The 144,179-nt window shown below is 39.9% G+C and overlaps 4 protein-coding genes and 1 long non-coding RNA gene across 6 annotated transcripts in view; 3 read left to right on the top strand and 2 right to left on the bottom strand.

Annotated features, from left to right (window-relative positions):
• LOC308398014 (CUB and sushi domain-containing protein 1-like) overlaps nucleotides 1-9,436 on the top strand; it is a gene marked incomplete at its 5' end in the record, with an annotated part of 495,403 nt that extends 485,967 nt beyond the window's left edge. Inside the window, one exon of the mRNA XM_080884378.1 lies at nucleotides 2,073-9,436. Coding sequence (XP_080740504.1) covers nucleotides 2,073-2,232 — 160 coding nt within the window. The 3' untranslated portion in view covers nucleotides 2,233-9,436. The remainder of the gene's footprint in view (nucleotides 1-2,072) is intronic.
• A 30,354-nt stretch (nucleotides 9,437-39,790) lies between these two features.
• Nucleotides 39,791-74,293, bottom strand: myom2b (myomesin 2b). Of its 2 annotated transcripts, XM_080884617.1 has the most exons (39): nucleotides 74,167-74,293; nucleotides 72,284-72,387; nucleotides 70,569-70,626; nucleotides 70,271-70,425; nucleotides 68,664-68,750; nucleotides 66,691-66,779; nucleotides 65,450-65,500; nucleotides 65,085-65,249; nucleotides 64,520-64,681; nucleotides 64,170-64,311; nucleotides 63,377-63,576; nucleotides 62,906-62,959; nucleotides 62,540-62,667; nucleotides 62,119-62,302; nucleotides 61,595-61,769; nucleotides 61,367-61,488; nucleotides 61,076-61,263; nucleotides 60,699-60,825; nucleotides 60,397-60,575; nucleotides 59,487-59,601; nucleotides 59,025-59,187; nucleotides 58,796-58,902; nucleotides 57,742-57,786; nucleotides 57,222-57,358; nucleotides 56,680-56,824; nucleotides 56,095-56,157; nucleotides 55,761-55,828; nucleotides 54,657-54,770; nucleotides 54,453-54,540; nucleotides 48,124-48,162; nucleotides 47,140-47,245; nucleotides 46,417-46,483; nucleotides 45,905-46,001; nucleotides 45,051-45,087; nucleotides 43,427-43,449; nucleotides 43,281-43,336; nucleotides 43,116-43,205; nucleotides 40,770-40,895; nucleotides 39,791-40,412 (listed from the first exon to the last, which is right to left on the bottom strand). In XM_080884617.1, exons 2-39 carry the CDS (start codon nucleotides 72,364-72,366, stop codon nucleotides 40,203-40,205), a joined length of 4,245 nt encoding a protein of 1,414 aa, XP_080740743.1. In that variant the 5' UTR covers nucleotides 72,367-72,387; nucleotides 74,167-74,293; the 3' UTR covers nucleotides 39,791-40,202. The 2 variants fall into 2 exon arrangements, with proteins under 2 accessions (XP_080740743.1, XP_080740744.1); XM_080884618.1 differs by lacking the exons at nucleotides 70,271-70,425; nucleotides 70,569-70,626; nucleotides 72,284-72,387; nucleotides 74,167-74,293 and having other exon boundaries at nucleotides 68,644-68,726.
• A 2,382-nt stretch (nucleotides 74,294-76,675) lies between these two features.
• rnaset2 (ribonuclease T2) lies at nucleotides 76,676-85,273 on the top strand. Its single transcript, XM_080885511.1, has 10 exons — nucleotides 76,676-76,814; nucleotides 77,575-77,652; nucleotides 77,768-77,822; nucleotides 81,769-81,818; nucleotides 82,134-82,191; nucleotides 82,808-82,872; nucleotides 83,366-83,479; nucleotides 83,599-83,644; nucleotides 83,758-83,832; nucleotides 83,930-85,273. The coding sequence occupies exons 2-10, from the start codon at nucleotides 77,582-77,584 to the stop codon at nucleotides 84,122-84,124; spliced, it is 729 nt and encodes a 242-aa protein (XP_080741637.1). The 5' UTR covers nucleotides 76,676-76,814; nucleotides 77,575-77,581; the 3' UTR covers nucleotides 84,125-85,273.
• Nucleotides 85,274-86,872: 1,599 nt separating this feature from the next.
• Nucleotides 86,873-103,582, top strand: rps6ka2 (ribosomal protein S6 kinase, polypeptide 2; the record flags this gene model as incomplete). The annotated part of the gene is made up of 22 exons (XM_080884079.1): nucleotides 86,873-86,982; nucleotides 89,190-89,306; nucleotides 90,581-90,662; nucleotides 91,326-91,406; nucleotides 92,238-92,317; nucleotides 92,607-92,713; nucleotides 92,797-92,834; nucleotides 92,930-93,072; nucleotides 93,881-93,951; nucleotides 94,223-94,311; nucleotides 95,941-96,005; nucleotides 99,411-99,513; nucleotides 99,706-99,848; nucleotides 100,004-100,126; nucleotides 100,405-100,494; nucleotides 100,623-100,781; nucleotides 101,008-101,169; nucleotides 101,272-101,348; nucleotides 101,619-101,736; nucleotides 101,852-101,908; nucleotides 102,286-102,366; nucleotides 103,433-103,582. The coding sequence occupies exons 1-22, from the start codon at nucleotides 86,878-86,880 to the stop codon at nucleotides 103,580-103,582; spliced, it is 2,241 nt and encodes a 746-aa protein (XP_080740205.1). The 5' UTR covers nucleotides 86,873-86,877.
• On the bottom strand, nucleotides 103,579-122,296 carry LOC308397861. The gene is made up of 4 exons (XR_013971855.1): nucleotides 121,838-122,296; nucleotides 111,051-111,155; nucleotides 108,946-109,255; nucleotides 103,579-106,070 (listed from the first exon to the last, which is right to left on the bottom strand). It is a non-coding gene; the product is annotated as an uncharacterized lncRNA (long non-coding RNA).
• Nucleotides 122,297-144,179: the final 21,883 nt, after the last annotated feature.

Raw genomic sequence — 144,179 nt, 5'->3', positions numbered from 1 at the left:
GTTTTCTTGCTCTGGCCCATATGTCTGCACAGTATCTATAATACTGTCAAAGCAATTATGGTTGCCATTTTTCATTCTACCAATAAAATTAAACTATTGCACCTACAGCCATGACCAGTGCAGCGATTTAAGCTACTGCCACGCAGGGAGGTCTGCAGTGTGTGTTACTGTGTGCAGTTTTGTAAAGTAATGGGTTGAGCATGTAGGGTAGGCTTAGTGGTTCCCCAGGGTTGGATTTCTACCCGTGCGCACACACACGTACATACACTCTTAATGAGGTCAGAGTCAAACAGCGTTTTTGCTGCAGTGCTCCTCCCTGCTAATAGTTCCACAGGGTCTGGGAGTAAGTGATTACATCTAACTGGATTATAGGACCTGATTATCCAAAAATTTAATCGGCGACAAACAGTCAAATTAGAGGGAGGTTGTCATATAGTATATCCGTTTGAACCCCTGCAGTAACTTTCTTTAAAAAAAAAAAAATCAAGCAGGCTGAGTAATAATAAATTTGCATATTTTTGAACCGGTGCTATTGGATGATGGCAGTTTGCATGCTGATATGCTCATAAAAGAGCAGTGGATGGGCACTGGGCGGCCAAACTACTCAAACCAGAGTGTTATGGTACATGCTCTCATTCCTGCTGTAAATTTTCACTGCAATTTGTAGATTTTTACTAGAAAATTCCTATTACAAAGTTTGCTCCTTTAACCTTAAGGGTAAAGTTTCAGACCAACATGCATAACAAGCCAGCTGACATGACAGAGAGAAGTCATTTCTTTTTTCTTTTAAATTTCATTTTACAGCTATATTTGGCAAAAATAAATATGGTAAATAAAAAGTTAATTCTTAACCATTACACTTAGATGACTTTCTCTTAAGTAGTGAAACTCGGCCATTCTGCTGTCCATTAATTGTTTTCTTTTTGGGGTTTTTTGAAGTTAAAATCCTCAATAGGGCATAAAACTGAATTAATACAGCAATAGTCTTTTTTTTTAACAGCTAACTTTTCGCTCCCAAGAAAAGCTAAGCGTTCTCACCTTGACTTCAGAGAAGAGCTGCTACTTTGCACAAAGTGTTTCTTTCAAAATTCAAATATAAAATGCATTCAGAAACATACCACAGACACTTAAATAGCGCGCAAGTCCGTGAAAGGAGCATGGTGGATCTTTGTCCGATCCTTGGCTGGTCCCCTGCTGGTATGTGGCCATAATGAGATCCCCTGCGAGCAATGTAGTCAGTGCAGCCACAAGTGGTAACGCCCTTAAGTAGTATGTAGGGAAAAAAAATTATATCTCATGTTTCCACCAGGGGGAGCAGCCATAATGGAACATAATTTATTTACTTCCTGCTATATTCATGCATTTTAAATTCGCTCAGGGCTTCTATGTACCTTTCTGTAAAACATCAATGTATATATTTGTTTTCAACAAATATAAGAGTTTGTTCAGGTTGAGCCAGAAGACAAACAGTGACAGAGTTGTTGCTGATGAATGTTTCTGAACATAAATGCTAAAAATGTGTTTTTTTAATAGAATTGCAAATATTTGTATATAAAAACTAAAATCTAAGCTTAAATGTGAGATAAATATTAACGAGTGCTTTCAGAGAATATTTTAAATGTGTGTTCAAAAGGGCAAGTGACAGAGAGCACTCCCATTGTGTACCAGTTTGTGTACAGTATGAAATCCAGCACAAGCAGAGCCACCTGATTCTCTAGCATTTTTGGCTCTGGTTCAATTCAGTACTACTACTACTGAGTGTAGTGTATCAGTCACTAAACCTTGAGGCTCAATAACTGATGGCTGGTTTGATTGTTTTTTGTTCTAAATGTTGGACAGTCTGTGTGCAAAAACGTTTTCTTAGGTAAACAGTTTCACAGGCCTGTGTAAATTCTTCCTGGATTGAAAATATGACTGTTGTGCTGTTTTACTGCATAGTTTACTTTCCCATTTGTGTTTCAGTTCCCGTCCACTTTCGGTTGTAGTGTATTTTTTGTTCCTGACCATTTAATAAAGTTTAAAAAAGTAGCTCTGTGTAACTCATGCAATGGCATTTTTCTTTTCTCTTTTAGGACACGTCCAAAGGTCCAGTTCAATGGCTATGTTGGCCACGAGAGCTCCAATGGTCAGGCATCATTTGAAAATCCAATGTATGACACCAACATGAAACCCACTGAGGCTAAGGCAGTTCGATTTGATACCACACTCAATACCGTCTGCACTGTGGTATAGTCCAGCTATCATGCCACTGCCCATACAGTGGTTCAGTCCAGCATCCATTGCTGTAGTCTGCAGTGTGGTTTAACCAAACAAAAACAAAAGGACTAACTTAGGATTTGGACTCGTCACCATGAGCAGTCGCTGTGTAGCACGCTGGTCCTCGTACAGCATCATCTGCACAGTGATGCAGCTCTACTCCACTTCCTACCTGAACAAGGATAATACCCCCCTGTAGTCTGAAAGAGGAAAAAGGGAGAAATCAGTTGGAACCTATAAGCATGGGAGGAGACAATGACGTCATCAAGTAACACAATGTCTGTCGTTCAGGAGATCCAATGCTATAATTCAGACATTAGGGAAAAACACAGATTTAGGATACAATTAATTAAATTCCCTGAAAGAACATGTTTGTCCAGTTTTGGCTGACGTGCTTTTTCGCAACCTTCTTATAGAAAGAGTTTTATATGGCCAGTGTCATATGGGCCTCTGAAATCCCCTCTACAATTAAACTTGTTCATGCTGATCTAGCCCGGTGCCCCTTACGAACTCCCCTGCTGCAGGCCAGGAATGGGTTTGACTCATTTGAGGTTCAGACCTCAGGGGAAACTCATCCACCCTCCAGACATTAGATGGTTCATATATGTAGATATACCTCTTTCTGGATTTCCTTTATATGGGACTTGACAGGACTATACCCTGAGATGTAATGACACTTTAACAGAGTCTATTCAAAAAATAACAGTGATTGCACAGACTGCTGTAAGACCGACAAAACATACTGACATAATAACACTCTCATTCAGTCCTGGACACTGGAATGAAATTAGTGTTAATTGTGATGGACGAGTGCTAATCAAGCCAGGGTCAAATAGAAGCTGCAGTGAAGTTTTGACGATGTTTTAGCCTATTTGGAGATCTGAACGAGTTGGGTTCAATATAGCAGGACAATCACAGAGTTAGTAAAGTTTAGTTGTCAGTTAATTATGGGTTTCTGTAATTGTCTTTACCTTATTTCGCCTTTTCTAATAATGTCTACAAACAGTAGATAGCAACTTATTAGGCTAAAACATACCAAATCAGGCTTGTTCAAACAAAGTTCAGTATCAGAACCTGTGGACTTATTTTAGATGTCAATTGAACATTTTCAAATATGATTATATAAAGGTACAAAATACATGCAGTCAACTTAATACAATATTCCACAGTAGCATTAGGCAAGCTGAGATAAACCAGAAAACCAGACATTTGAGTTGCCCGGTTGGTGTACGCAGTGGACTGGTTTCCAGAGGCCTGTCTAATACAATCAAGGAGTCAGACAACTGATTCTCGTTCTTAAACTAGCCAGGATTCTGTGCTTGGTGGCTGAACAAGTGGAAGCCTGGAGGCAATAAGCTGTCAGGATCGTCGACTGCTGCAATCAGCTGTAGCCAAATCCAGGAAATGAATTGTCTTCTCATAGCTCTGATTGGGACTATCAGTCAGGAAATGACTGATTTTATATACTCTCCAGCCACAAAATCAGAAATAGATGAACTGATTGACAGATTCTTTGACTGACAGACGCAAACAAAAGGACAGATAGACACCTCTGTCAGTCGTGCTGGAAGGAGGACATGTTGCTGTGGAAGCAGAGGCAAATAGCCTCTTATTGTCTCTTCTGGCATTTTTCTTCAGTGAAGATATTGATGAACAGACTCGTATGTTCAAAACCCCAGTGGCCCCATGGGACTTCCCAAACCACTGCTGCCGGGGACCCCAAAATATAAACTTTATATAAACCGCACAAATTTTGCACTAGTGTGTTTTTCTGACTGGGTTATGAAAAAAAATGAATAATTTTTGGGTCTGAAATGGGTTTGGAAAATGAGTAATTAAAAAATAGCATTTTATTCAAAAACTTCTATCTTTAAAAAGATGACAAAAATGATTAAATACAGGGTTACAGAGTGTTTGTATATACACATTTATATTTCACACTCCCTGTAAGCAGAAGGTGTGACCACATGCTATACTGTTGTTTATTTTGTTGCCATGACAACACGCTAGCCAACCAGAAAGTTGAGAATAGTTTACCTGTAGACCTCCAAGCAGGAAAGGAAATGTTGTCCTGCCATTTAGAAACGTTGCTGTTTCTGAAAGCTCATACTGAAAATTGTTAGTAATATCTAACACTTTAAATACAATCTTTCAAAACGATTTTATAATGTGCAGTTTGGTCCCAGTGAAACATTGGTGCCACGTTACTGATATGGAATGCACATGGCCCAAGACCAGAAGGCTCTGTAGCAGGAGAGCATCACCGGTAGTCATTTTACCAATAATCAGTGATATTGGGGAGGCGTTTGTGCAGAACTCAAAGGAGACCAGAAGGCAATACCCACCCCAGTCACTGCCTCTTTATCCTGCTGCCATCTGGCCAGTGATACAGAAGTATTCAGTGCTACATCACCAGACTTTGAAGCAGTTTCTATCTTCAGACTCCCCATTCAGTGAGAAAAACTACTTATTTAAACTATCAAATCTGTCAGCTTTTTATAACGTGAGAATGTGAGGACTACATGTACAATTTTGTACGTGAACTTTGTGTTGCTCGAATATTTACAGTGTTAGATATATAGTATATCGAATTCAGAGGATTCTACTGCTACAGTTGTAGCCGTTGATTGTGTGAGCTTTCAGGAATAACAAGTGACTGTTTCTGTAACGCTCTTTAAAAACGCTCTTTCGACACACATTGTCATGCATTGTTTCGACACATCAAATATCTGATGCACATTATCTTGTTTGAACACACCTTTTTAAAGAGCGCACAACCTATTTGCGTTGAGAATTGGTAATTTACCACAGAGGACAAAAAGATACAGCATGAAGACAACATGCACAATTATTGTTGTCGATAGTTATCGTCCCCTGAGCCCCTCCATTGTTTGAGAAATACCTCGTGTGCAGAGAGTTAGTTACGTCCTGCTTATCAATGCTGGAACCTCACTGCAACAAATATACAAGCTTAGTGAGTGCGACCCCAGTCGGCTTAATTTCCTGCTATTTTAAATCAAAACGCTGTTCTAGCATCAATCGGTTTTCAGGATTCAAAAAAGGTCCGGTAGTTTCAAGTCGCTTACCAAGCTTGTTATTTCTCGCAGTGTCCTCTCAAAATATTTTTATTTTTCGAAAGATGCTGCACTTGGTTTAAATCACAGATGTTAACTGCTTTTATCGTCTGTCGTTGTCTTTAGGTCTGTTTCCTGTTCCACACTCCATGCACAACATTGAGTCATTGTTTTTATACGTCAAGAATTTGCTTTAACCTTACGCAATTTTTTTTTTAATTGTCCAAAATTTCATTTTATTTATGTTTCCCATGTCCATGGTATGTATGTGTTCATCTACACCTATTCATTCATTCACACAGTATGAAATGGTGAGTAGATAATGATAATAATACCCTAAAAACCATGTTATAGTGAGTCTGGCAAAGGTTAATTTAACTCAAATGTGTAGATTTTCACTATAACCTAAATACAGGGATTTAAAAAAGCATTCAGCATGAGGAGGTTGTCACAGCCACCTGTTATGAGATAAGGAAGAATAAATTAACAGCAAATGGGGAGGAAGGGGGGGTGTTTAGATTTTCAGCTCCGGTAATTGAATGTGTCTGTACACACAACCCTAAATGCTGGAAAAGTGAGCTGGAACAATAATCATTATGTATGGAGGAATTATACCTCATTGTCAGCCTGTCATTTATAGCTTCGGTATCAGGGTCATGGTCAGACAGCCAAAAATAGCACCAATGCGATGCAGACAAAATACACAGACGAGTGTAGTGGCTAAAGTAATAGCAATAACCACAAGTCAGAAGATGCATATCTAAAGTCTCTTCACAGGAATAAACAAGACTTCTGTAAACAAAAATAGAGCATCTGTTCACACCTCGTGAGCCTCCACTCTCTTTTTTTACTGTTAGAGTGCACCCCGTGACTCTGTTTTAATTGATTTAATTAATTCAGTTGAGAGTTCCTATGGAGTCAAGAGTGCATAATAGAGCCTGAGAATTAGCAGCTCCAAGGTTTCCACCGGCATAATAAAAGGTCTCGTTTTTAACAATTAATGGCAGAGATTTGATCTCCTTGTGTGCCCGAAAGAGAAAATTCAGACTCTGCGTTGTCTCTATTCTGGTGTTTTGGTCACAGCGGAACCTTACTGTCCCCACAGAAGTTCAGCCAAACGCAAACTGCACATATCAAAACTGCAGCAGGATTCTCAAGTTATAATGTTTCTGGGGCCTCACATGCGTGTCTGACCTCTGCTGACCCTTCAAGGTTTCTCCAACAGTCAGCTTCATAGTTACATATGCCATCATCAGCTGTTTCTTTCAGTAAGTGTTTTCACTCCTTGCATTCATACACTGAGAGTAAGCGTATATTCACACAAAGATAAATTTACATTAACAATGTCACAGTAGTGGTGCAGACAGTGTTGAAGTACTATTTTACAGCCAAGCACAATAAATATTTTATAAATAGCCTGTATTTGTATAGCGCTTTTCTAGTCCCTAAGGACCCCAAAGCGCTTTACACAACCTGTCATCCACCCATTCATTCACACACTGGTGATGGCAAGCTACATTGTAGCCACAGCCACCCTGGGGTGCACTGACAGAGGCGAGGCTGCCGGCACTGGCGCCACCGGGCCCTCTGACCACCACCAGTAGGCAACGGGTGAAGTGTCTTGCCCAAGGACACAATGACCGAGACTGTCCAAGCCGGGGCTCGAACCGGCAACCTTCCAATTACAAGGCGAACTCCCAACTCTTGAGCCACGATCGCCCCTTATAAAAGCATCTATTTCAATAAAAAGTCCTCAACATTGTGGTAAAAATAGGTTCTGTAGAAAGTGAAGAAGAGAGATCTGGAGATAAAAAGACACCTCCCATGATTCTCTTTAAAAAAAATAACTCATAATCTTAACCACATTATTGGTTAAGAGCATACATGACAACAATGCTTATCTACATGGTAATATTTATAAGCCATGTGCAGTGATTTACTGTATCAGAAACTGATAGAGCCAAACCTTACAACAATCCTTGTCTGGTATAGCTAAGACTAATTTTCTCCCCAGTGCCCTGCCAAAGGAAGGCACTGGGGAGAAAAGCAGCCTTAGCTGTGCACATGGCAGCTTACAGTGACTTTAAAAACAGATTAACAGCAGTGCTACTATTCTCTATCACTCAACCTTTTTAAAATGAGCAAAACGAAATTCAGCTGAACATGACAGAGAAGTGCCACAAGATGCCTTGAAAATCTGGACGATGTCCTCTTCACTTGAGGCCTTTTTTTTTTCTTTTTTTTAGCAGAATTAGTCAGGACGTTTTAAAGTTTGTCCTTAATTTGGCAGCAGTCTTCGCTGTTTAAAGCAGCGACAGCTGGCCGCAAGATTTAAGAAAGGAACTACAGACTACATTTTAAAATGCCAAGGTTATTTTTACTTCTTCAGTTAGGACTTGGGGAGAGGTTTGATTTGTCCGTCACTTTTTCTAGAGCGGTATTGTCGGCAGTCCTTGATGAAACAAGGGACTCAAAGCCACAATGAGCTTTGGGAGGAGGGAAAAAAATCACTGCTGGAAATTCATTGCCAGATGGAAATCTGACCTTGTTGTGTATCTCTTTTCTCAAACAATATTAGTCTTACTTACACACATATAGTCTAAATATCTGGCTTGTTTTTGTTTCACTTTTTATGCTAATCAAACTAAATATTAAGTATAGTTTATATTTGTTTTGCATCTTTTTCTCAACAGTTTGGTGAGGACAAACTTCTCATGCTGTGTGCTGATGTTAGAGCTAAAATCTACTACCTGCTCTGGATTGAATATTACATTATTTCCACTATTTAACCAAAAGGATAATTATGGCATTGCCAGCTCATGGCTGTGTGAGCCTCACATATGCTATCTTTACACGTTACACAAAAAAGATGCATTCTCAGCAACACATATTAACATAAAGCATTGCTGTTGCTCATAAATACTGAAATAAAGAGTTTATTTTTTCTTCTCCCGAAAGGCAGGAATAAGCCGGGAATCGGCAGGTCCTTAACAGGAAGTTGCATTCATTGTAAATGTTTTTATTTTATGCCTCATAATATCTACATTTTCATCTCTGTCGTCTCACCATCATCATGTGCTGCTGAACTTGAAGTAGGTGCAAAAGAAAAAAAAACATTTTTGTACAGAAATCTATTTTTTATGAAGAATTTGTAAAAAAAAGAAAAGAAGAAACAAATTATTAAACATGCTGTACTTTTTATGATTAATGAAGTAGGTACAAAAAAATCTTGTTCATTACAGTCAATGTTTTTACTGTTACACACCATGTAAAAAAAATCTATGGTTCAAACTGACTTTAAAAGATGAAAAATATAAAAATGTCAGATCTCGTTTGTCCATCATGGCTGCTTTTACACAGGAACAGAAACCCGGTGTTGATTGTACTTGTGCTGAAGGGACACGTATGATGAGAGTCACACCTTCAGACAATGTTACTGACTGTGTAAAACACTTTTGCAGCTTATGTCGTTCTTCTGAACATTAAAGCTTTGAAAGCATTCACAGAGATATGGTACACGATGCAGTGACACATTCAATAGTTTTGTATGGCTTCTTATGTGGCAGCTGTCCTAAAAATTGGTGACTCTTCTCATTAAAATATTGTTTACACTTTTAAAAAAATGGATCTCAGACACATGAACACACTAAACAAACACCAGATGTTACGTGTCATAATATTATTAAGGGTAGGTACCGGTGGTTTGAAATGAAGCTTCGTAAAAGACAGTGTTCTTGTGTAACAGCAGCCCTGTGCGACTGTGTGGGATGACATTCACAGGCACAAAAAGATTCTGGATTTTGGACTTGACCCCTTTACAGACTAAAATCTGACCTCATTTCTGTCTAAATGAGAAGAGATTTGGTACTGCTTGGTTAAACACTGGTTTTAGAGTGGAACGTGAACATGTTGCAAATTTAGGCGCTAGCTTCATTATCAAATTGACAACAGTTTTTGGAGGTTCCTGGAATATACATGTACCTTAAAAATGGAATTTTCTATCCTCCTTGGAGATCATGAAGGAGAAACACAATGGGATGTTATGAAGGTTTAAATAACAGTAAGTGAATGCAGCCTCACAACCTGCTAAAGAGACATACAGTTTATCTATCAGCTATTTTGATGACATTATTTGAGAATAAAGTTTTGATACAATAACTCACGTTGTGCTTCAGTGTTTTCTTGAACCTCTGCATGAAGTCTGGATGCAGTTTCCTGCTGCTGCGCCAGCTTTCCAGCACAGTACATGTTAAGGTGTGTTTTCTTGATGGATACGTAGACAAATGCACGGAGACGTTAGCTCGTCGCACTGGACTAATTGCTTCTTGAAAAATTTGAAAGCATTCAGCAAATTTTGTACACGTTATTTGAGCGGGACTCAACAGATTGTTGCCAGGTGCATCATGTCTGCTTTAACTATAGCAAAAAAAATATGTGCCTAGAATTTGATTAGACTGCTCTTATGGCAAATTGCTCTGATTGGACATAGTTTTAAAAAGGCACATTCCTGTGTATTGTTTCATGTCAAGACTAAAACCAAGCTACCAAGTCCAAGTAACTCTCTGTAGACCTGTGAAATAAAATTGCAGTGAGACACAGACCCAGGCTGGGGTATAAAACAATTTCTCAAGCTTGGAGTGTTCCCAGGAGTACAGTGGCCTCAATAATGGTCTAATGGAAGGAGTTTGAAATCTGAGCAAAAAAGGCTTCAACTGGGGACATGACCAAGAACCCTTTGGTCAGTCTGAACCCCCTGCAGTGACAGGGTTGATGACTATCTTGGTAGTACCACATCTAATGCAGATTTCCTCTAATAATAATCATATTGCTATAGCAAATTTTAAACCATACAGACGAGAGTGTTTTACGGTTGTGTGAAAAAAACATTAGAGAAGTGTACATATAAAAATATGAAGCACTACAGTCAAAAATAAAGGGTGAAAGTTTATAGCTAATCTTAAAAAATGATTTTTCAGCAGTAATTAAAAGAAAAAAAAAACACTGATTGGCTGAGGAAGGCTGTTCTAATGGTCAGGTGCTACAACCACAAAGGACCGGTTGCCTTTGGTTTTAAAATAAGATTGTGGAGCGGTTGAAAGATTCCGATCAGATGATTGAAGAGGCCGACTGCTTAAAAAAAGTCTCAACAAGAGCCTTTTTTTAGTGAAATTTGAATTCACTGGAAGCCAGTGAAGTATAGCAAAAAATCTGATGTTTAAGTGCTGAGTAGTTTGTTCTTTTTTGTTTCGTTTTGGGAGTGGGGGACCTGTCCTGTCGTGCAGTGTAGCAATTTTAACAAATGGAGCATTATGGCATTTGCTGTAATTGTCTACTTGAGTCACCTAGTCATATTTTATTAGAGCCTTAATATTTTTTATTTTGGATTATTACAACCATAGCAGATAAGACTGAGGGATGGAAAGGGGGGAAAAGTCTGTGCTAGTGATCGCTTGCGACACAGAAATGTCAGCATAACACAGTGGGCCCAAAACTCCGTCCGCTTCAGGTCCCAAAGTCAAACGAACACTGCAGCATCACTGAGAGTTAAAAACTTTCTAAATTATTTCATCTTTAATAAAATGATCTGCGTTGCTGCTTTACCATGTGTAACAATTAAGTTTAACATCCAGGCATACATGAAAACAGAATTTATTAAATTAAACGGAGTTAGAAGTTAGCAGAAAGTTAGCAGATATTTAGCTCGCTGTTTTCGCTAGTTACCTAAACATGCTATGTCATGTTCTGACTGAGAGATTTCTGGAAAAAAAAATAAAATGTACAGCTCTGCTATGACTTCCAACATGAATGTAGAGAGAAAACTACACAGTGACGTTTGTAGGATTACTGAAGTTGGGCTAGATGGTATATAATGCTGTGCTAGTGATCGCTAGCGACACCGCTATGTTAGCATACCAAAGCATAACACAGTAAACCTGGAGAATGAACACTAATCTTTTTCCACTTGATAAAAGTTCCCAATGGTTTGTTTTTTTTGGTTTTTTTTGGACGGATGGATGGATCGGAATCGGATCAATCGGATGGAAAATTGCTGTAAACGGACCAAACTTCAGTAGGGGAGAACAACTGAGATAATCCAGCCACAATATGAGGTTAATCATTAATGTAAGATAAGATAACCTTTATTACTCTCACACGTGGGAAATTTGTTACAGCAGAAAGTTGGACAGTGCAAAGTTACATAGCAAAAATTAGAAAAACACTGGAATAACATATACTGTTGTTCCAGTGTTAGAGCACCTACCAGATAATTCAACAGTATGTTTAATTGTACGGAAGTGGAGGAAGCAAGAGGAATGAGTTGAGTAAAGTTTGACTTATCTGACTGTTTTGTTTTGTTTAATGCACTTTATAATGCAGTGCGCCTTATGTATGAACACAGACCCGTTTGTCGACAGTGCGCGTTAAGGCCCACAGTTATAATACTGTGGGCCTTATGGTCCCATAAATACGGTAGTAAAAGTTTCAAATTACTGGGTGATAGTAAATGTTTGATTTTCGCATCCTTTCTTAGATGAAAAACAGTGAGATTGTTGAAATGTGAGATTGAAGTTCAAATACTGATCAGATACTTGGCAAATGATTTGATATTGCTAGAGAAGGTATCAGGGCTGATCACAAGAACTTCAGTAGAGTAAAGCTGGTGTAAAGCCACAATATAACAGCAGACAAAAGCCTGCCTGGAGTTTGACAATTTAATGAATTTAATGGACTCTTCAAGGACAAAAGAAAAGGAAAGAATATCAGTCCCGAAGAGGCACCATAAAACCAAAACAATACCAGAGTGGCTTTGGAACAAGTCTCCGACTGTCTTTCAGTGCCGCAGGCAAAACCCAAACTTAAAATCCACAGAAAGTCTATGCAAAGACCTGGAATTTGGAGTTGCTTCTTGATCGCCCGTAAGTGTGCAGATCCCATTGAGGCTGAAAACTGTAAATGCAAAAGGGGCCTCTGCGATAATAAATTATTGTCTCAATGATTATATATTGTATAAGATTTCCTTTCCTTCCATCTTTCCTTGTTTTCAAATATATTTGTGAAAATATATTATTATCACTATTACTTTTTTTTTGGGGGGGGGGGGGGGGGGGGGGGGGGGTGTTCCTTAACCTAAAGTCAGAAGGTAATGTTTTATTTTGTGCAAACAAGTCAATATTTTGTTTTTTATTATTATTTATTTTATTATTATTATTGGTATCTATCAGTTAGTTATTATTATAGTCAGAATCCTGTGCAAATATGTCATTTTATTAAAGGTAATCTGAGTACGGATTTATAGTCAATGATAATCCATTAATAATAATAATAATGGATACTTTATTGATCCCCATGGGGAAATTACTTGTTTTTCTCTGCATTTGACCCATTCACTCAGTGAAGCAGTGGGCAGCCCACTAAGCAGGCGCCCGGGGAGCAGTGTGTAAAGTGTGCAAATGTCAGTAACAGGTTATTAACTCCAGGGGCTGGAGTGGATTATCTTACTTATCTTGAGTGTTAGTTACTGATAAAGTTTGTTTCTGTCCCAGACTGTTTCTATGGCTACAGGTAGGTTAGAAACCTCTATGAAAGTGAATACATAATATACAAGTAATGAGGTTAATTCACTGACGGATGTGAAACTTGAGAAGAGAGCACAAGCACTCAGAAGCAACACGTGGATGGTTGAAACCACAGGGCGGGGCCATCAGTTGAAACAGCGAAAACTTTATTTAGAAAGCACATTGCAAAATGAAGCACCAAGCTGGTTTATTCAGGACTGATTAAAGAGTAGAATAAGAATAGAAATGAAAAAATAAAAACAAATAAGATACAATAAACAAAACAATCAAAAATAGCATATAATTAAGTGCATTTAAAAATATTACAAAGAAGACCAGATGGAGTAGGTAAATTCAAACTGTTGCTAATAAAATAATTCAAATAATGAATTCTTGCTTATTTACATGTTCATCCTCATTAAATAGTCAGAGTGTATCACACTTTTGTTGTGTGGGCAAGTACTGTTAAAAACCATAGAAAGGTGCTTTACATCCAATTGGTGATTAGACATTTTCCAGAGATGCTATAAATACCTTATATTAATTTGTATTTAGTGCAAGAAATGCATAAAATGCCACCCATTGCAGGAGGACTGGAGCCTATCTCGGGTGTTATTAAGCTAATGGTGGGGTGCAACCATAGAAAACAACCAGTCAATCTAACTGCCAAAGCAGAATAATCGATTAACCTAGCATGCCAGGCACAAGGAGAACATGCAAACTCTGCACAGACTCAGCACACTCCTTGCTGCGAGTTGACAGTGCACCACTGTGCTGGCCATGCAAAATATGTCATGAACAACATTACTATCACTGCAGTATTTGGCATCCACTGATGCCTATTTCAATCAGTTGCCCAGTAGCACAAATAAAGCATTTGAATAAAATTTACCATGTTTTTTTTTTCTCACTTCTCAAGATCCCAGATGCAGAAACCTTCAAGCAATAATTAAGTAAATAAGTGTGTTTTAAAAAACCACCTTAACATGTTTACCTTGTCTTGACATTGAAAGAGTTTTGGGATGACCAAAACCTTATTTCAAGTCTCTGATGGTCTCTCAGTGCCCCAGGCAAAGCCTGGACTTAAACTCCACAGAAAATCTCTGCAAAGACCTGGAGTTTGCAGTTCACAGACACTTCTGTTCCAATCTGATTGTCCGGGTGAGCAGATCTTATTTAAGCTTCCTGAGAAGTCTGAAAACTATAACTTCAAACTGTAAACTTACAACTTACATCCATTTCAGTTCAGCCTCAGATACATTATAGATTTTGAAGACATTTCAAAGGTTAGTATCAACATTTCTGAATCCAAACAATTCTATTTTAAATAGACAAGGATTTTTTTCAACTTTTGGGCAGAAACATGTTTTGTGAGATTCTCCTCAGATATTCATCTTGCACATGAACATGTGTGAGATGGCCATTTCAGGTCGCTGTGAGCCCCACTTGTAACAGTCAAAATCGAATTAATTTTTCAGTGAAAGAATGCTGAGAATAATGTCTAGAAAAGAGATAACTGAGGAGGAAAAACCACCAGTATTCAGTATTCAGGTCACAATAACAGTGACCAAGTCTTCCAATGCCATCAACATAGATTGGGGGAGAATTAAGATGAGAATTAATGGGATGGAACTTGTGTAAATCAAACACAAATGTGATGAGAGCGTCCTATTCGCAAATGGTACTGTGCGGTTTCTGGACAAACTGTTGATGCAGTGTTGATTCCTGCCTTTTTTATATTGCAGATGTCTGGCACAGCAAGTTTATGTTTGGTCAAAACAGCAGACAGGTTGTCGAGAATCTTGTTGACATTTGTTTTATCGAAGGTTGTAGCCCGTGAGAGGCTGATAGCTTGAGGGCTTCATGAGGAAAGGGTAGGCTGCTAAAAAAAGCTGTAAACCTGTCAGCTTTAGCCATCCTATTCTCTGTCCAGGTTTCAGTTGTAGGCATTTTCTAAATCATAGGCAACGTTCTGTATCTAAAATGAACGGCATATCTTGAATTAGCTGACTACAAAATAAAGCTATGTTTAAAACTACTCTCCTTAAGCCTCAACTAGTGTGTGAATGGGTGGATGACTGGATGTGTAAAGTGCTTTGGGGTCCTTAGGGACTAGTAAAGTGCTATACAAATACAGGCCATTTACCATTTACAGGCCATTTATACAAATCACCTGTTCTATCAGGTAGTTCCTCTGTTCTGTGGAGAGAAAGACATGATTGTGGGTCCAATATTGTACTCTGGGAAGTGATTTGGATCCCTGTCATGTCAGCCTCTGTCGAAGACTGTAGTAGGGAGGGGTGTGAGGAACTGTCAAGCTTCCCAGACTTCTAAAACTGGCAAAAATTCAAATTCCATATTTATTTTGAGTCATTTCTGGATGATCTATTTACCTGTGAACAGTCACAAATCTGAACTTCTACTTTGAATTACAGATCTACTCACTTTACTGAAGAAACTCCCACTTTTCAAGCAGCGACTGTTTGTAACTGTTTTATTTCAGTAACTGAATCTCAGAGACTCAGCTCTCTTGCCCAGCGACTAATAGCATGTAACTGAATATTAATCAATAAAACAGCATGTAGTATGTAGAACTTTAGATATTTTAGGGGTTAACATTTGATGAATGAAAGATGAAAGAGCTTGGTTCACCAGCGATGTTGTCATACATGTGAACTTGTATGATTGCCAGGTTGATGTATAGGTTATTTTGATTTTCAGCTTACAAAGCTGTGATTCGAATAACTGCTCTTTGGATTTATTGACAGTTGATCTTAGGATAAAAAGTACAAATTTTACTTTGGTTTGACTCGACAGAATTAGTTATTATTATTATGATTATTATACTTGTTATTTAAAACGTTGTTACTCATTTAAGCAAGAAACAAAGATATAATCTGACTGAGCATGTACAAGGTGAGTGTAATCACTCTACCTAGTAACTGGAGAAATCTAAAGCTACCAGCTCCTCTAGTCAAGAACAGTGGTGTGTAATATCGCAGATTTTACAGGTAAAGTAAATGCAAGACTGTTATTGCTACTATCAAGAATTTTAATCTATAAAGGTAATTTATATTGGGGAGAGTAACACATTTTAATGACCATCAAATCACTGTGATTTTTGTTTTCCACAATAATTAGTTCACACAACAAAATTCAGCCTTTTATGTAAACCAGGTTTTTGGAAGGGTTGGAGTGTAAATGCACCTATCTCTACAGCAAAATGGACCAACTTCTGTTGTTTAAATGTGCTATAAGCTATAAATAAAATAGATCTGACAGTCAACACAGGAAGATTCAGACATTTTTCATGTCTAAACAAACTATTGATGCTGTCGGGCTGGTATCAATCTGATACCAATACCAGCATTGGTATTGATACTATGATATCCCCACACTTCCTGTCAAACGTCTCGGCCCTGAAGTTAAACCTCCCAGGAAAGCTAACGTATTGGCTAACGTTAGCCAGGTGTGCAACTCCAGTCACACTCCTAAGTCATTTGGCCTATTTCACCTGAGGTAAGTGGTACCATTGTCAAAAATCAATCTAGGACAATCCGGGGAGTTCAAATGACGTTCATGGCCTTCAAGTTGGAATTAATTTCCCATCTGTGAACTATTGTAACTCTGAACACTAGCGCCTGATAGCAACAAGGCATGCTTCAGAAATGAGTGAAAGGACTGAGAAGGGTCAGAGGTGACTGCCCACTTTGTTTTTCTCCACTTACACTCATGTTGAGTTTGCGGATGACATCAGTCTCCACGTATCTGCTTTCATCTGCGCTTTTAACTTTCTGTTGCTAACCTTCATGATGTGTTATATGTTGAGTTATTTCCAGTGTTTGTCATTTTCACTCTGTGTTCCAGTGGTGCTTGGCGCTGCTGTATAGGTAATATACAGATTTTAGGCTGAGTCGAGTTAATTGTATTGCCATCACAATGGGCCGCTAATGTGCCTGAGCTTCATCATTATGGGTGATCCTTGTTCATGCTTGAATGCAACTGGCTTATGGACACATTAAGTTAAGGAGCATGCAATTATGATATCATCTGTCTAGATTATCATTTGTAGAACAAAAATGCATATTACTCTTAAGTCTGGGCTTCACACTTAACAGTCTTGAGCTATCATTAGTGTTTCTTTCCATGGTCTATCTAGCATATGTGGATGATCAGTATGTTTAATTTTGCCCTCAGTTGCTTAGCTCAGTAGTATGCATAGGATTGTTGTATACAGCAAGCAACATAATCCTTTCATCCTTTCATTGTCTTAACTGTAAATGATATAAATGAATATTTTTTTTTATAATCCACTAACCTGTGCAAGAAACCTCAGAAACCCCATCAGTTTTGCAAATTTATGCTAGTCAGTTGTTTTCAGAAAGATACCTGCAAGGAGGTCACACTCAATCAACTGAACACAAGGGAGCTAATTATTACCAAGGAGTCTGGCTTTTATCCACCGGCTAAAACACAAATCAGTGACATGAAGACAATTACTTTGTGATAGGACCACCTCAAGCTACTAAATACTGTGGGAATTCAAAATCCTGATATTCTATAATAAAGCCTGCTATTGGCTTAAAAGCAATGTTGAGATATGAGATTAAAAATATGAAATGTACCATCCGACTGTTTTGATTAATTAATAAGAAGCTGTTATCAGTATAATTTTAAACATGACACCTTTGTTGGCACCCTTGGTATATTTATGGCATATTTTCCTTCCCCAATGCCATAAATACAGCTTGACAGTTTTTCCTACACCGTTGGAGAGGGAGAGAAAAAACCATTTAGACATATAAACTACATATTGTTTTCCTTTATGAAAACAATGGTGACATTTCAACAGAAACTGCAGATCATTTACCCTCAGGAATCATGGGATTGAATATTTTCTGTGCTTCGCTCTATCCTAATGGAAATTTAAGGTGTCTTTAGTACTATTTTATGTTAATTTAACATTCCAACAGTTATTTTCCATTACTATTTTAGACCCTACTGAACATGTGTGGACTTTGGGAGACAGGTGGTTGTTATGGTTGCTTTATTAAACTGATCTGATAACTTTAAATTAGTTTCCGTCTGTTGGAAGAGAGTGGAAGAGAGTGTCTGTAACACAGCTCACATTTCCACTCATTTCCCACATGCATGAGTTATGCACTCCGTCTCTAATGCACAAATGGCTCCACACACCCATGTGCTGTATGATTTTATTGCATTTCACCAGATCTGCATTACTTCTGGATTTTACCGTAGATAAACTGCCTCACGTTTCAGATGATGGTAATTTATCGTGATCTCTTTTGCTTAGAAAATGTGTTGCTTGACCTAATTTTTATGAAATCGTTATTATTAATATGCAAGCCATCAACAATCGCATTGCAAAACAAAGATGTGAAATTTAAAAGGAGAATGGAGAGACTCACACAAACTTTATTAAAGTAACTCGGCTGATGTAGGTGGCACAGAAGCTACTTTTAAAAAAAAAAAACTTTTTTATCTCTTGAAACCATCACTCATTTCCCTTTCACAATCTTCTAATCAACTCTTTCTTCTTCATATCTTAAGTATACACTATTCTTTACTGTCAACAACAGGCTTCAAATTCCATATTTTTCTTTATACTTAACTTACTCAGTATTTAGTTAAAAGATGCACTGATTGGTTTCTGGCATATATTTTTGCAGTGTTCAAAACAACAGTTCCACTGTCAGTAGTTTCCACAGTAGTTAGGGTTTTTTTTTTGTTGCCATCTCTACAAGGAAAATCTTCATTATAAAAATAAAATCTTTCAGTGCAAAATTAATGTGACACAAAAGAAAAACATCAGGGTAACCAGCAAACATCTTATTTTCTGATAGGCCCATAGAATAGCCTGATATTGTTCAGTATTGATACTCGTATTTTCCCAATATATCAGTGCAAGAGGACAATTACAAAGAGAACATAGATGCTACCTATCAAGTATATTCTCAATTTTGTATTAGTAAATTCAGAAACTGATGGCTTATTAGTCCCTTATATACCTGATATCCAGTACCAGAGTAGTGTGCAGTTGTGTTCAGTTTGCCCCACTTTTGAAAAGGACCAATACTGTTAACAGTGATGACAAGTAAGAGAGGTCGTGCGTGTCAGTACGTAAACCTGTTTTCTCCATAGTAGCCAGCCTGCAAAGGTCATACTGTAAATACTTCCAGCCCAACCATGTCATGGGGGTGTGTAGTCTCTGATAAAGCTGCATACTATTTCATAGTTTTATTGTTGTGTCTCTTAAAACTGTCATAATTAACGGTTACAAGTTTATAGTAATAATCAAAAAGCTGCTGCCTGCTGTAATGCTTGTATTTCTCTTGCTGTTAGTCACGATGTGCTTTTACAATGTAAATCTCTTTTATTTTAATTGGACTTGATTCTGCTCAGTTATCATCATAATGCAGAAATATACAATCTCAGTGACTAGATACCACAAATTGGGTTTGATTGTATATGGATAGGAAGGAATATAATGAATAAGATGAGGGGCTAATGTGTGTCAGGAATTATCATACTGTCTATCATCACTTCTTCCACACAGTAGAGAAATTGGACAGCAATTTAAAAAACTGAAAAACGCATTCCTTTTAAATCTATAATTTACACTTCACTATAGTGCATGATGTGACTCACACATGTTGCAGTTGCTAAATGCAACAAAAAGTCTAAAATACAGCAAAGCAATTAAAATGAATATGAAAAAGGAGAATAATGTAACAGTCATTTAATTTAAAATACTGCCCAAATCGAGCAGTGCTACCAATTTCTGGAGCCTCCATTATTATGATCAGTGTCACTCTGGCATGATCATGATCCATGAAGCTTTTATTTCCTCAGGTATATCTGTAATGTCATATAGTCTTGGGAGGCTTTAAGTGACTGTGAAAAACCGTAAACAAGAGTGAGAGAGTCTGTAACTCATTATCAGGAAGGGAGCTCCAGCATCTGTCCCTCGATAACATCACAGATTAGAGCCCTCGCTGCTCTGGGTTTAATCCTTGGCAGAGAGTTGTTGATTTAACAGGAGAACTTTATCACCACGTGGTTTGCTGTCACAGAATTTCATTATTATTGGTTTCAATGGAGAGTTTTAGTATCACATCTAAATGCTGTTTCAGGGGGCTTATCACACTGCCAAAAAATATATCTTGGGGAAACACTGAAATGCTATTATGTACTTATTGTATTGGCCAATCGCCTAAAATGGGAAATGGCAATGGATTTTGGCATCATTGCAGGGATTCAGGCATGATTATCATTTTGGCATCATTCACAGTTGGCAGTGCGAGTAAATCATTTTCCCTGTTTTGCTCTTCCTGTTTCTGTGTTTGTGTGTCTGAAAGACGGGGACTGGAAGAGTCAGGATTCCTGTCGGGCAAATGCCTCCTGAGTCTCCTCTCATCTTGTACTCTCCTGGTCTCTTCTGTCTTGCTCCTCTGTCTTTTCCTGCTTGTGTGCCTGCTCCTTTCTAGTCTGGTTTCTCTGTCAGATGGTCTGAACGAGGGTAGTGGATATTCAGCATGGCAGCAAATTAGGGGGACAGGCAGTCACTCCCAGCCTTGACTTAAGAATAAATGACCTAAACAGCTGTGAACATGTGTATAGTGTGTGTGCATTTCCACTGGTGGAAAAATAATGGAAGGATATAGTAAAACACAAAAAGACTAGGTAGCATTGCTCTTATGCTTAATTAGCGCAGTGCCTGAGTGCTAACATGCTAATAATGATGCTCGCACAGGACAGCTGAGGTCAGTAGAAATGTAATTAGTTTGACTGTATTTTGGTTTGGGTCATAAACCAATATTGACTGTGCCAAGTCAGCAGGCTCACCAAATGTATTGAAATGTATCCTGAATGGGGCTCTTTGGGTAGTTCTGCTGATAAAATATTCCACATGGTGACAATAAAACAATCGTGAGGCGATTAGAAAAGTAATTAGGATTCATCCTGTGGGAACCATGCATTTCTGCATGGTTTAATCTGGCCATTTAAAATTGAAGTTATTACAGGGGGTCGCTGATTCAACATTGATGGTGCTCTGCATAAAAGCTAAAAGTAAGATTAGATAGTAGACGTAGTTAAAGTATGCATGTTAAAAGGTTAGTAGGGAAAAAAGGAAAGTGTGCAAATGCGTACACAAGCGTCTCAGCTAGCTGATCAGGGCATTTAAAGTTGGCAGCTCTAATAAGTAACTTTGGATTAGAGCTTTCTGTGTAAAATCAATTCCACCACCTTCAAGGTGTGTGTGTGTGTGTGTGTGTGTGTGTGTGTGTGTGTGTGTGTGTGTGTGTGTGTGTGTGTGTGTGTGTGTGTGTGCACCAGGTGTTGTACCTATCTGTAGAGGTTATAATGACCTACGCGTGCACACACAGGTGTCACATTGTTAGTTTTGTGATAGTGTGGAAGTCCATCATAATAGAATCTGAGGAGATGGAGACAGAGTTTCATGAGTGTGTGTCCTGTTCTCTTGCTGACTCATTTCTGGTGCATTATTGTATCAAACACTGCAATCACTATCAAAATAAATGATCCGTCAACTGATAGATGATGCTGTCAGCACTCACAGTACTGTGCAAAAGTCTCAAGCCACCCCTGATTTCTTTATATTTTTAGACAGACTTTCTTTAGTTTTTTTTAAAATGGTCTCAGCAATAGTTCTTAATATTTTCTGAAGGTCTTTGGAGAATGGCTGCTTTTCACCCATTTTCATTCCAGTCCTTGTAACTTTGTAACCCATTTGTTTGTTAAGCCACTTAACACTGACCTAAGAATCAGTCAAGAACAAAAAGACGCCTCAAGGGATAAACCAGTGTTGTGTCAACACCTAACAGACAACTGAGCAAAGAATCAATTTGAAATTGGATCTCTGGCCACTTTGTTACCAGCAGTCTGTCACAAAAAACACAAAATTTGTTCCCATTTCTTAAGTTTAATCTACAACTGCAGTTCCAGAAAAGCTGGGATACTGCAAAAAATGTAAATAAAACCAGACAAACCTACATTTTATTCACAGTAGAAGATGCAAAACATATCAAATATTTAAATTGAGACATTTTACCATTTCATTACAAATATTAGCTAAGCATTTGATGGCAGCAACACATTTCAAAACAGGAGTGCTGGGGTAATGGCTAATATGACCAAATGAAATCCATCATGCTCCAGTCTGCTGATTCCCGCTGGTAGTCACATAACTACATCATATATTTAGATAAAGTTGAAAGATTTCCTTCATCCTTTGCCCTCTGATTATGATAATGTGGGATTTTGAGTTGTGGACATTTTGTTTGCATTGGAAATTAATAATGTGAAAGTAAAGCTGACATGACATAAAAAGGCCAGGAAATTAATGGTTTATTTCAAAGAAATGGCAGACTAATTCAGTGTGCTGCACAATAAATTGTGGTTGTGAGAAAAATTTATAGCTCCGAGCAGCCTGGTGTGGTTGGGTTTTTGTGACGTTTGCATTTAAATGCTACACAGGCTTGATGTATGAATTAAACCGATTCACGATATGACACTGGTCATCTGGGTGAAAAGCGCTGAATGCTTTGCTAGACAAAGGCTGCACAGTTCCTTCCCACAATTGCATTGAGCTTGCTGCTCTGTTACTCGCTAGCAAGTGTTGTGCAGCAGAAAAGCCGTGGCACATATTTGATTCAGCCACGCTATGAAATCATATATGAGCATTTTTCCCTTTTATATGTTCTCCTCCACATTCTCTGAATCCTCCAGACACAACATAATCAGATGGACGTGCAAAGGAGCTTTTGGGTTTCCATTCATTTCTGTGTTCATTGTGTCATGGGCGAGCAGCGTTTCATGATGATTGCATGCATTTTGTCAACTGTACACTGGGATAGAGTTCTGACCCCAATGATATGCAGCTGGCTGTGGAAAGTGAATAAATGGATTTACTGCAGCCATAGCTACTTTAATCTCTCTTGTGTCTGCCATAACGTGATGAGATATGAGGGCATATAGTCAAGTGATTCAAATTTTATTCCTGTCTGCGCCGTTTGACAGCAGTCAATACATTTTTGCAGCTTATGGTTTGGACCCTTGAGCCTGACAGCAGCAGGTAACTAACAAGGGAGGGATTGTCATCTGATATAGCTCGGTGAGTTGAATTCAGTTTTGCAAGAGGCATCCTGGGCTCAGGGTGAAAATAGTGGACAGTAAAAATGAGTTTTCTGAGATGGAGGTATTCGTTCCAGTTTTAGGTGGAGGAATTCAAATGTCTAGTTCTTTTCTTTAAAAAAACAGAACTATACTTTTTTTTCAACATTAGAAAAGAACATTCATAAAATGATAGCTCTCTCTACAATGATAATGGATTGCATTTATATAGCGCTTTACAATTCCACTATTCATTCACTCTCACATTCACACACTGGTGGAGGCAAGCTACAGTTGTAGGCACAGCTGCCCTGCAGCAGACTGACAGAGGCGAGGCTGCCATATCGTGCCATCGGCCCCTCTGGCCAGCACCAGTAGGCGGTAGAGTAAAGTGTCTTGCCCAAGGACACAACGACCAGGACAGAGAGAGCAGGGGAATCGAACCCCCCTGCTCTCTCTCATGAGCTTCCCAATCCCCTGAGCCACGTTCGCCCCCAACTGCTGAAAATCACTGGTAGCGAAAAGAACACTGGGGAAGTTCGAACAATCTTCATTAGTTTTATTCTTGTCAGTGAGACACATTCAACAGAGACGCGACTCTGAAAGCTCTGCGCATTCCAATTGGAAAGAAAAAAACATGCAAATATGCACAACACAAGAAAAGTGAGACAAAAATAATCACTAGTACGATAACAAAGAAACACATTCAAACAAAATACATGAAACACAACTATACAACAGGGACAATGACAAAAATGAACACCTAATATTGCAAACTACAAAGGAATGCTTTTCACATCTTAGACCATCATTTACAGTAAAACAATCCATCAGCGGTGTTGAAACAGATGCTGATATGATGTGCATTAGCCTTTTGTTTATTAGCCCTCCAGTAAATATAATCAGTGGAAATGCACAAAGCTAACTGTGGAAAATGGTTGGTTGGCTTTAACCTTGTTAGTGTTTTGAAGTACCCACTCAGTTACAGTAAATCAGCTGAAAGCACATTTATGGACTACTGTGCTTATTGCCAATTGAAGTCCTTCAGTATCTATGTGAGGGGATTACAATAATGTATCATTTTTAATTGTTTAGCTATAAATAATTTGTGAAATTTGGGATTGATACAAATATAAAACATGAACTCTCTATACCACTGCAGATAATCAGCTTTTGTAACTTGGAGGCGCTCATGTCCATCAGATTTTAACCTTCTGCCCATTGTTATGAATATAATCTTGGAAACTGGCAGCAGAGCATAACTTTAAAAGATTAATTTAAAGAGATTAAGTCTGGATCTTTTTTTTTGTTCTAAAAACTGCACTGATTTATTTATTCTTTCTTCAAAAAATGTAACAAAATGTGTGCGATAGTTATTTTGGCTACAGCAGTCTGTAGCAACCACATCCATTTACTTACTCCATCAGAGTATGGAGCAGTTGCACGGCTGCTTGAGCAGCTACAAAATCCCTCTTTAAGCTCAACAAATATTATCAATTCAGTATGCCTATACAGCGAGGGAAATATGCTGACAGTGAGGAGGAGGAAGAGAAAGAGGCAGAGGGAGGAAGAGATTAAAAAGGTAGAAGAATAGAGAGGGAGTGCATGAAAAGAGCAGGAAGTGGATGAAGCCTGTTTAGCTCTCGGTAACTAAAGCAGTTGTCATAATCACCTGGCGTGTACACACACACACACACACACACTCCACACATCGCACACATTTGAAACTTACTGTAGCTACCTCCACGATGTTATATAAGTGCTCCACCAGATGCCTTTGATTAAAAACTAGGATATAAGAAAACAAGATGTAAACACAAACTCGCACAGCAACACTAAGAGCTCCTATACGTCATTTTTCTATTGCTTTTCTGCTGTATAGGAGGTGGGATGTGTGTAAAGTCGATCATTTTACAACCTTCTTCCTGAGGAATATAGGAGAACATCAGTTACTCTTTTTCTGTCACCGCTTTTTTCCCCTCCCCACTTAGTCAAAATTTAAAGTTAGAGAGTTAAAAACAGTTTTGTAACAAATCAGAAAGCTCTGATCCTGTTGAACTTACTGTAACAATTATGAATTAAAACTTTACTAAATCTTATGTAAATGGTAATGATTCTTATATAGCGCTTTTCTACTCTCTCGGATAGGGCTGGGCTATATCATACCGTTCACGGTAATACCGGTGTAATGTTGGGCAACGATAGGAAAATGACACATCGCGATAGAATATGGGTAAAACGCGCATGTGCAGTGCCTTTGTTTACATAAGCACATGGCGTCGACGCAGTATAAGAAGAGCGAAAGTGGATCGTTGAATGAAACGGATGAACCAGAATTGGTTTGTAAAAATGCTGCAACTTCAGTGGTGTGGAACTGGTTTAGCTTTCATTCGTCAGATACACAACAAAGCACTATTTTTGGTAGAGCATGCTAGCGGGCTGTCGTTATTACCGTGTTTGTCGGAAAATACGGCACACTTTAAATTAATCCTTTGCTTTTTCTGAAAATCGACAGTGCCCCTTATAATCCCGTGTGCCTTATGTATGAATTCTGGTTGTGTTTACTCACCTCGAAATGATTTTATGTGGTACACGGCGCTCGAAAATCTGTCAAATGTTTTAGTACGACTTTGCTACGAACCCGCACCGCTTGATGGATTGTCTTTTTAAGTTTTGTGGATATTATACATGGTTATGCTGAGGATATGTCAGCCAATTTCCACTGGAAATGCCTTTTGGTTAAAATGTCAGCAAGGAATTTGCATTTGCACTGTTAAATTTTTATATAACTTTAATACACATAAAAGCTGCTTGTTTAAGTGACAATACATTGATGTTTTTTGGGTTTTTTTGCACTAATAAAGTTCAGGAGTTGTAAAGTGTTTTGTCTAGTGTCAATTATATCGTTATCACAAATTTTCAAATGTATATCGTGATAAATATTTTTGGTCATATCGCCCTGCTCTACTCTCGAAGTACTCAAAGCGCTCTAGTGTTCCATATAGGCTAGCTTTTACGCCTCCTGACAAGCAATCTGAAACTTAAATTTGCATGATGCTAATTGATCACTAAATTAATAAGAAATAAATCCTAGAGGCAAAAGTGACATGCTGTTTTATCAGTGTACAAAGCCAAGGCATGCCCACCCCGCCACCCTTACGCCTTAAACTTCACACTTCACTTTAAACTGTTTACTCTGAATAGCTGCCAACATACAATTAAACATTTTCTAAACTGCACAGCACTTGTTGCACGAATGGATAACTTGGGCAGAAACTTGTAGAATGATTTTATCATCAGTCTAAGTCACTGTCTGTGGTTGTGCTGACAAAAGATAATGAATTATTGCCGAGACCTTCATTTTGCTCTAATTTGCAGCTTTCAAAATGCTGCGACTGCAAAGTTCTTTTAAAGATATGGATTTTGTCTTTAAATTTCTGTACTCTTCCCTGCTCCAGTGTGTGTGTGTGTGTGTGTGTGTGTGTGTGTGTGTCATGATATTACATTTGTGACTACTTTCTAATTTCTGAGTGCACCATACAATATTTTGAATGTCTAGCTTGAAACGATCAGTGTGGCTCTGTTTTACATGGCGTGCACATTTGAAGCACTAACTTGATACATAGTCACAAATATGTTCGAAATATGTTCAGGATCACTGAGTATTGACCGTTTCCTGAGGTTGAAATGTCCGAACATAGTGAAGGACATGCTATATACAATTTTACTGCAGCTTGTTGATGTCTTCTGCTCTTTGTATTTGAAAGCAAACGGAATAACAGGTATGGGTGACTGCATAGCTGACCCTGATCTTACTAGAGAGAGCAAAGAAATGACGTGTGTGTGTGTGTGTGTGTGTGTGTGTGTGTGTGTGTGTGTGTGTGTGTGTGTGTGTGTGGAGCTGTGGTCTTTTTGACACAGATTGGTCATGACAGGCAAGTGTACGGACCTGCTGCCAGGAGCAATAGCATGCTGCTACCACACACAAACACACACATATAAACGCACATTTCCGTGGCATCTTCACTGAACAACAGATTTAAAATGTTTCTTGGCCTTTCATGCTTTAATTTACCTCTTCATGATGTTCTTGCTTTAATCTTTCTCTCATTTCTCCTTTGTAATTTGCCTGCGTGTCTATTTAAATGACATTTTCAGTTTATTTTCAGAATCCAGAAGATTACAAGGTGTGTTTTTGGTAAAATAATAACATTTCATTGTTAGTTTGACTTAAAAAAAAAAAAAACAAGCTGATGGATGACAAGACAGTGACTGGAAAAACAAAATTAGCTGATGATGTAAAATATGAAAATAATTGTTTTTAAAGGGCATAGTGAGCCATTGATTTGTCTTCTTTTTGTTTTTGTTATTATTATCATTAAGTATGCCTATGCCAAGAGGCACACTTATTACTATTCCTCAGATTTATTATTATTATTATTATTATTATTCTCCTGTGTCTTTAACTCCATTTATTTTTCCATGACATGATAAATGTGAATAAAACCTACTCGACAGCTGCGAGATCCTTCTCTTTTTTCCCCTCTGGAACATTTTCCATACAGTGTAGGCATTGCCACATTAGAAAAATTGTTGCGCGAGGGGATAACAACTCTCTTGTCCAGTATGTTTACTATTTTCCTGAAACCTTCATTACTCACCAACTCTTTGGCCAAATGGAGTTTGGTTGCATTGGTGATTTCAGTGTTTCTTTGTGAGCTGGATGGGTACACAGACGTGCTGTCCAGGCTCGCTTTTATGGACGTCTGAGTACATGTTGGACTCGTGTTGGCAGCCATTGCATTGTTTTTCTTGGCCTTCATGCATTAATTATACTGCAGTTTGGTGTATTTTCAAGTGATTGAATGCTTTGATTCAGCAGAAGGTATAATGGATGTTTTAAGTAGACAGCCTGTGCAAAGAAAGTGTTCAGATAGCTGCTTGTATTGGTGTACACTGCTCTGTAGTGCCTACCAGAGGGGAGGAATTGGAACAGGTTGTCACCAGGGGTCTGCAGTAATGTTCCTGGTGCAGGAAGTAAATCCTCTGCTGGGCCTTTTTGATGATTGTATCTGTACTGGATGACCACTTCAGATCGTGGGAGATCGTGAATCCCCGAAACCTGAAGGTTTCCACAGCAGCCACAATGGTGTTGAATAAACTGAGGGGAGATAATGGAGAGGGGTTTTTCCTGAAGTCCACTGTCATCTCCACATCTTATATATTATATTGAGGTCTAGGTTGTTCTGACTGGACCACAGGTCCAGCTGGTTAACCCCACATCTGTATGCAGCCTCATAACCGTCCTTGAGTCTGATGATCTTCGTGTCATCTGCAAATTTTACTATTTTGACATGCTCCCTAAATCAGATCCTGACATGCCTGCGTGTTCACATTGAACTAGAAGTTTCTAGTCTGGATGAGTAACACTACATTTTACCACCAAATTACAGCTAATATACAAAATAAATAAATAAAAATCAAATGTCTGGCACAGCAGAAGGTCAAGAGCTTGTCCCTTGAAGCAGACCATCCTCACTGGAAATAGTTAAGATTTGGTTCAAGTCATGTTAACTGGGAACAGATCACAATCAAAGAGTGTATGTCTGCACCACAAACCAACACAACTAACTTACTCTTTAAATAATGTTTTGTTCTGTTCTATATCTCAGTATACCATATGCATCTATTTATAGTTAATCATTGTGTAAACACTGTGTGTGTGTGTGTGTGTGTGTGTGTGTGTGTGTGTGTGTGTGTGTGTGTGTGTAGTAACTTGTTATCCATCCCTTATTTATTCCATAATTTATTCCAACACTCTGCATCATTGCACCGTAAATATGCTATACATGTTGTTATTGTCTGTGTCTTGTTGATACTATGTTGTCAGAATTGTCTACTCTGCTCTGTACACTAAGTGGCAAGGAAATGTCCATAGCCCATTTCCTTGCATGCACAAATACTCAGTCGATAAAGCTGATTCTGGTTCCTTTGCTTTGTGTTTAAATGGTGGAAGACACATTTGGAATATCCCTTGATCATGCTGATTTAATTGTGTGATGCCAGTCATGATCAAGATTAACATTTGCGTAATTGTACAGCCCCATTTTGAATAATGCAAAGTTGGTATACTTCAGTTTGTTTTACATGATGTTTGAACTTCAGCAACAACACATGTTGTATAGATAATATGACAGTCCAAAAAACTTCAAAAATGAATTGGCACATTACATGTAAGCTTTACATTTCCAGTCTATCAAACGTCAAGTGAGCAGTTGTCTCCTTTTAAAAATAATCTCTCGTCTTCCTCTCCTGTCCTGTCTGTATTACATCTTTTTCCATCTTTGAGTGAAGTTATCTCACATTCTTTTCTACCCCTGCAAAAAAAAAAAAAAAAGCAGCAGACACACAGTGTGATAAACTGCGCAGAAACGGTGTGTTTGCTTATATTTGTTGAGGTGTTTGAAAGTTGCATTGAAAATTGTCTGCTACTTTGAAAAAATTATGCCTTTTGCGCTAATTCCTCTTCCTCTAACTTATGGACATTGCACCAAGAAACACTGTTGTGACTTCTTTAAGCACACTTTAAGTACTTGTTATAGAGCTATGAATTATGCATGTAAATTATATGGTTTTGCATCATCATCATCATCATCATCATTTATTTATTTATATAGCACTTTAAAAACACACCTGGTAGACTAAAGTGCTGTACAATACTAATATGCACATAGCATCTCGTAGTGTGCGATAAACACCACTGATGGATACACCAATAGGATTGTTTTTATGTGTTCTTATTCTCTCCATTTAGTTTCAAATTAGTTTGATGTCCAGAAGGCAAGTTGTGATGTGAAACAAAAACTCCCCATGGACCATGGAGACCAGAGGGGTGTAATTGGGTGCCAATCTGTAACAAAGTGGTGTTTTATGTTTGTTTGTTTTCTTTTTGTTGGACTATTATGTTAATCTCACATAGTAACAACCACCATATGTGACAATAAGGGTGTCCATAAGCGCACATGGGATCAGGACAACCAAGGTCAGTAATTTATAATCATACCATCCGATCTGAAGAGAAGGAACTGAGCTTTTAACTGATCACCACATGGTGGGGAGTCGGATCATGTGGAGAGGTAATGGATAGGGCTGGGATTCCCAAACATGTAGCGAGTGTAGAGGACCACTTTGTAGCAGCTCTTATCTGGGAGATCTTCAACTCCCACCTGTGGCAGACCTTGGACAGCATTTGACCACAACCTCTGGTAGACTTATGAAGTGCACGGCTCAGTCAAGTTGAAGGAGTCCTATTGACTGGTTTGCTTGGTTGGCTTGTGGGTCTCTGGAGGCAGGTGCCAGAAGGCCAAGCAGAGCATTCGCTAAAGCAAAAACCTTCGTGTGGGAGAAGTTTGATGAAACCATGAAACAAGTTGGAATTCAGTTTTGATCATCTCACATTCCATTATTAGGGATGTATTTAAAACAATTTAACAAAAGTCTTATTGGTGTATAGGAATCATATTGAAACAAAGAGTTGTCTACAGCTTGTCTCACAGCAAATTCAAAAGTGTTAAATTTTTTGGTGTTAATAGTCTCCTTGCAAAAGTAGAGTTAATTTTACTCTAAGCAGAGTCACATTTTTTTAATGTAACTCTGAGGTGTAAAATGATAGTAGTTAAAATCGAGTGTTAAAAATGAGTGTTTCTCTGTCAAATCTGGAGGTGTTACAATGGAAACATTAACTCTTGACCTCTTAACTCTGAACTCCTACAGGGGCTATGACACCAACAGAGTAAATTCACAGACTCCGCCCCCAGCACGGCTCCAATCGAAGCTGAAGTGAAGCCGTTTCAGAACATTTTGCTCTACATATTTAAGTTGTTTGCCATGCTTGGTAAGTCATTTTTTCAAAGATTGTTTCAATTATTATTATGAGCTTTTACTTCTGTGGCTCTTTGGAGTTGAGACGAAGCTGTGTGAAAGGCATTAGCCATGTTGCTCGGTGATAGCATAATATTCTGTTTTAGCTAGCTGAAAGGTATTGTTTGCCGGCAAATACCACAGCCTTGAAAAACAGCTTGCATGTGAATTTTCAGTCAAACTTTTGGTCAAATACACCTAAAACAATGTCTAGAATGTGAAATGTTGGTATAATGGTGCTACTTGAAGCCTGAAAACGATCGCCCATAAAAAAAAAACAAAAAAAACGAGCAAACAGCAGTAGCAGACGTCCTGACTGGTTTCTACGTTAGCATAGATCCCTCCAGAGTTTTGTGCACACGGTTTAGGTAAAAATTAAAAAGGTTGAGGTTTTACATTTAGTTCAGTATACCTGGTGCCTGTGTCTTTGTCTTTTGGGAAAATACTTTACACAAGTAATGGCTCAAAGAGGATTCCTTTTTTTTTTTACTGTGCTGCAATTGTTTACTGGATTATTTGTGCCATTAATTAGTGTCAACTAATTTTTATTCAATCTCCGCACAGGATATGCTTGTGAAGATGGAATATGGGGGAGAGCAGAAGTGCGTTGAAGTTCCACAAAGGGATGAATGAAGGACATGCATATTGTATTGAAGAAATAAGTGATGAGAATGCTGTTATTTGCATTTACCATGTCAGACCTTTTGATAAACAAAATTCTAATGAAAGTGAGAACATGTATACTGTTACATCTTTCAGAAAATGTTTTGAAATTGTGGTGCACAGTTCAGAATAAATGTTTTTCAAAAACCATTGCATCTTTTTAGCAAATGTTTATTTCCAAAAGAAATTTCTAGAAGTTCAGAACAGTAAAATTCCCGCTTTTTAGAATGAATTAGAAGATAACTCTTACGTAGTTAAACTAAAATACTCTTTGAGAGTTAATATATAAACTCTTAACACCAAGTGTTAAATTATCAACTCCAGACAGATTTGGTGTTTAACACTAAATCAGAGTTAACGTACCAACTCTCCAAAAAGAGTTAAATTAACACTCTCTGGTGTGGACCCATATAGACACTTTAATAGTGTTGAAATCAAATCTGACAGTGTTAATTTGGACATGCTGGATTTGCTGTGTACATTTTAATTTATATAAATTATTTTTACGCAGAAGCGAATTTCACAGTAAAGGAACTGTATATTGGGAGAGTGGGAGAAGACGCTGCTGCCAGATACCTAACATTTAGGTATGTTATGTATAAAATCATCATTGATTTATCAGATAGCAGCTACACCTACATTCAACCCTGTCAATTTAAAAGGGTGTAGGATATCAGGATAAAAACCCCAAAACACTGATTGTGATGGAAATATAAGGTTATGATCAAATCTGAAATGGGTATGTTTCCTACTGAGCAATAGTCCAGAGGTTTAAAGGATTTTAGATGTTAAAGTCTGTGTGATTTCTAAGTTTCGGTTAATTATTAATGAAAACCAGCTAACCAGAACAAAGGTTAAATTAACTGCCACCGTCTGACCTGATTGTACACAGATGAGCTTGAGGGGGAGGAAGCAAGAAAGAGAAAGAGAGGGAGAGAAATACTTGCAAGGTCTAGAAACTGAAACTATAAAGAGGATTGCAACAGGTGAAAACGTTCAAAGTAAATAATTGTATTTAATATTGTAAGGGGAGAAACATAGATCACAGAGAGTGGAGACAACCTGAAGGCTTTTATCTCAAATGTTGTAACTTTTAAGTCAGTTCTTTCTTTTGTATGGATGATTCAGAGCAGTGCAAGATTAAAGAGAGGAAATAAGGAGGAAAAAAACAAAAACAGAATGACATTGACCCTAAGGCAGCTTGAAAACAGTGGCTTTACTACATAAAATGTACTCTGACTCGCAGCTTTTGGAATGTGACCATTTTCCATAAAGAATAATGCATGGCAGTAACCAGTATGTAATAGATTTGAGCTTCTCATTAGACTGCCACTGGTGATTTTGATCCTCACGACCTTGCGGGTGGAAGTCCTCTTTTCTGATTGTAAGGTCACAACCACTGCCCTCTCATGCCCATGAATGCATATTAAAAGACTCTTTAAAACAGCGGCAATAGCTCTTTGTTGAACTCAAGAAGCTCACTTTACATTACTGAAGACTAGGGCTGTTCGATATAACGATATATATCGGATGACGATATAAAAACGTTTATCGTTTCATTTTACGCTATCGTTTGTTTCGTGGTGTCGCAAAATAAACTGTTTACGGCAATATTTTTTTTCATCGTTTTGATGGTCACTGTAGTGGCTATATTAATTTCTTAAAGTTCTCTCTTTCTCTTATATTTTATATAACCACACTACCGAAGGACAAGCGCCTGTTTTTATGCATTGTGGTTAGCAACAAGGACGGTAACAGCATCGCGTGTCCGCTTGTTTATGTACCACATAAACCTTTCACAATAAAGCTCAAGATCCTGTTGAGACTTTTCAAAATAAACTGAATCACGTGAAAGAGCAGATTATTTACGGGTGAGAAGTAAAAAAGAGCCGCCAGGTGCTAAAAAATAAACCTTAGACTCAAACGTTAGAACAGACTTTTCCCCGCAGCACGCCGTGTAATAAATACTCACAAAGAAAACGTAGGCCTTTACAACTTGTCTAAAAATGTATAGTTTCATGCAGAAACGGCCCTAACCAATCTGGCGCCCTAGGCAAGATTTTAGGTGGCGCCCCCCTACATCAGCAGTGTAGTGTAATGTTGTAACAAATAATATTTCTATTAAATAAGCTTTACTTTACATTTTAATTAACGTGGGATTATTTTTTGTATTTAGAAATAATAGTACCAACTTTTTTTTTTTTCAACATTTGTGGCACTGGCATGGCGCCCCCTGATGGACGGCGCCCTTAGCATTTGCCTATACGGCCTATGCCACAGGCCGGCCCTGGTTTCATGCATCTGTTAAAACACTCGACTCCAGCTACATGAAGCGCAGCTGGAAACACTTCCCGCATGACGAACTGCCCGAGATTCACAGAATTTACAGATAAGTTTACATTTTTGTGATTTATATCGTTATCGGAACGATAGAATTCTTATATTGGGATATGATATTTTGGTCATATCGCACAGCCCTACTGAAGACTAGATTTGAGATATTTGATTTTTTTTTTTTAAAGTAGGACAATGTGCTTTTCTAGTTCTGAGAACTCAAGGCCTTTATACAACATGCTTAAGTGCTTTCTGTCTAACAGTTAGGCACATTCAGACTCCAGTGGATACATTAGAGAGGAACTTAAGGTTAGTATCTTGTCCAGGGATATTTGGCATGCAGCGGGTGGACTTGGCGGTTTCTGAGGCAGTGTGAAAAGTTATATTTGAAGCAGCTGATTATGACGGTACCTTCTTCTTCTGAATCAGCCGATCAGGCTGAGGAGATGCAGACACTTGTTCAGTGTAATAGGTAGTTCCATATCAAAAGTCATGAAGAGCACCTGATATATGGAAAGAGGTGAGTCAAACCTATTGTTCTGCCTTCATATAATAATCTCAGTGAGACAGCTGGCCCCCACAGACAGCCAAAAAAAAAAAACCTACCAGCAGACTCGAGTCGACATCGTCCTTTGTCTCTATGACTTTGACATCTTGACATGCATTAGTGCCTGCTGAAGCTCAAAATTCATCTGCGTTTGATTTATAAAGAAATAAGGTACATAATGGTACGATTCCCAGAACTGTGCATTATGCAACACGCATAATATATGTTTATTTTTAATGATCGACTTTGCTAAAATGCCATTCCATCTGTCTAACTTCCTGTCTCTCTCAGTACCAAATGTTACCTGTGGTATAGTAACTGAGACGTGAATGAAAGAGAGTGTGCATGCAAAAGAGAAAGTGAGGGTAGGAGACTTGTAGTAAGGTTAGAGTGAGTCTGCCTGGCTTTCTGAGTGGGTGCGCCTGTTAAGCTGCAAAATCATTTAGATTGAGAAAGGAATGCAGGAATGCTCGCTAGTGATTCTGATCTGAGCCAAATTTCTCTGTCAGAGAAGTCTCCAACCAGCCGCCTTGCAATTTCACAGTAATTGGAGAAGGAGTGAAAAGAGTGAAGGAGGAGAAGCTAAAAAAGAAAGACATAGAAGAAATGAGAGTTGAAATGAATGGATTAGAACGATAGGAGTCAAAGGAAGATAGAAGCAGAGAGACAGGCAGGCTGAGGAGAGTATGATAATATTGAGTGTGGAGTGGGAGAAGACGCTGCTGCCAGATGAGAGTCTTGCATTTTTAAAAATGTAAGCTTTTCAGGAATAAGAAACTGAAGTTAAAAATCACACGTCATGCTCATTGTCTCCCATTCTCAGAGACGTGCACTGAAACTGATTTCCCTGGCCACTCTTTCCCATTTCCATTGATGGTAAGGTCACATAGTCGCAGATAGATCAGGAATCCCATTCATAAATGTGAGTAATTTAGAGACTTGACTCAAACTACTTTGAACACGGAACAGTGGAGATCAAATCGTGCTCAGACGTGGTACAGGTACTGCTCGGATGAGCTGTAAAAGCTGAACCTTTCTTTCCTCTTTTGTTTTAGCAATGTTGTGTTTAACTTGCATGTGTGAGCACATAGATGTGTATTTCAGCATAAATAGCTTTGTTAGTTACCCAAAAAAAATTGCATTTATACTGAAAACTGAAACCTGAACATGGATACAAGAGCCTGCATGTTGTTTTGGATTTCTGTAAAACAATGAGCCACTTACACCGTGCCTCTTCCCAGAGCAAAGCACATCCTTGTGGTTCTTTCACTCTACAAGATGATTTATAGCAGTGTTGACACAAACAATGCCTTTGGATTTAATGTGTTAGGACCCACAGTAGCAACCGAGTGGCATTATGGCTACAGTGCAGAATGGCAAATAGGCATGTTGTCCTTGGACCAGATATTCAGGGTGTAAGTCCCCATGTTGTCAGCCATCCACCATGCTGAAGCCTCCAACAGCCAGACAATGAGTCACTCCAAGCTCCAGGGGGGCTGCTGTATAGCTGAGCTGCCTGATTTCCCAGCAGAGACAGAAGTTTACCTTCCAAAGCATCGCTTAGTTTCACTGGAAATATACCAGATGTGAATCTTAAATTTGCTTCCTTGTTAAGATGAGTCATAACACATGCTGATTGCAAATCCAGCCTTCAAGTTCACGGATGGTTTTAAGTGACAGAAATAGAACACAGGTGTCTGGAGGAAAAAGAAACACCTGAGGAAAAGACCATTAATTGGTCAAATATGCATAATATAATCGAACACAACTTCAACTCAAACTATTTCGATAGCCAAGTATAGCTGTGGTGCGGAAATTTCACTAGCTGTGTATCTTCCTCCCGCTGCATTCACAGTGTCATGCCTTAAGTCTTCCTTTCTGTGTCATTATCCTAACCCGTGTTGAAAATCCTTTGCTGGTTTTCTTATCAAAGTATGGTTATTCTTCTAGTTGATACTTGATTTGTATTGCACAGGACAAACGTTGCAGTAGCAAGGATGAAGGCGCATTGAAGGATTACTGGGTTGATTTACTTTGAATCTGTCACCAATCTGAAGGGATATCCCAGCCAGAGGTAAGACACAACTGATGGTCATCTAAGATTATCTCCTAGTGTGAGAGGTTTACAAATTAACTCTTCACCTCTCTGATCAGACATGGCTGTCTTGATAATGTCAAATTTGATATATTGCTACTCGCCATTACACACTGCATATACTTAGTTGGCATGGGTTGTGAAAGGGCAACTTTATTTTACATCCTCGGGTTTAATCAGCCCATCTTATTAAGTTTTTTCATTCCCTCTCATTCTCTGCTTGTTTCCTGCTTTTCTCCCTCCCTCTTCTCTATTTGTTCTTTTGTCTCCCACACCTTTTCCCCTTCTGCTGCTGCTCAGTCTCAGCTCTTTCTTAACTTTCCTTCACTCCCTCTCCACATTACTCTTGCTTTTCTTCCCTTTTTACCAATAGCTGCCCTTACCACTCAGTGAACTAAAGAAATGATCATTTGTGCTGAAAAGGCTAGACAACTTTGCAGTATAGCACGGATCTGCTCTTACTGCTGTCCTGTGTTAGGTCCTCTTTCCTCTTTTTCCTCCTTCTCATGTTCCTCTTATTCCTCTTTCTTTCACATCCTTGTGTGCACCTCTTTCCTCCCCTCTCAGCCAAAATCAGCAGTTATCATCACAGTGTCAATAAATGAAGTATGCCTCCCCCAATAATTGTGATTGCAAATTAAAACCAAAAAGTGTGTGTGCGCATTTATAGCCACATATATGTGTGGATAATAGTGGTACTTTAAAATGTGGCTTTGTGTCAGTGCACACCCACAAAATGTCTCTGCTCCTAGTTTATCTCATTGTTTGAACAGCGCTGCTTTAATTAGGACAGGCCTGTCTATCTGTGTGTGTGTTTGTGTGCGTTTGAGAGAGAGAGCGAGCGAGAGAGCAAGACCGAGGCTGTGCATGTGCCTAAAAGTGAGCCACAGAGTCTTTATGTGTGTGTGCATGTTCCCATAGTGCCCCCATGTGGAGGATTGCAAAGAAATATATATTCTATAGTCTGGTTTCTTAGCACACATACACAGACACACACACTCGTACACTCCAATGACACGGTGTTATATTTGGAAACACAATTTCATGCTATCAGTACTGGCTAGCTATTCCATTTAGATAGCAGCCATCTATATATAAATTTGTGTGTGTGTGTGTGTGTGTGTGTGTGTGTGTGTGTGTGTTATATATTTGTGTGTTTGTGATCAGGTTGTGTGTCTATGCATATTGCATTTCTGTGAGTGCACAGCTCACCCGTGTGTCTTGCAGAGACGAGTCATTTTCCAAGTTTATTGAAATTAAAAAGTGGTTGCCATGGCAACATTTGGATTCTCTGTAATTATGTTGATTAAAAATGTGAAAATTAATTAAAAAGTCAGGAAAATGATCTCACAGCAGATGATCAGCAAAACATCAAAATGATTCAGATCTGTCTCTCTTTCCCTTCCTCCTGCTCTCTCTGATACACTCAAGCCTTCCCTTCCTGTCTCCCTCTGTCACACTTCAGAAGTCCTTTATTGCCACACAACACTGAATTATCTGCATTCATCGCTCACACAAGCTTGTCTCCTTTCCTTTCACACTTACTGTATATAAACACTTTATGGCATGATGAAGTTTGTCTTCATGTCCAAAGGGATAAAAAAAACAAGGCAAAACACAACAGCACGGAAAATAAGACAAACTCCCCCCCACCCCCCTTCATCCAATCACTCAGCTCATTCACAAGTTTTTAACAAGCATGACAAGACTCGTCTCATGCTGCCAAAGCAGACGCATCAGCAACAAAAGTAACACTCAAAATGAGGAACCTAACAGTCTCAGTTTCTCTCTTCCAGCCTTCTCCATTACTCAGTTCTCTCACAACCCGTCTCTTGTTCTCCTCTGACAGAATGAATAAACAGGCTAGCAAAGTGTAATCGCTTTCTTTTATTAGCAACAGCACACACAGAAACAATGACTTTACCCTGCGCCCCTCCCTCCCTCTTCTCCGTCTGCTCCTCTCATCAGCTTTAATGAACCACAAATCTCATCAGCCATCCTTTCATCAGCTCTGCCATCACAACTTCCTTGGGCTCAAGTCTTTAAACCTGACTACTTATAGCATGTCTGTTTCTGCTTCTGGCTGATGACCAGGAGGACTGAACATATTTGGCTGCAAGGCAGAATGCATATCTTCTGCTAACAGTTGGAGTTAATATTAGGTAAAATTTGGTAATGACGGTTTGAGAGGCAGCAGCGTTAGTATGACAGCTTCACTTCACAGTTCTGGTTTACTTAATGGTGATTCACTGCCAGTTAATCTTCAGCGTGTTCACCATGGTGATCTTAAGGAGGATGGTGTTATACATTTGCAGTCATCAGTTGACTGTGTTGTTGAGGTGGCAGTATAATGACTACTTTGTACAGCCTGACCTATTTCTCTCTGTCCCTTTTTTCTTCATGAAAGGTGCGTGTCTGTGTGTGTGTGTGTGTGTGGTTTTTTTTCTCCCTTTAAACAACATAAAATGAACACTGATCTTGTGAGCTGTGATACTAAGCCTGTGTTGTTTTTGTGCATTTAAATATGTAAATGACTGTGAGACTGAGCCAAACCACTGATCATATTCAGAAAAATATAGACAAGAAGGGCGCACCTCTCTCCACTGGCTCATAATGAAACTTGCCTCAGCCCCATAATCAAAGGCAAATGGGAGTGGTGTGTATGTGATTATACCAAGAACATCTGGTGCTAGACACCATCAAAAATGCAGGTAATAGTCAGCAGGTTAGTGATGTGAGGGCATGTCAAAGCTAGTGGCCCTAGCAACTTTGTAACATAACACAGCATTTTTTTTAAACTATGTTGAGAGTAATCCTTGATGGAGCAGACCATCTCTCTGGTTTACTTGAAATATTCTGTGACACAGATAAGAATTTAAAGAGAAAGCTCTTAAACTCTACAGTGAGGGGATCCCATGGTTTTGGTATGCTGTGGGGGTATTTTGGTGGCATGACAACAAAGATGGATGGGTCACATGGTTACAGGGGACAATACCCACATCCATAGGGCATGAAATTAATGTTTACTGGTCTCCTTTGGGATTTGTACTTACTAGACTTTAACCCAATTTAATACCTATGGAAAAGTTTTGACTAACATGTTAAACTCCCCCTAACTATGATAAATATGAAATAGTGTGCCAAGGTGCATCGAGGCTTCAAGTCAGTTAACTTTGGGCAATGTTCCTGTAATTTGCAAGCCATTTAATATTTAATTATACTGCATGCGGTGTCATTTGTACACTTCAAGAATGAATTTAAAACACATTTCACTCTTTCTTCAGAAAGTTTTATTCAATTTGTAGCTTTATTCGAGTTCATTTCAATTAATTTCTAATTTCCTCATGTTTAGATAGTGCCTAGCTTTTTATTATTCTAGTATAATTTTGCTGATTTTATACAATGATTTCACATTGAAACAATTTTTTTCTTTCCATCACAATTGCAAGATTTATTTCATGTGTCAGGGTTTTCTTGATGCTCTAATTTAATGCAAAGAGTATTAGCTCCATTTCAGTCCAGATAGAGAACACCAATAAAGGCTTCTCAGCTATGTGTGTTCTAATTGTGCACCAGTGATTGCGTTTCTTCTGCCTTGCTTTTCACTTCCTCCGACTTGGAGTAGGACTCTTCACCCCTCTTCCCAGTGCTGCCTTAGGAGCGGCAGGGCTAGGAGTTGAAGGGGCAGCGCTCGGAGCAGGCTGAGTCTTAGGCTGAGGGATCTCGATTGGTAATTTAGGTGGGATGATTGTTTTAGGGGTCAGAGTTGGTTTTGCCTCAGGGATTTTCTCCCCATGGCGATACACACTGACCTGGAGATAAAAATAGCGAGACAAGGACATAATGTTAATACCCATACGTGCATTTACTACAGCGGTGAACACAAAAGGATTGTTTAAAGGGCTGCAGCACATTGCATCATCAATAGAAATTATTTAGGTATTTTTAATTTTAGAGAAATTTGGATTTTGTATTATTTTATATTAATTCTGTCAAAATCAGGGTGAGCAAAAGTAACAAGGTCAAATATCAGGCCCGTGTAAGGTTTTTGTGCTGCTGCGATCAAAATATATCCCCATGTTGGGCACCAATGGAAAGAAAATATTTCTGCTGCAGATGACGGCTCAGAGTAAATTCAGTCATTTGTGTTACACAGCGGCAACACTCACCACTATATCCACAGACTCTCCTCCATATTTATTCTGGACAATCATGGTATATCTGCCAGAATCCTCCATGGAAACGCCTTTGATCGTCAGACTGGCAAACTTGCCCTGGTCCAGGGAGACCACATACTGGGAAATGAATTCAGAGGTTAAAAAAAGTGAGAAAGCCAGTGGAGGGAGTTTAGCATGATTTATTCTTTAAAATGCCTTACTCAAAGTGGCAGCATGAGCAAAAGCTGAGCACTGGTGCATGGGCTGAATGGACAAAGGGACTAATGATGTATTCCTGTCTTATCTGTTCTGCTGCACTCAACCACGCTCAACCAAAGTATGGTGAAATTGAATTGAAAAGCAATACAGATGTGCCCCATCCATATTTTTTTAGACCACCCAAAAAAACCCTACTGTATATTGTCTCTGATACTCTAGTCTACACAGAGTACTTTATTCTGAATTGTACCATGTACTACGAGTGGTGCAGACAAGAGCCCAACATTTTAAATTGCCTCTTGTACCTGCCCACTCACTTGTAAGGTCTGGACATTTATACATTTTATGGAGTGGTACTTTCAGCAGGTTAATTACATTATTAAGAGAAACACTTGCCTTTTAATTACAAGAAATAAAACGGTCTAGTAGATTAAAATCCTAAAAATGGTAGCCATTAGCATGCTATGTGTTCTTGGTTAAATGCATTAATTTACTAGACCAATGTAGGTTAAGCTGTGTATTATTCAGGGAAAAAATATTCTAATTACAGTCATTTCTGTGATACAGATATTATAAAATCTGACAAAATGTCTAAAAAATAGTAACTTCTGCTTATTACACTACTCGAATTGACATGCTGTGTACTTCCAGAGTCAAACATGAGGATTAGATATAAAATTCTCTGGATCTTCTTATGTTCATGTTTGTTTTTCATTTATCTTCATGCATCCTGAGAAGCCTCTGTTGTAACTAAGTGCATGAGAGACACTCTAGAGGTTTGGAAAACTCATCAACAAGGGCCTCGCTTCTTGTTTTAGACAGATTATTAGCAGGTGAGGGAATGAATAAAGGAGAAAACTTGAACACAAATTCCTCCTGGACCGGGGTTTCTCAAACTTAAATCTTCAAAGCTGGTAGAAGCTGCAGGATTCTGATGCTATTGAAAGAGCTTTCGTTGACTAACGACAGACTGTAGACTTACTGTACTCTGGTTGGCAAGTAGGTTAATGAGTTATGAGGGGTAGAGTTGTTCCGTTACTGATCTAGGATTGTGCTGATAATACTGACTTTGGGGTCAGTATAGAAGCGTAGTGTAGTTTCCTGAATCTTGGTGCTCTCAGTGGTAAATACACTCACCTGCCACTTGATTAGGTATACGTTGCTAGTTTTGGATTGGATCCTGTTGTCTTCAGCCATAACATCTTTAGCAAGATGCTTAAAACATTCATCAGGGATTTTGTTTCATATCGACATGATGGCATCATGCTGCTAATCTCATGCTCCACCACATCCCAAACGTACTCCATTGTTGATCTTCTATTTTTGATCAGAATACTTAGACTAGCTCGTCTGTCACAAATAACCCTGCTCATGTACATTCAAAGTCTCACCTTTCTTCCCCCTTTTGATCCCCCTACATGCCTAAATGTACGGCGTTGCTGCCATTGGCTGATTAAATATTTACTTTAATAATTTCTTGAATCGGTGTACCTACTAAAGTGGCTGATGAATGTATAAAAAGGGCTTTGACACAATAGGGACAACATCACATTCATGAAGGTCCTAACAAGGAACTAAAGCATATCAATGGTTTTGGGGTATTGTGCATTTTATTACTACTAATCATTTGTACTAATTTAAATATACATGAAGCATGCTTTTTAGAAAGTACTTCATTACCACTTTCAGTATTACCAGAAATAGTTTTTTAATTACTGCTATTATTTTATATGAATACTGGTTTTAATATCATGGTAAGTATTATAGACATTGACTTTTGAACAGACATTATCTGATCAAATGAATCTGGAGTCATGATATCATGAAGCATATTTTAGTAGACACATACTGAGTGTGAAATTTCCACAAGACAAGTTAATAGAAACATTATGTTGTAATTGTGTATGGTTAATGAGACAATTAATCATGAGACAGGAGGGGAGGAGTTGAGTTTCTGAAGAGGTTAAACAGAGTCAGAGAATAAGGCAGTATTTATCGGGAAGGAATCAAATAAAAGTACAAAGCCCCATCTGAATATGAACTGGTTGTATATGTGACTTGCAAACACAATTTAATTAGCTGAAAACAAGTTGTGAAATTTATTTTGACATAACTCCAATAACACATTTACACATTTACCTGATCATCAGGCTCGACTTCCGATCCGTTCTTCAGCCATGACACCTGAGGTTTGGGGTCTCCACACACTGTACATGTTAAACTCAAAGTCTACAGAAAGCATAAAAAATACCTATTAGCAAAATGAGACCAAAAGCATGCAGTTTCACACACTTGCACGCCTACCTTCTTTTCCATAATGGTGACCACATCAGGCAGTCCTCCCACCACCTTACCACGGTCTAAAACAAACAGTTGTTAACATTCTAGGTTATTCCTATTGTTTATTATATTAAGCTATTATATAAAGGAGAACAGGAGGATAAACTTACTCTTCTCAGCGTATGCCTCGGCCCTGAAAAATCAAAGCAGTTTTGTATTATTATTGTCACTAGCAAATCTTTATTTAGTTCAAGTTTTACTTTAGCAAAGTCGTTTCTGGTTAGCTTTCATTACCTGGCTCTGACCACACATCATTTTTTCTTTGTTTTTTTTCTTTTTCCTTTCGGTTAACTAACAGTGGTCAGATGGTGTGCTACAAGGTGCTTTAGATTTACAGCCAAACCTCCTTTTAATATTGTTTACTTCAGGAGTTTCATGTATATTTCCTGGGGAAAAATGATATTGTTATGTGAGGGCTGTTGGAGCAGCATGGCAGGACCAGAGGTCAGCCACAGGACCAGATGGTTGGGGAAACTCTGCTCTCCTCTTGGCAAGTTGATGCTCAATCAAAAGGGTAACAGCGTGTCACTTGTTTCAATGTGTTTGTAAAGTCTTGTGCTTAAATGTCTCTCTTTGAATGTTAATTGGAAAAGGGATTTGGATGGTTTCCACACTGCATGCAGTGTTTAGTGTTTGCAGTCTCAATCCCTTTCCTAAAAGGATTTGCAAAATGTGTGTGTGTGGGTGTGGGGTTTGCTTTGGCCCAATTAGCCGACAGACCCCAAAGGATCTCTGCTACCTGACTGCTTCTATTTTTAACCAAGATTTTTATCTCAAATTATAATGCGCTGGACTCTTTCCAGACAGCCAGCCTTGGAGTTTTTGAATTTGCTCAACTTAAAGATGCAGGGTAATTTTTCCTAATGCTGTATTGATCATTTATGCAACTCGAGTTGCAGTGATTTAACAAGACTTTTCAAAACTGTAGCTGTAGGTGAAAAAAAAACCATACTTGCATGCAGAAGTTTTACACCTCTTGGAGCTCTTTAGATTCTGCTCATGCAATAGTGCCAGGGAAGCGTCTGATTCGATTTGCAGCATGCTACATTCATGCAGCAGTGATTTAAAGCATACACACAGTTTCTTCAGTCACAGAAAAAGGAGAATAAGTCATCAAATAATATAGTGACCTAATCTGAAAATCATAACTTTATTCTGGGATTAAATCCTGAGTCAGACTTGCACAGGTCCTTACAGGGCAAAGCACAGACTAATTAAACAACTAAAATATTCAAAACAAGCAGTTAGTTTTAGTGTAGCAGTTTGGAGTTAGGAGTGCACTGATATTTTAAAGTGACAAGTCTAATCAATGCATGGATCTACACTGATTAACACTGAGCATATAGTGGTTACAAAGGCTCATACAATCCTTCTGCAGTGTCTCAAATGATCTGAAGGCTTTGCACTGTTTGAAATGTGGAGAAACAAATGTTAATGAAATTTCCAATAGATGTTTTACTATTCAAATACAATCAGAACGAGAGAGTCGAATATACGTGTATTTATAGAAAACCTCATTCTTTACATTATTTGAAGCAGGAAAACAAGACTATTGTTTTCTGTATGTGAACACAGTGTAGCCTGGGAAATCATTACTTTGAACTATTAGATGTCAAACTCACAGTTATGAAGCAAATGTGAAGGAAGCAGTGATTCATCATTAGGCGAGCCAGTCTGACACATAAAGGCACAAGATTAAAAAAAAAGAAAACAGCTTTGAGAATATAGTCTTACTTTAGTTTCTGGAACTCTGCAAAGGCTTTCTCATATACTGTTAAACACAAAAACAGAAAACAGTCACTGTCACAGCACATGCCAGTTTACTTTCCTTTAAATTTAGACACACCTAGAACCAAAATAGTCTTTATAATATCAAAACAGAATCTTTCCCTTTTCCTGCTAATGAACATGGTAACATTTTTTTAAAGAAATTAATAGTTTTAAAATGGTGGTAATACAGGAATGCACCTTTCAGTTATAACACTCATGAATGTGTCATAAATCAAAAAAGTTAATTTGAGAAGTTTTAATGGAGATTTTTTCCATACAGTGCTGTGCAAAAGTTTTGAGCCGCAGTAATTATTAAAGGTACAATTTAAAAATGGTTCTTTGCTAATTTTTCTGTTATGTGTAGACACAAAACTGCTTCAACCGTTGAGTTGGTGGCCATTTTTATGCTTGAATGATACATAGGTCAGTGTTGGGTGGTTTAAACCAAAAAAACCATTCCTCTATAATTAGCCAGAAAATGAGTGAAAAGCAGCTAATGTCCAAAGAAAAACTTTTCAAAGCTTTCTGTCTTTCAAACGATTAGGAAAATAAAGAGTAGCTCAAGACTTTTGCATTGTTGTGTATGTAATCCGATCCACACTCAAATGTATGTAACTCACAAGCAGCAGTATGAAACTGGAGACTTTCATACTCAAAGACTAGCTGAAGTATAACCAGAGAGACTACACGCTGAAAGACAGCCATAAAAACAAGTGACTGTGTTATTTTCTACCCTCTTTTTACAGAGTTATCGATAAAAACAGGAATTGACTCTGGAGGGAAGGAAATAAGAGAGGAAAAGTACTGAAAGTACTGACCATCACCGCTGAGGTCCAGTGTGCGTTTATGTGAGTTTTCAGGGTCAGTGATCACGATGGAGTACTTGCCCTTGTCCTTCTCCACTGGTTCAACTACCTGTGAATCAATCAGCAAAAAAATGATCAGCCACATGACGGCAGAGGCATCAACTCAGTGTCTTGGTATTTATTTCTGCTTTGTGTGTTTTGAGCTATGATTTAAAATGAGATTAATTTAACAGGTAGGCTAATTACAATTATAAAGCTTTCTGACAAAACGATCGGAAGACACGCTACTTAATCAACTTTAATGAATTTTAAACCATTTTTATTCATTAGCTTTCCCTTGTGATTATCCCTTTAATTTATCTCAAAGTTTCCTCGTCTCTGCAAAGACACTTTGAGGACTTCTACAAGCAACACAGACGAGCAGCAGCACCAATGTCTGAGGTGCTTTACTGTCATAAAGCTACTGATGTGTGAGATTCCTCCGAAGCATATACTGTTCAGCTTTGTATAAAAGATGATAATACCTCCATTGTTGCCATAGCCGGGGTTCCACCAATCACAATCTTGTCACTGTGGGAGAGTTTAGTCTCACTGAGGAGAAGAAAAGAGAGGTTAGTGTGTGTGTTTGTGTGGTGGGGGTTTCTTTTTGAGCGAGTGAGGTAAATGAAAATCATATTTACATGCCTCGCTAATGTCATGCCGACCTCTTGCTCTTACACAAACCCACAGAAAGACAGTGAGATGTTTTAAAATAAAAGCTTCATAATTTTTATTCAGTTTTACTTCATTGTTCTTTCCACTTTTATCTTTCATGAACCCATTTTTTTTAACATTTTATAATCTCTGGAGTGAACTGGAGTGCTTTTAAGTGCAGAAAAGCCTTCCTTCTCTATAGAAAATAATAGCTGTGTGATTTCTGTCACAAAACGGGGCAATTTTACTGCAATAACAGGGATAATGAAACCACTTGCCAATAGCCCATCAGAAGTTTTATTATGCGGCTTATTGTTTTTCCCACTCGCGGCAGTTTAACTTGAGGGAAAACCAGAATAATGCGTTTGTGGTCAGCATGTTTATAGGTGGACTTAAAAGAATACTCTAGTAAAACAACTACCAGGACTACAAATACTGGAGTTATGCGTATTTTCTTCCTCCGTTCCTTACCTTCATCTTCGTACTCCAACTATTTGGTATTATGTTTGTATTTGTGAGGCGGTGTTAATTCTGTGTTTAATCTAATTCCTTACCCATGATACCAGGTGATGTTCATCTCTGAGGTGTAATACTTCATGTGACACTGCAGCTGAATGCCTGTTGCTGTGCAGTTTATCACAAGCTCTGCTGCACTGGCTCCTGGAGGAGGTAATAGAGGCGATGGAGGTTGTGAGGACCACGTTTGAAATCAAAGTAAAATACATGTTTTCCTGCAGCTGCTGGACTCTGTGACCTCACTATGCTGTGAAAGCTACTGCATGCAGAGATGAATTAATTGAATAAAAACAAACTTCCATTTTCAGCCATTTGTAGGATCTATTTTGAAATTCCCTTTTGTCCAGTTTGGAGAGGAAAATTCTGCTAATGAAGCAAAGAGCAGATTGTTTATATCCTGGCACTCAGTAAAGCACTTCAACCATGACAGGTTTTATTAACTTTTTTTTTTTTTTAAGCTGTTATACCTAAAAGGGCATTTTATACTCCACAATGTCTGTGTCGGATTTTCCTCACTGCACATTACAAGTGGGCAAGTGTGTCATCCACCTGGTCACATCACCATGGTTTCCCATTATCACAGTAATGAACCCTCTTCTCCTCTGCAGCCACTGCTGTAACAGTTGCTGCAGAGCTGTCAAGTGACTGTCTCTTAAAATAGGAGTAAGATGCTCCTCCACACTGTCACTGTGACAGCGCAGTGGAATTTTAAAGTGATTTCACCACATGATGGCATGATGGCCAAATGCTTCCAGCATGACAACTTCTGCCACACGCTGATAAGTGTGTGTGTGTATGTAGCAGAGGGTTTTTAAAACAAGACCCATATCAGCCTGATGACGGATCTACCAAATCTCTCATCACTGGGGTTTGATGGTGCCATGTTAAATTTAGATAATTTGAACTGGATGCCTACAGTGGGTAGAGGGTGGTGCTGGTGGTGTGTCGTACCGTTTTTAACATGGATGTCTCTTTATGAGATTATTGGTGTGTGTGTCTGTGTGCAGAATGCAGCGACTTACCAGCCAGTTGGCTGAGCTTGTTTATGGCATCGTCAAAGACTAGAAGAAAGGCAGAGGAACACGGGGTCAGAGACGGAGCCAAGAGGATGGAAAGGCATGATGCTGCTCTCTGGTGGCTGCATTCAGAGCTCAGTAAGGAAGGTTTAATGAAAACATGGGAATCTGTTACTCTATGGTTTCCCAACCCAACATAGTGAAACAGTGTAAATACCTGCATTTGTTTTGTGAGGTACACTTTCACCAGATTGTTTCTTGGCATACTTGTTCATGTGAAGCTCAGTCTCAGTTAATTCATATATAAACATCTTCACATATCAAACATATTAAACTTAGGCACATCAACATCTGTGAGAAATTTGAGAAAGTGGGGTTTTGTTTTTTGTTCTTTTTTGTTTTTTAAATGAAGCGTTATTCTGGGAAGCTATTATTGTCAGGTTCGACGGTGCCCCGACCGGCGACCTGTGTGTGTGTGTGTGTGTTTGTTCTCCCGCTCTGTTTTTGTCTCCGTTGTAGTTGTTACGCGGTTGCGTAGCAACGGGAGATGTCCGACCCGGAAGTTCCGCCACTCTGAGTGGTCCCACCTGCAACTGATTCCTCGCCAGCTGCTGCCAATCATCCACCATTGTGACAGAACTATTTAATGGTGTGGCTGAGTGACAGACAGCGCTGGAGTATTCCACCAAGCCGGGCTACGAGTGAGACGGAGATACGAGAGGAGAGACGTCACTGTTTACGAAAGTCGTATGGACACACGAGGGGAGCACGGAAGGGATTTAGCACTATGGATTACTTTGGATTTGCTTCACTGTAAATAAAGACACTGTTCAATCTTAACGAGCGATCCGCGTCTGGGTTCTCTTACTCATCACTCCCGTAACAGAATACTCCAGCCACTTACATGGACCCAGCGGACGCCGCTCCGGTTCTGCGAGAACTCTCGATTCAAGGTGAGATGTTGGAACGCCATGAAAAAATGATGAAACATGTTGTTGAAGAACAAACTGTGTTACGGCAGCTGGTTGCTGAATTAAAAGGGATTTTGCTAACTCCCCCTGGGGCTGCAGCTGATGCTCCGTCGCCCGGGCCGTCTCTCAGCACAGCCGCGGCTTCTCCTCTGCCTCCTTCCCCTCCCACACTGCAGCGCGAGCACCCGCTGCCGGCCCCTGAGAAGTTTAGTGGGGATCTGGATAAGAGCCGCGGGTTCTTAACACAATGTTCGTTCATTTTTAGAGAACAGCCTCGGTCTTATTTCTCAGATGGAGCCAAGGTGGGGTTAATGGTGGAATCAATGACTGGACGCGCTTTACAATGGGCCCAGGCCGTGGTAAGCATGCAACCTGCTATCTCTTATGAAGATTTTTTGTGCAAATTTCGTTGTGTTTTTGACAAAGGCTCCAGCGCCGACAGCGCAGCACATCGCATGTTTTCCCTGAAACAAGGATGGAGGAGTGTAGCGGACTTCTCGATTGACTTCTGGATTTTGGCCGAGGAGACTGGCTGGCAAGAAAATGCACTACGAGGGGCTTTCATAAACGGCCTGAACGAAAATCTAAAACGTGAGTTGGCCTCAAGAGAACTGCCTAAGTCGCTCAGTGCTTTGGTGAATGTGTGCATTCAGTTGGATGAGCATAGGCGTGAGTTTGGACGGCGACCAGCGGGCGGCAGCAAAACCTCGGCAGGGCCCTCTCTCGAGTGGAGACGGGAGTGGGAGGAACAGCCGTTGGAGGAGGAGCAGCCCATGCAGATCGGTCGAGCCAGCTTTAGGTCTGTGGCCCGACGGAGAAGACCTCAGGGGGGTGAGTGTTTCACTTGCGGAAAGAGAGGACACTTTTCTGATAAATGCCCAGAGTCGGGAAAAGACGCTGCTCGTCAGTAGCCGTGGGCATACTGACGGGCGTTACCGCAAACATCTTGCCCCACCTCAGCTGTCCTGCCAAATTGATTTTCCAGTCCTGTATTCACCCATGTAGTGCTTTAATCGATTCGGGGGCCGAACAAAGTTTTATTGGCGAAGCCCTGGCCCAGACGTTGGGCATACCTGTTGAACCCTTACCTGAGGTCCTCCAGGTGGCGGCGCTGAATGGTGCCCCCTTGGCCAGTATAACACATCGCACTACTGATTTGACTCTTTCTCTTTCCGGAAACCATGTTGAACAAATCAGCCTGTTTCTGTTCAAGGCTCCTCACACTCCGCTAGTTTTGGGCTACCCCTGGCTCGAACGCCATAACCCGCAGATCGATTGGGAGAACAGCAGGATAACTGGGTGGAGTCCTAAGTGTCATGAACAGTGTTTACGTTCTGCTACAGTTAGCCAGACGTCCACTAGCCCATCTTCACCTGACGCTCCTCCCGATTTGACTGCAGTTCCAGCTGAATATCACGACCTAGCCCAGGTGTTCAGTAAAGAAAAGGCCCAGTCTCTTCCCCCCCATCGTCCGTACGATTGTGGGATAGACTAGCTACCCGGCGCTCCCTTGCCCACAAGCCGTCTATACAGTATTTCGAAATCAGAGCGAGAGGTAATGGAGGGCTACATCACCGACTCGCTGGCGGCCGGGATAATCCGGCAGTCCACCTCTCCTCTCGCGGCAGGTTTCTTCTTCGTTGAGAAGAAAGACAAAACGCTCCGCCCCTGCATTGACTTTCGAGGTCTTAACAAGATAACCATTAAGAACAAATACCCGCTTCCTTTACTCACCTCTGCTTTTGAACTCCTTCAGGGGGCTGCCATCTTTTCTAAACTGGACCTCCGCAGTGCTTATCATCTGGTGAGAATCCGCCAGGGGGATGAGTGGAAGACGGCGTTCAACACGCATCGTGGGCACTTTGAATATTTGGTGATGCCTTTCGGGCTCACGAATGCTCCGGCGGTCTTCCAAGCCATGATAAATGATGTTTTACGGGACTTCATTAATCATTGTGTTTTCGTTTATCTAGACGACATCCTTGTGTTTTCTCGGAACCCGGCTGACCATGTCAAGCACGTGAGAATGGTGTTGCAGCGCCTGTTGGAGAACCGGCTGTTTGTAAAGGCAGAGAAGTGTGAGTTTCACGTGCAGACAGTCTCCTTTTTGGGGTTCATCATCGAGGAGGGACGGCTGCGGGCAGATCCGGCCAAAGTGAGGGCAGTGGTGGAATGGCCTGAACCCAAGAACCGTAAGCAGCTGCAGAAGTTTCTGGGATTTGCCAACTTCTATCGACGGTTTATCCGCAATTTCAGTCAGGTCGCCCTGCCTCTCACCAACCTAACCTCTCCTAAGCAGCCATTCCAGTGGTCTCCCGGCGCTGAACGGGCTTTTGTGAGACTCAAGCACCTCTTTTCCTCAGCTCCGGTGTTGGTACAGGCAGACATCAGTCAACCTTTTTTTTTTGTGGAGGTGGATGCTTCAGACGCAGGTGTGGGGGCAATACTATCCCAACGAGTGAATGCAAAATTACACCCATGTGCCTTTTTCTCACGTCGCTTATCTCCTGCAGAGTGCAATTACGACGTTGGAGACCGGGAGCTCCTCGCCATTAAGTTGGCGCTTGAAGAGTGGCGACATTGGCTCGAAGGCAGCGAGCATCCGGTGGTTATCTGGACAGACCACAAGAACTTGACCTACCTCCAAGCGGCCAAAAGACTGAATGCCCGGCAGGCCAGGTGGGCTCTGTTTTTCACTCGGTTTAACTTGACCATCTCTTACAGACCTGGCTCCCGCAATCTTAAAGCAGATGCTTTATCGCGCCAATTTTCCCCGGATCTCGACCCAGACGAGAAGGAGAGACCCATTCTGCCATCCTCGTGCTTCGTGGGGGCTCTGACCTGGGACATAGAGCGGGTTATTAAGGCTGCCCAGCGGTCGGAACCTGATCCGGGCACTGGGCCCGATGGGAGGATGTTTGTTCCCACGGCGGTCCGAAGTAAGGTCCTTCACTGGGTCCATACGGCCAAGTTTGCCTGCCACCCGGGTAAAAACCGCACTATCGCCTTTCTGCAACGTTTGTTTTGGTGGCCGACTCTAGGGAAGGACGCTCGGGAGTATGTGGCCGCTTGCCCCGTTTGTGCCCGAAACAAGGTCTCCTGTTCACCCCCTGCTGGCCTCCTTCGTCCATTGCCTGTGCCCAGCCGCCCGTGGTCTCATATTGCACTGGACTTTGTTACCGGTCTTCCCCCCTCCTCGGGTCACACAGTCATCTTGACCGTGATCGATCGCTTCTCAAAGGCTGTTCATTTCGTTGCTCTGCCGAAACTCCCTTCGGCCCTGGATACTGCCAAGATTCTCACGCAGCAGGTGTTCCGTCTCCATGGGGTTCCCCAAGATATCGTGTCCGATCGGGGTCCCCAATTCACATCGCGAGTGTGGAAGGAGTTTTGTAAGGAACTGGGGGCCCAGGCCAGCTTGTCGTCCGGCTTCCACCCTCAAACCAACGGGCAAGCGGAACGGGCTAATCAAGAGCTCGAAGCGATGCTGCGTTGTGTGGTCTCTTCGAACCAGTCATCATGGAGCGATCAACTGGCGTGGGTCGAATATGCCCATAATGCTAGCACGTCGGCGGCTACTGGGGTTTCCCCGTTTGAGGCCTCCCTGGGGTATCAGCCCCCGCTTCTCTCTGTGTCGGAGGGGGAATTGTCGGTTCCTTCAGTCCAGCACCACCTGCGGCGCTGCCGGCGGGCATGGCGCGCCACCCGGACCGCCCTCTTGAGGACCGCTGAGCAGAACAAGAGACTTGCGGATCGCCGCCGTGCTCCGGCCCCTGCATACCAGGTCGGGCAACAGGTATGGCTGTCTGCGAAATATGTTCCTCTGAGGGTCGAGTCTAGGAAACTGGCTCCACGCTTTATCGGGCCCTTCCCCATCCTGGCCGTGTTGAATCCTGTGACTGTACGTTTGTCTCTTCCCCGTTCCATGAGAATTCACAATGTCTTTCATGTGTCCCAGGTGAGGCCTGTCCGGACCAGCCCTTTGTGCCCGCCCTCCGGGCCCCCGCCACCCGCCCGGATTATCGACGGCTCGCCGGCGTATTCCGTATCGCGGATATTGGATGCCCGGCGCCGCGGTAGGGGCTTTCAGTTTTTGGTGGACTGGGAGGGGTACGGTCCGGAAGAGCGTTCTTGGGTGCCGCGGTCCGCGGTTCTCGATGCTGCCATGGTGAGAGACTTCCGCCGCAGGCACCCTGATAAGTTTGCTGGGTCGCCGGGAGGCTCCCATTAGAGGGGGGGTACTGTCAGGTTCGACGGTGCCCCGACCGGCGACCTGTGTGTGTGTGTGTGTGTGTGTTCTCCCGCTCTGTTTTTGTCTCCGTTGTAGTTGTTACGCGGTTGCGTAGCAACGGGAGATGTCCGACCCGGAAGTTCCGCCACTCTGAGTGGTCCCACCTGCAACTGATTCCTCGCCAGCTGCTGCCAATCATCCACCATTGTGACAGAACTATTTAATGGTGTGGCTGAGTGACAGACAGCGCTGGAGTATTCCACCAAGCCGGGCTACGAGTGAGACGGAGATACGAGAGGAGAGACGTCACTGTTTACGAAAGTCGTATGGACACACGAGGGGAGCACGGAAGGGACTTAGCACTATGGATTACTTTGGATTTGCTTCACTGTAAATAAAGACACTGTTCAATCTTAACGAGCGATCCGCGTCTGGGTTCTCTTACTCATCACTCCCGTAACAATTATACCTATTGAATCAGTTGTTTTACTCACAGTTTTAAGTGTTCTGGGTCTGTTACCAGATAATATCAGTGAAATGAAGAGGTTATGGGTCCCACTGGCTATGACATCAGGATGTAAAACAATATTAACGCACTGGAAATCAAGCAATCTGAGCTATTTTGGATAGCAGATCAAACTGCATGCAAAATAGTTACATTCAAACAAGTGACACGTAGAATAAAAAAGGGAGACGAGATATTTTTGGAGGGGAGCTGCCTTTTGGAATTGACAAAAAATGTTTTTGACTAATTTTAACAGTTTTGGCACCAATCATAATTTATGAATCATTCAAGATGTAATTTGTAGACCGAGGCTTTTTTATTATTTCCTTTTTTCTTGTGTTGTGGTTTTGTTTAGAAAAAATAGGAACAATTGTTTTTCAGTATGGTAATATATCTACTTTGTATCCTGCTGCTTTTGAGGAAAAATCAGTAAAAAAAATAAACAGTTTATAACATTATACATTTTTTCCCCATGTCAAGCATTTTATTTATTCTTTTTGTAAGAATAATACACTGTAGTTAAACAATTATACTTGCTCAGTAAGACATCAAGCTAACTATCCAGACAGTGAACTTGTCATTTTTATTAAGCGGTAAGATGAACTGCAAAAATAGAGAACATGTTTACCTTTTCCAGAAATGTTTATTTGGCTCATATCTTTTCCTCTGTCATCACTGATGGTGGCTTTGTAAATTCCTGCTGTCTTCAGTGAAAACTGGAGAAGAAACAGTGCAACATAGGGAATGCAGATTTGTCAATTTTGAACACACCATGAGGACAGCGTTGGGAAAAAACAAAAACATAGTCTTTAGTGCCACAGTGTGCTCTTACCTCTTTAATTGGCAGTTTACAGACTCCTGATCCCAGGTCAGGTTTTACATCCGGGATGATCTCCGTGTCTTCTCTAAACCAGTGAAACACTGATTCCTTCTTCAAGTTAGCAACCTGTTAAAATCAATAAAAATTGCATATTATTATTTTCGAAAAACAGGAAGTGAAGTTTTATTGTCACACACACACTTTATATTTTATACAATTCATCGAACAATGCAAATCCAGATGACCAGTGATGTGCTGTATATAAAGTCTTGTTTATGTGGTAGTTTAGGAAGAGCAAGAGATGTCGACGAGGCTTTTGAAAGACAAAGGAAGCAAATGCCTGCAGCAAACGGATTAAAGTGAAAAACAAATCTCTTAAATGTTAATGCATTGGTGCTTTTGTTTTCTGAATATAAAAATAATACTAATCGGAGAAAATGGTAAAACACAGTTTAATGCTTGGCTGTTTAGTTAATGAACTATATGGTAAGAGTGCATTAGCATTTTGAAGAAGGGGTTATTTAAAATGCCTGTTTGCTGCAGGACAAGTACACTTATTCTTGCCTACAAAAGTCAACAAGTCAACCAGAGGTTCCCAAATGTTAGCACATAACTGTACCTCATCAACTTTTTGCAGTAATTCTCACCCACTTGATGGATTAAAATGTAAATCCTGTCTTTCAACCAAAAAAAACTTGAGGCTGTTTATATTTTTCTGCAACATATTATACCCTAAACGATCCCATATTAGAAGTAGAGCATTTTTCTGAAAACTGGTTGATGTTTAAGCTTGCTCTGTTTTGATACTCAACAGTCAAATAATGAATGCATATATTTACTATATCTCTGCATAAATCAAAGATATGCTGATGTCAACTTAACTGTCCCCGAGCATATAAACGGCCACTTTAATTTTAAAATGTTCTTGATAATATACTTCATTCTAACAAGGGCAGGAAAAACCGTGACAATTCGAGTTATTATCTGTCTGGACCTTATCATTACGCAGCACTGTGGCATCCACACTTAGTCTCCATAGAATATCTGCTCAGTAAGTGAGCCTCCCATTTGTCAGACTGTAAATATTCAATAAATATCGAGTACCACTGTGTTTACCTTGCAAACCAAAGTGACAGAGCAGTCATCCCCAATCTGAAGTGATAGAAACTCACTAAAGTGGGGGCCTGTAGTGAAAGGAAACATGAGAGGAAGCCTTGAAAATGGACATAAGCTTTTACAAAACACTTGAGGAACCTTGTTATAAGCTGTATTAACTGATGTGTGGTTTTAAGGTTGCAGCTCGAGAGTTTATGTAAAGATAGTGTACTTCTCTCCTGTATGCTCACTCATTAGTTATCTCCTGGGTAACATAGTGTTGTGCTGGTCTCAGGCTAAATTAAGAACAAAGCTCTTACAAGCTTAAAATTGGATGATGTTTTGTATTTCTTACCCTCTTTGACTCTGATGTACTCTCTCCTCTGGAAATCAGCCTCAGCCAGTGCTGCCTTGAAAGCTATGTGCACATACAGATACACATAAACGGAGAATAATTAAAAGATCAAAGTGTTGCTATAGATTCTTTTTTTAGTGGTCCCCCATATGAGAGCAGAATCATAATTTATGAAATCAAGCATCTTTAGTTGAGTCTTAGGGAGTCCTATAGACATGAAGTTCAAACCCTTCTCTACACTAACGGGCTTAATACATTTCCATAATGGGATCTCTAATGCAGCAGATGCTAAGTCTACTGTCATACAAAAAAGCCCATTCTATACACTCTCTGCTACATGTCTGTGTTTCTCCTGGCTTAGGCTTGACAGCATACCCCCTAATTAGTACGCTGAAAAATAAGAGGTTGTGATAAGTTCTTTCTGCACACATCCACTTAAAAAAAAAGAGAAAATACAGTCCAGAGGGTATTGTTCTTTTTTTGTTGAATGTAGTCGGATACTGCAGGTTTTGTGGGGTCCGACTGGGTTGGAACCACATTTGAAAGGCTGATCGTAGGACAGCAGTAAACCTTGGTCCCTCTTACCATTTCCAATCAGAACCAGTGAGCTCTGTGCCTTTCCTCCTCCATCTGTGATCTGGCAGGTATATGTCCCCTCATTCTCCTCAGTGAAATGATCCATGATGAACTCAATGATCCCTGTAGCGACGTCATGAGCCATCTTGTTGGGCTGCAGAAAAATAGAGTTGTAATTTTAAAAAGCCTACTTGACGACAGACTTTGTGACTATCATAACTTTTGTGTAGTTAAAAACAGTTGACTGAACTATTGTCTTGATAGAAAAGTAGGTTGTTCACCTTGAAGCTAGAATATAAATCATTCATCTCTTCTGTTTTTATTTGCAAGGCTCACTTAAATGGTTTAGCCCATACTCTGGGACCTTTCAGTTTGAGCCTCGCAAAAATTACAGCTGAAAGAAGACTACCTGGCTAACTGATATATCATTTTCCGGACTTCATTTTCCATTTGCATGACTTTCTACACCCATGAATTTCAAGTACTGCATAGGGAGAGTGGCATAGGTAGGAACTGACTACAATCTGCGGGTAAACTAAGATGTATCTTACATCAGCTCCAGACAGTTCCTTGTTGTTTGCAAAGAATTTGTAGGTGACATTGGAAGAAATCTCCTCAGCCTGCAGCCAGAACCTCATTCGGCCTCTCTCCAGAATCTTATAGGCCAACTCAGACTTCAGCGGGATGACTAGAGGACAAGAGGGAGGAAGGGTAAGGGGTTTCAAAACATTATTGTCCTTGTTTAATGAGGAGACGAAGGAGCAGAGGACAGGAGAAGGAGAAGAGCTTAGGCAATGTGATGCAAAAGCAGGTAAGACTTTTTTCTTTTTTTTCTTTTTTTTTTTGGATCAAATAAAAAGAGAAATCTGCCCCTAAAAAAAATAAAGAAATCAGAAATCTTCAAAGGCAGAAGAAGAAAGAAAAATAAAAGCATAAAAGAGGGAGAACGAGAAATGAAGTGAGCAGGTAAGACAGATTAAGACTCAGAGGAGAACGTTTTAAAGAAGAGATTAAAAAGGACAAAGAGAGAGAAACTCAGAGAGATTGAAAGAGTCAGTCAAAGGTACCTACCTGGGTGTCTGATATCATAACTGAGCGCCAGCATCTTTACCAACTCTATAAGGCACAGACACATTATTTTATAGACACAGACATGCAGTTATCATACATGTGACATTTTATACATTGGTCTAATTTTACCATTAGCTTCGATGAGGTACCAGATAAGTCAGGGAGAGGAAAATCAAGGAACAAAAACATTAAAACTGAAGCTCAAAGCTGAAAGAACAAAATTACATTGTGACTCATAACTGGCCCTGAATGCTTACCCTGAAACACAGCCTGTATTATGAGTTGTTGTATTATTGGAGCCTCACCAAGTACCTGTGATATAACTGAAATGAATGAATCCTTGCGTGCTAGAAGTTCAGAAATTATTGCGAGTTACAGTGGAATAACTGTAGGCCGAATGGGAAGCAATCAGTGGAAGCCACGTATTATAGCCTCGTAGCAAACTGGTGCAATAGAAGGAAAAGCGTTGTGAAGCTTTCTGACAGAAATCCTTTTGCCACGAAGATCTGGTGGTAAAACATGTTCAGTGCCCCAAGCTTGGAGAAATAATGCGCTCTGCTAGTATCATCAGCTGTGTAATGAAATTGTTTGTTGCCTACATGCCAGGCTGATTGTTTTTAAGTATGCTCTCACTGCTTTCATCTTTTATTGCATTCTACACACTGCCTTAGTTCTCCGATACAGTTTTCTTTTGATTTTAGCTCAAGTCTGCGCTTTTGATGTAGTTATTAGGGTGTTTCTCTACAGCTGTTCAAATTTTCACGATCAAGGCATGAGTGGTATTTGCATGCAATAGTTTAACAGAGGTAGGAAACGGATATGGAATGCAAACTAATGCGATGAGATGATTAAGATAATAAAGGCAACATCGCAAATTACCATAAGTCAACAAGGGCAAATGAGCCATGAGTATAGAATACAAATAAACATAAACATGAGAGATTTCATTAAGTCTAAGTTGCAGATTCTTTTATAGATTTTCAAATTTTTCATGACAGTTGACTGGGTGCCTAAGCATCAGAGCCATCCTTACTTAGCAATGAATTGAACCTACCTTCATTAGAGATTGTGTAGCTGGATGACACTCCCTCTGTGTTTGTGACAGAAACAGAATACGTCCCAAAGTCCTCCTTATCTGGGTTCTTGAAGATCAGCTTAGAGCTGCAGTGGAGGGCGGAAGAGAAACACAGACACACACAGTCAGAGAGATTGTTCAAGCTGAAATTGAATGCAAATGTTTGATGCCATATGCATGTTATATATGTGTGTGACTGTGGTCTTACTGGATGCCCTCGGATTTAATCACTACCCCTTTAGAGAAATCTGTGATTTCTTTATAATCTTTCTTCCAGATGAACTTGGAGCCTTCGTTTATCTGGCAGGACTCGAATGACAGAACAATGTCACCTGACTTCTCATCCACCACACAGGACACCTCCTGGGAACCTTCAATACACAGATAAACATAGTTTTTAGACTCATTTTTGTCTCCAGTTAATGCCCAGAAAGCCTAAACAGCTATTAATGTGAGCTTTGATATTTGATGGATTGATATCACATGTGTCCACTCGCTCTTAAACTCTTGCCTTCACCACTGTCAACAATAGTGCAACACTCACTCAAAGCAAAACCATAGCACTTTGTATGCTTTACAAAGAGGAACTTGGAGACACATATTTATGAATTCTAATACCCTTATATTCTAATAGTAAGGTATTCAGTTTCTGTCTGCTGTTAAATGTTACCTGCCACGGCCTTGGCAGTCACAGGGTCAGAGGCCATTGAGGCCATACCCACTCCAGCAGCATTGACTGCACGCACTCTGAACACATAGGTAGTGCCCACCTCCAGACCTGTTACCTAGGACACAAACAGACAATCTGTTGCTAAGGGGAGTGGAGGTGTGAACGTCTGTAAATGGGTGTGGTAACTTTCAACCTGTGCAAAATTGACAGGTAAATAAATTATGACATAATAACAGCATATTCTATTCTGAATCTAACAATACTATTTATTTTGTTGATCACTTGGTGCTGTGAATGAATGTAAAATATAATCAATTTCATCCTTTAGCCCAGCAGCAGCTGGATCTATTATTATAATTCCCCCTGTTCTTTTAGGCAACTTACCCTAAATATTAATAATGCATGAGTAATCTGTATTGTTTCAAAGCATATTTTTATTAGATCACTAAATGGTCTTGGTATTATTATAATTATTCTTGTCTTATTTTACTTTACTGACTTTCCATTATCACACATAAGTGATTCACCTTTAACAGATTTTCTTTTTGTACCATTTCACCAAGTAGTTACTTGGTTCATCCACTAGATGTCAGTGTCACACAGTTTTTGTACCTACACTGCTGCAGTTTTGGTAGTGGTAAATAAAGTGCTGGAAAAAGTGGATGAAAATTGATGTTTTGGGGGGGAAAAGTTCAGTAAAGATGAAGAAACACACTGTTACATAATAAACGTCATGCACTGCATTTTACACTTGTTTCAGCAGTGCCAACATTTAGTCTAACCTATATGTTATATTGTAAATTAAAAGCGTTATTCCAATTTCTTTTGTCTTGCGTGCTTGAGTAAAATCTCTGATGAGCAGTGGAGGATAACCTCTATGATTCATAGATTGGAACAGTGATACCCTCACCTTTAGGAAGCGGTGACTGGCAGCTTTTTCATTGGCTGTGATCCAGTTAGCAGTACCCTTCTTGGCATACTCAACATGGTAGCCTGTGATTGGTTCAGAACCAGTGTAGACAGGCTTTTGCCACTCAACCACCAATGAATTATCTCTCACTTCACAAAAGGTCAGGTCATAGGCTGGGCCTATATGAGCCAGATGATGAGAGGAGAAGAACAACAATTCCATATTTATCTTTCTAGAAGTGTAAAAGCTTCACTTTTGACTCAGAGTTTAAAGTCAGTCACTAAAAAGTGAAATTTACTAACCAGGTTCTGGCATTGTCCAGGCATCACATGTAAGGTCTTCTGAATGTTTGGACGCTGGTCCAAGACCAGCCAGGTTGGCTCCATAAACCTGGAACTGATAGACTGCTCCCTCTGTCAAGTTCTCCACCTTTTAATAAAATGTTACATGGTTAACTAAAATCCTAGTTATCATTATCAATTTAAACAAAATGGACATGCCACTTTCAGAGTTGAACAGGCCAGTTTTGCACAAAATAATCAGACCATCCCAAATAAAATAATATGTATCTTAACTTTTGTATGATATATAATAAGAAGAGTATGCAAGTATGTATGCAAAATTGTGGCCCTCTTCTGTTTGTTTTGATGTTTGAATGTTATAAAAAGAGTCCAAATACCTTATAAACTCTCTCTGTGATTGGTGGGATATGAACCTCCCTCCACATGGTTGTTCCTCTACGTCTTTTGTCCACATAATACTCTTTGATCTTTGCTCCTCCAGAGCGAAGAGGCTTCTTCCAGTTCAGGATCATTGAATGGCCGTCGCAGTACAGCAGTGCAATGTTATAAGGAGCAGATGGGGTGGCTGTAAGAACAGTATTGAGTTTTAATTCTTTAAAATGAAAAGGTTTGGGGCAGTTATCATGATTAACATCTGCAGTAGTGAGCAAATATTTGGCATTACTGACTAAGGGCAGCCTTGACAGTCAAAGGTGCTGACTCCTGGGATTCATCACTGAGACCCAGCTCATTGATAGCCTGGACGCGGAACATGTAGGTTTCTCCTGTGGTCAAACCACTAACCACAAACCTGAAGAGACACAAACGTGACACAAAGCCCATTGTGTAATAAGCAGCCAGAGAAAAAAATCCATTTTTGAGCCCAACAGTGTGTTTGTGTGTCGCTAGAAACATACTTGGTGTTCTTGTGAGGTTTGTGATTGGCTGAGGTCCAGTTCTTGGATCCTTGCACACACTGGTCAATGTAATAACCAATCAAATTATTAGGTTCCTTTGGAGGAGCCCATTGGATGAGGACAGAGGTGTCTGTTTCCCTTGTCGCAATCACCTGACCAGGAGCGGATGGTACGCCTGCAATTGATTAAAAAATAAATAAAAAATAGCTACATAATACTGTAATTACAATTAAGGATACTTTATATTAGGTTCTTCTGGTTTTCAAGTGGCTGCTACTCAGTATCTATACCACAACCCTCTTACACCTGACCATAATTTTTATGTCAGCTTCATGTTTGAAACATTTGAAACAAATCTCTCAGCTGACATATTGAAAACTTTTTGTAGTAAGCAGTTCAGAAGATCACCCACACCACATTTTGTTGTGAAGTAACACAGAAATACAATTAAAGGTGTTGCAACTGGTAATTGGTAATAATAAACACTACTGCTGTGTAACAGGAAAGGAAAAATGGAGGCAAACCTTTGAGTTCCTGAGTCTGAATAGGTCCAGTTGGCTCTGATGGCGCACTGGTCCCATAAATGTTGGCAGACAAAACTCTGAACTTATATTGTTTTCCCTCTGCCAGGTCAAAGACAGCATAACGAGGAGATCGAATAGGGACCTGGGTGTTAACGCGCTGCCATGCGCCACTGTCTGCCATGCACTGTGGAGAGACGGAGACATGGAAGCAAGTTTGTTTACATTTTAAAAATGTATTTTATTTTTTCCAAGGCTTGTCTCTATATGTGTTATACAGAAGACCTGTAAAAATAGTTTAGGCACACAAGTTAATGCAGCTGCATAATATAAAGGAGAAAAAAACTGCTGTTACTGCTTCGTCAAACTATAAACAACTGTTGAGGGGGAAGTCAGTGAATTAGAATATGACATTGTTTGTTACCTTTTCTATGTAGTACCACATGGGAGCGCTGCTGGTGTACGCTGGGGCTTTCCAGCTCAAAACAACATAGGTCCTGTCTGTTTCTGAGGCATTAATTCCTGATGGAACACCTGGAGGCTTTCCTTCAGCTACAAAGAAACAAGACTGAAAACGTTAAAAATATAATACATATTATATGTGGCGTAACAAATACACGAACCAGTCGCTTCCTTGCGTACATCTGTTCAATTGCTTAACACAAATATCTAATCAGCCAATCACCAGTCAGCAACTCATTGCATTTCAACTTGGAGACATGGTCAAGACAACCTGCTGAAGTTTAAACAGAGCATCAGAATGTATGTATCAACTTCAATTCAAACCCACCTTCAACTTCGTCATGGTAAGACACGATAGCCAGTCTTCCTCCAAGCCTTTTGGCTAGAGGAAGATAAAGAGATGATCATCATGTGTTTGTGATTGATAGTGACCTTTTTTTGAGATCATTTTAAATACAAATTTGTTGTTTATATAGGAGCTGAACATGTACCGTATCTAATGCTATAAAATAGACTGATTAGTGTGTATTTTACAAGTCTAACCTGCCCCCAAATAAAAGCATGAGATAAGTACAATATGACATAATTTAGTTACATAATGTGTTTTTTATTATGTGCTTTAAATCAGGGCTGATTGTAATTCTACATGAATAACTGTTTAGCAAGAAACAAGAAGACAGTTATAATTTCAAACAATAGTGACTACAATAATGACAACATGACACATGGCAAAACTTCAAAACACTGTATTTTTAAGGTGAGCTTAGACATTTCTCTGTATTAGTGTAGTTAAACCCACCGTGAAGCCTCTCAAACTCAGTGGGGTCCATTGCAGTGATGGGATCAGACATACGAGAAGGTTTGCTGATTCCATGGGAGTTAACAGCTCTGACTCTGAAGTAGAAGGAGTGCCCTTCAAACAGCCCAGACACCGGATATTTACAGATCTTTATGGGGTGATCGTTACATTGGGTCCAGTTTTCAGTTCCAACCTCACATCTAAGAAGAGAAAAGATGAGAATGTCGCAGAGTTAATGAGATGAATGCAAATAGAAAGATCTGATAAAATACTGGTATGGCATGGAGTCATTATAAACATGTAACTATTGCAAAGAGTAATATGTGTACAAGTTTATAATGGATGTTTTATGTTTTGTGTATGCTACCATATTATTAAAAAATGCTGATTGGTATATGAGATCAGAACAGTGTACCTGTTGGAGCCTCACTGAAAGCACTTGTGCTGAAATTATCTGTTCATTATGATGCTAGACAAAAAAAAAGACATAAGCAGGAAAAGAGCTTCCTCAGCAAAAAAAATGCAGATTGAAAAAGAATGAAAAGCAGCCAATAGGTAGCAGAGCATGCCCATTCCTGCTCTGTTTAGGTTAAAATATGAGCGACAGAAGAAATAAACAAAAGCAGCTGTGTATTTTATGTGCAATAAAGAGAACATGGACTGCCCCTCTTCCTTGAGACAAAAAACAGTAATTTGATACTCAAGTAAGCTCAATAGGATTACTTAAAGTAATTAGTTTGTCTTTATGCTGGCCAGTTTATCTGTTTATGGCGTTTATACCAGTAACTCTTACTTGTCGACAAAGTATCCCAGGATTGGACCCTCTGTAGTTGTATTAGGAGGCTTCCATGACACAATGACATAGTCTCTGTTGGCATCATGGATCTTGATGTCCATAGGAGCACCAGGTGCAGCAGGGACTGGAGGAGGACCATCTAGACAGGAAGTGATGACGTGCATTGTTTTAATAATCACATTATTCATAAGAAATAAGAAGCAATAATACTTAGCATTAGCAGTTAGCAGAATAAGTATTATGTTGACAGCAAAACCGTATCAGTTTCATAAAATTTAAGCTCCAGTTTCCAAACTGGATTTAGAAATACGTTAATCTTATCCAGTCCAACGTTTGGCTCATCTTACCTGCGACTGAGACAAAGGCGCTGTGTTCTGCGGTGCCTCCTTTAGTGACCATGCGCAGGGTATAGAGACCCTCGTCATCTTTGTAGAGATTTGGAAGAGTCAATTTGCTGAATCCTCTACCAGTTTCAATCTTCACCCATTTAGAGTCAAACAGACGAGTGTCTAGGAAAAATGAGACAGGCTCATTGACTCAGCTTCACCGCATAACTCTTATGAACCTGAACTATAAAATGCTAAAATAATGAAACATCAAGTTTGAGTAAATAAAGCCTTTCTGCATACAACAAAAATAAGCTAGAATTTTCTTTTATACCTCAGACACACACGTAGCAAATGAAACGGCTCACAAATTTGGGGTGATATTACTTGAGTCTACTTAACTGCTTTTGGTATAATTAATAGGCAATAAAAATAGTGTCCATAACATTTTCTAATTTTTCCACTGCTGTGCCTCTGGCTGCATGTCGGCTAGATTGGGTCAGGCAGTCACTGTGGCATTTAGCATATATTACTAGCAATTATAGGGTAATTACTGTATCATAAAGTGCTATTTTATATCAATTACCATCTCTGTACCACTGTGCCTCAGGCTGTAGGTTTGCCAGGTTGGGCTCCAGGGTCATGGTAGCAGAAAGGGTGGCAGATTCACCCTCGGTAGCAAACACTGGTCCAAACATCTCCAAAAAAGTAATGTGGATTTTAGTGTAATGGATCTTTGGTAGCATAGAAGCTGGGGAAAAGAAGAGAGATAACATGAAAGAGATAGTAGAATTGGTGGTAACAGCATGTTGCTTCACACGCTCTTTTGAAAGGAGAATAGAGGAATATTATGTTAACTCATATTAAATGATATAATTGTATTACAGTTGTAATTTATGAGTATTTTAAAATCTAGTGCTGATGTTCTCTGGAGGTAATTACTTTGCCTACCTTCATAAGGCAGCCATGCATATGAACAGGACTCTTCCTCCTGCTTGAATCCTGCACAAAAAAACAACAAAAAACAGTAAACGTTGTGTGTGATTGGCAGCAACAGCCAGCTGAAATAATACAGATGTGCAGTTACAGATTTGTATGATTCATCTAAATATGATTACTTTTTTTATGAATAACATTTATTGTAAAATAACCCTACATGAAATTTGTTGAAATGTTGCTAATTGCACAAGTAACTCCTCATAGTAAACACTCAGCTGTAGGTATAGACACTTTGTGAAGTAGCCTCTAGTCTCAGAAGTGAAGCCAAAGTCAGCAAAAGGAGAATCCTGTGGTCTGTGTGTGTGTGTCTGTGTTGGGTGGGGGGTCTGATTGTATGGAAGTTTATTGGGGAAGTGACACAAATGTTAACCCAAGTTTAAGTTATGATTTAATTTGCTAGTTTTAAATCCTGTTTTGCACAATTAGGGTTGATTTTGTAAGATATGGTCCCATAGTGAATTAGCCTTCCTATTTAGAGAATAGTGGGTTATGATTTGGGGTGTGATTGTATTTCGATTATTGTGCTTAATAGGTTGCTACTGTAAAACCACGTCCATGGTTTCCTAGTTAGAACTAGTTCCTGTCACAGAGTTCCCTTTTTGCTTACAGCAATCAGTCTCATCGTTATTTGCCACAATAATCACAAAAGTGTTATCAACCCAACTTGAAATATCATTACCAAAGGAAGTTGGATATTCTCTGCTTGGAGGCATAGCATATGATCGTGAGGCAGCATCAATTAAATAATTACTGGAATTTGATTTATGGAGTACAAGCGGCGCTTTTGCTCACACATCACTGTGGTTTCTTCTGATTGGTCTGGGCATGTTGCCTGCTCCATATCAAGAGTTTGTGTACACGTTGTCAAGTGTACAGTCCCTGATGTAAGTTAACCTCTCAGTGTCGCAAGTATAGCACTGGTTTCACAAAGTCTTTATTGAGTCGACTGAGGCAAGCTATGGATCGTAGCAACAGAGTGGTAGATCGTGCGAATGGGTGGCAGACTTGGGGTGTTTTGGTACTTTGGCTAAGTCAGTTAGCAACACTAAACTATAAACAAATGTTTACGTTCTTGCATCTGGTCTAGAGTTTGGGGGTTGGCTTGTGTGTGTATGAGAGTCAGCGTGTGCAACCCTGTTGCACGTCCATTGCTTTACACTTAAAGCCTCTGGTTATCAGATTGAATGGCTTACTCTTCACAATAATGGAGGCCTGACTGGAGGCTTGTCCATGGAGGTTTACAGCCATAGCAGTGTACTGAGCTGTATCATCAGTTGAGCATCTGGAACACAGAATAAACATAAAATGGTTGCATTTTGATCAAAAGATTTCCCAACAGATTGCAACAGATTAGAGAATAAACGAAATGGTGATTGAGCACTGTGTCATACTTAGCATACTTAGCTAAATTCTGGGACTTCATGGCAATCTTATGGATTTTACAGTCATCTGTGAAATTACCGAAACTGCCTAAATAGCAGGTGAGCTACATATTAGAAGATCTGCAATGACAGGACTAACTGCTCTCTACTGACACATTGCCACTGTGCATTTTCTCCAACAGCGTATATGAATCCACTTCACCAAATGAGCAATTATTCCCCACATGAATGCTTCATGTTGCCAGGGATAATCAGCAGTGGAGAAGACAGAGCACAGATTGTGTAAAGCCCCATTCACACTTCAATTAACAATGCTTGGTTTACTTATTCAGAGAATGTTTTGGTTTAGACCCACAGCTTTCCTTTTAGGAAACACCATGTGCCAAATCTCACCTGACAAACAAAGTAATGCTTGCAGAATACTCAGTGCATAGTCCTTTGAGTTGGAAACAAGGTCACAGGGCAGGGGGTTAATTGTATCTTCTGTGTGGGCGGATTTTATAATCTGCCAATATGTTAGAGCTGCAATGCAGTTCATCACAAGCACTGTGTCTGCTAAGCTTTCTCTACGTTATATTTACATAGAGGTTACTGGATTTGTTTTCTTTAGAGCAGTGTAGCTACAGATCTTTGGCCATTCTGGCAAGTTGCAAAACTTAAGTGGTCTTTTTGTTTCTGCTCATATCGCTCACTTTTCCACAATCGTATGTCACACCTTTAGCATGTGACATGAGACTTTGACCCCTTGACAAATTAATAAACTGATATAGTCATGAAAGAGGATGTTATTAGCATAAATTGCAGAAGTAATGTGGGGGAGAACAGCGAATGTACTCTCATTAAGTCGCAAATAACTTAAGCTATACAGTGTGTAGGTGTAGGACTCGTGAGGTGTCTATACATAACATAACTTCTTGCTGTCTATTTCTAACCCTGCTTAATGCCATGCTAAAGTTTTGCGGTAACTGTTATTTTAATTATTTAGCTATTTTAAAAAGTCATAAGTCATGGTAAGAATGCAGTACTCAAGAGTATGATGTGCTTCATGGGTGTTTTTTCTCCAAGGAGTATTAACTGCTGGCTGTACAGTGTGTAAGTAAGGAAACAGCGGTGGCCTGAAAGATTCCCAGAGTATCACGTACCACTGAGGTCAGCACTTGAACAGCTGAGCTTCCACAGACTGGAGGGAGAGTAGGATAAGCTCCAGTCCCCTGACTTTAACTACACAGCCCGCCCACACCTTCAGGTGACAGACGGTAAACATCTCTGATCTAATTTTGTGCATGGGGCTTGAAAGAATTAAGGAGGAGGAGATTTCCAATGGCTCGCTACATATTCTTAATCCCGATATTTGGGCAGTGAGACCAGTGGCCTTGTAACTCAGTGCACTTCATCTTAAGAAAACATAGAAGCAGACAAGTACAAGCAAACTACAACCCATTTCCAAAAAAGTTGGGATGTCTTATAAAATGTAGATTTAAAAAAGTAACATCAAGGAGAGGGAGAGAGCCATACAGACGTGGACAGAAAGAGATGGGAGTTTTAGATTGTGACCCATTCTTAAAGTTCAAAGTTAAAGGAAAAGCCCTTTGTGAGAAAGATGCACCATAGTGGGAAACGTTTTTCCCACTATTGTGCTGGACTGCTGTATTATTGGATTTTCTTCTCTTTTGGGGTCTTTACCTTACAATATAAAATCCCATGAGATGACTGCTATTAGTAAATTGGTGGCAGATAAATAAAAATATGTTCAAAAACTCTAACCTTTATTGAACTTAATGTACCTTGGGATCTCCAGGGAGTGGATTCCACCTTTGGCTTCAACCAGATATCTTCCAGAAGACAAGTCCAGGATCATTCCATCTTTATACCTAAAATTGAGCAAAACAATAGCTATCTTCATGAAGCATTGAGTAATAAAAGGTATGAATGCAATGATGTATCCACAAGACCACAAAATGGTCTTTTACGTTTATTCTTGGGATTTTATGGAAACCTGTGACCCTGGAAAACTGGCTTCCTTTTCATCTTCTTACCTTGTAGTTTGGCCTCACCACAACAGACAAAAAGCTGGGAATGACACTTCATGAGAGCCAAAACTCTCATGTCTGCATCAGCATTAAGATCAGCGGTAAACATAAAAAAACACAGCTTGATGCCCACAGCATGTGATGTGAACTGAAGATCCAATCAGAAACTGACCCACAAGAATTTTCTGACCTTAACTGTGCTTCCTGCCTTATTTCGGTGCAATTTGAGACGGCAAGAAGCAAATGTCAACATTTATGTCCAAACACTAATTTAAAAAGATCTTTCACGTTGGATAGTAATTAATTATATTAGACTGTGTTGTTAAATATCTTGCGGACTTGTCTCATCTAGCCGAGTGACTGACTCCACAAAGACCAGACTATGAGCACAACTGCGAGTGAGGTGATAATGCAAATCAGTAGAAACTTGTAAATCCTGATCGTCTATTTCCTCAAGGTCGCTATGAGGACAGCCAAGTTACTGGCCATACATGCTGCACATGCAGCAGCATTAAAAGACTGTCAAATACATACATACATAATTTTATTAGGGATTAATAAAGTATTCTGATTCTGAAATCTGCTATTATAGTCTGTACTAGAGCAGACAATGCTATCCCTTAAATAGGCTTACGGGGAATAAGGCGTTAGCCAAATGTCTACAGTCTATATTGAATGAAGACTTCGGTGATTTTACATTTGTTGTTTTCTTAATATGCTGTCCTCAATGTTGATTCATAGCCATCTGCTGCTGGAATGCAAAGTCATGAATAAGCCTAAGATATGCACATGAGAGCACTTATGACAAGGCCTATCAGGAGAGCATTCTCATTTCATACCAGGCACAGAGCTGCAAACCCTGGGCCCATGGCATAGTCACTCCTTCTTAGGCAGATCATAAACTGTGTTACAGGGATTATTCAAACCCTTCCTGAGATGAGGAGGGAGATCCTCAGCATCCATCACAGAGGTCTATTGATGCCTAACTGGCATGTGAACTCCCAGTGACTGTGAAACAGCAATGAAAGAACAACCATGCCCACACATAAAAAATGATGTGTGTGTGTGTGTGTCACAAACACAGTGGAGTAACTATTGCTAGCATACTGACTTAAGCGTAATAGTCAAAAATGTAGTGGTTGGTTTGTACTACAATGTAGCAAAATATGGAAAGAAAACTAACAAATATGTAGTCATATATCGACAGTGGGTACTTTTAACTTAATCATGGATTTTCAGTGTCAGAAGCTACATCTCCTGGATGCATGGGTGTTTTGTTTTGTTTTTTAAATTACGTAAGTTCATTTTATACAGACCACAGTGACAGTCAGAGTCAACAAATCACGTAGAGACTGACTTACCATTTTACAACAGGCATGGGGAAGCCCTCAACAGTACAGAAGATTTTGACTGGAGTGTTTTCAAACACCATGTGGGATCTGAGTCGGACCAGGAACTTTGGTCCCCTGATCATGGGCTCCTCACGCACATATTTGTCATCCAATTTTGTTCTTACCTAGACAGGCAAACAATAAGACCAGTATATGACAGATCATTTTAAAATCCATTGTACTATAAAGCATTAATATTAATAAAATCCACAGGACAGTTAAACAACGAATATAGAAGTCTTGATTAAAACAGTTACAAGATTCTTACCACTTCCTGGATGCGGGTTTTTGTTTTGTGCTCATATCTTTCCTCCATCGCCTCAGAGCTAAAGACAATGACAGCAATAAGTCAGTTTCCTAAAACCATGATAAACCTGAGCCCTGTAAGCTGATAATTGAGCATCTAATATAAAATAAATAAAGATATCAGTTACTTTGAGATGTGGACCATCCCTGCCAAAAAACCTCTTACAGTAAGTAGCACTGGCTTCCCAGCTGTAATTTAAAAAATGCCTCATAGTATTTGGTCCATACTGTGGGACATGGTGCATGTTTCTACTCATAAATCAGTACTGACCTACCAAACATACATTGTACTTCCTGAAATGTGAGCATAAATATAGTGCTATAATACTACTACAGAATGAAAGGTTTTAGCCTGAACTTATTTTATGCATGCTTCCCAGTCTATGTCCCTGAAACACAGGGAATAATTATAGGAATAATGCAGGACGGGGAAAGACAACTAAACATGACCTTAAACAGGAAGCTATAAACAGGCCATCAACATACACTCATCTGTGAATCTATGACCCCTCTGGCAGTGTGATCACGGCTGTCGGAGTCTTAAGAGTCACACTGTACAGAGGGCAAATTACAGATTATCACCTCACTGCTCGACACCTGCATTTTTTTTGTGTGTATTTTTTTTTTAAACTTGCCTAGATCTTGATTAATCACACAGCCATTGCACAACTCCCACTTTTAGCAGCTTATTTGCCAAATATATAAGATCCTGGCTAAAGTCTGATGTAATATTATTTGTATATAACATTATGGATACGCCATAGCAGTGTTGTTCATTGCTGTTGTTTAAAAAAACAAAACAAAACCCTTCAGACAAAAAGTAATTCCACAACTGCCACCAGAAGTGCCCTTCAGCCCCTAAAGTCAAGGGGATCTTGAAAGCTGGCAGCAACAAACAACAGTTGGTACGGTGATCTGCCATCTGGGGCAGGAGCAGCAATGCAGCATTTTAAGTCAGGGAGATGAGTCTATCCTTGACCTTGACCGGGAGTGACTCTTAGTATTTGTGTCACACAGAGATTTGCCTTAAAATAGCTAAACATGCAAATTTTGTGGTGCACTTTAAAGGAGATTGGGTAAACATATGAGGAAGGAAAGGGAACATATTCATGCATCTCTTCTGTTTTTAGTGGTATAAATGCACCTGGAATGGCTGTTTTATCTAAAATAATATAATTTTGAGTATAAGTAGGGAATGGAAATAATAAATCTTTTTAAATAGTTTCAGTAAAGAATGAACAAAGCAACCAGAGTACCTGTTAGTACTCTTTTTTTGAGTCACACATACACACAAGCAGACATGAAAACAGAAATGGTAACTAATAATAAGAAAAATCACTAATTTAAGGACAGATTTTACAGTAGCAGCCTTTTTATTCATTTACACTATCAAACCTAATCAAATTTAGGAAACTCACCATAAAGTTAACAAGAAAATTACAATGAAAAATCTTCCTTACTCATAGGAGTTCCTTAATCAAGTATGAAATCTTTTCATAAAGCTTTTACTAACCACCTCAGAGTCTTTATGTTGGTTAGTCCGTCTGTTGCTTACATGGCTTCATTTGCAGATTTAGTTGTACAAAACCTTACTACTGTTACACATCTAATATTAGTAATATTATTAGGACAATTTAAGTAACTTAAAACTATAAATAATACAGAGTCTCTTGGTACCTGCTATATTCTTTAACCACATACTGGCTCTGTTTGTGGTGGTATTCATGGTTGTAACTTCCACGTTTGATCCACGCTGACATGATGATGCCGTAGATATTGACCTGTTGGACCAGCACCACACATTACAAGATTGATGCATACAATCACAAAGACAAACACTGAACGATTCTTGAAGAGATGCTTGAAATTTTGAAAATAGTCATTTCCAATTACATTTCAGCATGATGTTTTTATTTACTCGACCCTAAAAGGAAAAAAAAAACACTCCTAAACTTTGGAAACTTGAAGTCTGCATTATTCCCCCGACATCCAAATTCATAAACATAGCTGACTGTCGGCTCCAGGACTGACAAGATGACACTATATTGATGGAACACACGGGCACAAATGTAAACAAAGGGCATGGACAAGTATGGATAAGAATAGCAACTGAAGCACAGCTGCAGCCAAGAGTGTGGTACCAGTTTGATAGCAGTAATGGCTTGTGTGTTTAACAATTGCCAATAAATATAATTTGAATAAATTAGACAAAAAGGAAGCCAGTTACTGTAACGTGACTAAGACAGCACGGCATTAATCCATTATTGATGATAGGGACGTAAAAACTGACACTAAAAACACAGAAAAAGAAAATGTTGCCATACAAACGTATCACTGACAGTTCAGCATCCTTAAATGTGTCATCAACTATGTGCATGCTGCTTACGGCTGTCTGGCTCCAGCTTATTTAAAACGTTCATTATTAAGAACATTTCAGGAAATGTCTCGTGTATAATCTGAAGTCCTTTTCATTTGTTGTGTGTTTCATATAAACAGAGTAGATGTGGACTTCAAGGCAAGAGAATACAGTAGCTTTGTCTTACATCATCCACACACACAGGGGAGTATAACTGCCTTGCATCACCTCATAGTCCTCAGGGACCAGAAATAAGGTCAGATGAAACGTGAAGCGATACTGCGGCCCAGCCTCCCTCCCTGAAGGCAACTGAGACGTGCTGCACCGGCAAAAACATTTCTACTTCCATGTCTTTGAAACACACTGCTAAGATTCAGTGTCACTGTATGCATCACTTCTATTGGCCCAAGGCAATCCTCCAAGCAGAAAGTCAGCCACAGTAAAAGAACAAAACAAAACCCTTGCCTCCAACCTCTATCCCCAGACAGCAAAAATAATCGTTCTCATTTGAATAATGAAGCACAATATTTTATTTATGTCCATCACTCGTATTTTGCCCTTTTACAGTCATTATATTTTCCCTGAAATGGGTAACCACAGTCTTACTGTAACTGTCTGACTATTTGGTATTAGCAAACATACTGTGGGTGTTACCTCACGTAACACCCAAACATCTCTATTGTAGCTGTAAAACTTTATAGATCTCAGTCAGAACAATGCAAGCCTTTGAATTTCTCCAGTCTGACCATAAACACTTCTACCTAGATGCAAAACTAGTGGTAGCAACAATACAGTAGCTCAACATTGGCTCAAGCGCTTGTACATTTTCTAACTTGAGGCGTAATCTTTGTTAGCGGATAAATGAGCTCAAGTATACATGAAACCAACACATTTAAAGTCCAAGCGTTGCACACCGACAGGCAGCCCTCTGTTGGTCACTCATTCACGCCAAATGAATCACCACATATCGCGAATGCAGTAATTAATATTCATAATAAAATGAAATTAATATATAGTATCACTCATCACATTGAGTATCATTAATAGCTCTGACTAAGGAGCAAGAAACATCTCTTGGCTGTGCCTCGGTCTGTTCTCTCTATGCCATCCCACTGATCCCACCAGCTATACTTGGATTTGAAACAAAGCTGCAGATCCAGAGGAGAGAGGAGCATAAAACTGAATTTAAAATTGATTTTCTTACCCCTTGAGATTCCCTTTGCAGCGACTTCGGCTGTCAAGCTGAATCCACAGGGAGTCAGCCTAAACCAAGTACAGGGCCAACAAAACCACCACCCGTCTTCAACTGTTCCCCACCTGCTTCTCCGTGAGGCCTTAAAAGGAGACAGAGCTGCCTATATATAACCAGTATCCTTCAAGACTCATAATTACTGGAACCAGTAAACTATTTGAATAATAGAGTTTATTCATTACACTTTGTAATGGAAGCCAACCGATTTGTTTTTGGTATTCCAAATTAATGGTGCATGCTTAATAATGAGTTATTTAAGTATACGAGAGCACACAGACAATGCAGAGAATCTGACAACAGTGATGCTATGTTTTGGGAGGGGGGGCAATACCACACTTTCACCAGCAGCACTTTTAGGCCCACAGACTAGACAGCAGTATGGAGAGCTTTCAAGTAGCACTTAACTAATGAGTTTTACCATGCCACAATAACATGTTAATGAATAATAAAATGTGTCACTGTATGCATCATTATAGAGCTTTTAAAACATGCACACTCAAACTGAGGAAAACAGATTTAAATTCTGTATTACAATGGCTGGATACGGTGGATCATGAGTTTATAGCTACATTTAAATTTAGCTGCATATTAGTTAATACTAGACCCTCTCTAAGGTCTTTCACCATTCTGTGCTGAGAAATGTCTTAAGACACTGTGCCACATGCTGAACTTTGGCCAGGGTCTATTTATAAAAATAGCTACAGTTACAGCTTGACTATTCCTGACACAGTGGAGGAGCTTTGAAACACATTTCACATCTGAGACAAAATCACATGAGAGGACAGCATAAGTCACATTTGGAAAAAGGGAAGACGGAGAGAGGGAGGCATGGCTGTGGTTTCACGTGGTGCTGATGACATAGACAGGAGAATGAATACGCCAAACAAAAGATGAGAGTACAAGAAAAGCTGATTTAGACAAACACCTAGTCAGTTTAAAATTGATGTGACTGGGGATTAATGCTTTCCGGAGAGATGCTGTTTTTAACAAGTTCTATTTGCAGGGGTCAAATTTTTCTATCAATCAGCAGCTCCTGAAATGAAGAAAAACTGACCTGTGCAACAAACAAATTTCATAATCCTTAATTTTAAACTCTTCATGAAAAAGATGAATTCCCAAAGACCAGTCCTTGCTTTTTTCATAATTATTACATATCACCATGTCAAGCAGACAGTCAATAATACCCTTTATCCTGACCTCTAATCTCTAAAGCCATGGTTCAGTATAAATAATAATAATAACTGTTTAAATATTCTGTGACTCATCTAGTTAAGTAGAATGGCTTAAGTATAGTCTAGAAATTACAGAAAAAAAGTGTGCGTGTCTGTGTCTATCTGTGTGGTGGTGCTGGGGGTAAAAACAAAACCATAAGCTTTTGTGGTAGGAAAAGAGCCCCCTGTTGGTTGTTTAGTACTATACTCTCCCTGATCATTTTGCTACATCATGGTTAACACTGAGGCTGAAAAACAGATTTTGAAAGCTAAAAACAGACAGTGCAGACATATGGAGTCTAATCAGGCTCTGTTTATGATGGAAAACACTTTTTAACAGCCAGCCTGAAAAGACAAGAGTGAAATAAATTAGAAATGTTCCTTCCATACCTTTAGTTTGACACACTGGCCAATAATGGGGCCTCATATTTATTATGGCTGGCCCATTCATTTAGATGCTAAGTGAAAAGTAACAGGAGAAGCGTACTGTATACAGTACATTTAACCTACTTTATGTTGAAGACAGTTTTGCCAATACTGACCAATTTCTGTTGAAAACATGCATTAATTGGTGCTGACAGAGTAAATCAGCTTTCTCGCGTGTTCACTCTGGGCTTTTTAATCCGCAGACTAGCTGTCACACGCTTCCGTTTTCGTGTTCTGCATAGCTGGTGCCAACTTGTCAAAAAATCCCAAGCAGATGTCAATGTACAAAGTCGCAAATGACATGTGAAGTAAACTCCCCGGTTTTTTTCTAAGCCTAGCATAAGCACGCATATTCAATCCACCAGGCTGTCAAGAAATATGTTTTAAAGAAAATAAAATGACTCAGATTGAATAATTCATTTTTGTGTTCTTGTTTTGATTTTTGTCTCAATAATATCCGTAAAACGTGTCTGTACAAACTCAAAATATGCCTATATTTCTTTTTCTTTCTTTCTGTTTTGTCTTCGCTTTAGCTCAGTGTCTGAATGATCAACCTCATGGTTAACACTGAGGCAGAAAAAGTTGTAATGCTAATGACTGTGTAATACTTTAGTACAGTGATTCTAATATGACGACGATATATTCAACATATTTTTGACTGGAGGATAGGGACGTCTGTACACTGTTGAATCAACGCACCACATTTGAAAATATCACCGGCAGACTCCGGAGAATAAATGAAGCCACCGGTTTTGCTGCGTGATGACGCATGAGCGGAGCATCGCTTCTGATTGGCTAAGTGAACAGGTAGGTAGTGACGCGATGTGGAACATAAACAACAAACAATGGGCTGTCTGTTATAGATCGTGTGAAGTACTTTAACCGACAGAAGCTATTTGTTCGGGAAACTGTTTCACATTTGAGAACTATTGCGAGTTTCGGCTGTGACGTATTTGACGCAAGGTGAGAGATTTTAAAAATATGTTATGTGTGTGTAATACGATCTTTTTGCTGACATAAAAGAGTCGGGCGTTTCACGCTAAATGATTGTTTTTAAACGTCGATAGCTAGGATTATAGTTTTTGCAAATGCATCTACTGTAGCTAATTTTGTCTAATGTAAACTAGTACCGTAAACAATCTAATCACACCGAGTAAAAGGGTCGTTAAAAGTTCTCTGTCGCCATTTCTTTATTTCCTTAACAACAGCGGTGACTCCAGACGATTTTACATTGGGCTTCCAAATGTTTTGTTTGGTCTGAGGGCAAGGTTGTTCCCTTAATCAGAATACAGTTTCACATATAGGTAAACTGAGTCAATAAAAGACCCACAAGTGTGTGTGTGTGTGTGTGTGTATATATAAATTTTTTTTAACAATATTTGTGTTGATAGACATTTCTCTCGACTGTATTTTTCATACCAGGAACAACAAACAGATATTAAAGTAGCTGTCCAAACAGGCCCAATTAATACGTTTGTGAAACTTTGAAGTTATTTAAACAGCATTTTATATCTGTTTGAAGAGCGACAGAAAAACTGCCGGGATAATATTTTTGTCTTATTTTGTGCTTTTTGATTGTTTGTGTGTGTCAGTTACATATTTTCATCAGAATCCACAAAGCTGCGTGCTTACTGATTCCACACTGTATATGTAAAATGTAATGTAGATGTTTAGTTTTACATATAAGCTGCCATTTATTGACTAACCTGCTATTTTATTTTAGGACAACCATGAGGCTCTGCTACCCCTTATTGATATGCCTGGTCCTAACCATGTCCTCATCTTTCATAATTTCATCCAAGTAAGTACAGACAAACACTTAGGAGGTGGTTCATTAGAACGTATAGATTTATGTAACGATAGACTGAATTTGTTTTCTTGGTTTTTGTTTTTTAAGAAATCTTTCTATATTTCAGACACATGTGGACCAAAATGATCCTCACCCATCACTGGCCAACCACTTTCTGTTCGGTGAGTTTGTATAATTAATGAAATCATTGCCCTTTAGTTATCGTAGTTGTGCAGAACCAGTTCCTGTCTTCCAAGTGAAGCAACCTTATATAAAAAAGGAAAAAGTGCACTCATGGCAGCCACACCCAGATTGAACTCTGCTGACTGACTTTTTTATTTTATTTAAAGTGTCATTATTTAATGCCAAGTGCCTCATATTTCACTTGTTCCATTCTTAGTTTTTGGTTCCTTTCCAAAACATTTGAAGTATGCTGGGTTTGATTCAAGCTTATCAAAGTAGTTTCAAGGTCAGTATTATGAAAACACAGGGTTAGTATCACTTCTTACCTGGGTAACACTATGTATCTAACATGATACAGAACGTGTTCTAGTTTTTCAGTAGCAGCTGAAGTCTTTTCTTCATTGGTAGATCAGTAATAAAGCTCTCGTAGACACAACATAACACAATGACTTTCTCGTGTTGACTGCAAACAGTTTTACCACAACTGCACCTTAAGCCCTTGAAACAATTGCTAGAAAAGTCCTTTTATTTAAAAAATGAAAATAATATTATAATCTGTATGATTTTTTTTTTTCATTTGTATCCCATCAGCCATATTTGTGCAATTTGTTCCTTAAACATTTATTGTGCAAGTTATTATTATTATTATTATTATTATTATTTATTTATTTATTTATTTATTTATTTATTTATTTATTTTGAGGGGACAGGGGTCATAGTAATGATGCAGAAGTTTAAAAAATTCAAAGAATTAATACTATACTACTGCACAGCTCATTTTTTGAATTAGACACTGTAATTGTAATCCTGCTGATTGGTGAGCTGTGTTATACTCAGTCTGCATTGTCTTTAACCTCATCATACATTTCTATTAGTTTTACTCTCCTTTGTAGACTCAGCCTGTCCGTGTTTGTGATCGTGATTGGTGCCAATGCCACCCCGTTCATTCACTTGTAAATAAGCTGACCCAGGTTTTACAGTCTATCAAGTTAATGGCCACCTTCATGTGATCGCAGCCTGAGTATTAAGATAAGATAAGATAACTCTTTATTGTCATTGCACAGTCATACATAGTACAGTAGTACAATGAAATTGGAAAACTGTCCTACGTCGGCACTACATATAACACAACACGACACAATATGACACATCACAACGCAACAAACAACACAACACAGTATATTAACTTGGTATAAAAAAGAAGAATAAGTGTATGTGTATTGCACACTGTTATTATTGCACATTAATTATTATTGCACCTTGTTATAAATATAAATATTATTATTGTTATTGTTTTAAACATTGTTACCTCCCCCCTAAAAAAAAGTCCAGGGAGGTAGCCAGTCAGGTCAGCTATTTACATTGATCAGGGCTATTGCCCTGTTGTAAAAGCTGTCCTTGAGTCTGTTTGTTCAGGACCTCAGCAGCCTGAACCTCCTGCCAGACGGCAGCAGCTTAAACACCCGGTGTCCTGGGTGTGTGCACCCAGGACACCGGGTGTCCAATGATTTTTGGACACCCGGTGTCCAATGATTTTTTGGGCCATGTTGATGACCCTCTGGAGTGCCTTTCTGTGTGCTGTGGTGCAGCTGGAGAACCACACACCGATGCAATATGTCAGCACACTTTCAATGGAGCAGCGGTAGAAGACGGTCAGCAGCTCCTTCTTCAGGTCCATTTTTCTGAGGATTCTCAGAAAGGGGAGACACTGTTGGGCCTTCTTTAAGACTGCAGAGGTGTTAGAGCTCCATTGGAGGTCTGTGTCTATGTGCACACCCAGAAACTTGAAACTGGAGACCCTTTCCACGCACTCCCCGTTGATGCTGACAGGCTGCAGCTCGGACTTCCTCCTTCTGAAGTCAACTACCAGTTCTTTTGTTTTGGTGGTATTGAGGTCCAGGTTGTTATCGACACACCAATCTGACAGCCTCTGAACTTCAGCTCTGTACGCCGTCTCATCTCCCCCTGAGATGAGCCCCACCACGGTGGTATCATCTGCAAACTTGATGACTGTGTTGTCTGGGTGGAACTAACACAGTCATGTGTGTACAGAGTGTACAGTAGGGGACTCAGTACACAGCCTTGTGGAGAGCCGGTGTTGAGGCTGAGGGCTGAGGAAAGATGAGGCCCCACTCTAACTCTCTGTACACGGTCTGAGAGGAAGTCTCTGATCCAGCGGCAGGTGGTAGAAGGAAGTCCAATTTCCAGCAGTTTAACTATTAGTCTGTCCGGGAGTATCGTATTGAAAGCAGAGCTAAAGTCAACAAAGAGCAGCCTGGCGTAACGGCCCTGCACTTCCAGGTGAGAGATGGTGGTGTGGAGCGTTGTAGCAATGGCATCTTCAGTTGATCTGTTTGCTCTGTATGCGAACTGGAGCGGGTCGAGTGTGGGTGGCAAGCAGGACATGATGTGACGTCGGACCAGTTTCTCGAAGCACTTCATTATAACAGGTGTTAGAGCAACTGGTCGGTAGTCGTTGAGGCTGCTAATGTTAGTACGCTTTGGCAGTGGGACAATTGTGGCTGACTTTAGGCACGGCGGGATGCAGGACTGGGACAGTGAAGTGTTGAAGATCTTAGTGAAGACCCCAGCCAGCTGGTCTGCACACTCTTTTAGGACCTTTGCGGTTACCCCATCTGGTCCGGCGGCCTTCCTGGGGTTCACTGCCCTCAGTGTGTGCCTCACCTCATATTCCTGCACTATGAGGCTTGGGCTGCTGCTGTCCGATGTTTTTGCTGCTGCTGCCTCTGGTCCCTTCACCTCAAAGCGTGCGAAGAAGTGGAGTGTTAGTGTTAGGGGAAGTGAAACCAGATAACAGAAAGTTATCCTGGGTATGTTGACTTCCTTTAGGACAGACCTCAGAACAGTTCTCATATCCCACTGCATCTCTATTGTCAAGCTTTGAACTGAGTCTCCAAAAGGCAGATTTTGTTCATTTCAAGTCATTCTTTAGTAGATTTATGTGTGATTTATGAGGCAGATGTAGCTTTTATGGGAAAAGTGCACCATGTACTAGGGTACAGTTGCATTCAAAAATTGTAAATATGTGCATAAATACTGACCTGAAACAGTCCTAAGAGTTCATATTTATCTGGAAATAAATACGAGGATAGTGAATTCCTGATAGCTCTGTAATTTGTCTTAAGCTATTTGCAGTTAATTTGAAGCTTTTATTTATGCAATCCTGTTAAGTATTCACAACATCTGAGTCTTTGGCATTTGTTTGTATATTTATTTATTTATTTGGTCGTAGGAGCTTCAAAACGTGCTTAATTATTATCATGCAAAGTGAACAAACTGAGCTTGCAGTTCTCAAATATCATGTGATATCTTTGCGAGCTATTTGGTCGGACGTGTTGAGATTCTCCTTTGTCGAAGTAAGAGTTTCATTGTGATCACAAGTACGCAGTTACCACAACTGACGACACAAAATGAACATCCCCTTTTTTGTGGTTTTTGAAAGCACTTTTCCTGGTAATTATTCTGTCTTGTGAACTTCTCTGACTGAGCATGTCTGTGGGTGTTATATAAGGGTTTATGGCACATACACGACTGTGTCAGAAGGGCATGTCTGATTTGGTAACATCGATGACCCTCGATTAGTTGTACTGTTATTTAGGCATTTTGCTCAGGATGTCAGTTTGCCCTAGACGCGTTTCTGGCTGCTCTCGTTTATGTACACTGAAGATGGAAGCAATAAAAATCCACCACTACAAAGAAAAATACAGCGCAACAACACAACAAACTGCAGGCCCCAAATGACCTTAAAAAAACAACAAAACAAATCAACTTCTCAACTTATCACACACACTGTAGCTTTAAAGGGGTTCCTCATTTCATCAGTCATCAAAGTTCCTGACTGTGTATATACGTTGAATACGTGGTTTCAGTTTCCGATGTGGAATGATTATTAGAGTTGTCTAAATAAATGTTTATATATTTTAGATGGAGCACTGTCAAAGCAACATTAGCCAGTGGACACTACATGGATTCTGGTAAGTGTGTGTGTGTGTGTGTGTGTGTGTGTGTGTGTGTGTGTGTGTGTGTGTGTGTGTGTGTGTGTGTGTGTGTGTGAGATACATTCCTGATTACAAGGATGTATTATATGTTTTCCACCATACTGTATATATTGAGTGAATAATGAGGTTTTTTACTTGGTGAAAAAATGAAATCTTTGGCCAAACTATTCATTACCACTGTTGTTATTGCTTGGCTGAATTATGTTTGTTTGTTTCTGTTTTGTTTATTTGTTTGCGTCAATATCCCCTTTTTTCTGTGAGTGAATGAAGTTTGAATCTTTCTTTTTTCAGGCCAGATGGTGGCGCTTTCTGCAATTCTTCATGGCATTTCAACTCTTCCGAAATAGAGGTAAAACACTATTTAGAGTCTTTTTCTAAATATATTTTTTCTTAGGTGAGTGTAACTCACAGAAGATAATATAACACAAGCTTAAATACCAGTTTGCATATATTAAAAAAAGCTGGAATTAGTTCATGAAATGAATACACAAGTCTCCAAATAGCTGTTTTGAAGTGAAGCACCCAAAACTAAAAAAAATACAAATAAGCATAGAAACCATTTGAAAAGGTGAATTTCTCCTGTTTTTATACTTTAGTCCAGGGGTGTCAAACTCAAATACACAGTGGGCCAAAATTCAAAACTGTAACAAAGTCGCTGGCTAACGTTAATATTTATTGAAATATATTTATTCCTCCAGATATAAGAATGAATCTTTTCTTATGGACTCAAACACATTTTGCTAAAAAACTGAATATGGAACAAGCAAAGCTTAATACTAAACAATATATATATTAGCTGTATAATACCAGTAGGCCAGCTCTGATAGTAATTTGGTATGGCTTCACGGGCCAAATGTAATTAGGCTGTGGGCCAAATTTGGCCCGCGGGCCAGAGTTTGACACCTATGCTTTAGACCTTTTAGTGATGAATAAAACAACGCATGCCTTTGCTTGTATGTTTTCAGGACCTGCTCCCAGACATGAAGACGAGTTGGCCTGACTTGTTTGATCCCTTGTCTAATGACTTCTGGTATGTCTGAGCTGCTGGAACTATAGAGCACTTCTACTACCACTTTAGTGTTGCTTTAATTCAGGGATGTGAAATTAATTAAATTAATTTTACATAGTGGCCGATAAACAGTCTGAGGAATAAGATACCAAAATGTTTTTTGTTTTTTGTTTTAATTTACACACAGTTTTTATTAATTCACATAAAATGTTCAATTTTTTTTAATTTACTGTGGACTCGTTGTGCAAAACAAAACAAAAACCCCCAGAAATTGTCATGCAACTGTTTATCTATTCTTTTGGCCAAAAAGGAGGTGTTTTTCAGCAGGAAATTTTCTGCGTTTCTTCATATTTATCATAGCTATCCAGGTGGTAGGATTGGAGTCTTTGCCCCCCAGGATTCATGTTTGACACCCCTGCCTTATACGAATGCTGCTACATGGTCTGTTTGAGCAGTCCAGTGAATCTTTAAGATAATATGAACATTTCCAAATAATTTTATTTGTGTGCTTTAGGAAATATGAGTGGAAGAAACATGGTACGTGCGCAGCCAAAGCCATTTCTCTGAACAGCCAACATAAATACTTCAGCAAGGCACTGGATCTGTATCATACACTGGATTTGGACAGGTACAAACCACTCGCATATTTACACGTTTATACATATGCACACCTGATTCCTGCAGTCCAGTCCAGAGAAACGCATACAGTTATTTTATGTATGGAAATGTCTGTTTTTGTTATTTTAGCATCCTGAAGAAGTTTTCCATCACGCCTTCTCCGCAATACTATAATGTAAGTTTGATTGTATTTGTACAATCCCAGCTTAAATCTTGTTAGAAGTACCTCACAAAGTTAAAGGTCATAACTGCAGCTTCTCTTATTTTGCTCCTGATGTGTCTGTGTAGTTTTCATACATTGAAGGAGTAATAGAAAACTTCTACCACGTCAAACCTAAGATCCAGTGTGGCCATTCAACAAAGGTACATTTCAGGTTCACTGAAATTATTTCAAAATGAGTTTTAACATGTCAGCTGTTAAATTGTTAATTGGTATGTTTTTGATTGTTTGTTTTGACAGAATGACAGTTTCCAGGTTTTGGGGCAAATTGAGTTGTGCTTCAACAGTAGTTTCGCCCTGATGGACTGTGAGAAACAAGTTTCCACGGAATCTGATCCTGATAGAGGTTGGGACTATCCCATGAATGTTGACAAGGGATCAGGGTTATCTGTGTGCAACCACGATGTGCCAGTTTACTATCCACCTGTTGAATAATACAAAAAACCCAATATTTTCACAAATTGAAATTGTACAACACACTATGATGATGATTCTTTTTTTATTCGAATGCATTTAAATTCTAACTGTGACTTGAATAAAAACTGCCTTTGATTGAAATGTTCTTTTTACGTCCTACAAACCAGGACGCACACTCAGCCACACTCCACTGTCACTTTGTGCTTTGCTGGAATTATATTCCCGTCTGACTCTTACAAGTAGATAAGACTGCCAGTGCGCAGCATGGGTTTCTCTGCAGCACAGCAGGGGCATTATGGTAATTTCAAGTCAGGACGGGCAGGGAGTTTAATATGCTGCACATTTATAAATCTTCGTAGTGTGTATTTTTTTTATTATTGGTAGGCATATTTATTTCTGCATTGCTACATGTGCCTATGTACCACCTATTGTGTGTCCTCTCTCCTGTTTTGGCAGGGGTGTTTGCATTTCTTTGTATATAGTAATGCATTTTTGCTTTGTTTTGGTTTTGTTTTCAGAATCATGATAACCAAGTTTATCTGGCAATTCAGTTTTTTATTTATATATATATATATATATATATATATATATATATATATATATACACACACACACACACACACACACACACACACACACACACACACACACACACACACACACACACACACACACACACACACACAGTGAAATAGATGATATGCATGTTTTGAGGACCATCTTTGTAAGCCCACAGTGCCACTTCTGAAACACTTTATAACTGCCAAGTATGTGTGTTTGATGTTTCCTTTTTAGGTCTGTTTCCATAAATATAAGGTAGTATGCAGTAAATCTTTCATTTATTTCAATATTCATTAAGAGATGTGAGTGTCAGCACAGTACATTACAGAAGATGTTACACAAGTTCACAGCACATCAGTTTTTGCTGACCTATGGCCTGAATAGGGTTTAGCACTTGTTTTGGAAAAGGTTATTTAACACCTCACCGATCTGCACACAGACTTGTTTTTATTGATGCTGTTGGACTGTGGCTTTTTGTTCATAGATGAATTATTTTAAATCTAATGGATTTTATTGTATCTACAGTAGATCAATGCTGTAGTGTGAAATTTCTGAACTAAGCATGTGTATCATTTTTTTCTCTCACAATAAAGCCTTCAATATCTATTCAGTGTCTGCTATAATCATTATGTAAAATGTCATTTTGATATGATGTATTATTTGCTTTAAAAAATTTTACATGCCCCACAAAACATGGGATGGTTTTAACATGCATCCTGACATGTAGTGTAGTATAGCGTCGTAGTAGTGTCTGTCTATATCGGTGTGTATAAATATTAATGTGATCTACTTATAGATCCTTAATCCCAAACGGACAAAGACACCAATCCATAATCCTGAATCTCCTCCCACAACACCGCACAGCAGCATGACGAAACACATCTGATTACATTTTCATTAGCGGTAAAGTGACCTAACATTCTGTGCCAGTTACATCCAAATATGATCTAACATGAAACGATGCCAAAACCCCACATTTTTAGTCATTTCCAGGTTTAGAGATCACAGTTTGGGCGTTTCAGGTGAACTGCCCTGGATGAAGAATTTTAAACGTAATAAAAAAAGAAAGAAAGAAGAAGAAATTAAGCCTTGGTCAGCCATGGACACTTGACCTAGGTAGAACGCAGTCCTCATTTACCCCTTACCTCCCTCTCAGTTTGGTCTGTATTTCCATCTCCCTCCCCTTTGCTCTCTCTCTTGTTATGTAACACTGCAGTTCTGCAAAGCTGCTGATGTGACAGATCCAAGTACCTACACACACAGACACCCACACCCACTGATCAACCAGATCCCTCTGTACTTGATTGTGATTGTTGTCCTTGTTGCTGTCATCATTATTGATCCCAACACTGATTACTGCTGCCCTCGGGATTTTATTGAACACTGTTACTCTGATGTGATGTGACTGGATCTTAGCCACTCTTTTCCCATCTACTGGTATGCAGCCTACACTGTAGCCCATGTTATTTTGTCATTTGTTTCATTGCCTGTGTGTGTGGAATTGGATGCCACACACAAAAAAAGAAGGGACAGGAGAAGAGGGAGACGGAGAGGTAGCTGGGTTACAACCATGTGACCTCACCAGCTGTTGCTGTATGCTGTTGGGAGAAACGAAGAGGGAGGTGAGGGCCAGGAGCAGGGGCGAGAATAAGAGAGGGAGGGGTGGCACACAATGTGACTGGTGACAATCCCTTGGTCTGCAGAAAGAGAGAGGGAGGTAGGGAGCAGGGGATGAATAAACACATGCACGGGCAGAGATGTGAAGAGGGAGCTCACACACACACGCACCTCCTGATTCAGCGGAACAGATTTATTCGTCACCTCTCCCTGCAGCCTCACGCAGAGAGCCTGATGCAAAACACAAGGCAACCCCAAACCCAGCAGCACAGGTCCCGTTCATCATCCCGCTGTCTGCCTGCGTAGCTTTAAGCCTCTGTCACAACTCTGTCTGCGTGCTCGCCGGTGTCCACTGCAGCTAAGGGACACGGGACCGTCTGAGAAGCCACTGGAGGGACGAGAGGCGCATGCGAATGATGGGAAACCTAAAGAGCGAGGACCGCATTGAGGATGGACCAGTGATGAAGCTGCGAGACAAATAAACGAACCAATAAAAGATCCATTTCTACCCTAGGACCCCCGGCAGGGGACATGATTATCATTATGGGATAGATGCACAAAGGGGGGAGAGAGAGAGAAATCTGCTCGTTGCCATGGATACCAGCACGCGAAAATTCACGGTGAGGAGATGGTTTTCTATTTACCTGAAGAACAAGGCGGCAAGAAACAAAAACACCGCTGGGTTCTGCCAGGTGGAGGTGAGTGGCCTTAGCAGATCATTTGGACACAAATGCAAATATGTTTGCTGTAAGGGGGGCTGCATCACATTTGCACCATGTGCGTTTGTGGGAATGTAACAGCCCAGACACCAGCTCACATGTGCAGCAGACAGTGGACTGCGTGTGTGTGTGAACAGTCCGTGTGCACATGGGAATGATAGTGGAAAGAATGTATGTTATTTGGTTTGTTTTGGAGTGTTTCAGGAGTCACTGCTGCGTCGTTCTACAGCTGTTGCTGCTTTCTCTGGCCGTGGGGAAGCTAGAAAATAGAGGAATACGAAGGGAGTCACTGTGCTGTGACGGACATAGAGAGAGAGAGAGAGAAGTTGTATGGAAATATAGTCAGACAGAAACGCTAACGGGCAAACAAGCAACAAGGCAGGCAGGTTGATAGATAAATGGATACAGACAGATTGATTCAGCGGTCAGCCTCAGCAGTGGAGGTTTATTTATAGCCCAAACAAAGCAGCAGGGCAGAGAGAGAGGCAGTGAGTCTTTTGTTGCAGATCTACCTGAATGTTTTGGATATTAATGGAGCAAAACCTCACCTTATCCCTCCCTTTTCTTTGTAAAGGAGTGCTGATGAATCATCTTTATAGGCTACCGTTAACGTGATTGTTTTATTTTAGCAAATGCCTGCCTGCTTGAGTTTGTTTACCTGTCTAGTCGCCTGTCCCTGGAATGGGATGCTCTGATGCTCCATCAGGAGTAGGTGGAAATTACTCAGGCGACCTTGTTTAAGGAATAAACCAGCAATTAAAGAAAAGAAGGGAGCAGTTTGCTCAGTATGAGTTGAAACTTTCCAGCATGTTACAGTTGAAGCCAGGCCTTCAATGACCTCAAAGTGACTGGTGAAAAATCCCATTACAATAAGTTGGACTTTATATTTTTATGTGTGTAAATTAGCTCATGGATTGATTTGATTGAAGTGCATCAACATGCAAAATACTATATAATACAAACTGATATTTCAGTCACCCATTTATAATCCAATTCAGTTTTAAACAGTAAAATCTACAAAATGGCCGTTAAATATAACCTATTTTGCACATTTGCAAAAATGTTATCGTTTCATCTTCAAACTGGAAGAGATCTTCATCTCTTCATCTTACTTGAATCTATTGTACGTGTGTTGTGGGTTATAGATCTATATTCTTGCTATTCACTTATGTCAGTAATTGTATGGTTTTTAGACTTCCACTGTCTACACTGGTATGGCATAGTTCGTATTAGTCATTATTGTACTATCAAGATGAGAACCTTTCCTATGTTGTTTTCTTGATGGTACATCAATCTGGAAAATCAGACTGCAATTACCTCTGAATTCCTGATAGTTAGGAAAATAGTTTGGAGAAACCAGCTGTTTTATCCTTGCTATAATGACAATAACATTTGAAGGCTGTATTTATTTTTCATGACTTGCTTTGGTGGACGTTTCTGGTTTAAGGGGAACTGTAGGTGGGAGATGGCATCAAAAGACTTGCCGTCACTGGAGAAATGAGACCATGTGATTATTTTCAGCCTCATGTGAACGTTCAGTCACTCTGGCTCCCAGATCGAGGGAAGCATTTCTTTCTCTTATCAAACTATTCCACGAGGATGGGTTAGTAGCTGATCACAAGCTGCATTAAATGCATAAAAGGGTATGAAAATACCTCAGCCAAGTGATTCTTCAGGACAGACAGAATCTTATCATATACTAAAAATGAAGGTTATCTAACAGGTTTCATCAAACAAGTGGAGGCTAGAAGAATCGATTTATAACCATTACCCATATTTACCAAGTCCTGATAGTGTTTTGTACAGAATTACAGTATAAAAGAAGTTGCAGTGTATATCATATTGTCACAATATCCAGTCTAAGCCTTGCCTCTTGTTGAAAGTTGGTCATTCACTTCATTAAGCAAACTGAATAGGCTGAAAAAGGCAGCTTACACTATGCATGATTTCCAGTGACCTCAGCCAATATCTTGATAGCAATATAATGGCTTGTAGATGACTATCTATCTTTAGGTATGGATTTAATGAGTAATTATTACATTGATGGCCTTTTTAAATGCACATTGAGGTTATAGGGACACAATTTAATCATTGCTCATATGTTGTAAAGTGTAATTTATTAACTCGTTTAAATCTCACCTTAACCCTAATCTACCAATAATGACTTCTATCTTTTCTTTCATCAGGATGACAGTGTACTTAAGGAGTTTGACATCAGCCACCATGTTAAGGAGGGCTGTGAGAAAGCAGACCCTTCACAGTTCCAACTGCTTAAAGTGCTGGGACAGGGATCCTATGGAAAGGTACAATGTGCAACCATTTACTTACTGCAGCTTTAAGGCTTTAATCTGATAAAAGTGATGGGACACTGACCTTACGGAAAATATCAGTGTTGACAATAAAAAAACATAAATAACCTTAAAAAGTCTAGAAGGTCACCTCTGAGGCTACATGTATTTGGTATAATGATCATGTTAATATTTTTTATTCCTCTCGGTTTTATTAGAATATGTGGACTTCTCACTTGATGATGCCCAAAAGTAAGTGCACATTCGTGTGACTGTTGAGCACTTCATCCAGACACCATCAGCATTAATATGCTGCTGTAATTGCCTCCAGTCCTGTGGGAAGTATTTCCAAGATAGCCTGAAACCACACTGCAGGAATTTGCTCCTGCTCAGACACCAGAACGTTAAGGTCAGACAGTGATGTGGTGCAATATGGTCTGCCTCGCAGTCAGTGCTGCAAGTCCTCCCAAAGGTGTTGGATTCAGTTGAAGTGAGAGGTCTGTGCAGATTGGTCAAAGCTTTTCACACAAACTCAAGAAATCGTGGGGGGTTTTTTGTACTTGCTTTATGCTATTGAAAAGAGGCGAGCATTTCTTAAAATGCAACTGTAAAAAAGAAAGTGCACTATTGTTCAGTCCACTTAGAACTAAGGTCCTGCTTAACTCTAAAAAACTAGATTCAAATGAGCCAGGAGATGTCCACTTACCTTTTGGCACAGTGAATATATGCGTGTCTGATTTCAGTGCCGCAGCTGATTATGCTTTACCAGCCAATCATCTGCTAATGATAAGCCATCTAGTTCTAATTATCTGTAGATTAGCTGCCTTGACAACGGTTTCACAGATCACCAAGTTTATTTAAATTAGTAAAGGCTCACTGATTTGTTAATGTTACTGTAGATTAGAGATCGGAATGGGCCTTACATGAAACATCAGCAGATGTTGGCATGTGGCTGCCGTTTCCAAGGCTGCAGGCATGGACAAAAGGTCACGTCACAGTGTGGCTTAGACAGCATGTTTACATAGCTTGCTATATGTCTGCTAAATTATTGCAGACCTTGTTTAAATCGTAGCTGTTGTCTCTGTTGCACCGAAACCACATTGATGTGGCTCTTTTATGTAACGTGATGGTAACTTGCTCCGGCTTGGTAACCTACAAAGGGTGAATATAGCATTTTTAAATGTTGTGAAATATAAATGACAAGTTTGTTTTTTTTCTTTTGTTTCAGAAACGTCACTACGAAAGAACAGTTGCACAAAATGTGATGTTTATGGTAATTATCATTGCAGGTGTTTCTGGTTAGAAAAATAAGAGGAGTGGACAGAGGACAGCTATATGCCATGAAGGTCCTGAAGAAGGCAACGCTAAAAGGTGATTTAGTGCAAATACACTTGGCATATTGCCCCATTGGCATCATTTCAAATAGTAATAATAATTTTTTTTAAAATTTCTTTCAAACAAAGCCCTTTTGTATCATGTTCTTGTTATTGGCTATATTTAAAGAAAGAAACAAAACAAGCACAGCTCCACAGAGGATTGGATCTGAGTCATGGTCATTTGTTAAAATTATTATTGGTTTAGTAGAGGAGCAATAGATATATCATTGCCCAAGTTCTCACAGTGCCCTACATTCAAGGGGATTTTGGGTAAAAGAGGTTAGTTTGTACTTTTGATTCAGATAAACTGTTTTGCGTCAGCCGAGATTATTGTAAACAGGGGTGTACTGTAAAAGCAGGTTCAGATGTCATGTGCTGATTTAATGACTTTGTACAAGCCTTAATCCTCTTAACCTGCACCTCTGGAATCTAAAGAGTTACACTGTCATCTTGTCAAGCAGACAGATGTTGCAATAACACTGTTATTGTGGTTTTCATTTCACTATAAACCAGCTACACTGGATTTAATTTACCTTAATTTCAAGGAAATGCATTCTTATCCTACATAACACGTACTCGTGTTATTAGACTTGTGACATTTTACAGAATGAACTGGCTGAAACTTCATTAAAAAGACTGCCTTCTATCTCCTACTCAGTTCGGGATCGTGTGCGATCGAAGATGGAAAGAGATATACTGGCTGAAGTGAACCACCCATTTATAGTTAAACTTCACTATGGTGAGTATGAATTACTTGTGCTTTTTCAGCATGTATGTGTTGGAATCTATTGGCCTTATACATGTAGAATGATACATAGTGTTAATAGTGAATGTCTGGCCATTAAACATGGCCTAAGATTTGAAGTAATCAGGTCAGCATATGTACAAGTAATAAGGCAAAAACTCAGATTGCCCTAAATGCTCTATTTCAGAGTTTTTTTTCTTTTCTTGGTTGTGTGCTGTTTTCCGAATAGCATCCACTTAAAGGGAAAATTGAGTTTAAGTAGGGGAAAGAAAGCTGAAGTGGCTTATTTCAGACAGTAGATGAACCAAGGGTTAGTAGTAAAGCCCAGTACAGGGCAAATAAGGATATTGTTGAACTATGAATCATGCAAAGCTACTTTAATAGAGTTAAGGAATAAAGGTGTGGAACCAGAAATGAGCATAGAAAAATTGTGTTGGGTAAGTCATTATTTGTTTAATAAATGTTGTTTAGCGTTGGTCTATATTCCTCGTCCCTGTAGTTCTAAATCAACAGCTAGTGTCTGTTTAAATGGGGCTGTGTGCTGTTGGGGGACTTCAGCGGGGCAGTTGACTAATTAGTCATTTTGATCTGTTACACAAAGACAAGGTGACATTTCACAAGTCATTTTTCTCATTGCATACATGTTCAAAAATGAGGGAAGTCATTGTAGTCTGCCCTTATTTGTATCTATACACAACTGCAGATAAATGTGCAGACTGTGCACAAAATAATAGAATACTTTATAGTCCTCAATACAGCAATTAAAGCCTCAAGACGTGTTTAACTTGCATTTCTGTTTGTGCATGTACTTATGTATTTGTGTAGCCTTCCAGACAGAAGGGAAGCTCTACCTGATCCTGGATTTCCTCCGAGGAGGAGACCTTTTTACTCGTCTGTCCAAGGAGGTAGGCTTCCTGGTTCAAATCATAATCCACTTCTCACTGTTTGTTATGGGAAGGTGTTTGTATAACTCCCACCATTCGCCTGTGAAAGAGATCAAAGACAGTCATTTTTTTTGTACTTTAAAGGAGGCACACATATTGAGACAATGTGCCATAGTTCGGTTGGCTCTGGTGAAAAGCGAATTTCATAGGAGAGAGCTCAAAAACAAATATGTGAATCAATAACAGACCAGTTTCCCCTTACTTTTCGTTTTTGCACATTATATTTAATACATTTGTTCATTTGTACTAGGTAATGTTCACAGAAGAGGATGTGAAGTTTTACCTTGCAGAGCTGGCTTTGGCCTTGGACCATTTACACAGTCTGGGGATCATCTACAGGGATCTCAAGCCTGAAAAGTACTAGCTCATAAACATCCCTTTTATGCATTTTAGAAAAAATATTTCGATGCTGATTTTAAAGTTCTCTTCTCCCTCTTAAGCATTCTTCTGGATGAAGAAGGACATATTAAGATTACAGGTCAGTACATCTGACTGAAAACTGTAATACTCTGCTTTTCTGTCTCTATTTGTCTTTTGACTATGATCCCCTTTTGTCTCTGTCTCACTATCCAGACTTTGGCTTGAGTAAGGAAGCTATTGACCATGATAAAAGGGCTTATTCCTTCTGTGGAACAATAGAGTACATGGCTCCAGAGGTTGTAAACAGGAGAGGTCATACACAAAGCGCTGACTGGTGGTCATTTGGCGTGCTTATGGTAAGTCTTTTACTTTGATAGTCTCTCTACACTTCTGACATGCATGACTAATTTTCCTTCTGAGCATGCAGTCACTCTGCTGGCTTGTATGTTTTATCTAATAATGAATTAACTACAAACTCAGTTCTTAGATAATATGCCAGTGCACTGATTTCTTCGTTTAGCTTTCCTCTGGCAGTAAAACAACTTTAATTACTGTATCTGGCAGATTAGGTCCCATTATTTTCAGCAAACGTGCATCTGCTGGATGCTGCTTGTTTCGCTAGCCTGGTGTCTTACTTTACTAATACTGAGAGGTTAAACATTCACTGACAGCTGGCAGCTACATTAGGTCACCAGGGGAAGATGTCAACCCTGTCTGCCCTTGTCTGGTGTTAGGAATGTACTGATATTAAAATAAACAAATAAATAGCCGAAGATTTCTCAATGTGCTGTAGAGATATTGAAAAGTAAAAGAGATTACTGAAAAAAAGAGAACTCCTTCACATTGTAATCCAATCTTTAATGTGGGTGAATACCATTGGGTGTGGCAAAGTCTATTATCAGGGTGCACAGTAGGTTAGGTTTGTTACAGTGTTAACCAGTGTATATCTTTATTTTATGCCTCTCAGCCTTTTCCAGTTAAATGTGATTTAGGTCATGGTATTATGCGTTAATTTCAACAGCTTTGTTTCTGATTTGGCCCGTTTGCAGTGGAAGTCAAATGACTAATAAAATTTGAAGCAAGCATGCTAATGAGATAATCCACCTCCACAGCTTCCATTATTGAGCGGACGTGTTTTGACAGTTGTTTCGTTGTGTTTTCCAGTTTGAAATGTTGACGGGATCATTACCCTTTCAAGGAAAAGATCGGAAAGAAACAATGGCACTTATTCTAAAGTAAGACTAATTATTGTTGCTATTTTATTGAACCTTCACATCTTTTGCAGGATGTAATGTTTAAAAATTCTTATCTGTTTCCCATTGTCCAACTGCATTTCAATTATCTATATTGTATCTTTGATTTCTGAGGGTTGCTTTATAGGATAAGCTGCTTATATAAATCTGCAATTATTAACCTCAAGAGATCCACTATACCTGAATGAACATAAAAATAAACTGTCAGCAGACATAAACATGCATAAACCTGTTTCTTGGCTTGTGTGTTCAGGGCTAAGCTGGGAATGCCACAGTTCCTCAGTCCTGAAGTGCAGAGTTTATTAAGAGCGCTCTTCAAGAGAAATCCTGCTAATCGACTTGGTATGTATAAAAACCTTGAACAATGACAATTAAATGTGTTTTTAGAATAAATTTAGAAACTTAAACATCAGCAGTTTGTGTCCATTTGGATAACTTTTGAAGTCACTTCTTATTTTACACACTCTCTGGTCTCTTGTAATAGGTACACCTAATTAGCACCTCATTTGGGCAAATATTTTAGCAATTCAGCAGCAAATTGCATCACATGTCACATGTTTGGCATGTAGACATGGTCAGGATAACCTGCTGAAGTTCAAATGTGGCATTAGAATGGAGTGAAAGGTGAGCTGAGTGACTTTGACTGTAGCAGGGTTGTTGGTGTCAAATGGGCTGATCTGTATATTTCAGAAACTGTTCTGATCTACTGGGATTTTCCCACATGTTTAGTGAGTGGCAGCTCTCTGAGCAAAAATGCCCTGTTGATGTAGAAGAGCATGAATGAATATACAATACATTGAACCACATGGGCTACAGCAGCAGAAGACCACACCTCATGCTGCTCCTGTCAGCTAGAACAGGAAACTGAGGATATGCTCACCCAACTAGACAACAGAAGCCTGGAAGAAAAAAGTTTCCAGGTCTTATGAGTATCAATTTCTGCTGCAACATTTATATGACAGGGTCAGAAATTTGTTTACACATGAAAGCATGGGTCCATCCTGCCTTGTAGGAGGGTTAAGGCTGCTTATGATGGTGTAATAGTGTGGGGCATATTTTCTTGGTACATTTTGACCCCTTAGTATCAACATATCACATTTACCTGAATATTGTTAATGACCATGTACATCCCTTTATCCCTTTATAGTGTACCCATCTTCTGATGGCTGCTTCTGGCAGGATAATGTGTCGTGTCGCAAAGCTCAGATAATCAAAAATGGTTTCTTGAACATGACAATGAGTTCACTGTACTCAAATGGCCTCTATAATCACCAGATTTCAATCCAATAGAGCACTTTTGGGATGTGGTGAGACGGGAGATTTAGAGCAATTGTGTGATCCTATCTAAATCTCTGAGGAATGTTTCCATCACCTTGTTGAGTCTGTAGTGTGAAGCATTAAGAAAATTCTCAAGGGAAAAGTACCAGTACTAACAAGGTGCTAATTTGGTTTAAAAAAAAAAAATCTATTCATATTACAAATGTACCACATATAACACTAGAAATGATACTTTGTCCATTCATGGTTTACAAGAAATTCACCTGCTAAATTCATGATCATTTTAACAGTGATTTAAATGCAAGAGTGAGATAGCTCTCAAGAGCCTTAAAAAAATCACTAAGGGAAGTCGTCGCCCTGAAAACAGCTGTTTGACCTGTTGCCCTGTGGTAGATGTTACATTTCCACCAAAATAAAGGATAAATAGATTAAAGAACAGTTTTTTAAATGCACCATGGCATGGCGGATTTATTTATTTATTTGTAGTTTTTACTCCTTCATATCCATAATTATTTATTATCTTCAACTGAAAGGGTTTGTTTTACTGTGTGAATGATTGTTGAAGTGTGTGAATTGATTTTATTTTGGAGGTACATGCGGATGTAGCATTTCAGTTTTATTACATCTTGTGATTTAATGACAATAAAAGGCATTGCGGTTGATTCTGATTCTCTTAATCTGTGTTACTTATAGGTGCAGGACCAGATGGAGTAGAAGAAATAAAAAGGCACCGCTTCTTTGCATCAATAGACTGGAATGTAAGCATAATTTATTAAGAGTATTCTGCAATATAGATATTTGGGTACTATAAACTTGTATTATACCATTATTGTCTTATAACCACTGTCTTTCTCACATTTACGAATAATAATAATTTCTTACTGCATCAACTACATTGCTGTTGTAGTTTTAAAGTGCAGTAATGAGATTATTGACCTGAGTTAAACTTAAAATCAGCATCACATGGATCAGGTTTACTTGGTCAAGACAACTCCTCCTTCACTTCCTCAAGAGTTGTCCATAGTCACGGCACTTTAACATGCTCATGTGATGTTGGTTAGCAGCAAAACCCCAAACTTCCTTTTCTGTCCATCTTGCCTAACTTTTTTTGCAACTAATCTTCTTATCTGTAAAAGCCTTTGTCTCAGAAAGTTGGCTCATGTGCAAATGTTTTCACTAAAGTCTTTATCCTAACTATCTTTATCTAACCTTGAGACCTCAGCTCCTTTGGATGTACAGTGAAAAACAATTTGCCCCCTTGGCGTTCTTCAAAATGCAAGCTGTGCTTATTGCATGTTAGAAAACAAAGCCCTCCTACACTATTTGTGGGCTGAAACATTTGTCAACAGAAGCAGAAAAAATATTCATGTCATTTTTATAAATTTGAAGATTGCATTTCTGATAGGGCTATTTCATTCCCATTCCATTCATCCAGCATTACTTTAAAAAAGTGACACATATTCGTGTTGGTTACACACCACCAAGCCTGCTGGCTGCCATAAAAGGGGATTTGGTTTTTCTCTCTCCTTTAAATCAGTTTTAAAAGCAGAAATCTCAGCAAAGCAATCATAGACTCATTTGTTTTATTGATTGTAATCATCCTCCCTATAAATATCTGCTCTGATCTCTTAAAGCACCCTTCCTTTTTAATCACAGATGTTTGGAAGGCTTGGGACTCTCATTTATCTGCTTTTGTGAATTATGGCGCTCTTATTTCTATCAGAATCCACTATCATCGGCTTTACATGCTCGCTAATCTCTGCCCTCACCGCGGGTTCCCATTGCTGCCCTCCTCACTACATTACTACCTGCTCACTTCCACACAACATGCTCCCATTTACACATGGTGTTGCTGGCTTGATGTGACAACTGTCAGTAAGAGGCTTATGCTCTATTCTGCACTATGCTAATTAAATCACTGTACTCTATCAGGCAGAATGATTCCACATCATTCATCAGAACCTTTTCTGACTTTGCGGTCTTAGCCTTTCTTTAATGTCTTGATCTTTGAAATAGTAAAGATTTGTAGCCTCATTTTCTCAACACTATCAAATGAAAACCAAATACTCAAATGCATCAACACTTCCCAATTTCTAATAGTCTCTGTTGGTTACTTTCCATGTATGCTAGTAATAGGAACCCAGAAAGATTGTTCCCTTTAATGGGCACTGCAATGGTGACATCTGCAGGCTATACTCAGTATTACAGCAGGTGCCTTTCTGCTGCTGTATAATAGCTATACAACCAGCCACCAGTCTTTACTTCATATTAATTTTTTATAATTTTTTCCCATTAGTGGATATTCACATTTATTCAGAAGTCCTGAGAGGTGTTTCAAGATAGGTGCCAAGTTGCAGCACTTGCTTCTAGAAGGACCTTGTTGTATTCTGTCACATTCTAATTTGCTCTACTTTTTTCCTTTTTTTTTTTTTTTTAACTTCGGTTAATGAATAATTGAATATGATAGTCAGTGAAGAGCAAAATATATTGTATGATGGATGGTTGCGTGGTGGTTAGCACTGTTGCTTGAGTTCAGCTCCACCATCTGGGTGGGGCTTCTCTGTGTGGAGTTTACATGCTCTCCTTGTGTTTCCGTGGGTTCTCTCTGGTTTTCTTCCACACTCCAAAGAATGCAATTATTGGGGTAATGGATGATTTGAAGTTGCCCATGTGAGTGTGAATGGTTGTCTGTCTCACTGTGTTAGCCCTGCGATAGACTCCCCCACAACTCTGACAAGGATCAATCAATCAATCAATCAAGGCTTTATTCGCCACGTGCAGGTTGCCCTGCAGTGAAATAGGACCCCCCACCCCCCCAACCTTACACACACAACACAGACATCACATGGGGATACAGGTCGGAGATCGGTAGCATTACAGAAAAAAAATACTGAAATAAACACTACAATGGGAAAGTACAAGAGGAAAAAAAAGAGGGGCTCAGACCCGTCGTGTTCCCAGGAGGGAACAAGCATCGAAGGCATTTGGAAAGAGAGGGGGGATGAGTGTGTGCATATCAGTGTATATGTATGTGTGTGCGTGTCCAGAGTTCAGCTGAGACAGTGTCCTTCGCCCTGCTAGGCTAAGTAAACAGTCTTCCAGCCAACCCAGGTGGCCTTGCATGGAATGGGAAGGAACAGACTAAACACAGTCGTTATCAGGGTGTTTTTGTTTGGCTCCAGCCTTGCGACCGCAACTGGCGCCGAAAGGGTATCCGCATGAAGTGATGGTGCTGATGTAATCCAGTCTGCACTCAGAGATCTTATTCTGAGTATTCACAGCAGCCGTAAGCCTCTCCAAGATCTTATCCATGCTGCACTCAATGAGGATAAGCAGAAGAGTTGAATGAATGGATGAATGAATGAATGAATGAATGAATGAATGAATGGATGGTGTAACAAGTGCTACAGTTTTGCACAGTGTCTGTCTGCTAGCTAATGGTACAGTGGCTGTACCCAGTGAGGAAAAAATGATAAAGTGGGATAATATCACTCGAGACAGAGAAAGGTATAAGAAAAAACAGGAAGATGAGAGATTATTTTCTAAGGTAAGGACTCCTTAGCAAGTCATATTATAATATGACAAAATAAAGTTGTCCTAAATCATTTTAATTTTTTTTAATTGGATATTGGATCTGTACATACATTGTCTGGATATTTCCAATTCTGAAACTATATTACAAGAAAAGTCCATGTCAATCAAAGTATATACTTGACTGTAAGGGCAGGCTAAACTGGGAAGTTTAATGGTTACAGTGATGAACTGGTGAAGGGCAGACTTATTCATAGAAAATGCTCTTAAACTGGTTGTTGTTCTCTTTTCTTTTTTTTTTAATTGTTTTAATTTGTAATATTAAAAAATATTTTACAACTTTTAATTGTTTAGTATAGCACTTTGGGCAACTATTTTTCCGTGTTTAAATAAATAAATTTTACTTATTTGTCTTATTTGTGTGCAAACCTAGCAAACTTGTGGACTATTTTTTATCAGATCTGACTGAAATAATCATTTCCCCCCCCCCAAACACGCTATAGTCAAAGCTTATACATCGTGTTTTCTTCTGACTTTTATACCTCCTTTACAGATCATGTGTCATTTGTGTTGAATTCAGCTGCTGGTGTAACAGTATTCCAATTTCTCTGGTTTTTTTTGCTCATTCATAGAAGCTGTACAAGAAGGAAGTGAGGCCTCCTTTCAAACCAACCGTTGGCAGACCTGAAGACACTTTCCATTTTGACCCTGAGTTCACCTCCAGAACACCTACTGGTAACTAAAGCATGTAGACACACATGCAAATACAGAATTAATGTATAGGTTATAGGCGACTGGGTTCAATGAGGAACAGAAAAAAAAAGAAAACTACCATACTGATCAATCGTTTTTACTAAACTTTAATATTTCTAAAACACTGTCAAGCACTCTGCAGACGTTTGGTTCAATGTGTCTTGGGATATCCAGATTCTCCAGGCATCCCTCCCAGCGCGAACACACACCAGTTGTTTCGTGGTTTTAGCTTCGTTGCAACTAACCAAACTCAGGAGTCCAGTGTTGCTACAGTAGCGGCCACTCCTCAAGAGCTGAACATCAACCCCATCGCACAGGTATACATCTAATTAAATCACAGACTAGCACACAGTTTATGTATTTAGGTTTCTGACCTTTCCAAACATTACCTCAAATAAATTCCCTGTCAGCAACTACATAAGTCATTTAATGTTGTAGTGTTTGTGCACCTGATTATGTGTTTTCTACATAGCATCTCTGTGGTGATCTGGCCTTCGGTGATGTTTATGATCTGAAAGAAGAAATCGGACACACGGGAACCTCTGTCTGCAAAAGATGTCTGCACAGAATTACTTCAGTGGAGTATTGTGTGAAGGTAGGGGACACTTAACCTGAACTGCAATTTATTTAAATACACTATTGATTTACTCTTTGCCTTTAGAGCCTCAGCAGTAATATTCTTTACTATGATGGTGTTGAATGTAAACAGGGCTATTTGTTAGCTTGTGAAATGACTATTTGGGGCTGCTTACATATTAAAATAAAATGTAGTCAAACTGGACAAAACTTGCATGCTTCCTGAGCTGTAACTCAGAGTTAGTTACAAATCACTGGTGATCCATCATGCTAATATGCTGTGCACATTTATGTCAGATTATTGACAGAGCGAGGAGAGATCCGTCAGAAGAGATTGAGATTCTGTTAAGATATGGACAGCATCCAAATATTATTACCCTGAAAGATGTAAGTACAGCACATGAGCCTGCAGAATAGTGATTTTTAATTTGCATGTAATTTTTCCTAAGCATTTTTTCTTTTTTTTAAAAAGATATTTGTTTGTATCTTTCTTCTGCATTCACCTTTACCTATAGGTGTTTGACGATGGCCAGTGTGTGCATCTGGTTCAGGAGTTACTGAGAGGGGAAGAGTTGCTGGACAAAGCTCTGATGCACACAAATTTTACTGAGAGAGATGCATCAGACATCATGTGCGCTCTGACCAAAACTGTGGAATATTTACACTCACAGGGGGTAAGCTGGATGAAAGGAGGGCTTAAAAATCAATCTTTGAATTCAGGTGGGGCGGTTCAGTCCCAGTGTCATAACATAGTGCATATACATTGCCAAAGCCCCATAACTTCAGAGGTCATTAACATCAGCACAAAAGCTGTGTGCTGGGAGCTTCAATGGCAATGTCCATGTAGTATATTTATATGTATGCACATTATTAAGGCTTAATGGTGACTATTTTTTCCAGGTTGTACATCGAGACTTGAAACCCAGCAACATCCGCTATGCAGATGACAGTGGACTCCCAGAATGCATCAGGATATGCGACTTTGGTTTTGCCAAACAGCTCAGAGCTGAAAATGGTTTGCTGATGACTCCCTGTTACACAGCTACGTTCATGGCTCCTGAGGTACATCAGCAGTCATTACAAGGTGCATCTCAGTATCACTTATACAAATTATTTAACAGATATCTGTGAGTGGTTTTCTTTGCTTTTTTTGTATATGTGCAGATTTTGAGGAAACAGGGTTATGATGCAGCCTGTGACATCTGGAGCCTGGGGATCCTGCTCTACACTATGATAGCTGGGTGAGTTTATAAGGTCTTAATACAACTCACACTCACAGGTTGTGATACAGTTCAGGTGTAAACTGTATGCAATGTTGCAATTTTCTTCAAAGACTCCTGCAACAGCAATAAACAGCATGTCTAAATACACCCCCCCCCCCCCCCCCCCCGGTGAAATAACAGTGAGACAATAAGAGAAAATGTCTCAAATCGGAGGTCATGGTTTTCTGGAGTCATGCATTTTTTATTAGATTGAATTGCTTTCTGTAAGTGGGCATTGTTGTTGGTCAGTTTCAGCCCATTTGCCAGCAGTCCCGAGGACACAGCAGAGGAGATTCTGGCTCAGATCGGCTGTGGGAAATTCATTATCACAGGAGGAAACTGGGAGCTGGTGTCAGAAGCAGCCAAGGTTCAAACATCTTAATGCTTTCTGATTTGCATAAAATGGAAATGTTTGCCTCTAGCATCGTAGTATCAGTGCAGAACAAATATATTAACCATTCATGTCCCCATTTGTTTAACAGGATATCGTGGTTAAGATGCTCCATGTGGACCCCCACCAGCGTCTGACTGCCCCACAGGTACCATTAGTCCATAACATAAACTGGCCTGTCATATGGCATATTGTGCTATTAGTATAGTGCAGGTCCCACCTTGACAGTTTTTTTCCATCATGATATAATGAATATGCTATAGATATAAATTTTATTAATTTAGACAAAGCAATAGATTACAAAAGTGTATACAAACTGAAATTTTACATACATATCATTTCCTTTAGCCCAGATGTACACATATGCACTGAGCCTGATGTTCATACCACGACAGTATATCATGTGTTTGACTATATACCTACACTGTTTGCAATACTACAGATGTATCATGGTTGTGGTGTTACCACGTTATATACATTATATACTTTCAGAGCTGATATCAGTTTTACTGTGATGCTTTTCAGGTTCTTCGTCACCCCTGGATTGTTGAGAGAGACCAGCTCTCTGACAAATGTCTCACCAGACAAGATCCACTCATTGTCAAGGTCAGAGCCTTTGTACTCTATGTAATTACAAATACAGATTACTATAGAGATAAGCATATTATCCCCTGTATCGTGCTAATATAGATGGAAAAATCACTTATATATCTATTGCTCAATCTAAAATCTTCTAAGGAGACCTCCAAAGAAAAGTGGATGTTTATAGTTTTTTGGGGTGGGTATTTTTATACTGTAGCTCCTACATTTTATGCTATTAATGTTTTGAGTTTGTAAGACTGCTACCTATATCAGGTCACTGTAACAGAAACTTTAACATTTTATTTAACCAGGAAGTCCCACTGAAATAAAGTGAATTCTACCTTAAAACAGAAGTTTGGTTCATCTTCGATGTTTAATGCAGAGTAGTCTTAAAAAGTATCTGGGAAAAAAACACTTAAATTGTACCTGAAAGTATCAGATGTATTTGGATAGAGGAATGCAGCTTATAAATCGCTCCATTTTTACCAGCAGTGGTGCTGATTTACTGGTATGTCCATATTTTCAGTATTAGAGTGGTCTCCTATTAAACTGATTAATTTGCACAAAAAGAAGTAGGATTCAAAGTTGCATGCATAGCTTTATAACTGTTTCAGAGTAGTCCTCAAGGTCTGATTAGTTGATAATAAATATAAGTACACAATTTTAGTAAGTATAATTCTATAATTTCATACATGCCACAAAAATCTGTTATTGTTAAATTGAAAAGGCATAGTTAAAGTACTAAATAAACACTGTAGAGTAGCCACATGTGGTAAATGATTTATTAGTAATTCTAATAGGTTAACCTCATAGATTAAGTATACATAGATTAAGTATACATTTTAATCATACATTTTAACATAGGCTATTAAGGTACATAAGAGAAGATGCACTTTACTTTAAAGCTTGGGAATTCTTTTGTTATAACAGGTACAAAAATTATATATATTTAATAGCTAATATAATTAAATGGGTAACCATCAAATAGATTGTCTGGTCAATAATTCCTTTAAAATGGCTCTTTTGATAGTAAAGGTGTCACCTGAATTACACTGATCCAATACAATGCATTCTACTTTTATTCCACTAGGGGGCTCTATCTGCCACCTATTCTGCTTTGAGGCGCTGTGCTCCTGCCCCTGTCCTGGAGCCTGTTCAGTCTTCTGGCCTTGCTCAGCGGAGAGGGATGAAGAAACTTGGGAGTCCAAAACTCACTTCAGATCCTAAGGAAAAGGAATAGCCTCAACCATTTGAATGCAGCACAAATATAATTTTAGCTTTTAATCGTAGACCTGCATTCTAAAAAGCACAAATCACATCTAATAAACTATAACATGACAATATAGAGGCCTACTTGTACTGGCACCAGGATTAGCGTCAAGTCACTCGGTGAATTGTTTCAATTTTAACAGCTTGATGCACTGATATAAAATTCATCACATGCACCTTCATTGGAAACTGTGAAACTGAGTGGCTTGAGGAAGTCAAATAATAGACCTTAAAATAAATTATTCTTAATTTTGAAAAGAGAATTTTCAATTCAAACATACAGACATTTTATTAAAAAAAATTGCTTCTAACTTACCCGTCCTTTGGAAGCTGGCCTTGATTTCAGTTGGTTAACATCCTTGGTCATATAAGTGGCAAGGCTGTCTTACAATACACACAGACAAACTCTTATCTGCCTTGAATTACTGTATATTTGCAGGAACGGCTGCAGTTCAAAGTAAGAAACAGTAGACTGAAAAAACGAGTATTCAGTGCCACAAACATAAAAGTAGCAGTATGGTTTATATATTTTTGTATGTCAACAAAAGCATAGCATTTATTGTTCCAAAGTCATAACTTATACACACAGCATCTCTCTTAGATTAGCATATTTTACTCCAATCCTCAGACTCATGCCTGTTAAAAATGTAAATATCCTACCAAAGGGAATTATTTATTTAAAAATGCCATCTACATTAAGAACCACTGGATGTTGCACTCGAGCACCAGCAGAACAAAACAACCTAGCGTAAATATATATATTGTACGGCTGAGGTATAGTACAATTAAAAACACCAGAGGCCAGTGCCACTGGCACCTTTCTGTACCAGATTTTTTTTTTTTTTTTTGCCCGATTCAGCTGCTTTCATACGGTGTTGTTCATGTCTGAGGTGGAGCAACACTTGTTGGGAGACTTTAGTCCTCAGCAAGTCGTCATTCAACTGGAGTAACATCATTTCCACTTTACCCATGTCTCTTCTGTTCTGCTCCTCTGGAATATACAGCTACTGAGATACTGAACAGCTATGCTCAAATTTCAAAACACACAGGAAGACTGACTATTTACAGAACCTATAGCAATGCCATTTAGTCTTATTGGTAGAAAATGTGATCAAGATTTTTCTTGCATAATTGTCTTCCACAGCCTTTGATTCACTGAGTAGTCTTTAAAAGAAACATGGCACACTCTGCAGTCTATACATTTTAGACAACGTCCAGCATAATTCATCAATTTGCATGTGCTCAAATGTGTTTATCAGTAGGCTTATGTTTGCCATTAGTATCTGAAAGCCAAAACATTGGAGAATCACTGTGTCAGATTTTTGTATATACTGTCTAATGCTGCTGCCCTGATTTTATCTAATGAGATGTTCACTCATAAAGACGAGGTATGATAGAACAGGGTTTTTTGCAGATACTAGTAGCACTTTGTGTTGTACAGGTAAGCCGTAGCAATGTAGATTATAATGCTCCACAAGTTAGAAACATACTTGCTGATCAGAGGTAAAACGTTTTGAGATGTGCAAGAAATAAGCACTGTAGTAGAGACAATACATTCTGGACACAGTTTTGTTTGCCAATTCAAAAACTGTGGGTTTTGTTGCACTGCACAACGGCAAAAGGTGTGGCTGGCGAACTGATGAAACTATAAGTATGCAGTATGAGTATGTGTGTTGTACAACCGTAAAAGTAATGTTGTATATATTGTTTATTAATTTAGACTGTACGTACTGTTGTGCAAAACCAACAGTATGTTGTATCAGCAGGCTTGGTTGTACAACTGTCAGCAACCAGGAAGACTGATATATTGTTTAGCAAATATATTGGGACTGTACATATTACATTGTGTTGTGCATCCATTGCTGTGTACATACTGTCTATACCCAGCCAATTGTTGAAGATATTGGCCAGAATGCCAAAGTTTTACAAATAAAGGAAAAGAACGGAAAATGACATTGAAGTGTATGAAGAGCTGGTTTGATTTGTTATTCTGACTTGTGACAGAAGCGCTCCCAGTAACGTGATCGATGACATTAACCTGCATGCAATCAATCAGCCATTGCCTAATAAGGATTTGGCTTGTAAAAATCTATATTTTCATAACATAAACAAAAGGTCCTGTTCCATTTAATTGCTGTGAAGTCAGTGTAGTTTTATATTTCATAAGAAGGGTCACACCAAAAGAAATTATTTTCCAGTCATTAATAACCATTTCCTAATATCTACAAGTACTGAGAAAAATGTTTGACACCAACTTGCCTGTGAGGGGTAGAGGAAATCTCTTATTACCTGCCTTTTTTAGGAGTGAAACCTACTAAACCCAACATTTTAAACCTTCATGGTGCAGCAGCAGCAGCAGCAAGCCAGAGTTAAAGCCACTAGATGGCAACCAATCATAGTCCATCCTTTTGCTCTCTTTCCACTGCTTACTTGAAGTTGTCCCTTTAGAGCCATAATCCCTGAAAAAGAAGAAGGAAAACTCTTTAATTTATATCAACCACCAGGCACACCATAAAAGCTTTTAGCAGGCACTGAGCTGATGTGTCAGGTGGGTGTGGCGGGCTCATCAGCCCTGACATTTAAGTGCAGTAGTGCTCGGAGCAAAAGGGATTGTAGGATATGAGTAGATACAGATGACAAGCCCCCCTGTGAAGATGATTGCAGTGGAGTGACAAGAGGAGACCAAACAACAGACATAGCAAGGAGAAGGTGTCGGGAGGGGAGAGATGAAAGGCAAAAGAAAGAACAAGAGCTTTGAGAAACAATAACTCAACCCGGCAATTACAGCTTTGTCAGATTTTATGTTATCTTTTCATAAGGGGAGAACTTCAAAAATGTACTTAGAATCTTAAGAGTATATCGCCATTTTGAATTTATTGAAATCTTTGTAACTTTACCTTATGACTATGGAAAAATACAAATGATTGGTTTTGGTCTTAGGATTTTATATCATATTATTATTATTATTATTATTATTTTTAAATCTGTGGATATTTAAGTAAACCATGAGTTGGAAAACTGGTTAGCACCTGATACAGGTTAGCACCCTGCAATATGCAAGTTTTCAAATGCCTATGTAAGCAACTTTCTGATTTAGTACCAACAGTGGTGTTGTTGAAAGGGACATGACATTTTTCTGTAAAGTTAAGACATTAATATTTGCAGTATTTTGGTTGCCTCATCGCTACATTATTTTTTATTTTTTTTAAAAAGCTATTTCATATTGTCATAAAGATGAGGAAGACCAAGATGGATGCAAAGACAAAACAACAACAACAAAAAACCCAACAAAACAAAACAAAACAAGAAACACTGTTACTTTATGAAATCCCTGGGAAGTGAAGTGTTCCACTTAGGAAATCCCCTGGTACAGTCACCTTAACACCATGTCTTTTAATGACAAACCAGTCAAGCTGCAGTCCTAGATCCACATCCTCAGTCTATGTGAGATGTACCCCACAACCAGACTGTATCAGCCCTCCAGAAGCTGAGCTACAGTATGCTAGGCCAAACCTGAGGTACTGACTTCCAGCGTTGGCTGAGCCAGTGTAGCTTTCATCCTGGATGGAGGGGTTGACAGGCCCAAGCACTCTTTCTCAATGTACATGTACTTTTGTAAGTGTTTAATACATTCAGCGAGAGATAACCCTGCTTTTCGTCAGAGTTTTGTTTGTTTGTTTGTTTGTTTGTTTGTTAGTTGGGGTTTTTTTTAATGGCAATATTAAATGCCATTTCTGAGCCTCCTCTTTGGGAGACCTCTGCTGATCACCTGCATGCAGAGATGTCTGAAATATAGCCGCTGGCTACTGAAGTAAAACATTTTGGTAGTTTCACAGCAAACTGTAGTCTGTGCTTTTGGGACATGAGAAATGACATATGCTCAAGCCAAGCCAAGAAGTGGGGGCCTTTTCCATTCCCTTGCCCTTAAAAAGAACAGGAGCTCCTCCTGTTGGGGATGAAGGGAAAGAGAGTTTCTTTTGTTATGTTTTTGGTTGGACACCCTACAATTGGCAAACTGCCTGGCTGCAGAATACTTTCATTGTTTTGTTACCCCCTGAGCAAAATGAAGTGGTCACACTTGGTGACACTAACAAAGTATTTCGAAGTGACTGATGATACTGAAGGGGTGCTTGGTGGCACTGTCATTTGTCCTAGCATCTCCTCTCTTTGAACTAGAGGGGATGGAGACTGATGCTGGATTCCATCCACCTAAGTAAGATATTGGAGTTGGGAAGAGTAGTAGTAGCAGCAGTAGTCAGAAGAGAAAGAAAAAAAAAACACATTTTTTATACTCCCTAGGCAAGTTAGAGCCACTAATACATCACAAAACTTGCAATGTGTGTGCACTCACAGATAGAAGCTGGCTGTGCATGGCTTATGTAATGAGTCACACACAACAGTGTGAGCACAGATTACAGGTTTTACAGTTTTACTATATATGTTCACTGCTGCCATCTTGGATTGTGAAATCAGGGCTGGAAGTGCTCTCCAGCTTTCTGAGTTGGAAATCTGAGTTGAGGGGGCATTCCAGTTGCAAATTCTAATTTTGAAGTTGAACTTTCTGGCTTCCCAATTCAAATGGAAAGCAGTACGAGAAAGACCTGATAAACTGGGAACTGCAGAAGCACCTGAATCATAAACTATGAGGGCATTAGTTTACCCTTTCCATCCCTTCATGAGGTGATACAGAATACTGATTAAACGTTAGGTCAAACACTTCTTCTTACCCTCCTTTGGGCATGACAAGTTTCTTGCAGCCACCACTAGAAATAAATGCTTTACCCGAAAGCCTTGTGGTTTCTGCCTGCCTTGGCCTCCTGAGCAGATTGGGACACACTCTCCTTCTCTCTGCATTTTAACTCCACTTTGCCTATCCCTCACTGCCACTGCTGGAGCTGCAATGCTAGCTCTATGCACCTGGTGGGGTAGTGAATTTGATTTTTGTGGTAGGCAGAGGACGAAAGCTTCTCCGTCTTTCTGTCTTTCATTTTCTCCAAGACTGGGCCACAAAAGACCTTTGGCGGGACACAGGGTACGTCCATGACTCCAGCCTTCTTTGTCCATGATTGACAGGTTTAACCACAAGACTGTCCCACCAGAGACTGCAAGGCTCACCCACAGCCTTGGACTCCTCCACAGGAAGAGCATGGAATAAGTGTATAAACTACATACATTTTATACCAGAGTACAAGGCTTGGATTCATATCTTCCAAGTCTTTTCTTGATAAACAATGTGACAATGTTAAGGGAACATGCTGACTTTGCTGTATAGTGAGATCAATCTGCAGTAACACATAAATTATAGTTCTGCGTCAGATGTACATCGTAACTTACGACATAACCAGAACCGTTTCTTCTGATGTGCACCTCCTGAGAAATGTAAATACACGCCAGGTCAACTGCTGGAAGGTGGTGTCATCCTTGTCCTCCTTCATTTTGTCTAAATTGAGGTCTGTGTTGACGTCGCCATCCAGGTTACCCTCATTTCAGTTGAGGAGTCATTCACAAATGGCCGGGACACAACCAGTTCTTGCCCTCTATCATGTTTACCCATCTTGTGGTGGCTCATAGTTGATGGATGTCAGTCACAGCATTAGTGGCTGACAAGAAGGGGTCCTGCTGGGGTAGCAGCTATAACCATAGCCTGTTGGAAAAGGATGACATGTTATGCCATCTGTAGGTAGCGCTAACATCTGGGTTAAATCCAAATTGACTGTGTTAGCATGAGGGTTAGAGGCCATAACATGGCTAAACGAGTACGTCACCAAATTGCAGCTTCACATTGCTCACTTTTTCACTGTAGGAATCACTTCAAAGTTAGAACAGCTAATAATTCACATTATAACAGTCTCCTCTTTAGTTACATCTTTGCCTTTATATTCCAACATTCCCCTTCTGTCACAAAACAGAGGTCCAAAGAAAAGGGATATACACACTGACAGGGACAGATATCCCACCACCTATGGCACTGGATGTGCGTACATGCATATAAACACACACACACACAGACACAGACCCTTGGACACCCTGTGGCATTACAGCTCGACCTGCCACTCGGACATTCACCGAATCAGACGGACAAATCTCTAACAGACGGCTCCTGACAAAGAGATTATCACCGTGACAGGAGAAGTGTGTGCAGCTGTGGGTGGTAGAGTTTATAGCAGGAAGATGGGGGTAGGGAGCGAACTCAGTACTTTCACACATTTTGCTTCTCTGCTCTCTCTCCCTCGCACTCTCATCACACCGGCATACATAGTCAGACTTCTCTCTATATGAGAAGCAGATGCATTACCTTTCATTACATGTGTGTGTGTCCATGAACATGTGTCAGGCCGGAAGAGAGGGACTCTAAAATCAGTTAACTGTACTTTAGAGGTTCTGCATAAGAATGAGTCCAGGTGTAAGATTTGTTGTCATTTTAAACTGTGTGAGAACTTTCCTTGTATTGGTGTTATGCTATAATTCACCCTTTGTATCTTACAATTAATACAATACGAATTACATCTCCCAGCTATATGCCAGAGCTCTGTGACAAACAGGTGCGATACGTGGCACACTGTAGTCTATGCAGTAGACTCCACCCAGCCTTTTTCTGTTGCACTGCTCATCAAAGCAATTTCAAGCCAACTTAGCTTCTGAAGGAAGGATATGTTACAGTGTTGAATAAAACAACAATGTCTGCTGTAGCAATGGTGTCTGGTGCACAGCAGCTAAATCAAAGGAGGGAAAAATATTTACCACTTTATACTCACTAAATTTGTAAGAAATCCTGTGCAGATTTTAAGAAATAAAATAAGTACAGCAATATGAAGGCAACACAACAAAAGATTTCGGTGCAACAGGGTTAAGTATAAACTCTTCAGTTATATTAGTGTCTTACTACAGAAGTTTTAAAATTAAAATATACATTGTTCATTCATTTTTTTCCACCATCAGTCCCAAGTGCTCAACTTCAGCAGTATATTTCTGTACATACTTTATGTGACGTCAAACTTTATGGACTGCTGCAGGGTTGTTATCTGGCTCTTTAATTCAAATCTATATTAAAGTGGCATTAAAGTTTTTTAATAGTGTTGAGGATAAATCAAGGCATCAAACCTGCACTTATCCATTCGTGTAGCTAGTTTTGTGCCAGAATTATGGTCCTAAAAGGGAACAGAATCAATAAGAAATACCACACTGATGTTACTCTGCGTATTGCTTCACTCACATATAAATTTAACTGGAGAAAAGTTCATTTCATTTATAATCACAAACAATTTAACCACGAATGCCACCAATCTTTGCTCTAATTGTACAGAGAGTTATCAAGTAGCCACTGTGGATGAAATGGCTGATGGGACACAGTTTGATATTTTCAAACAGTTTTTGAACAAACCACAAATTGCTGCAATGACGGTGATATAATCATGTAATCCAAACACAAATACACTCACAAGTCAAAGGTGCCAGAGGAGGATAAGTGAAGCTCTGTAGAAAGTCAATTAATCTTTTCAGCGGTCCCCCTTCCCTCAGCCCTGCTTAAAAGCTTCATTTACCTCCTATGGAGAAGAGATAGAAACACCATTAGTGAGATGATGGCAGGACTGGAAAGGGGAAAGGAGAATCTCACAGTTGGATGAGCTGAAACAGTATAGGCCCCCATCTCCTCAAAAAGTGTGTGTGCGCGAAAAAGGCGAGAGCATCTTCTGCATGGGTGAGCTCAATTAGGTTCCATCTTGATTATCAAAGGTAGTGGTGTACAACTTTTAAGGCGGAAGTGTGCCTCAAATCCTGGTAATGGCAAAGGGTGGGCCGACCTGCAGAGTGAAGCAAGAGTTGGACTGATTGGAGTGGAGATGTGACTGAGGTTGGGTTTTTTTTGTTGGACAGAGGTGCTATACAAGGTGTACATTAGGGAATAACACCCTAACCACTATTTCCATATCTAAAGTAATGTGCGTGTGTGTGTGTGTATGACAGTGAGAGAGTGTGTGGCATTCGAGCCCAGCTGGATAAGTGATATTCATGTGTGTTTGCATGCACGCGTTTGGGTGTGTGAAATGCCAGTGAGCATATAGGCTTCGCTTGACTGAGCTCGGCTGGCTGCTGGGGCACAATTGGGGGGCTCTCTGTGTAAAGAGGTCAAAATACACACACATACAAACAACAGTGAGGAAGTTTGGCTGAATACGCAAGGCTCTGATAATCAAACAGTATGCAAATCAGCCAAATCCTATGCAGAAACAAACAATATGCCATATGAATCTAAGATTACAAATACACTACACTATGAACGATTCCAAACCTCACATTACTTATATATGTCACAGTGTTGCCACATTAGTCTGTATACATCTTGACATTTAAATTCAAGCCACCTGAGCTCGCAAGTTTCAAAATGATGTACGTCGAGGTGCAATATGTTTTCCTCCTCTCCCTGTTGATCGTAATTACTGCAGATCTGATCTCAGGGCTGTAAGGTTTTACTTGGGTTAATACACTTGCTGGCAGAAGAAGGTCAAGTTAAATCAATAGTAAGAGCATAGGCAAACCCTGGGCTGAAGTCTTGCAGGGGTAACTACAGGCAGGAGGCCAAGTCCCCATCTTCTTAATTACAACCAGCTTCTAGTGCTGACCCTGAAGACTTCTACAAGTCAATAACATGCACACAGTTCAATATGTGTTCTATTACTTGCACCGTATAACTCACACTCCTTCAGGGACAACGGGCCACAGGCTGACTTGAAGATCTGTCAAACTAATCATTAAGGAGTTTGGAAAAGACAGTGCTGGTTTTCCTTTATGCAGCATTGTCTCTGCATGCCCTCCCATGTGAATGTGTGCGTGGTTCAATGTGTCTCTGTGCCTGTTTTCACTAGTCTAGTGTGTAAACAAATGTTTTGTCCCAGTTAACTAGGTCCCAGTCAGACCAAACCCATTTGGCATTGGTCCACTGATGCTGGTGTGTGCATGCATTCAGGCTACGGCAATATATAGATATATGTGGGCATATGTGTGTGTTGTGAACATGGCAGCCAGGGGGATAGCATGCTGCTGCTGCTGCTGACACTGGGCCTGTCTGCCTGGTGTGCCCCTTTCTGCACCAGTAGAGCTGGCACTACCTCCTGCCTCTGCCCAGCGCGCCAGCTGGGCGCTACCAGGAGAGGCCCTGCAGAGAGAGGACACAGGTCAGCTGTGACAGAGGGATGCAGAGAGAGAGAGGTGTGGAGTAAAGGGGAAAGGTTTAGATACAGAGCGGGGATAGAGGGATACAGCATAGTCATAGAAAGTTAAAAGAAGACTGAATACAAAGCAAGTAAATATTTCACTATTAAACAATGACATTATGATGAAAATGGGTTGTCATTATAGGCATAAGATGACCTTTTGTGTTTGTCTTGTGACATGTGTGTGAGGTGGGATTCACTTCAAAAGTCTGATAGTTTAATGTAAACCACTTATATACATTCTGAACACCAATTTGAATTTTATACCTGAAAAGTAGCATTTACTTCCACTTTTTCTTGCCCAATGTCAAAAGGTGGATTCTGAGAAAATCAGATGTGTCAGCATTAACCATCTAACAGTTTGTAACCTTTCTGGTTCTTTTAATGACATATCATTTAGATGCATTTGATATTTGCATACGGGACTTGGACGCTGTATTACAGTCTGTGGTTCTGCAGTCATTTTGTTGGGGTGTCCAGGTTATTATGTCAGAACGGTCAAATGAATTTACAATATAATTTGTTCCTTGATTATGTGATTTTTAAATGTTTTATTTTATCAAATTATACCACACTTAATTACCATTTCGAGACATCTATAAATATTAGTGTCAACTTTTCAAACAGACATTTTCTACAAATCAATTAATAAATGTTAACTACTATTTCATTGTTTGGTAATAGTACATAACTAAAATAAAATTAACTATGAATTAACAAGGTTTTTCCTCAACATAATAGTGCATACATTCACTTTGGACCAGCTGCCCGAGAGATGTATAGTATTTGCTTGAATTTACTAAGGTTACAATTTATTCTACAAGGTGAAGAAAAAAATTATATAAAACTTGCCAAGATATTTCACAATCATATCTCATGGCTGTATTGCCTTGTATGGCTTTCTTTATAGGCTCTTTGTTCTTTAGAAAAAACAAAAGCAATAAACTTTTTTTTACCAAAATCTTTATTCTTTTTATTTTTTTTTAACTTTAGCCACTGTAGTTAACTAAGCTGACTGGTTAAGTGAGCTTCACTTGGGATATTTTAATCTAGACGCTGTGTTTCTGTGAGATAATGACTCTTTCCCAGCACTATTACTCAATTAGAACAATTTCATATCATCTTTTTTGTTTGCAGCCTGCAGTGAGGTGCGACAAATGAGTCTTCTCGGTAACAGATGACATAAACTAAGGTTGGCAAAGATATCCAAATTGTAGCTATAAACAAAAAGTATGTGTCTATTCTATGCTGGCACGTTCAAGATATACACATGAAAATAAAATAAGACATACGAGTTCATTTGGTTCCTGTGAACACCTTAAGATCAATGAGGCTCTGTGTTTCTTGGTTTGCTCATCCATGTGTAAATGAGACTATTTGCATTGTACAGTGATTAGGGAAATTAGAGACCTGCTGAGGGAAATCACATTGCGTGCTCAGCCACAAGGAAGTAGGGTTATTGCTGTCTACAACTGTCAGACACTGACACTAGGCTTTGGGACTTTTCCATATGGCATGAGATAATATTCCTGGGAGGCAGAACACTTTCAAAAGCTGCACATACTTATTATCTGCATTTTATAGTGTGAAATACTCGTTGGTTATTTGTGAACTGTACTCACCTGTGATGTATTGCAAAAAAAAAAAAAAATGTGCTGAGAATATATTAAGCATTACCTTAGAAATCAAACTTATGTATAGTTCCATTGCTTTATCTTTCAACGTGCCCAATTACTCCATCAAAAGAAGTAAAGCTTAATGATCCTGACTGGGACTTGGGTGGCAACACCTTTGTTCCCCGAGTCAAGTCACAAACTAATGAGTTTAACTGGATGGTAAATAACAGCACAGGCATGTCAAAGGTCTCTGACCTTTCTACTCGAGATTTGCAGTGGACTACACTGAACAAACCCTTTCAAGGTCCTGCAACCTATCATTAAGAAGAGCAGCTTAGACGAAAGCGCCAGAACAAGAACAAGAACAATAAAAAAAACAAACATTTTCTCTTGTTGTTTGCTTTCTGTGCTTCTGTGCCATCCTGAGGGAAGTTGATGGGGCAAAACATTTGCTGAGTAAATCATTCACTGAAAATGACAATAGAGACAATAAAATGTAAGCTCTTTGTGTAAACTGCGAAAATAATAGGAACGCTAATAAAGAACGCCTTGTTTTTGAGAGTTGGGCTTAGAACAAATGTAACCCTGGTCGCTTAAAGGACAACATCTGGTCTTATGACTTTCGTCACTATGCTATAATGTAGTGTAGCTCAAAGCCCAAATCTACTGGCTTTGACATGAAAGACCTGCAGGGCTATCCGTTAAGTAGCGGAATCAGTGGGATGAAGTCATTACACCAGTATGAGAGACGGAGCCTTGATACCCTCACCTTCTTTCTCCTTCTACTCCCAACCTCCTGCCCCACCACAGACACCCTCTGAACACCCCGCCCCAAGTCCGCACCTTTTCCAAAGCGTCCTCTCTCCCACCCCCTTTCTCCATGGGCCCTGGGTCTCTGGCTGGCACAGCTGTGCCGGGAGCCGTGCTGTCACAAGCGGTTAGGGTGACAGCCACTCACACTTCATAATGTCCCTCTCACAGGTCACCGAGCGACAAGCTGGGTCACCTCGCTCCAGCAGGCAGCCCCAGGGGAAGCAGAGTGCCCCCACCACCTCCACTACCTCCCCAATCCCTCCCTCACCCACCATCTCCCCATCAAATCCCCAAACCTTCCACCCTCCTATTGCCCAGAAAAATAGAGAGACAGGGGTTTTTTTTTGGGGGGGGGGGGGGGGGGGGGTCCAGGTGGAAGGACCTATTCTGAAGGGATGGTCCACGAGAAACTCTCCATGCTGGAGACTATGCCAGGCCCGTGATTACAGTGGGCACTGTTAGTTCCTCTGATAGGGATGAAGCTGGCAGCATGGGTTAGGGCTTGTATCTGCTGTATAGATGGTAAGACCTCAGAGGAACATGATGATGCACTGCCTTTCTGTAGATCTTATGGCTGCCACAAAATCGGGTATCAATGCAGCAAAATAAATCAAGATCAAATATATTTTAAGCTTTATTCTTTGAATTATAGAAACCACAAAATCTTAAATATAAACTTGACTTTCTTGCCATACTCCAGATGGGTGAAAGCATGGTATGAACTTTGTAAATGGCCATAGGAGAGCACCATATGCTCCTCATGTCTGCCATCCAACTGTCATTAATGTGCATTATCTGTGCTCTCAATCTCATTGTCTAACCTAATAGCAATGCAAGTCAGTAGAGACAACATTAAGATTCACATTATTGGGCCCATGCTGACACTCTCTCTAATTGGTTTGCCATTTTTACCTAATGCACAGCTTTCAGGTCATCACAATTAAAACTGTCTGTCTGAATATGTCACGCGAATTAAGTGGCTCTTTCTTAGATTCAGAGTATCTAGAATATTCAAATTGCATTTAAATGCCATTTTCCTTGTCTTTAAAAATATGTTAAAGCAGATTTAAAATATACATTTGACATACATGTACTTTAGATATGAACTGCTAGAGCAACACAAAGAAATTGAGAACAACAACTAAGCAACGAGTTGTTCATAGAAATATTTTCCTACTTCACGCACTAACAAACGACAAGTTAAGCATGTGAATTTAGGGGGCAGATAAGCAAACTGGATGCAGCGCCTAGCGTTGGCTTCAGCTGTGAGCGAGAGGCCTCGTACCCAATTCCCCTTATTCAAACAGTCACACCCAGAGAGCGGTTAATTCACTAAAGGTGCACATACACCCACTGAACAATGTGTAGCAATTAATTTCGCTCTCCCTCCCACATCTGGCGCTTCGGTGTGACCCTGCCTCTGCTGCGCTGTGTCAGTCAGGCTAGGCAAGGCTCTGTAATTTCACACGTAAAGGACCCCAATGAAACGTGAAAAGAATATGTGGCATTGTTAAATTGCATTAAAGAGTTTAAAACAGTTGATCTGTGCCCCCCCACCCCCCACCTTCTTCCAGAGAAAACAAAGCAGTAGATGTGATCAAATGCTCACTGATGAGATGTGACATAATGCAATATGCACAGAGGATGCATTTTCACAAAGGGGAAAATTTCATTACAGGCCCCTCTGCAAACAGGATAAACACCTTGGAAGAGAGAGAGAGGTACGATGCCACAACAGGGGCCACGCTAAAGGGACCGTCAGGCCTCTCCAGATCTTGGACTAATTGCCTGTCAGGTATCAGGTTCCATGGAGAGATTCAAAATACCTCGGAACTTGGAATTTGCTGCAGTAAGGTGTACGGCTTATTTAGCGAGTCACAAACACACAGCAGCAGCAGCAGCAGCAGCACAGATTCCAAGTTTTACAGCTTCATTACTGTTTATGTTTGCTGCCGCCATCTTGGATTGTTAACTCGTGGTTGCTGGGGCTGTTCCAACTTTCCGAGTAGGAAATGCAAGTTGAGGAGGTGTTCAAGATTCATATTCCAAACTCGAACTCGGAAATTCCAACTTCACATTCATTCTGGAACCCACTATTATTGTGCGTTTTATGTCACTGAAAATATTTAACTTTTGGACTTTGGAAAGACAAAGGACTTTTAAACTCTACAGAGCGATGGGGGTTTTTTGTGATTTTTCTGCAGTATCACCCTTTTTCACAGTCATGTAACTTTATGGAAACACTCACGTCATGAAAGGCAATACATACATTTTCTTTGTTACAAGGAAACTTCACATCGTGGCCTCAACCACAGCTCTAGGATTCCATGTTTTAAGCCATTTCTACTGTTTTCTGGTATTATTTTGAGGAAGATTGTTCAGGCATTCATTCGATACTGGAAGTGCACACAGGCAGGAAAAATGGGTTAAAAACTGAAACCGAAAGCTCACTGCTGAGAGAATGCTACTGAGGTATGCGCTCCAGACACTCAACCACTGGGCCACCCCCTTTTTTCAGGCATTTAATAATGTGAATTGAACAATCTATCTGAACATAAGATGAGATTTACAAATGTACTATTTGGTTACACACAAACTTTAATCATTGGTTATTATTCATCTCTTTCCTACAGTGTGTCTTTTGTCCTGTCTTTCTCCCCTCACCCCCAAGACCTGACTGTGCCCGTTTCTGCTGGAGGTTTATTCCTGTTAAAACCGAGATCTTCCTTCCCGCTGTCATCAAGTGCTTGTTCACAGGGGCTCATCTGATTGTTGGGGTGTTCACTGTAGTATTGTCTTTACCTTACCGTCTTTGCCTTGAGGCAACCGTTTCTGTGATTTGGAGCTATAAAAATAAAACTGAACTGAATGAATGAACGAACAAGCTCATGCTTCTCTGTTTTGTTGTAAAATTTCAGTTGGCTAAATTTTCAAAGATGGCAAAAAGTTCAAAAGCTAAAAGCATCATAAAGACGTCCTCCCATTCATGCAAAACTGGAGAATTCTACACTGTTCTTCTTCCTTACAACTTATCCTTAGCCTCGAACACACCATCCTCTCCTCTACTCCCCGATTGCACCACCTCTCTGTCTCTCTCTCTTTCTCTGTGCCACTGTGCCAGTCACCACGCTCTAGGGCTCTGGAGATATTTCAAACATATCTGAGAAATCAATCTTACAGCAAACTGAAGGAAAACATCGAATGTCATTGAGCAATAAGTATGAAGCCTGTCAGAGGTGGAGCTGAGAGCTGGGCCTGCGGCAAGTAAGGCCTGCCAGTATCCCAGTGAGAGGCCTCGTCAGCTCGGCCCCCGTGCCTCTTCCCATACACACATTCTCACACACACACACACACACACACACACACACACACACACATCTGACAAAGACAGTTACAATGTCGTTATACTGTTTTTGATTCACACTGCTTCCTCTTACTTCACCTATCTTACTTCTGTCTGTCCAGGATATTTAAAAAATAAAAAAAGTGTGCATTTATATTGTGTATTAGATACAGACAGAAAACATGGAGAGAGACAGCAGGGGTACGACATGTAGCGAAGGTCAAGCCAGCTTGCTAAATACAAAAAATTAAAACCATGCAATAATTAGAATTCAAATAATTGATAAGCTATTACTTTAATTACCGGTCATTATGGCAATCATTTTCTTGTTTTGTCACAATCCATTTCAGTTCCACAGGTGCACAATGGCATCTTGCATCTCATATGATGAAAACCCAAACAAATGATATTCAATTTAGTGTCACAGGAGGATTTTTTTTTTGCTATTTTGCTTTAAAAGAATTACACGATTACTGGATTATCAAAATTGTGTGATAACTTAATCAAGCTTGTTCCACTTTCAAATACAGCTATTTGCTCTAAATTGATCTGTATAACAATTACACAATCAAATTTATTACCCGCTCAATGGGTCTTTGATCCTTCTCACAGAATACAAGATGCTCTGAAACTGTACGTCCTCCACTATGTGGTTCAGGGTAACCCTTTGCATCTAGCTGAGAGGAGAAGTAGATACAGGCCAACAGAAAATGAAAACACGAGAGAGGAAGACAGATTTCAGTAGGCAGGAGGGGAGAAGGGCAGCAGATAAGGAGAGACTCAGCCCAGATAGACAAGTGAAAGGAAGCAGAAGTTGATGAAACAAGATGTCACCACTGATGGGTCATTACACCCAAGTAAGCATGGGACACTAGCTGAGCTTGCACTGCCCCCACCCCTCACCACCACCCCTTCATCTTTTTTTTTTTTGTCCCTGAGCAGACAGTAACTACTTTATTGCTACTGCCTCCGCACTATTACTTTTCAGGCTCTGTGCTGATTATCCTCTCGGTACAACAAATCACTGCAGCTCAGTGTCGCGGCACTCCAAATTGGCCCGCTTATATTTGCGTACAGATGTGTTTACATCCCCAGGTCAATTGAATTAGGCCTTATAATGAGCCTGGGTGCTGAACAGCTAGCATGCCTGAGCACACTGGGGCATGAACAGGCGCAAATCAGGTGAATCCAGTTAAGAGAGTTTACACTTAACATCACATGCACCCAGTATTTGTCTCGCCGTCTCTTGCTGCACCCATCCTGTTGCTCATTATTATGACTCCAAGCCTGAATGATGATCAGGGCAACAACATCTATGCAACGCCACATCAACGGGTTGAGGGTGTGGAATCAAAAAGCAACACTAATCTACAAATCCCCAGTGTGAGAGTTTGATAGTAAAGCTCAACCATTACTTGTTTTAAAGCTTACTCATTATTTAGCCTTCTTATCACACAGCCACTGGTCACATCACAAAGATGAGCCAGTACGGATGCAGAAAGTGAGATGTTAATGTAAGGAAGAACACTGAATGAACAAATAACACTGAATTATTCAAAAATATGCCTAAATCTGAGTGCATGAGGGATGAATTAGTGATCTGCCAGTGAATTAGAATGATAATGAAATGTTTGTTTCTGGTGATGGACAGGGTAGCCTGGGTAAGTGCTGTGATGTGAATATGACAGTTGGATCTGAGGTCCTTGAGCTGTTCAGTGACAGGGAACAGAGAGGTCATCATTATAGAAAACAGAAAGAGCTGCTTGACCTTGAAAAGTAAGGTTATATGCGTGCTTACTGTCTTGCATCAGCCCCCATAAATACACATACATATTTTTATTATTGCACCTGAAACAAATACAATGTAAACACATAATTTAAAAGTTTAATGATAAGCATAATTTACAATTAGTTGAGTTACGTCTCAAAATATGTTGATGTAGAGGGAAATGTATTAGCCTGCAGTATAGATGAGCCAATTATTTTAACTCAGAAATAAACCTGAAAGCTCGTGCAAAGAAAAAAAACAAACAAAGCAAAAACAAAATATGTATATATATTCTGAGCCTCAATGGTCGCCATCAATCAAATACAAAATACCAAACTAATGTAGTCCGTATTAGGTAAGAGTTTCAGGTTTTTCACACATGAAGTGATGGAAGAGCCCAGAGGGATCTCACATCAGTTTCCATGTGTGCATGTAGACTAGTGAGTGGAACTAAAACCAGGCTTGCGAACCAACGCGCCCTGGCTCCACTGGGACACACATAAGCGACAACAACAGCCGAATTAACCATGCACACTGCAGACGCCAGCGCGCTGAGCTAATACCAGCGAGCTGTGTGCTCAGTCAGCGGCCTCGGGTCCACTCTGGTCCACTGATTCGAGGGACTACGATGAACCGTCATGCAGCTATGGTTCTGTGCCGTGAAATTTGACCGGGGTGTGAAGGTGGAAAAACCAAATAAGCATGATGCTGAAATACAGTATCACGCTTTCTCACCCCTCTCACGCCCATCTCTCAACACTGTCAAACAAGATAAAGTGGAAAATTGTACATGATCAGAACGGTCTTGATTTCTTCATTGTGACTAATGTGCCATTGGCTCTGGCTTGTTTGAACTACCGTCTCCTTTATCTCTAGCAGTTTAAAAAGAATAAAACAGTTTTAAAAATCTGGTTTAATAAGTTCCTTCTTACTTTTCCCAGCATTTTCTATTTCAATTAGATACAACAAAAGGTCACATTTCACACAATACCCATTTTGCTTTACTTTCCTCACAAGTGAATCCCTTCTCTATTTCCTTGTGTTTTATTTTTTTACATTTACTTCAACAAAACGCAACCAAGGATCACTTGGCACTTTTTTTTTTTCCTGTCCATCAGAAATCTTCTCTTGACCCTGGACATGTTGCTGCCTTCATGCTGGTAACTCTAATAGCATCCGATCCACAGAGAGCAGACCAACACTGCTTGAGCCACACAAACACAGGCACACACAAAGCTCCGTGCACCCTTTCTGCAGCATTCCTGTAACACTGATAACAGAGTTCATCTCTTTGCTTTCCTCATGTGTACTGCATAAAGGTCATAAATGCATTAAACTAACATTTGCACAGGCAGGAGGACACACATACACACACAGAGAACTCACAGGGGTATTAAAGGACCCCCCACTCTCTAAAATAAATAAATAAAATGCAACATGAAGAGAAGACAGCACAAACAAAGACACTTATTACCTGGACCAAGGTCCTATTACCTGGACCTTGAGGGGCCTTGGCTGCCTAGACGGCATCTGAAGGTGGAGCCTCCAGTCTTAGTATCCATGACCACAAACACACACAAAGCGGCTGAAACAGTCAACTTGGGCTGGCAGAGAGCTGGTCTCAGCCACTCTCACCACACCGGGCCTAGTTATACTCTGTCTGTGTGAGGTACACTGATTACTGATATTACACGCACACACACACACTACCTTCACTGCAGGGTATGTGTAAACTCACCATGCAGAAGCAGGTCGCTGCATTAAACACAAGCATATGCTAGCAAGGAGTCTTACTATGATCTTGCACACAGCACTCCACTAGACTGGGCTTCAACACGCTACACTAGTCCGTATTCCACTGCATTACATTGGGCAGGCTAACGCTAGCTCACGCACTGCCACAGTGTTAACAACCGCTCGGTCCTTGCTAGCAGGTTGCTAAGCTAGGCTAAAGCAAATCAAGGCCTCCTGCAGTCATTGGTGTGAGAGCCCATTTTCACAGTTCACACCCGACCTGCTAATGGCTGATCATTCATTCACGCTCTCTGTTGATTGCACAGGCAGGGGGTTGGCCAATCGTACAGTTCGCTAATGTACCGTACATAGTGAGGATAATCGGCGAGAGCAATAAGCATGTTAATGTTCTGTTGGCCATGAAAACTGAGGTCTGGTAATCTGGGAATATTTTATGAGCAGGATCATCTCAAGAGTTGTGTTTGGTTCGGAACTACAGGTCGGGGCAGCAGAAGATTCATTCATTCATAAAAGACAAACTTGTTCAGTCCGCGGTGTTTAAGGGACCACATTCCTTATGATAATGTTACAGTTTAAATCCATGTACCGTGTCGTCCAGCAGTGGTTATATCGGAAATGCTCAGTGCAGATGCAGACCTCTGAAATGAAATGCTTTAATTCTGCATGCCCTGAAGGCAAGCAGAAGAACTGTTTGAACTTGAACATGTACATGTTTTGGATAAACTTTTTGGATCAACTTTATAATATCCGAGTGTATGTTGATATTTGATTACTGCTGAAACTGTAACAGCACAATAACACGGTATGTCCTAAAGACGTGACCTTGCCATGACCATCAGGATACTTTGAAGGCACAAACTATGACATTAATGTCTAGCACATTTGTACTTATTGATCCTGATTTTTTTAATGCTTGACACATTGTTATTCTTTAACCTCCTAGGACCTGGCGTCTACATGTGGACATCACATTTTGGGTTATTTAGACCAAAATACTCCATTTTGCTCTACAAGGGCCTGATATTCACTTACGAGGACATTATACTGCTACTGGTCTATTGAAATTTTAAACGAATATCCTCATATGTGGCTCTCATTTTTCTTAGAAACAAAAAATCAGGTAAAAAAACCCCAAACAAACAAAGAAAGTAATTCTTTGTTTTTACATTCATCAGGCCCCAATATGTACAAAAATATCAAAGAGTTCGGGTCTTAGGAGGTTAATACTATTTGTGTCCGAATTTGAGGTAAAACACAAACTGGATGGATAAAATCAACGAAACATTGTCCCAGTCTGGCCAGAATAGGGGCTCATGCTGAAGCCACTTTCACAACTAAATTAGACTAAACATCAGGTTGAGACACGCAACGCTTACTGACTGACACTGTTCACAATTATCATTCATTTTTCATAGAGCACTAACTGAACAAGGACATGAAATCAGCTAACATAGTGTAGAGCTGTATCATCTCTATCGTCCAGGCTCTAATGAAGGATTTCATATTCAAAACAGATCTCCTTCATATCAAATCTTTTTTTCTTTTTTGCAGCAGTTTTAATCAAATCATAAACCAAACAACCTTGTGTCCTTAATTGGACTGTCATTCCCTCTCTTACAGAGACACATTTGTATGAAAATTTTAATGTTTTTTGTCACAATGGAAATTGGTTACTTGCTGAGAAAAACCCTTCTAAAACCATCACCATGTAGCTGAAAAAAGAAATCTTTGTATGACAGTCAGTAATTCTAATTATGTTACTAATTAGTGAGCAAAGGCAGAGAAACTAAGTCTGAAGTAAAAAGAAACCTCACAAATAAAACACTTTATATATTAAGACAGCATGCTTCGGGCAGTATATAGATTTGAACAAGGGAAGCACATTTCACTCCCTATAATTAATATTAGTGTACACAGAGGATTAATGCACACATTCACTTTTACTGTATTTAGAAATTCTAATTGACGTTAGGCTTGTATCAGTTTAGCATTTTCTGTGTCAGCAAAGAGCTGTGAGGCATGCTGACGTGAACCATGTTGCATCTGCCTCCCTCACAGGTTTTTCACAGTGCATTAGGAGAACCTTGCAGAATTAGTCTTTGAGATCACACTGCATTTTCTGTGCGACTACACATCCTTACCCTGTGGATGAGCTCAACTCTCCTACTCTGTCCATCTGGATATCCCAACTTATCCCAGAAAGTCCAGTTCTGCCAAACATGACAAACTTCGTCTACTAGATTGGATTAAAGCATGAGAGGGAGCATGCAGCCAAGGCCTTAGACTTAAATGCTCTCCAGGCTAAAAAGAGAGTGATAGAGTTAGTGCCAAGGAAGCATAATTAATGTTCTTAATTGGGTCTTTCCTTACAGTGGCGAATGATAGTGCACTCATAGTTAGCCATGGCTCCAGGGCCACTGCCATGCGCTCTTAGTGACGTGTGTCCTGTGCTTGTCTGATCTCATACACTTGCTGGCCTCGTCCTGCAAGAATTTAGACAACGCTCAACTGTGGGCAGAGGAGGAGATAAATACTAATGCACATATGTTTTGTGCTTCTCAAGCAGGTATCATCCCCCCTCATCCCTTTATTCCAGCTGCTGAATGATGAAGTGAGTCATAACAAACCCCCTCTGTGTCCCATCTGATTTGGCCTTTGTCCACTACAAGATTTACTTAACCTCCTAAAGCTGCTCTCCCCCAGAGGTCTTACTTACAAGCACTCTCCTCCTCTCTCTGACCGCTGGCTTAGTGACATCAGATGGCCAACGAGGTGTAAATCCGCTGCCCTTAAAGAAGTTAAGTCAGGTGTAACACACAAGCCTGTTTGGTAGAGGAGAAATTGCCAAATACATTATTTTGTGCTGAGAGAGCATGTGCGAAAAATGTATGCATGCATAATAGATAGATAGATAGATAGATAGATAGATAGATAGATAGATAGATAGATAGATAGATAGATAGATAGATAGATAGATAGATAGATAGATAGATAGATAGATAGATAGATAGATAGATAGATTTTGTCAGGGATTGTGTGTAATGTATTTTTCAGTACATGCCTTTTCAAGTGTGGGTATGGAGCTGGAGAAAATAGTGAAAAAGCAAAAGGTCATTTTAGTCAATAGTTGTGTATTTTTGGATTGTCCCATACACCTGTTTCTTCCAGCTAACACCAGCAGGGGTCAGTAGTGCACTGTTATCCTAGTTTCTGACTGCCTTTCATTCAAACCAGGAAAATTGTCCATTACTACACTGATGATTTAAATTATATAAAAAAAAATTTCCATGGCTTTACATCATATTCCGTATTCTGTTGCAATAATGAAAAATAAATAAGATGCAGTTCAAAAATAATAATTTCATGCTTACAGCACCTATTTAATATGTGGGTTAGGGTCAGTAACTCATGGACAGCTATTGAAAGGAGAGCACAATTTTTTAAATTATAATGAGGATACAAGTAAAAGGGTGAGGCATCACTGCACTCACATGCCTCGTGACGTTCATGACCTAAATTTACATTCACTTTATTAATGCAAATTCACTGCTATTAATTAGAGTAAATGTCTAACTATCTATTTGTATTGTCCCAAAATAGACCATTAAAAATGAATTGATAAAAATTAGGTAAGGAACAACTAACTTTAAAACAATCGCTTGATATTTTTGTACACAAAGGGCTGTGCAATTACATCTGTACCCAAATCATTGTGCTGAAATGCCATTTTTCTTAGCAAACATGGACAGAGGAATGCAGTGGCAGCTTAGCGTCCAACACAGGGAGAGACTGACACACTTTCTCTCTGTGTTTTCACCCTTAGGCAGAGAGCTAATTAAGGAGGGACTGTGGTTTTATTTACTGTCAGCTCCTGGCCTCTGGGTGTGTGTGTTGCTGTGCATGTATATGTGTGTATATGGATGGATTGTGCCCTATCTGAGAATGTTTTCAGTCACACCAGTTTAGTTGGGCCTTGCCATTTTGCCCACATTCCGCCAGCGGCACTATGATAGTGGTAAGGCTGACTGTTATCCATTAGCAAAAGCTTCTCTTAGAAGGGTATCTCCTCGGCAGTGTAAGGAGGTGCTCGGCACAGCAGCAAGCGCTGCAGGGAGAAAATTACAACGCTCTCAATATAATATAGCGATCAGAGATATCTTAAAGATCTGATGTGGGTATCTACTATCAAAACGGGTAATCTGATGGGGATCATTCCATCATCCTTAATCCCAATTTACTGAATACATATCATACTCTATTATGGTCATTTAAATATACCAAATACAATATACAATAATAGTCTTTGAAATTATCATAAAAAATGACAGCACACTGGTTATAATTATAATTATATAATGAACATCCGACTTCTGCTCACATAATTATAATTTAGATTTGATTTGTCTCCTTTGAGCTGTTTTGACTGTTTAAAACTCCCTGGCCATCGAAAGCAATTGATCTGAAGTATATAAATGTGCATATGTTTTGGAAATAAAGTGTTTTACATTTAAACTGAAATCCAGTGAGGAAACATTGGTGCCCAGCAGGAATGAAGTGTAACATAAACAGGTTTAGGGGAGTAAAAATGTACAAAATCATTTTCGCCTCCAGTCACAAATGCTTATTGTCGTGTTTCATGTATGTTTCATCCACATCATGCAAAATTATGTTAGCTCCTATCAAATCCATCTGTTAAAGCCTCCACTTACCTTCGGTGTGGAGGTAAGACATGTATGTTCACTCATTTGGAAAACAATGGTTCTAAAATTAAACACACTTACTCCAACTCACTGCAAATTGTCAATTAAAAATTGACTTTGAATTGACTCAGTTTTTGAATTGAGTCAATTTTCAGTTCAAGTCAATTGAAAATTGACTTTGAATTAACAGTAATAGATATTTTGCGCCCAGAAATGAAATTAAAATTGTATCAGTTTCATGTATGCTGGATTTTTGTAATGCCAGAGAAAGACTATGCAGTATATAATATATGAGATTACTGACCTCTGATTCCCCCCCCCCCCCCCCCCCTTTTTTTTACATTGTGTTCTGTTAAATCTTGAAAAATATACAGTGATAAAAAAAATATACCCACTGTCTCTATTGACTGTGGATGGTCATCTGTAGTTAGGCTGACAGTGGACATCCTCCCAACATCCGCTGATGTTGATCAAACAGAACCTGCAGTCCCCCACTGGCCCCAAGCTGATTCAAACAGTACCTCAGCACGACTCTCTTTACAGGGTTCCACTAAAGCGCCATTTGTTGGTGACAGCGCTGCTGCAGAGGTGACACACCACAGTGACAGGGGCAGCCCCCCCACTCCACACTCTCCACCACCATCCACTCTAACCCAGCGGTGGTGCCCCAGTAAGCCCCGTACCTCCCTCGTGTCCATCAATAAACCGCAGGCAGCCGCGCACACGCATCACCATGTTAAGGGGAGCGACATGACAGTGTAGGGAAGGTGATAGAAAGGAAGTGATGGATTGATGGAGAAGAACGTTTCACTTATCTGAACAGCGAGCACAGCAAGGAGAAGTCTCATTATGTGCTGTTGTGTCTGGCAGTGACAGTGCTGTAGCTGTTATAGGGAGCCGATGACCCAAGTGACCTGGAAAGCAAGGCATGGCCCACACAGCTGTGGTCACTGTGGTGATCTCACACAGTGTAATTAATGCACACAATCAGAGGTGTCTGCGCACGTGTGTGTGAGAACACACATGCAGGGGTTTGCCTGCTTATTACAACCAAACAGTGAGTTACAATCTGACAACAGAGAGCTCTGGGTAATTTCCCATCATGCCTCATCAGGAACAGTGGGGGGCCAAGAGCCTCACCACATCAGCTCACACTCGGACCTGGGTGGAAAATTACCATCATTAAACAGCGATGTGCAAGAGAGAGAAAGAGGGAGTCAAAAAACGAGAGCGTGTGATACACAATGGGGAAGCAGAATGGAAGACGGGCGGGCACTTCGTATGAAAGAAACCCCATGGAACAAAATGAGGTCTTGTTACAGTCACCTAAATGTGGAAAAACCCTGATGCAGTATTGATCAAGGAAGTTTCCACTATGTGTGGTCGTCAAAGGACAAATCTATAATACAATTCCACTTTGATGAAAACAGAAGCGAACGTCGGTTTTCTTTTCTTTCTTTTCTCCGTCTGTACTTTTCCCTCTCTCATTAGCGAGTGGCTGTGATTGCACGGGATTGAACAGTGGCGCTGTATTGATCCGGGCAGCTCTCTGAGGACTAATGTAATCAGTGCCCTCTGCCGCTGCAAGCTGAAAGGCAGGTGGTGAGCAGCACGAATAGCAGTGAGACAGGTGCGGGAAAAAGAAGGATGGAGGGAAACAGTGGGGGATCTCTTAAGTATTTAAGATACATTTGCAGTTAATACAATCTATTATGCAAGGTGAGAACATGAGGGGAAACAGATTCAGCACAGATTTAGACATAAATTTCCTTCTTTTTTTGAGGTTACACAGAGTTAAAGCATTTCTTCAAGCAAATACAGACAATCTCCCACTTGACAAAATCTTTGTTTTGTAACAGACATGCACACAACATGATAGATGAAGATTCTGCAGCGATGCTCTAAGCTGAATCCTAGCCTCTGATGCTGGATCTCAAGTCTGCTTAATGTAATAGTGACATGTTAGAGAAAAAAAAGGGAGTGGAATCTCCAAGCGCATTAAAAACAGTGCTTGTCTACTTAAAGACGTATCTGTGAAATCACAACTGCACTGTAAGCCGAGACAAGTTCTGGTTGATCTTGGAGGGACACAATGTTTCCTGACAGTCTGTAGTTTTGCAGCTCCCTGGCCGTCTTGACAGCTCTACTAGGCCCATGGCTCTTCTTAACTCCTTCTGTCTTCCTTTTCCGAAGCCGATGCTGAAAGTGTTTACCCTCCCATCCTCTGCCATTTACTTCAGTGTCCCTGCACATATGTCTGCAGTTCACCGTTACCCACCTTGGCTTGCTTTGCTTCCTCTCTTAGTCTCTTGAGGGCGAGGTTATTTATTTTCTCTCTTTCTCTTTCTCATACTAGGGTTATCGTGTGAAAATAGCAGGAAAAAAGGAAGGAAAGAAAGAAAAAAAACATCCCTTGATCACTTGACTGAATGTTCACCTGGTTTCTCTGCTGGCTAGAGATTAGAGAAAGGAAGAGATTAAAAAAAACAACAAATGAGATGGAAAACAGACAGAGAGAAGAGAGAAACTGAAAGACCCAGGAGGAGAGATGGACATATGCAGAACAGAAATTATGTTTTGTTTGCCCAGCACCCACATCCTTTCTATAACCCATAATGTATCCTCACAAGAAGCACACATAAACAAACACACACGCCTGCATTCCCCATGTAAAGGCGTACACAGATGCGCTCTTGGTGAGGAGGCGAGAGAGAGAGAGAATCTTTGCATGGATGACCCACTTGGGCTTGTGCCAGTTCTGGGAGAGCCTGGAGCCAAAGTGTAGACCTGGAGACAGACACACACACACACACACACGCACGCACAAAACACAGGCACACATGCACCATCTGGTCCCGTGCCTTTTAATAACTGAAACAAGGCACAAGATGTAGGCAGCATGGTGCATGGTTTCCCATCAGCCTGGCAGCAAGAGAGCAGTAAGTAACAATAGCAACTATAGCCCTGAGAACAGTAAATACACAAAGCATTACAGGTGTAGATGGAAACACGCGGTAGTGGATAAGGCCTTTGTTTGCAGAAAATTGGAGAATTTGTTGAAGGAGTGAATAATTCTTTCAGGGTTTCAGCACACAGGATGTTCAAAAAGATGCGGCCACACTTTCTCGCCGTACCCAGCATAAATTCTTTTTCTTCCTTTGCTCTCTCCCTCTCTTTTCTTCCTCTCTGTCTTTCTCCCCTGCTGCGTACAGGAGTCAGTCTGACTTTTGATCCTGACATCTGCGTCTTGCAGGAATGTCTGTGTGCTCCCTCTGCCCTCTGATGTAGCTCCAGGAACTAATGGAATGTGAAAGAGACAGACGGGCTTCTCCTCTGAAAAACACTGCCCTCTCTCCGTACACGTGTGTATATATGTGTGCGCATGCACGTCAGTGTGTGTGTGTGTGTGTGTGTGTGTGTGTGTGTGTGTGTGTGTGTGTGTGTGTGTGTGAGAGCAGGGAGGGCACTCTTCCTCCCACACAAATCTACTGTCTGCTTCAATCCAGCCTTTTCCGTAGCTTCACCAAAATAAAACGAAATGAAAAAGGGTGAGACGGGAGAGAAAAGCAGATGATAAATGAGTTGAACACCTCAATTCGTGTTTGTGCACATGGCAATATGGAGCGTGGTTTTGGATCGGCTAACCTTTGAGCTGTGGCGTATGGGTTAATCCCACAACTCTTTCACTTTCTCTCCCTCGCGCTCTCTCCCTCATTCTGTGGAGAGAGTCTGAAGGTCTAAAAGGGTGTTTACAATTCACTAATCTGACTTCAAAACCAGCTTAACTCTGGGAGACATCAAAGGTGCGCGCGTGATGGCCCCACTGATCCCAGTAAGGGGGGGATGTATGATAGACTGGAAACATAGTGAGAAGGGGTAGAGGGAGAAAAAAAGAACAAGAGGAAACTAGATATTTCTGAGATCTTGTGATTATTATCTCACTTGAACCCAAAAAAATGTTGCGGACTTATAAGGTTTAAATTAAAAGCACTTCATGAGTCTGTTGGATTCTGCATCAATCCTGTCAATAACCCGATCAATAGGGGACATTAGATGCTCTTAGAAGCTCTGTGACACGCATCTCAAAGTCCAGCTCGAAATTGTTTGTATCCCAATAATGAACGCACCCATTTGGATCTATCATCTTTATCAAAACCACTCATGATGAAAGGGCAGCTAATGCATGAGCTTCTGCATTTTATAAACATATTCATTAAGGACTGATAGGTGGATTTTCAAATTCAGTTCCAGCAAGTGGACAGGCAAGTCTTTGTCCCAGTGAGGCTAACTAATGATGAAAAGCTCATTTAAACAAGACTTGCATGAATATCTGCACAGGAGAAAACGCAGGCAAGGTAAAATTAGCCAGTAGTAAATGAATATTGTGGAAATACATCTGGCATTAATTGTCATCCAAAGGTCACGGTTCATTAAATTACCATTAAAGAGTTTGACAAAATGTATTTGGTGCTCACTGAGGTATGCTGGCTTTGTGAAGTAAAATGTATAAATAACTGTAATAACTACAGCGGTGTTTCGAAGACCTATTAATATCAGATGGAGAGCCGCAGCCTATTCTGCGGGGACGTTATCAAGGGATTCACGCTATTAACAGATGTATTTTTCCTCCTCCTTGAACACGTAGAAATAATACAAATTATAATAAATTGTCTTGTAATGAATAGTCAGGCCAAAAATGTGGACAGTGCGATTTGATGGAGATGAACTGATTTCACTCCTATTAGTTATTCAGTTTGTATGCCGAATACGTCTTGACGCAAAGTTCTTTTGTGATTTCAAGTTTGTCCCATATTTCTATTGAGCTATCAGGGACAAGCATGCAAGACTGCCTCAAGCGAACATCTGCTCACACATGTACACATATGTATAAGGATACCAAGGCTGACATACATGCCCACGTTGAACCGTTTGCAAACACTTGGTTGGAAAATAAAAATAGAATAATATATATTTTTTAAGGACAAAGGGAAAAAAATGCAAATAAGGGTGTACAGTAGGCCCGCGTTTGATAAGGAGGAAAGGAGGGAGGAGGACAGAAAGAGAGTATGTGTGTGTTTTGTGTATGCGTCTGTGTGTTAGAGAGAAGCAGAGCAACATGAGACTGAGAGACTTGGGTGGACAGACACTGATTCCCCCAGGTGCATGTTGGGTAAGTCTTCAATAATCTGGAGTGACAAGGAACAGAAGGAGCCGATTTCTCCTCATGTCATATCCTCTTTCTCTTCTCGCTTCCTGCTTCTTGTCAACAGGACTTTAAACTGGTGTTTGTTAAATTGGATGTCAGGTTCAACAGAGGACTTTGTTACATTGAATGCTCGTCTGTTTGTGTGCATGTGACACCCTGCGCGCGCATAAATATGTTCGGTGCTGTCATTTAAATGTGGTAACATGTTGTCTCTTGGTGTTAAGGGTTCGGGTCACAGAAATAATATAAAACGGGTGAAATACCTTCACTTCAGGAATCCTGCAACTCACCTTTGATATGTAATTTCACACATGCAGCTCAAACAGATAAGTATCCATTACGCTGATTCACAACCGCAGCAAAAATCCCCACTGTACTGGATGGCAAAGCCCTGGAGCCCTTACTGTTCAGCCATGTCACTGTAGCAGGTCTATCCCGCCTTTCCAGGAAGCCTCCTATGAGTTGGAAGCCCCTGGACATCTCTGCTAATCACTCATCCCTAAACAAGCGCTTTCTAAATGACCTTAGAGAGCAACGAATAAGACACACACGAGCCACACAGCCAAACATTGCCCCAGGCCTCTAACCAATTTAAATCCCAATTAGATTTTTCAGTCTCTCAAGAGGTGAGTGTGTGTCCATATTTACTCCTGAATGCTTTAGCGTATGTTCACATGCATGAGCGTGGATTGTAAGAGAACCAGCTCTTCTATAAACAACAAAGGTCATTCCACGTCTGAGTCGTTGCATGTTATTTTTCCGATTAGTGTGTGTGATTTTGTTTTGACTGTTATTGTTACAATTGTAGAAACAGCTGACCTTTGACTGTAAAAGATAGAAGATCACATTATTGTCATTGTCAGGCAATTTCAGAACTGATTGTGAAATTATACAGCATACATCAATAAATCAAGTATATAATTCCAGAAAAAAAACACTTAACGTCCAATTATTAGACAAGCAGAATATAGAGGAGTCTTTATAGTCTCTCCTTTCCCCATTGAAACAGAAAATATTAGCATGCGCAACATAACTGGATGATGACAATATTTATGTTAAAACAGTTTGTAAGATGGACTCTACTCCAGGTAACATACGTTTTTTTGCTGTCTGCTCTGTTTCCACATTAGCTGAGTTGCACACGTCAAAAAGAATATTTCAAATGTACTCGATGCCCTGGAATGGAGATTTCTTAATTTGATGTATGCGTTATGTCATGTGTGACTGAAAGCAAATTCTCACATTGTAGACAACAGCATTTGAAAATGTTTAATATGCTTTCATGTTGTTTATGGTAACAGCTGTTTGAGACATCCACTGGCCTATTAATGCCTTTTGGCACATAAACAAAAGCACACACATATATACAGTCACAAACGCACACCAGATGGCCACTCCCCCCTCACCCTTTACATTAGGGTCCCTGTGGCAACAGGTCAAAACAGGTCCCACCTGAACAGGGCATTTCTGGTTCACAGGTGAGCCCTCTCTCTTTCACTGCCTCGTCTTTTCTTTATAGTCCTGCCCCGCATCTCAGTCTCTCTGACAGCAAATGAGAGCAGGTCAGCATGTGCTGGGTTACTTCTGCAGGACAGATGGGATTCAGTGGAGATGGGATTCGGTGGATGGCCCATCTGATGTAACCATAATGTAGCCAGAATTGCTTTTTCTATTCTTTTGATAGTCACAGACGAGAGGCGAACACATGCTGGTGCACACAAATGCACACAGGCACATAAAGGCTTTGCATTCGTTTTGGTGATCCAGGATTTATACTGTAAAATGGAATCTGCTCTTATAGTTAGTACTTTGTCATCAACTGTAACTAAGTGAGCTTGGCGTTAACAGTCCTTATACCTCGTTCCTCTCCCCCCCACACACACCTCTAGGTGGCAGTATTGCCATATTCACTTCACCGTGTAAACCTCTCTATGCTCAAGCTTTCAACATCCACAGATATCTGAACACACTGTATACTTGGACAACTGCTGCACTTCCTTGATATGTACATAAAGTAATCTCCCTGTGTGTTTTTCCTCCTGCTTAAAATGCAGAATTTGCTTAAGCTATTGAAAAAGGGAATACATTAAACCCATGACTTAACATGTATATAAAAAACACATTAAAGGGATCTTTTTTCCTCCCTGGGTTCCTCCTGCATCCACCTATCTAGTCTAAAATCATTTTTTTAAATTACAAAAACCTTTTCAGTTGGTTCAAGAGGGTTCCTCAGTCATTGTACAAACCACAACAACACAAAGCTGATCACAGAAATGAAGACAATAAAGGGAGAATCTTTACAACCAGGAATTCATCTCATTGACGTATTTTGTTCAGGGTCTAATTTGTGTGCACGGATGTTATATGGAGGTGTGTTGCTCTGGGTGGGTGGGATCTATGCGTGCGGAGCAGCATTCATTCCAACCCTGAGAATAAGCTGGAAAGAGAAGCCATAATAGCCTCATGATTTGTACAAGTGAGCAACACACAATTAGATTCATTATTTTATCGTAGGGATGAGGGAAATGCAATGCAGGCATTCCCCTGCTGTGACTTGGCACCCTTTGGAGACAGTGAATCATGTACACGTGTACACATTTCCCAGCACAAGACAACAGAAACACTTCAAACAGTCTCATACATTCTTTAGTCAGCCAAGAACACAGTTTTCATTTATCAGTAACTAACAAATGGTATTTAGGTATCTGGCCAACTCACCACTTCACACAGGTACAAGTTTCTCAACTGCAGACTCGTTTTCCATGCTGGCTTGAGGACACAGTGATTTCCTGCTTGAGTTGATACAAGTCCTTAAGATACTTGTTTTAGTTCCCAAAAAAGGTGAATCTTCACGTTTAGAGGCCTTAGTACCACATAGCTGGCAGTAGAATAGACAAACAAGATGAGCTCAAACTAATAGTCACCTTTAATACTGTAGTTTGGGTATTTATACACACAAGGTACAAGACATCTCCTTGTGCCTATGCTTTTCCCTCCTTTCTTGGCTGCAGGACCATGGCTGCACGTGAACTCCCGAGCAGAGTGCTGGTCTGACGCTGCACTATGTCACAGTGCGCACTGATTGTCTTATCTGCCCATTTATCACAGTTGAATTGGAACCAGCCTTGCCTGAAACCTGCTTTCAGACTTTGCTCGGGTGACTTGGGATGCATGATGCTGCAATTGTTGAGCTTTTAGAAACGGGAGATCCATTGCAAATGAATTCAGGGTTATTTTAACTTACGCAAATACTCAGTGTGATTCGTGACTGTGCCTCACTTCATTTCACTGCCTATTGAAATACAGTGCTGCTGCACATATTAGCATGTATATACAATGTCATCTATCTATCTATCTATCTATCTATCTATCTATCTATCTATCTAGACAGAGAAAGAGCTTATATATCTCATATATAAGCTATATAAATACTGTCTCAGAAAGCTAATACAACATTGGTTCTTAATGCTCTTCTTATCTGCTTCTCCTACTCTAAACACTTTAAATGGATTATTATTTGATCTTAAGAAAAATGCATCCGTGTGCTAGACCAGGCAGGCTCCACGAGGCTGTCCAAACAAGCTGTTTGCACACAAACCAGCACTGATGTCTTCTGTCAGCCCTCATTTTGGTAAACACTGATGTCTATGTGAGGAAACGGAGTGACAGGTGCATGATTGAGGTACTTAAAAGCAGACACTCTTAGTGACTGTCCTCCTCTCTCTCCATCTCCAGGGTTGCTGCGTTTTATATCCTGACATTATACTGTATGCATCAGCTCTCTTTCATCTCTGGACCATTTTTATTTATTTAGTTTTTGGCTCTTGTTTAATTGATGTGATGCCTCTTTTCCAAGCACGAGTGTTAATTGTAAAATGGCTTCAAATGATCACAATAATCATCAAGTTATTATTCACAGATGCAGCGTTTCCAGGGTCTTCATTAAAAAAGAACATCACTTGCGTGGATGCAAGACACACTTGTTTGATTCTGTCAGGTAGGAGCAGACTATGTATGGACTTTGCCACCTTTTCAAAGCTTCACAAACAGGTCTGCTTAAATGAGATCTGTAAAAGATAAACATTAAATATGCATCCAGATCTTCTGCTTGGGCGAGTGGACTGAATTTGTATGAATGGCTAATGTGTTGCTGTGACGGCGAGCAACTAGATTGATCACTCATTACGATATCTGCTCCATTGGCCATTAACACCCGCAAGGAGCCTAAACATGGGCCCCATCACACTAAGGTTAAATTGAGAGTGAGGAAGTGATGTGTGATTGTGTGTGTGATTGTGTGTGTGTGTGTGTGTGTGTGTGTGTGTGTGTGTGTGTGTGTGTGTGTGTGGCTGGCTAAGAATAAAGGTTTTTGTGTGAGCCAAATATGGTCAGCTATCAGCTGGCAGCTGGAATGACAGCACAGGTGAGTGAGTTCAGGTGTACTGACATAAATAAGGTACACAATACACCTGCAGTTTCTCACCATGGATACTGTCGTCTGTACTTATTACAGTCGCGACTGATAAAAGCATTACTATTTACCCAGATGGCTCTTTAATGGAGGAGAATGATAAGATAATGTTGGACATGGACTTAAAAATGTAGCCATCTACCCTCTCACGGCCTGTCCGCGTCTGATCCAAAAGTAAGAAAGAACAATACATGTATATTTAAGTGCGAGTCAAGAGGCTCTCCACACCCACAGCTGCAGGGATGTTGTCAAAAGAACAAAATTTAATAAAACCTGTCCATGACACTTGCACACACACTTTCTTTCTTTCTGCGTCTCCTGGTGCTTTCTCTTTCTCTCTATCACACACACCTGCCTAAGTGAAGGATTTACTTGCATTACACACAGTACATTGAACATGCCAATCACCTAGCATTGCAGCTGTCTGTGTGTTGTCTGTGAGCTGTCTGCATTCCTTTAGAAATTAACTGTGCACCTAAAATACTCTCAGACATGCAGCTTTAAATGCTAAAGTGGGGACAAATGTCACGACAAGCTGTTCCATCAGTTACATGTCAGACTCACTGAGATGGTATTTAATTAACATGAGGGAATGACTAATGCTCAGAATTTTCAAAAAGATGTTAAATTTATACCTCAGTGATTCATCACAGAGTGCGCAAATGAATTAGAGCAGCTCGGCTGCTAGCTATTGTCATGCAACCTCACTGTAGTTTAAACTTAAGATTTATATCAAGATGTTAAATTTTAAAAAACAAAATAAGAAATAAATCGTGGTGACAGACAGCGGTTTCTGAACAACTGCTGTTAATCCACAGGTGGAGAATCTTTAAACATTAACATCAGTCCAGAAACTCACATTTGCCATATTTGAATAGCCCGATGCATTCAAATCATACATATTTAAGTGGAAGGCAACAATTTAGATAGGTCTCCCTTTTACAGCAAGAATATCGATATCATATTTGGGAAAAACAAATGTCTCCCAAATTTGCTATTTTGAAGCCCAAGTACTGAAAGACTATTTTTTCTCTCCTTCTCTCTCTGTGTGCAGGTGTGTGTGTGTGTGTGTGTGTGTGTGTGTGTGTGTGTGTGTGTGTGTGTGTGTGTGTGTGTGTGTGTGTGTGTGTGTGTGTGTGTGTGTGTGTGTGTGTTCAAAGATGTTGAAGATGCTGGTGTTGACATAAAGTCTGTTTACTCCACTGTGCTTCCTCTGTAAGGATTCTGTCCACAGAGACCTCATATGGGGTGAGGGGACCCCTATTCATCTCCTCCCAAATGGGATAGCATCCTCCAAGGGAGAGGGGTGACACAGTCGCTGCCAAGGCGATGGGGAAGTCCTTCTGCTGATAATAGCAGTCGGCGGGGGGAACAACCTCTGCAGGCACCAGGCCAGACAACTGTCAATCAAAGTAACTCTCCTCTTTTTTTCGGTGGCAACAGCCCCTCCTCTCTACGTGCCTCTGTTTCGACCATCTTGGTCTCTCTCCTTCGCAGTAGGCCCACTGAAGGAAATTCTGGACTAAATCTCCAGCCTGGATATCATCACAGTGAACATAATGGGCATGATGTTCTGACAAGGAGTGTTTGGGGAAACCAAAGGAAAAACACCAATTACAGATGTGTAATTGTAAATAATCAGGCTTTTAAAGGGGTCAGCTAATTATGTATGAGAAAGTTACGCAAAAACTGAAAACAAACACTGGAATATACTCTGCAAAGATATTTTTTAATCTCGTCCCTTAGTGCCGTAGATAACAAATAACAATCAACCATTGTGAATCTCTTTTTACCTAATTAGTAATTACCACGACGATAATTACATGACTGTGCTTGTTTGGCATGAAACAAATTGTTGTGAGAATAAAGTGCATTCCCCCTCTCAATTTAATTTGTATCTCTGAGTCTGTATCATCCAGATATTAATGCTTAAAAAATAAAACGAAGAAATGTGTGCGCATTATTCAAGCAGAAAGAAAACGAGTCAGCCCCCCCGCCAAAAACAACAACGCAGTCACATTGCGTTGCAGAAAGGGAAAAAGTCTTGTGTTTCATACAAGACTTAATCATAAAAATGTTTTAAGAATTAAATTATTCACTTGGAGGAAAATAGCAAATAGGAAAAAAAAGAAAAGAGAAGAAAAAAATCAACTGTATGATGACTAAACAGTTTTTGAAAACGCCTACCTGCAGACTGCAGGAGATTGTGGAAAACATATACATTACTATTTCCCTTTTCCCAGATTAACTACAATGTATTTCCTTCCTTGGGGAAGTTAGAGTTGTAGGTTTCAGAATATGTGTACATCACAGAGTCTAGTTACAGGTTTTAATCCACTGCATGTGCAATAAGTGCACCGGAGCATTAAATGCCTATTGGTAGCTTCAACTCTTTATCTTATCTCCTAGTGCTACAGGATTTGTTTTCTCTCATCAGACAGCCCTTTTATGGCATCCTGAATGTGCATGTACACTATGGTTCCAGCTACAGCTTTACCTGTTATCATCTTGTCTTTGCCATTTTATGCTGCTTTAGTGCAAAAGATGTTGTTGTTGTCTTTTTTTTTTTAATTTTGTGTACATTTAAAAAAGCGTAATCTAAGTGGTGATTAAACAACAATTTGAGTGAAAATGCATTTGGGTTTTAGTAACAAACCACTCAATTTGCAGTGGTTATTTGAATTAATTTCCAAAGACATCTTAAATCCAAAGATATCAAGTGAAGTGATACAGTATTTTCTTCTTTATTTAATTTCTTTTTATTTAGGCCAAAGTACAGAAGCTAAATAATTGCAGGGCCAGTAGCTCAATATAATTAGGCTCATTTGTGGAAATGTATCATTTCACAAATGTCCACTTCCCTCAGAGAACTCACTTCATACTGTGCAGCATGTTTCATCCAGCATTGCTTGAAGCCTTCAATTGGACATATGCTTCTTAAACAGTTTGTTTTTCCCTACTGTATGGTTTAATTCTCTAAATGTCCTGGCAATTAGGGTGTGACTTTTGATATAGAAGCCGAAACTAGCTGTTTTCTTTGCAGAATAAAACAAATTTATTCTCACTAAATGAAGACAGCTTGCTACAAATACCTTTAACTGCCTACTCTATAAAATCTTTAATAGAAACTTACTGACTCATGTCACATTCATTGGGCTTGTTGATAAAATCACAACTGTCACCATGGCCCTGTAAAAGTGGGAGAGGTAACGCCATGCTGTTGCTGCAAGCTGTCTAGTAATGAGACGTCACTCCATCAGGGGTGGTGTGTTATGACAACTACTAGAGGCATTTTAGTGGGTTTTTTTGTATGTGTGTGGTTGTGTACAACACATGTGTGCATATATTTGGACACTCATGACCCAAAGCCAACACTGAATAATGCAAATTTCTAGGATTTATTTTTTTTTAAGGCCTGTAGTACATTTGCAGTGATGCGCATGAAAATTTTATTGCAAAGAAAGGGAATAGTTAGCACATTACCCTACATTTATTGACAAATGAAACAATCATCGGGAAGAAAAGTGTCACACAAAGAGAAAAAACTCTCACCAGACTCGCGTGAGTTGCCGTAACCCTGCTATGCATTAACCAGTCCCACTGATGTGACTAATCTGCTTCTTTTAAAGGCGAACGTTTTACATTTACAAGTCAGCGTGTGCGTGTGTGTGCGTCTTAACCAGCTGTACATACATAAGGTATTTGCGTGTCTAACAACGGTATGGTATAAAAAGAAACCCCCAGGTCTCATAAAATATATAACACAACCGATCTTGCAGATTTTCCAATTGGAAACATTGGTGCACACAAACTCCATGTGCTCTCACACGCTGCTGCACCATCATGTATTTAAGAACAAGTTTTATAAATTCGACCGTTGGAGTCTGTTGTTCCATTTTATGTCACATTCCTTAGTTGTGCGATATGAGATGGTTCATTTGATTTAAGTGTTACCTAAAAGACTCATTATTTATTGAAATATACACCCTGTTTTCTGTACAAGGTATCCCTTGGTTAAATGCATTTTAAAAATGTGTAATACCCCTGTAGGGATCTGGATTAATGCATCAGATCAAGACGTGAGTTTTATTCCTCACTTTTGTAAATATGCCTATTACAGATAGCATTAGTACTGACCTTGACTTCAAATTCAAATTCAAATTTTATTTGTCACGTACACAGTCATACACAGTACGATATGTAGTGAAATGCTTCCTCCCTAAGTCAATGATTGTGACTGTTTAATGTTTCTGCAAGAATTATTATCACAAGAGTAATTTAAATCTTATCTTATACAATAGAAAATAATCTCAATTATGGGAAAGTACATTAAATCACACAAAATCAGTTAACCTGTGTTCAAAGGAAAGGAAAGAGAGGATGTAGCATGTAATTCAGCACTCAAATGATATTGGCTAGCCTGTCCTCTCTCATCCTTTCTAGAAACATGTCTTATTCGCCACAGCTCATCGAAACAGCATTTTTACATTCAGCTTTTAGCCTTCAATAGCTTGTGCCCCTTCACATCACCCTCTTTTCAGCTTAGAGGCTCCAGAGATCTGTGGTCCGTTAGCTCTCTCACAGCGTTTCAGCTGACATCACCAAGAACTCATTTTACCAGTCTAGCAAAGTGCCTGGCATCGACAGAACGAACACAGCATTTTCTCATACACAATGGATTCCCCAAACTCACAGAACTGCCGTAATGACCAAGTCTCTCAACCCATGGTGATGGTTGATGTTTGGCTTGCACTGTTGCTGATATTGCCCCCTCCCCCTGTTCTCTCCTTTCAAGTCCACCCATTTGACAAAGTGAAAACAGCATCAAAAACACAAACAAAAACCTCCCCCAAGCTCAGGCATGCACAGCCAAACCTGACATTCTAATTAGTTTTAAAAGTAATTGCTCGAAATGATTAGTTGAGTTGGGCCACTTTCCCTTGTTACCTCTGAATTGGAAATATAATTGTTGCGGACAGTAATTGGCCAGCAATAGACTGTTGGTTATTGTAGTCTGTTGTGGACGGCTGCATCATTACCAAGGCTTGGATGCAGTTCAGCTTTTGAACTACAGTGACCAAAGAGGAACACAAACACACACGCACGCAATGCTCTGCTTCCCCATGCCAGCTCTCCATCACCACTCGGGCCCATGCCCCGCTCTAAGGATCTAAGTTCCTCTTTCTTTGTCCCCTCCCTTTGTTGCTCCTACCCTCTTGTACCTTGGGGGCAAATGGACTACTTGTTGAGAGAAAGAAAGGCTGCAAGCTCCGAAGAGGAGAATCGCCAGCTCGTAGATGGAAAAGGGGTGAAGCAGCAGAGAGCCATCGCAGAGAAATGAGACAGGACTCGTGAGTTTGCTTCTTACTTTGAAGAATTATCAACACAGAAAGTTGCAAAGCTGCTCTGGTGAATGACATCCGAGCTTTTTATGTGACACCAACGTGACTACACGTGTCCCATCTGTGTGTGTGTTTGTGTGTTTCTTTGTGTATGCTCTCACTGTTATTGCCAGGATCAGCTTCTGTCTGTTTATGTTTGTTGTACAGAGTTTCCTTTGCTAAATTGTGTGGAAGCCAAACAGCTCCCATCAGTAAACCAGGCAGAAAGGGCTGCGTATCCCGCTACGGGATCCAGGACATGCCAGGGGGACCACATACACAGGCACATACACATACGCACAATGGGAGTACCTTATTCTCCCTGACTCACAAGCACACATCAACTCACTAATTAACTGACAGTTAGCGAGAAAGACAGACACACACTGTATATATGTGAATGTGGGTGTGTGTGTTTGAGTGCAAAAGGTATATACTGATTATGTTAGGATATCACAGAGAAATCAAGATTATTTGGGTTGATAGACTTTCAGCAAAAACTGAGCAAATGTGCATCTTCCAATTATGCATTACTTCTCTCTCTTACACTCAAAGCGATATAGGTCATGGCTGTCAGACTAAGGATTCTGTCATCAGCCCTCACCCTTCCTCCTTTCTCCATCACTCCTAGCCTGAGGGTTGAGTTCCCATACCTCGTCCATTTGGACCCTCAGTAAGTGTACTGTATGTACAGTAGAGACCTCACACCCAATGCACATCTCACCCACCCGTTCCATTAGAGGAAAGAAGCACTCACTCTGTTCACTGCCTTTAGGAGGGGGAGTGGGAACTACGACCAAAGATAGGCTAATGCCCCATACCCTGTTTCAACACAAGCTATACAAGCATAACTTTTAGTATTTACAAGTTCTTATTTCTTTTTTGGAACCAAGCTAAAGTTGCATTTTGCCTTCTAAATAGTCTTTGTTGTTAGTTCTTTTTTAAACTCTTTGATTAGTGGACTGTGAGTATTGACAGCCTGCTGTGTGTGATCATCACAACAAACTGACAGTAGGGAGCTCGATAGCCATCCGACCCAGCCTCCAATACCATCTGTCTACTATGGATCTCTGGAGGTTGACGTCTGTTGGCTTGGGAGATGTACACACCACAAGCCTCAAGGGCTGGCAGAACAGAGTTGAAGGAAGTGTGTATGCCCCAATTGAAGCTGTTCAGTCATCTTCACACACAGAATAGGGACTGGTGGAGTATACCCACTCTTTTTCATGATCTCTTTCACTGTCTTTCTCCCTCCATCCCCCTCTCTCTCACAGAAAAGCAAAAGTGATCAAACGCTACTGTGATGTCTTAATTAAGAAGTACTAACAGGCTTGATTAAAAGAAGAGAATGAAAGGATCCATCAATGAAAGGAGTAATTCCCTTATCAGCTAACTGCAACACAAGTGGACGGGAGAGGAGGGAGCGTAAAGGGAAAGTGAAGAAAGAAAACAGGATGCATCAATAGAATGGGAAATATGCAAACAGAGAAGGAACTGAGGCATGACTGAATTCATACAGCAGCGTGACTGATATCACTTCAACTCCTCAACTTCAATAAAGCATCGACAAGCAAAAGTTCAGCGCAATTAAGACTGGACAGGTTTTCATAAGTGGCCTTCTGCTAGGGAGATATAGCTTGAGAATGAGCATATTTTCGTTTGCATGCAGCACTAACAGAGACATTTGGCTGTCAGGGTAATGCCGCTGCATCTGACCAAAGTTTATTTTTGGGTCACAATCTCCACCATGGGTATGAAAACAAACAAACCAGGCCATTACCAGTGATGGGTGGTTCTCTTACTCTCTTTACCCACACCTCCCGCTCTCCTCTTTCACGTGTCTTTGCACTTTTAAAGGATTCAATTAACCTGAAATGAACTAAGGAATCAAGCAAAAAGATACCGCCTGTCTTCCCTTCACTGCCCTATATTCAGCTTTTCTCCACTCCAGTTCCCTTTTGTCCCATCTGCTCCTTCCAGCTATTTCTCATCTTCCTTTTTCTTAACGTGCAACAGTTTGAGGAAATACAGCAAGAGCGAGGGAGAACCCTGTGCTCAGTTAAAGAAAAAGAGAAATAAAGAAAAGCTTACAATGAAACTAAGAAACGTGTTGTTTCCCAGTCAGATCTTTTCATGAAATCTCCACTGGCTAGAAGAAGAAAAAGGCAAATTTAAGAACTTCGGATTTTAGTAAATACACGAAAGAAAGATAAATACTACATGTTTGTAAAAGACACTTTATCAAGGTAATTTGCTGCTCTGAGAGCAATTGGAAGGCTGGATCATCAGTAATTTGAACACTA

This window comes from Rhamphochromis sp. 'chilingali' (assembly GCF_963969265.1).
Source record: "Rhamphochromis sp. 'chilingali' genome assembly, chromosome: 6".
Taxonomy (NCBI): Eukaryota; Metazoa; Chordata; class Actinopteri; order Cichliformes; family Cichlidae; genus Rhamphochromis; species Rhamphochromis sp. 'chilingali'.
The sequence above is the reverse complement of the archived record's forward strand: the minus strand, read 5'-3'. Positions and strand labels throughout refer to the sequence as shown.

Coding starts and splice junctions, on each gene's coding strand:
- myom2b (XM_080884617.1), bottom strand. CDS start 72,366: ATGTCAGCGTGGATCAAACGTGGAAGTTACAACCATGAATACCACCAC. Junction 60,576..60,698: donor CTGGACAATGCCAGAACCTG/GTTAGTAAATTT, acceptor TGGCTCATATAG/GCCCAGCCTATGACCTGACC. Junction 59,602..60,396: donor CCAGTCACCGCTTCCTAAAG/GTGAGGGTATCA, acceptor TTTGTGTCCTAG/GTAACAGGTCTGGAGGTGGG.
- rnaset2 (XM_080885511.1), top strand. CDS start 77,582: ATGAGGCTCTGCTACCCCTTATTGATATGCCTGGTCCTAACCATGTCC. Junction 77,823..81,768: donor GGCCAACCACTTTCTGTTCG/GTGAGTTTGTAT, acceptor TATATATTTTAG/ATGGAGCACTGTCAAAGCAA. Junction 83,480..83,598: donor CATACACTGGATTTGGACAG/GTACAAACCACT, acceptor TTGTTATTTTAG/CATCCTGAAGAAGTTTTCCA.